At 41.2% G+C, this 144,179-nt stretch overlaps 3 protein-coding genes and 1 pseudogene across 3 annotated transcripts; 2 read left to right on the forward strand and 2 right to left on the reverse strand.

Annotated features, from left to right (window-relative positions):
- Positions 1-827: 827 nt before the first annotated feature.
- Positions 828-33,739, forward strand: TTC39A (tetratricopeptide repeat domain 39A). The gene is made up of 17 exons (XM_028106907.2): positions 828-932; positions 10,256-10,387; positions 11,277-11,353; positions 12,677-12,744; positions 14,441-14,505; positions 16,493-16,592; positions 17,874-17,939; positions 19,769-19,877; positions 20,390-20,457; positions 20,547-20,606; positions 21,466-21,627; positions 26,397-26,488; positions 28,509-28,629; positions 30,978-31,089; positions 31,506-31,620; positions 32,709-32,825; positions 33,380-33,739. The coding sequence occupies exons 1-17, from the start codon at positions 868-870 to the stop codon at positions 33,501-33,503; spliced, it is 1,653 nt and encodes a 550-aa protein (XP_027962708.1). The 5' UTR covers positions 828-867; the 3' UTR covers positions 33,504-33,739.
- A 7,156-nt stretch (positions 33,740-40,895) lies between these two features.
- On the reverse strand, positions 40,896-80,323 carry RNF11 (ring finger protein 11). Its single transcript, XM_028106844.2, has 3 exons — positions 79,959-80,323; positions 44,169-44,338; positions 40,896-42,787 (listed from the first exon to the last, which is right to left on the reverse strand). Exons 1-3 carry the CDS (start codon positions 80,079-80,081, stop codon positions 42,616-42,618), a joined length of 465 nt encoding a protein of 154 aa, XP_027962645.1. The 5' UTR covers positions 80,082-80,323; the 3' UTR covers positions 40,896-42,615.
- A 25,280-nt stretch (positions 80,324-105,603) lies between these two features.
- On the reverse strand, positions 105,604-105,821 carry LOC148164521 (cytochrome c oxidase subunit 6C pseudogene; annotated as a pseudogene).
- A 20,288-nt stretch (positions 105,822-126,109) lies between these two features.
- On the forward strand, positions 126,110-127,465 carry LOC114212102 (protein SET-like). Its single transcript, XM_028106830.2, has one exon. It carries the CDS (start codon positions 126,124-126,126, stop codon positions 126,946-126,948), a length of 825 nt encoding a protein of 274 aa, XP_027962631.1. The 5' UTR covers positions 126,110-126,123; the 3' UTR covers positions 126,949-127,465.
- Positions 127,466-144,179: the final 16,714 nt, after the last annotated feature.

Genomic DNA, 144,179 nt, shown 5'->3' on the forward strand with positions numbered 1-144,179 from the left:
AGACCCAGAAGGGTCAAGGATTTGTTCTCATTTAATCATTTTTTTTTCATTCACTTAACAGATACTTATCAAAAGCCCACTTTGTACCAGATGCTAGATGCCGGGGATACCGCAGTGAACAAAACAAGGATTCCTGCCCTTGGGAAGTTTATTTTTAGTGGAGGGAGACAGACAATAAGCACAAAATAAGTAAAAATAATAATAAATAAAAATAAAAGTGTGTGTGTGTGAGGGTGATGAAAGCCATAGAGAAGTATAAGGACTAGAAGATGGTCCGGTCCGCTGAAATGCCGTTGGGAAGGTGACCCTTGAGGATAAAGGGCCCTGGACAGGCCTTACCATCTGCTGCACACTGCAGCCCATTGTGACAGAGCTTCTGGGGTTCTAGAGTGCAGGCCCGAGGAGGGCAGGAGAAGTCCTGGAGAAGGAGGAGGGAAAAGGACTGAAGTGGGATTTAGTGGGTGGGCTGTGCCCCCCTGGGGGGGCAGAAAAGCCGATGGGTCAGAAGGGCCATAAAGACTCCCTTTACCTTTGTGAGGGGTAAGATAAATTTGTTCCTGAGGCTTCCTTGCCCTCCACCCTCTGCTCCTCCCCAATCCCCTCCACCAGATCTCAGATGACACCCCCATTCTGCTCTCCTCCCACCTTTAGGAACACTTAGAGGTGGCTCCAAGTTGTCTTTGTGTCCCAGTACAGAGTGGGCAGCCTGGAAGAGCTTGTGACAGGCACCCAAGGCCCACAGGGAGGTCGCATGGGCTCTGTGGGGCTCAGTTCCAGCCTGGAGTGGGGTTGAGTTCTCCTGGTCACCTGTGTGTCTCTCCCAGCAGGACTTCTGTGAGCAGCCTCCATGAGGCCCTGGACCAGTGCATGATCGCCCTGGACCTCTTCCTCACCAACCAGTTCTCAGAAGCACTCAGCTACCTCAAGCCCAGGTGAGGCTTAAGCCTAGGTTGGGGGCCCCGGGGTGTGTGTGTGTGTGTGTACACGCATGCGTACACACGCCTGAGTACACTCGGGAGTGTACTCAGTGTACATGTAGTGGAGGGATGGGGGGAGTTGTCTGGTCATGGAGAACCAGAAGTCTTATGTAAGAGGAACCCCGTGTAACTGACTGCCTTCAGCCTTCTGGGTCACCATGACCCTCTGAGAGTCCCATAAAAGTAGGGGCTCAGGCTCCCCATTCTACAGCCCTGAACAGCCAGGCCCTCCTCAAGGTCATTGTGACTTCCTTCCTTTTAGGTTCTCATGGCCTCTTCCACTTTGATTTCTTGTTCCCACTGAATCCACTCAGGGTTTCTCCCCTGTCAGCTCTAACACAGCTGCTTTTCCTCATTTTTCCCCAGAGCACTAAAGATTTGAGTTGCCTTTACTCAAGCCCTTTAGGGTAATAATGTTGGTTAATCATTTAGCCATTTCTTCCAGTGTTTACTGCCTTCTTGCTAAATAATATGCTTCTACTACTCTTCCTTTATCACTTTTTTCAGTTTTTAAAAAATATTTTATTTATTTGTCAGAGAGAGCGTGAGCGTGCTTCCCACGGAGCAGGGAGCCCGATGTGGGACTCAATCCCAGGACTCTGGGATCATGACCTAAGCCGAAGGCAGCCATTAACGACTGAGCCACCCAGGCGCCCCATTTGGATGTCTTCTTTGCAGAAATGTCTGTTCATGTCTTCTGCCCATTTCTTGATTGGATTATGTGTTCTTTGGTTGTTGAGTTTGATAAGTTCTTTATAGATTTTGGATACTAGCCCTTTATCTGATATGTCATTTGCAGATATCTTCTCCCATTCTTTCCGTTGTCTTTTGGTTTTGTTGACTGTTTCCTTTGCTATGAAAAGCTTTTTATCTTGATGAAATCCCATTAGTTCATTTTTTGCCCTTGCTTCCTTTGCCTTTGCTGATGTTTCTAGGATGAAGTTGCTGTGGCTGAGGTGGAAGAGGTTGCTGCCTGTGTTCTCCTCAAGGATTTTGATGGATTCCTGTCTCACATTTAGGTCTTTCATCCATTTTGAGTCTATTTTTGTGTGTTATGTAAGGAAATGGTCCAGTTTCATTCTTCTGCATGGGGCTGTCCAATTTTCCCAACACCATTTGTTGAAGAGATGGTCTTTTTTCCATTGGACATTCTTTCCTTCTTTGTTGAAGATTAGTTGACCATAGCTGAGGGTCCATTTTGGGGCTCTCTATTCTGTTCCATTGATCTATGTGTCTGTTTTTGTGCCAGTACCATACTGCCTTCATGATGGCAGCTTTGTAATAGAGCTTGAAGTCTGGAATTGTGATGCCACCAGCTTTGGTTTTCTTTTTCAACATTCCTCTGGCTATTTGGAGTCTTTTCTGGTTCCATACAGATTTTAGGATTATTTGTTCCATTTCTTTGAAAAAAGTTGATGGTATTTTGATAGGGATTGCATTAAATATGTAGATTGCTCTAGGTAGCATTGACATCTTCACAATATTTGTTCTTCCAATCCATGAGCATGGAATGTTTTTCCATTTCTTTGTGTCTTCCTCAATTTCTTTCATGAGTATTCTATAGTTTTCTGAGTACAGATTTTTTGCCTCTTTGGTTAGATTTATTCCTAGGTATCTTATGGTTTTGGGTACAGTTGTAAATGGGATTGACTCCTTAATTTCTCTTTCTTCTGTCTTGTTGATGTATAGAAATGCCACTGATGAATTTAGCTTTCTTATACCCCTGCCCTACCTCCCTTCCCTCATCCTCCTCTCATCCTTATATCGCAGTATCTGGCTAAATCAATAATGTTTACATTATTATAATTCAGTAACTAATGCTCATTGCAGAGACAAGTTATACATTGTAAGATTACCTTTCCTTTCTGGAGTTTATAATTGTCTTTTCATTTGCCTAATTTGCTATATACATTTATCCTGAACTCTTTCTAGCCTTTTCCCTGGAAACCTGTCCCCTGGAAGACAGATGTGTCTGCCGGCCACCTCCCAGCTATCTCCTAGAAATCCCTTTTCTTCTCTCCCGTTTCCTTGACCTGGCTTTTTCTCTGGGATCCTCCCTCATTTTACCACAGTGTGTCCTCCAGAAACTTCCTAGGAAGGAGTTGCATGAATATAATTCCCGCCCCCCTCAGAATTTTGAAGATATTGCATCCCTGTTTTCTAGCATCTACTATAACCATGGGAACCCTAATTTCTTCTGACTTTGCATGTGATCATTTTTTCTTCCCCAGAAATGTTTAGAATCTTCTCTTTTATTTTTGCAAATCTGAAATTTCACAATGATGTGTTGTGAAGACCTATGTAAAAAACATAGGTCTTTTTATTTGGAGCCTTTCAGTTCTGGGACCTTCTGTAGCATGACCACTCCATGTTCTGTCTCCCTTTCTCAGGCTTTCTTTAAGTCAAACACTGGACCTCCTGGACCAGTCCTCTTTTAAGCCTCCTGTCTTCCCTCTAATTTTGCATTTCTTTCTCTTTTTTTCCCTCTTATTTGGGGGAGATTTCCTCAACCTTATCATTAAATCCTTCTATTGAGTTAGAAGAGATACTTCTATTTTCTTTTTTTCTGTTATCATATGATTAATTTCCTTGTACTCATTATTCTCTGAAAGTTCTTTTTTTCCCTAAAACATTTTATCCTTGGTTTATAGATGTACTGTGTTCTTTATATATATATTTGAAATATGAGAGTCCTTAGGATAGGGCCTGGCACATAGTAAGCACTCTAGGAAATATTTGTTGTTATTATCACAGAATATTGTCTCTCAAATGTTTTAATTTTTTTCCTCTATATTCTTGGCTTTCTCCAGATTCCCTTTTTCTGTGTAATGAGGGAATCTTCTGGTGCGGGCTTTTCTCAAATGCCTGATGCCCCCAGGTTGTCTGGTCATTTTTAAGAGCTAGTTCTTGGCCTTGTAATTGGTGGGATTGGCTTTTGGATGACCCAGCAGTCCCCACACCTTATCCCCACCCTCTGAGGGGATCTGGGCTTGAGACGGGGCAGGGGCAGGTCTGCAGCAAGAGTGTAGCCACCATCTGAGGTTGGCCAAGCTCCATCCTGCTGCATCCCTGAACATCTAGGTTCTCTTCCCAGTATTCTTTTTTAAGATTTTATTTATTTATTTGTCAGAGCACAAGAAGGGGAGTGGCAGACAGGGAGGGAGAGGCAAGCTCCCCACTGAGCAAGGAGCTGATGTGGGGCTGGATCCCAGGACCCTGGGATCATGACCTGAGCCGAAGGCAGATGCTTAACTGACTGAGCCACCCAGGCGCCCCTCCCTCCCAGTATTTTTGAAAGACTCCCCAGCTCCACTTTCCTTCTGGTCATTACCTGTCCCTAAGCAGGCTTCTCCTGCCACCTCCCCCCACACCTTCCACACCCTCTCTTTAAGCCCCCATATGTGGAGGGGCTGCCTCACCTTCCCTCACCTCAAGAGGGCACTCTACCAGAAGTCCCACACCTCAGGCCTGACAACTCAGGCCCCAGACAGGAAATGCTTGCCCTGAATGAAGGAGACACTATGGGGAGACCAGCCTTTCCATAAGGCTACCTTTTAATGTCATACTTAAGGCAGTGAAGCTGCCCCTTAGCCCCTGCCCCATTCCAGAAAAGAATCTTTCCTTTCTTTTTCAGTTTAAGAGCGTTCTCTCCAAACAGTAGATGTTGTTAGCACACTCCCAACCCACATCCCCATTTTGACAACCAAAAAATGTTTCAAGAAATTGTCAGATGCTAGGGAGCCAGGGGGAGACAGGAAAAATATCTCCCCATCTTTATTAAGAAGCACTGGTCTAGGGGAAATCATTCTTGCTAAAAATGGCCTCCCCATTTTTAGCCATCGAAGTTTCAAAAGATGTTGGGGTCCAGTTTCATTCACTGTTCCTCATTGTGCATGCAGTGTCTCATTTAATTGTTCTCCATACTTTGTCCTCAGGGAATAATGGGCTCATCAAGCTCCACACCTCATGCCCCAGCCTGGGCATCTGTTTTCTGTGTTTGTCACTTCTATGAGTAACTTCTAGTTTATTTTATTTTGCTGCTTGCTGGTAGAGGAGGGAAGGGCTGGAGGCCACTAGGCTTAGCTGACCTGCACATGGCTGAGGAGTCCCAGGTCCAAACACCCTGCTCTTCTGACGGCTCTTCCAGTGCCCTCCCCAACTTGACAGCTGGTCTGGGCCTAGAAGGTAGGACCCCAGTGAGCATCATGTCCCAGAGCTGGGTTTCGCTCAGGGGTGAGGGGACTCTTACGCTCAGGGGTCAGGATTCTATAAGCAAACAAGAACTTGTGGATTGTAAACTAACTTGGGGTGCCTGAAGTTTGGGGAGTTGTCCTACCCCTGTAGAGGCATACCACATTGTGCTTCACAGATACTGCATTTGTTACAAATCGAAGGTTTGTGGCAAGCTTGCCTCAAGCAAGTCTGTCCGCACCATTTTTCCAACAGCATTTACTCACTTAGTGTCTCTGTGTTACATTCTGGTAATCCTTGCAATATTTCAAACTTTCCCATTATTACTATATTTGCTATGGTGATCTGCGATCAGTGATCTTCAATGTTACTATTGTAATTGTTTTGGGCCACCACCATGTAAGACAATGAACTTAATCGATAAATGTTGTGTGTGTTCTGACTGGTCCACTGACCAGCAATTCCCCCCTGTCTCTCCTTCTCCTTGGGACTCCCTATTCCCTGAGACACAACAATATTGAAATTAGGCCAGTTAACTTCAGGGCCTGCTGTGGCCCCTGACCGTTCAGGTGAGAGGAAGAGTTGCACGTCTCTCCCTTTAAATTAAAAGCTGGAAATGACTAAGCTTAGTGAGGAAGGCATGTCAGAAGCCAAGAGAGACTGAAAGCTGGGCCTCTTGCACCAAACAGCCAAGTTGTGAAAGCAAAGGAAAAGCTCTTGAAGGAAATTAAGAGTGCTACCCCAGTGAACACACGAATATATATCTATTATTACTGATATGGAAATAGCGTGAGTGGTCTGGATAGAAAATCAAATCAGCCACAACATTCCCTTAAGCTAAAACCTAATCCAGAGCAAGGTCCTAGCGCTCCTCTACTCTGTGAAGGCTGAGAGAGGTAAGGAGGCTGCAGAAGGAAAGTTGGAAGCAGCAGAGGTGGGTTCGTGAGGTTTAGGAAAAGAAGCCGCCTCCATAACGTGGAAGTACCAAGGTGAAGCAGCCACCTGGGTGTAGACCCTGCAGCCCGTGATCTGGAAGCTCTGGCTCAGATCACTTTTAACGGTGGCTACACTAAACAACAGATTTTCAGTGTAGATGGGACAGCCTTCTATTGGAAGAAGATGCCATATAGGACTTCCATAGCTAGAGAAGAGAAGTCAGTACCTGGGCTTCAAAGCTTCAAAGGACAGGCTGACTCTTGTTAGGAGCTAATGCAGCTGTGACTTCAAGTTGAAGCTCATGCTCCTTTAGCATTCTGAAAATTCTGGGGCTCTTAAGAATTATGCTAACTCTTTCTTCCTGTACTCTTTAAGTTGAACAACAAAGCATGTCTATTTACAACATGGTTTACTGACTATTTTAAGCTGAGTGTTGAGACCCACTGCTCAGAAAAAAAGATTCCTTTAAAATACTACTGTTACCGACAATGCACCTGGTCACCCAAGAGCTCTGATGGAGCTGAATGGGCAATGAGATGAATGTTGTTTTCATGCCCGCTAACACAACATCCGTTCTGTGCCCCATGGTTCAATGAGTCATTTCAACTTTCAAGTTGTATCACTTAAGAAATTTATTTCATAAGGCTATAGCTGCCATAGAGAGTGATTCCTCTGATGGATCTGGGCAAAGTAAATTGAAAAACTCTAGAAAGAATTCACCATGCTAGATGCCAGTAATTCAACTTTGTGATTCATGGGAAGAAGTCAAAGTATCAATGTGAGCAGGAGTTTGGAAGAAATTGATTCCAGCCGTCATGGATGACTTGAAGGGGTTCCAGACTTCAGGGCAGGAAGTGACTGCAGATGGGGTGGCAGGAGCAAGAGATCTAGAAGTGGAGCCTGAAGGGGGTACCGTGTGGCCGCCCTCTCAGGATAAAACTTGAGTGGGTGCGGAGTTGCTTCTTACGGATGAACAAAGAAGGTGGTTCCTTTTCTTTTTTTAAAGATTTCGTTTATTGATTTGAGAGAGAGAGCAAGCACACAAGAGAGTGTGAGAGAGAGAGCATGAGCAAAGGGGAGCAGCAGAGGGAGAGGGAGAAGCAGGCTTCCTGCAGAGCAGGGAGCCTGACGCAGGACTCGATAGGACCCTGGGATCATGACCTGAGCTGAAGGCAGATGCTTAACCGACTGAGCCACCTAGCACCCCAAATAAGGTGGTTTCCTGAGATGGAATCCACTCCTGATGAAGATGCCATGAAGGTGGTTGAAATGACAACAAAGGACTTGCAATATCACATAAACCTAGCTGATAAAGCAGCAGCAGGGTCTGAGAGGACTGACTCCAATTTTGAAAGAAGTTCTGCTGTGGGTAAAATGCTGTCAAACAGCATTGCATGCTACAGAGAAATTGTTTGTGAAAGCAAGAGTCCATCAGTGCAGCAGACTTCATTGTTGTCTTACGTTAAGAAATTGCCATAGCTTACCCATCCTTCTGTAACCACCACCTCATCAGTCAGAAGGCAAGATCCTTCACCAGCAAAAGTTTTACAGCTCACTGAAATGTCAGATGCTCGTTAGCGTTTTGTAGCAATAAAGTATTTTTAATTAAGGTATGTATTTTTTTAGACATAATGCTTTACACGCTCTGGACATAATGCTTTTGCAGACTTAATTAAACTTCTTTGTGCACAGGGAAACCAAAAATTGATTTGACTTGCTTCATTGCAATCTTCACTTTATTGCAATGGTCGGGAACCAAACCTGCAGTATCTCCCATGTATGCCTGTACCATGAGTCTCAGTCCGGAGCGCAGCTGAGGGGCTGCCAGGGGTGGGCTGGGGAGGAGCCAGGATTCCCAGCCGCAGGTGCGTGTTCTGGCCTTGGGCCTCAAACTAGAAATTCCACTTTGCCTGCCAGGGTCCCAGGCGGGGCTGTCTGTCCCTCCTGGGCCCAGCACCAGACTGGGTGGGTGGGGCTGAGTCTCCTGCCTGACTGGTGGCGTGGGGGTGGGGGGGTGCTCTTGTGAACTGGAGAGGCCTGGAGTGGGAGGGGATTATCTGGGGGGCGGGGGTGGGTCTGGGTACTGCCAGGGAAACATCTGAAGGAGAGAGTTTCTGTCCGGGGCAGTGACCCTTGACCCTGGCAGACACAGAAGGACTCACATTTATTGAGCATCAGCGATGTGGCCCTGGCCTGGGTGTGCTATTTAAGCTGCCCGGAGTCCTGGGTGAGAAGGATTATTGTATCCATTTTACAGAGGAGAAACTTGAGGCTCAGAGAGGTTTAAGATTCACCAGGATCACACAGCTGGTCACTGACAAAGCCAAGATTTCAACCTGTGTTTCAGGGACTCGGTAGCCTGAGTTCTGTCCCCACTTCAAGCTGTGGCCTCCTTTCCACAAGCCACTGCCCTCAGATTAAGCATTTCTAGCAAAGACCTGGGAGGTATCCTGACAGCTCCAGGGCTGGTGAGGGGTGGACCAGCCTTTGGTTTCCTTTACAAACATTTGACTCCCCAGAAGGAGAGGAGCTGGGGTCTGAGGCCTTTTGAGCAACAATGGAAGAGTCAGACTTTGGGAGAGTCTCTTCCCGTCCCTGTTTCCCTGTTTCCCCACCATGCAGGGTCAGAGAGGTTATGGTGGTGATCAACACCTGGGGGGGGGGTGTCACCCAGAAGTTAAAAAGCACTTAATTTACAATGGGTTTTTAATTTTACAGAGAGTTTTATGAATGAGAACGGCATGAAAAAATGGGTAAAGTCACATGATTTTACAGTAGAACAATCTATAAACCTTAGTCATCTCTTTCCCCTGAAGTTCCCAACATAAGCCCGGCACTGAGGAGTTTTATAAATAATTAATGAGGGGTGTAGTGAAGGGAGTGAAAATTGCTGTAGCACCTGATGTGTGACAAGCAAGAGTAATCCCCAGCCAGCCCCACAGGAAGCTAGGCAGGCCAGCATTATTGTCCCCATTTTGTCAAAGTATAAATCAAGGCCCGGACACATTGTGACTTCCCCAAGTGTAGAGGGGGACCTGCATTTTTCTTGTCCCTCCTTGCCTGTTTCTCTTTCCATTTGTTAGACTAAATGCCACTCCCCACCCCCCACCATATACTTTTCAGTTGAGTGGTCTGGGGCGTGGAGCAGGATGGCAGGAGCAAACAGCTTCCTGAGGCTGACTCACTAGGCCCTGTCGCACTGGTGCTGAGGACAGAGATGTGTTGTTCCACACAAGCTCTGTCTTTGAGGTGCCCGCAGTTCAGTCTGAGGGGAGAGCTAAGCCTCTGCTGATATAAATTCAGCATGACCTATGCCTCGTTATAGACGCATGCTCCCTGAGGAGGGAGACCCGATGCCAGTGTCTTTGGAGGCAGTTGAGGACCTTGACGGATGAGTTAGGGGGTGTGGGGGCAGAGAAAGGGCATTTCAGGTTGAGGGAATGGCATGCACAAAGGCCAAGAGGAGGGAAAGTGTGTGAATTTCTTGAGAGCATGTGTGTCACAGTGTGGCAAGGGGTACAGTCTGGAATGTGACCAGATCTTGGGGCAGAAGTGACAAGAGGGCTGGGCTGGAGAGTGGGCGGGACCTGTGTTGTGTAGAGCCTTGGGCCCGAGCATTATCCCATGGGACATGAAAGCCACGAGAGGACTGAAGCAGACAGCGGCGTGGTCGGATGATGGGCTAGGGAGAGGCAGGAGGGGGTGCGGCCAGTGAGGCCCAGGGAACAAGGAACATGGGCAGGGCAGGGAAGGAGAGCTTGAGGAGAGGGGATTTGGGCTCTGCTCTGGGAGGTGGGGCAGAAGGCGAGAGGCAGGCCCTGGGCACTGGGGGCACGGCCTCAGGCCAACCTGTTGCTGAGCCCTTCTTGAGTCCTCACCGCAGCCTTGCTGCTTCCATCCCTGCAGAAGGGATGAGAAACTAAGGTTTGGAGTTGGAAAGTCACTTGGTGCCACTCAGCAGGAAGGAGAGGAGCTGGGTTCTGAGGCCTTTTGAGCAGCAATGGAAGAGTCAGACCTTGGGAGAGTCTCTTGCCCTCCCTGTTTCCCCATTTCCCCACCATGCAGGGTCAGGGAGGTTATGGTGATCAACACACGCCAGCTACCTCTGGAGTTCTGGGAGTTGGTGCTCTCATGTCCCTTCTCTCTGGCAGAACCAAGGAGAGCATGTACCACTCGCTGACGTATGCCACCATCCTGGAGATGCAGGCCATGATGACTTTTGACCCTCAGGACATCCTTCTGGCTGGCAACATGATGAAGGAGGCACAGACGCTGTGTCAGAGGTCAGGGCCAGGGGGCGGACAGGGATGAGGGGTTGTGAGGGCCATCCTTCTGTTACCTTCGCCTATCCCTATGCCTAAAATGCCACTATTAATGATGCTTCTTTTGGCTAAGAAGATGTGTCCCCAAGTGCTAAGAGCTGTCCCTGTCAGCTCTGCTTCAGGAGCCTTGTTGTCTGAGCCAGTCTCTAAGCAACTGCCAGGGGCCAGGCCTAATTTCATAGAGACGAATTCTGGCTCTGTCACGTAATAACTCTTTGATCTTGGGCAAGTCTCTCTCTGGACTCAACTTTCTTCATATGGAAAATAGGTATAAAGATAGGGCCTTTGTGGGGACTGAATGAAGTCACTGGTCACAGGACCTGGTGCATAATTGGCGTTCAGTACACATAAACTGCTTGAATGAATGAATGAATGAATGGATGGATCCTCAGTGTCGGTGCACAGGTAGTATTGTCTTTCACTGGGCACACACGCATGCTGGCCCTAGGCCGGCCACTGTGCTGGGCACTGGCCACCCAGGGAAGCATCAGACCTGGCCTCTCTGACACCAGAGCTGGCTGGTCTGGGAGAAGGTGCAGCCAGTGACCTCCCAGCCTGATGCAGGGAAGCTCCAGAGGCTGTGGGGGTCTTGCCAGAGGAGTAGGAAAGGTTTCCTGGAGGAGGCGATGCTGGAGCTGGGTCCTAGAGGGTGACAAGGAACTGACTGGGGCTGAGGAAGGACTCTGAGGGGCTCCAAGTAGGGGTACCAGTAGAAGCAGGGGCGTGAGAAAGCCTGGACTCAGTTGAGTGTGTGTGGAGTCCCATGGGAAGGGTGGCAGATGCGTCTGAGCCCACCTGGGCCCCTTGCTCACCCTCACTGAATGACTTGAGGCCCCTCTTTCCTCTTCAGGCACCGGAAGAAGTCCTCTGTAACCGATTCCTTTAGCAACCTGGTTCACCGCCCCACGATGGACCAGTTCACGGAAGGTGTGGCATCTGAATGTCCTCTCACCCCCGCTGACCCCAGGCCACCCTGTCCTGGGCCCAGGGAGGGGTGGGGAGGGGCACTTAACCTCCCAGTTTCACCGAAGGGGCCGGGCCCTGGCCTAGGTGCTGGGACACAGATGGGTCAGACCTGGGGCCTTTGGACAAGTTGCTCTCAGGTGAGGGATGGGGGTCAGGGGGTGCTCACTTACCGATGGCATTACCTGCTGAGGACCCAGAAGCTGGGGAAAGAAAACGCTGTCACGAGGTCCATGTGCTTTGCTCCTCAGACCAAAGCCCAGGGTGGGCTTCGAACTGTGTGTATAGTTAGGTTTACTGGCCTGATGATCACAGTGATCTCCTGTGCCCCAGAGGGGAATGTGGTTTTGGAGGCTGGCCCACTGGGATGAGACAGCTGAAAGCAGTGTGAGGGGTGGTCTAGGCCGCCTGTGTGCTGTGAGCGCCTGTGGCCTGGCAGTAGCAGCGGCCAGCCGTGGGGGGCGGAGGGGCTCTTCTGTGCAGGAGCAAATGGCCTTCCCCACCCTCAAGAGCCCTTGAAGTTTCCAGCGCAAAACAATGAATATGACAGTGCCTCTCCCTCCTTCATGCCTTCCAGAGCTCCCCGATGCCCACAGGCCAAATGTGCAGCCCTCCACTAGCATTCAAGCCCTTTGTAACCAGACTGCTGCCCCTCATCTTTACCTGTCCCCTAAGTCTCTCCCTACCTCACCCTGTTTCAGCCTTCTGTGCTTGGCTGTCCCCAAACATCAGAGTTTTTGGTTCTCCCAGGCCTCTGCCTTGAAAGCTCGTCCTGCCTCTTCCTTCCATTCCTTTTCAACTCAGATGGCCTGACTCGAGTGTCCTCTCTTCTGGACGTCTCCCCTGACCCCCTGGACTGTGTTAGTTTTCCTTGCCTTACTCCCACAGCCTGTGGGCTTCCCTGGATCAGGATCATCTTTGTTTATCCATTCAACCCAGCACCTTCTCCTTGCCTGGCACCGCAGGGGGTTGGCGCACAGCACCTACAGGGGTGCTCGGAGAACAAGAGAAGGAAGCCCAGGGCCCTGCAGTGCCACTCTGGGTGGTGAGCTGGGGGGAACCAGGTGGAAGGCAGGTGGGGGGAATGTGAGCTAATTCTGGACAATGGTGAAAACTGTGAAGGAGCCGGACCCCTCCCCTCCCCCCCCACCCCAACCCCGGTGGGGGAGGGGGAGGGTGCTGATTCAGGCTCCCTCTGCCTTCTGGGAAGTAGGGTGGGGAGGATTTGGCCTCTGCCACCTGCCAAAAGTCCCAGGAGGCCTCAGAGCTTTGGTTCTCTCCTTGCAGAGGAAGTCCATGCTGAGGTCTGCTATGCGGAGTGCCTGTTACAGAGGGCAGCTCTGACCTTCCTGCAGGTAGGAGCCCTCTCCTTGTACAGAGGGCCTGGGGATTTCCCATCAGTCACCGCCTCAAAGCCAGAAGTAGCCATAGCAGCCCCAGCCCGCCTCCTTGCGGGTCCGGGGGACTGAGGCTCGGTGACCCCAGCACTAGCAGCCCTGGCCAGGCTCACTGGCCACGGTGCTGGGCTTTACCCCCCACACTGAGCACATGTGTTCCCACCCACTGCGAGGATGTGCTTCCACCGTGTGGGGTGACCGGCATTGGCACAGAGCCTGCTTTACACTTGATTCATTCAACACGCAAGTTTGAATGGATCCAACTTGATTCTGCGACGTACGAGGCTTTGTGTGCACATTATAGCTATATGTGGTTTTACCTACCTTACACCGAATGCATGGTCGTTTTTACATAAATGTGCATATATTATTAAATCATCACCTCACAGGCCTGCAAAGGGGAGGCCTAGAGAGGAGGAGCCATTTTCACAGGGTCATCTGATTAGCACCTGGCAGAGCTGGGATTTGAACGCAGGTCTGGTCAGCCTGGAGCCTGTGCTGCCCACCACACGGCAGTAGTTATGAGAGCCGCCACCTCATGGTTTCACCAGAAAGCCTGGGTTGTGACATGTCATCATGTGAATGTGGGTATTGGGGTAGAGAGGCACATATGAATTTTGTTATTAGGGTACTATTTATTTTTGTTAGTTTTTTTTTTTTTTTTGTACCTCAGGTAATTAGAATTAGATTAATCCTAATTCCTCATTAGGATCACTGTTGATAATTGCCTTGTGAGTGGGCTTTTATTTGTGTATTCTATTACACATAATAAATAAACACCTATGGGTCTCCCCACTCAACCAGAAAACAGAACACAGCTAGCAAGTCTGCGAGGCCTCTAGGCTCCCCACCCTGTTCCCTGCCTCCCTTCATGGGGAAACCACTGCCTAGAGTTTTATCTGTCATCCTGCACCTTATTTTTTAAAAATAGTTTTCTCAGCTCCCACTCATATCTGAGCGGCATGTTGTTCTGTTTTCGTCGGCTTCCCGTCCCTTAGGCCCTCAAGCTGTGTGGGGCTTGCTTTACTCGACCCTGTGTGGTTGTGTCATGTTCCCTTCTAGAGTATAGCAGTCTGTTTATCCATCCTCCTGCTGAAGGGCATTTGGGTCGTTTCTGGTTTCTGGCTGCTGTCAACACTGGTGCTGTGAACATTCTTGAAGGTGACCCCTGCAGCCCATGTTCATCATTTCTCTTGGGCACACCCCCCAGGAGTGGAACTCAGATGGGCTGTAGGCGTTGGTGCTTTAAATCACAAATGTGATAAATAGCTGCTTGTTGTAAAAAAACAGAAAAATTTAAAAAAAAAATGCATCCCTCTCGCTTTCCCACAGTTCCTCCACCTAGAGGAGGCACTGTTAACCACTGGGAGTGCCTCCTCTAGGCCCTTCGTCAGGCGCTTAGCATATGTAACCGTGAGGCTGTGGTTAAGCCGTGGGCATTTTGGAGGTCTTGTTTGGCAAGGACATCCTCATCTCAAGTTCCAGAGGTTAGGGAGGCCTCCTTTGGCCAGCCCCCTGACCCCATCCTCCCAGGACTCCTTAGAGAGCTGGGCCCAAGGTGGGGCAGGCTGGGCCCAGAGGCTCGTATGATGCCTCTCAAGCCTGTGGCCCCCCCCCACCCAGGCCTGGCTCTTAGCATCTCTCCCTCCTGCAGGATGAGAACATGGTGAGCTTCATCAAGGGCGGCATCAAAGTTCGAAACAGCTACCAGACGTACAAGTGAGTGGGGCTGGTCTGGGGGCACCTGGGTCCATGGCGTCTATGACCCTGTGCCCCTCAGGCTGCTTTGTGGGAGGTAGAGAGCAACTTGCTGGTGGCAGGAAGCCTAGAATGCCATGTGACCTCAGGCAAGATTTCTGTACCCCCAGGACCTCGGTTTTCCAGAATATTATTCCCCTGGTTTTCTGGGTATATCTGTTCATTTGGTTCCCCTGAGTCTATGCCTGACCCCAAGCAGGGGAAAATCAGACAGATTGTGGACAAACTGCGTGCTGTGGTAGGGGCTTGGAGGCAGGCACAGGGACTGTCATTTCTGAGAACAGCAACAGGACCCCTACACATCTGTTAAGGACCAGTCCAAATGCCGCTTTCCACATGAAGACTTCTTTGGACCCCTCCAGTACACACTCACACCCTCCTGAGGGCCAGATCGTTTCCATGCCATCTTAGCACTAGGCCAGCCATAGGCCTTGTTTAATGGATAAAAGAAATAAGCTTCAGTATGAACACTTCTACTTAACATGGCACCACAATCCTTATCTACAATTCTAAAATCAAAAAAGCTTTGAAAGCCCAGTTTCTTCCCTCAAGTTTGGCATTAAACTCATGTTCCATTAAAAGTTGACTTGAATTGACTTGAGACTATGTATCATCTTATTTTCCCCATCTAAAGTGACTGTTTCCCTACAGAGATATTGTGAGTCTGATTTCAAGGTACTGCTGGGTTATAAGACAGCATGTAGTATATGGGTGTTGCATTGCCTGGTGGGTCTGTGCTGGAGTCGTGCTCTGCCCCTGCCAGTCTCTTCACCAGCTGCCAGAGTAACGTTTCCAAAGCACAGACCTTGTCAAGTCACCTCCTTACCAAATCCCAACCCCCTCTTGCTCTTAGAATAAAGTCCCAGGTCATTGCTGAGTCGTTCCCGGGAGCTCCTCCCACCCTCCGAGCAGTATCGTCCACCTCATTCTGCCTCAGACCTTTGGGCCTTCTCTCACTTCTTCAAACATGCCAAGCTCGTTCTACTTCGGGGCTTTTGGACATGCTGTCTCTCTGCTAGGAGCACTCTTTCTGTGCCAGGCTAACCCTCCCCATCCCTAGGGTTTTGGCTCAGATGTCAGCTTCTCAGGGAGACCTTCCCTGAACCCCAGACTAGGTCAGGCCCCAGGAGACTTCTCCTTTGAGGAGCTTCTCACCCTCACAGTGACTTGATGGGGGTCCATCTCCTAGAGTGGGAGAGTTGTGAGGACAGCAGTTTTGTGGCTTTACTTCCAGATGCCCTCCAGTGCCTGGCACAAAGAGACTTCGGTCAGTGTTTGCTGACTGAAAGCCCTCAAGATGCTCATGGCCCAGGACGGAGGCGGGCACATCTTTAAAGCCTCTGTCCTGCCCCAGGAGGGCTGGGATATGGACTCTGTGTGACTGATGACCAGGAAAGAGAGGGTTGGATTTCAACCAAGAGGACCCAGGTAGACTTCTTGAAGGATGGGGTATTGGAGTTAGCCCAGTGGCTCTTCACTGGGACATTTGGCAATATTTGGAGACATGCTGGTTATGACAACCTTGGGGGAGGTTGCTCCTGGCATCTAGTGGGTGGAGGCCAGGGATGCTGCTAAATATCCTATAATAGTACAGACAGCCCCCCACCTCCACTTGAACAAAGATTTTATCCAGCCTAAAATGTCAGTAGTGCCAAAGTTAAGAAACTGTTCCTAGAGAGAACGCAGAGCATGTGCAAATGCCTAGACATTGGACAAGGCAGGTGTGCTAGGGCTGATAAGGCTGACATTCAGGGGCAAGGAGTATGTTATTATGGAGATGGGGTTAGAAATTCCTCGAGTATCAGCTCTCTGGATTGCCAGAACTGTTTTCAGTCTACCACCAGGGAGTTCTGAGAACAGCTGGAAGTGGGGGGCAAGCTTAGTCCCAGCTGGAATGGGACCTCGCCTCTGCTATGTGGCTGAAACAAGACTGTGCCTCTCTCCACAGGGAGCTGGACAGCCTTGTGAAGTCCTCACAGTACTGCAAGGGAGAGAACCACAGACACTTTGAAGGAGGTGTGAAGCTTGGTGTGGGAGCCTTCAACCTGGTGAGTGGAGGTGCTCCTACACCTGCTCTCTGCTGGCCTGTGGTGCTGGGCCCCATGCTGGCTTGGGGACCTAGCAAGAAAGCAGAGCTGTTGCCATACTTGGACGCTTAGAGCTGGGGTGGGGTGGGAGTGGGTGCTGGCGCTGAGTTCAGAAGTCCCTCTGTGCATTTCTTCCCAAGTCAAGTTGAAAGCTTGAAATGCACATGGCAGCGGTATTTATAGGACCAGAAAAAGACAAACACAATAAATTAGGGCCTTTTCTATCCTGGAGAGCTGGTGGTTAAATATTGACCAGTAGCAGGGAGGGAGAAAGGCCTGGAAGCAGTGGGCAACCCACAGGAACAGAGAGCCAAGACCCCTTCCTGGGGGAGGTTGGGGAAGGTTCCATGGAGTGGGGAATATCTGAGCTGGATCTTGAAGGATCTGTAGGCGGGAAGGACACTCAAGGCAGAAGGAACAGTGTGAGCTAAGTGAGGCGGGGAGGCTCTGAAGCTTATTTTTGGGAGGAGGAGCTGCTCATCAATAGTTTAGACTCCTGCCCCGGGTGTCCAGAGACCTGTATGAAAGTGCATGTGAGGCAGGGTGTGGCTCTCTCCCCTCTTGGCAAAGCCTGTTCCAAGAGCAGGCCTTGGGGTGGGGGTCCCTGCCCCATTCTGGGTTCCAGTTTCCTTTTTTGTGAAGTGGCTGAGAAGTTCAAACTGCAGAGTTCATCCGATGCTTTAGCAGGTTATAGCCAGGCTGTCCTGGGTTTGAGAACTGGCCCCCCTCTGATGAGCTTTGGGGCCCTAAGCATGTCCTGTCACTTATCTCTGCCTCTGTTTTTCTGTTTCTCAAAAGGGACAGTGATCTTTCTTGGCAGGACTGTTCTGAGGATCAAATGCAATGACAGAGCCCCTGGTGCAGAGCAGGGATTCAGTGTGACAACACCAGCTTTCATGTGCTTTACAAACCTTAGTTTGATCCATCTTCACGGTACCCGTAGGAGGAAGGGGCTATTATTATTCCCATATGAGGAAACTGAGGCATAGAGAGGCTATGTAGCTTGCCCAGGGTGACCCAGTGGGTGCGGTGAGATTAGGATTTAGACACAGTTTGCTCCTGGTTGTCACACTGAGGTGCTTCTCCATCCGGGGAAGTTGGCTTTCTGGGAAACCTCGGGCCTCCTTGTGGGCATTCTGGAGATAGGTGCTCCCCCAGGATTACCCACGGGACTCTGGAGTCTGGGGAGTCGGAGGGACAGCTCCCACCCCTCCACATGCCCACCTGCCTCTGTTCCTACAGACGCTGTCCATGCTTCCTACCAGGATCCTGCGGCTGTTAGAGTTTGTGGGATTTTCAGGAAACAAGGTAACTGCCTGTCTTCTGGGACTCCTGACTGGCTCAGCTGGACAGGGTGGGGCTGAAGGGCCGTAGGCCCTGTGTGTCGGTCCTGGCACAGCCCCCCTCAGTTGTGGCCCTGGACAAAGTCCAGGCCTCTCTGAGCCTCTGTCTCCTCTCCAGTGAAATGTGGCCAATGATCCCTGTCCAGCCCCACACAGGGTGAAGAGGCTGTAGGGTAAGGACGGGTGTGAAGGGCAGCTTCGTGCAGTGGCCTGGAGTCATGTTCTCTGAGCCTTACAGGTGTCAGGAACCTAGTCCTCCTCCCTTTGGAAGACTCTGAGCAAGTTCTTTCCCTTGAGACCATTTTCTTGTCTGAGAGATGCCTAAGAGAAGCACTACCATGCATCAGGCCTAAGGGCAGAAACCAGAGGATGCAAGCACCCAGAGACTTTGCTAAAGGCAGGAGTCTGAGTACTAGGTAGCAAATCAGGGAGAGGTCCCTGGTAGAGGAGGCCCCTCATTGTAGAAGGAACCGTGGCCTAGGAGTCAGGAGTCCTGAGTCAGTCCAGCCTCATCTCCTCCTCCTCCTCTGGGTCTTTTTGGATAAAACAAGGGGCTTTTTTTGTTTTAGACTGATCAGTGTTTCTCAAACTTGAACTTCCTCTTGCCTTTCCTGATTTTTGCCATGACTGCAGACCTCGATATTATTATTTATGATTATTTTTCCCAAAAATGGCTCATATTTTTTACTTAAGTTTATCTAAAGGAAACACTACTACAAGGAAAACCCATGTTATTTGGCATGATAAGAACATAATCATAACCATAAGCAATCTTGCAAGAGCAGGCTGGAGGATCTACCGACGCCATTTTCCTGTGGGAAGAGGTGTTGAACACACACCAGCACAGGACTGAGGCTTTCTCCTGGACACCATCAGGACAGTTGGAGAACTGGGAAGGGAAGACCCTCACTTGGGACTCTGAGCCCCATGTCTGTCTGGAGACCTCTCTATGGTCGGTGGCCCGGGTCCCGGGAAACACCAGCTAGAGGCTCCAAAGGTCTCTTAGTTTTGTTTTCTTAAGAAGGCCCTTGAGTCCTGAGAAGGATTTCGGGTTGATGACAGGAGGGAAGAGCACGAGAAAGGCCAAGAGGTGGGACGGTGTGGCCTGCCTGGCTAGGAGGAGAGGGTGACGAGACCAAAGTGGGAGAGACCTCAGACACTGGCTCTGGCTTCATCTTTATCCTGAAGGCAAGGAAGCTATGGAGGGTTTGAGGCAGGGGTGAGGTAGGTCAGATTACCCTGGAGGACAGATGGGGGCAGAGACTGCAGGCAGGGATACAAGTGGAGTCTGGCCTCTCCTCCTCCCCAGCCAGGCTCTAGAGCCTTCTCCTCCAGGAAGCCTTCCCAGACTGCAGTCCTCGTGGTCCCATCTGTGCTCTGAGCCTCTGGTTAGGATTATCTGCCTCAAGTGGAGTCTGGCCTCTCTTCCTCTCCGACCAGACCCGGGGCTGCTCCGGGCCTCAGTGCTCACCATGGGGGCCAGCAGGTGAATAAAGGCAGGAATGGGGAAGGGGCTGTTGAGGAAGTAGGGGACACATGGACCCAAGCCTCCACCCTGGCCTTGGCACCCCAGGAAGATGGCTGAGGCAGCGAGAGGGGCAGCCTGGCTTAGGGTGGCCCAGCCCGGGGCGGGGGCCAGGGGGACGGCTGACCTGGCCGGCGGGCTTCCAGACGTGGAGTCCAGCGCTCTCGTGCCCCTGCTCCAGCAGCATAGCCCTCCCAGCTGTCCGGTGGGCTCCCCGGCCCCCACCGCACCCTGGGTCTGGCCTCAGCCTGTGGGTCTCTCTCCGCCAGGACTACGGGCTGCTGCAGCTGGAGGAGGGCGCATCGGGGCACAGCTTCCGCGCTGTGCTCTGTGTCATGCTGCTGCTCTGCTACCACACCTTCCTCACCTTCGTGCTCGGTAGGAGCGCCCCCTGGGTGACAGTGACAGCCGGGGCACCTGGGGTTGGGCTGGCTCTAAGGGCAAGGAGCTGCGGACCCTGCCAGGGCCCACAGGACTGGGGGTGGGGCGCTGGAACCAGAATCAGCAGAGCGCCATCACCTGTCTTGAGGCCTGGCCTGCCGACCACTCACTTCCTCACAGTGTGCCCAGGTTCCAGCCTCCGTTTTGTCCTCTGGGAAATGGGGATGGTCATGCCCACCTTGTAGAGGGTGTGAGGACACTGTAGGCAGGCCCTTGGGGTTCTGGGTACTACCCCGGTGGGTATAGACTCTTGGTTATTGAGCCTTGTGGTGTGCTGGGGCGATACTGGCACCGTCTTATTTAATCCTCACATCACCCTGGAGGTAGGAGAATTATTATACCCATTTCCCAGAGAGGGAAGAGGAGGTCCCAAGAAGTCCCTGGTTGATTGCTGGGGGGATTCCAAGAGCCAGTGGTGGTGATATGTGCTGTCCCCTCACCTCCTTCAGGTACCGGGAATGTAAACATCGAGGAAGCAGAGAAGCTCTTGAAGCCCTACCTGAGGCGATATCCTAAGGTGAGTCTCCGCCCCCCTCCCAAGACCCCCCGTCCCTGGTCCATGTGTGCCCTGCGCACCCACACAGACCCACGTGCGTGTCATTGCAGGGTGCCATCTTCCTGTTCTTTGCGGGGCGGATTGAAGCCATTAAGGGCAATGTTGACACAGTGAGTAATGGGGGTCTGAGCCAGGGCTGGTGACCCCTTGTGGTCTCCCAGACCAGCGGGCAGAGAGTGGGAGGAGGTCTCCAAGAGAGAACCAACAAGAGGGCAGGGGCGGGAGAAGCAGTTCAGAATGGGACAGTCTGGGGAGATGAGGGAACGGGGGCATTCGCCGTAAGATCTGACAGTGAGATGCAGGACTGCTGCATTCCCGCACAGGGGGGTGAGACAGATGGTGGAAGCCCCACTTATTCAGGGCCTGGTGACAGGCACTGTGAATGGAGCAGCAGTGCCAGGGTGTGAAGTGGGCACCTTGATGACCTGGCTAAGGAGTCTGAACTCCGTAGATGGGAGGGAGCCATCGAAGGGGCTCGAGAGGGGAGGGACATGGGTCTGGCAGAATTCCCAGGAGGGACTGCACAATGTAGAGTTCTGGGGTCTCCAGCTGGCGCTGGCTGTGGTTCCTCAAGCAGCAAGACAGATGCCCCGAGTCCAGGTCCTTTCATGGGAGCTACTGGAAGCTTCCGAAGTTTGTTCTGAGGCACAGACATTGTATCGCTTTCATATTAATACTTTCCACTGCCTCCTGTCCTTCCATTAGAGCTCTTTCCCATCCTTTCATTTTGTGCCCAAAGACTAGAGTCCCAGGAAGGGGCAGTAACTGGGCCCGGGGTTGTCCTATCAGTAAGACTTAGTGGGTAGAACCAGGCCTGGAGCCCAGAACTCCCATCCCATCCCCTCAGCGCTGCCCCCCTCTCCCCGAGCCTGGCACAGGGCTGGGCCGCCAAGCACTGGAGGAGGCTGGGCCTGCGGGGGAATGGGGCAGAGCGGTGGGGCCACAACGCTGACCAGCAGCTGCCCACAGGCCATCCAGCGGTTCGAGGAGTGCTGTGAGGCCCAGCAGCACTGGAAGCAGTTCCACCACATGTGCTACTGGGAGCTGATGTGGTGCTTCACGTACAAGGGCCAGTGGAAGATGGCGTACTTCTATGCCGACCTGCTCAGCAAGGAGAACTCCTGGTCCAAGGTGGGCTGACACCAGGTGCTGGGGCCGCTGGGGGGCCAGGCCAAGCCAGGCTGGCCACGAGCCCCCAGACCCAGGGCCAAACCCTTAACTGAAAACCGATGTCTCAGCTGGAACTTAAACCGAACCATAAGTTCTAAGAGGACTCAGGGTTGGTAGGAACTAAAGACTGTGAGGAGCAGATAAAGTTTAGAACTACAGTGTCAGTCAAGATTGTTAGTCACAAGGGACGGAAGCATGGCTCAACTGTCTAGGTGAGTGCTGTCTGATAGAACGTTCTGTTATGATGGAGGTAGCCCCCAGGTACAGGCACACCTATACCTGCCGTGTGCTGGTGTGACTGGGAAACTGGCTGCTTTCAATTTTATTTAATTTAAAAAGTCACATGGGGTTAATGGCTACTGTATATGGACTATGCAGGTTGAAAACACCAAAGGCTCTTTGGTTCACAGAACTGAAAATTCTAGGCACAACTGATTTCAGGTAGGGCTGGATCCAGGAGTTCAAATTATGTCATCTGGGTTGACACTGTTCCATCTGTGGCTGTGCTCTGCTCTGTGACATCTTCGCTGTGCAGGCGGGTTTTCTCCATGTGACAGGCCGGGTGGCCATGGACCACCTGCCCCTGACTCACATCTTCCCTTTGGTTTCAACCATAGTCCCACAATTGAGGCTCACTGGTCTGGCGTAGGTCACGTGTCGGTGCTTGGGAACAGAGGTGGGAAGACTCCTCGTGGATCAAGAGTGGGAGAGGGGTGGTTCTCCAGAAAAAAATGAGGTGATGTCCCCAGAAAAAGTGTTGGTTTGTGGGAAGAGGCATTAAAGAGATGCTATGAAGGCAAAATAAAGCACAGCAGATGCCCACAATAGGTGGTAAAGTAAGTGTTAGCCATTATCATCCCAGTAATGATAGCACAGAATGCTAAACTAAGACTCTTAGAATCGCGGAGATCATCAGAGAGCATCCAATTTGGTATTGGCAGATATAGAGAACATGGGTCTCAGTGACCTTAAATCCTGATTTCTCATCCCTGCCCCACCTTTTCAGTACCCCTGTCCAGGGACAAAGCTGAAAGGGAATTCTTTGGGTCTGGGGCAGGCAGGGCCGGAGGAGGGGGCAGGCTTTCACTGAGCTTACTGTGTGCCCAGCACTTGCTGTTTCTTCCACATACACCCGATGAGGTAGAAGTTACCTCCATTGGGTGCACAGGGACATGGAAGCGAAGAAAGGGCATGTGACTTTCCTGGCCCACACAGCTGCCGGTGACAGACACTGGATTTGAAGACAGTTCTGTGTGACTTCAAGGCCTTTGCTTTTCCCTTGTTCCTTAAGTCACACCGAGGAGACCCTTCTTGCCCTGAGACCACCATGCTGTTGAAGGTGTTCCCTCAGACCCAGTGCCTTTGGGCCTGAGATTCATTCCTCATCCCCTCCCATCCCCAATGGGAACACCACCTCAGGGAACCTTGTTGAACTAAAGTGACCTAGAAGCCTTCCTGTGGAGGGAGGCAGGCAGCTGGGCTCACATACACGGAAGAAGAGGCCCAGGGTGGCCTTGAAGCTGCTGGGAGGAGCCGAGGTGGGGCCAGGCCTCGCAGGTGTCAGGAAGTCTGGCTGTGAGTCAGCTCCATCGCCAGCTCACTGTGTGGCTTTGAGGTGGCCAGCCCCCCCAGCCCCAAGCCGCAATGTTTCCTCAGAAGTGTGTCCTGTGAAAGTAGGGGTTGTAGCACCTCGAATTCTGGGGCCTCGCTTATTCCTAATCTGCAACACTTGGCCACCCGAATCCACCAACTTCCAGCTCTAAGAACTTAGCGTACGGCCACTACTGTACACATCAGCCCCTCTGCTCGGCATCCCTCTTTGACGGGACTGTGCCAAGTCATCCGTGTGGAGCCTTCACATTTCCCCCAGTGCTTGCAGCTTGAGATGGCCACACGCATAGTGGAGACAGTGGTGTGCTGAGTGCCATAGTGAGGGAATCTAAGGGGAGCTCAGAGGCAGCCCTGGGCAGCCCAGCCAGGAGGACAGAGGAGGATTTAGGGTGGCAGAGTGGAGGAAGTGGAAGGGTATTCCAAGCGAGGAGAGCAGCAAGGACCGAGGCTTAGGAGCTAGGGTGCTGCCAAGAGGTTCTGTGTCACCAGGTGAAGGGCTTTGTGGGTGGGAGTGCAGGGGTACTGTGGAGGGACTTTCCCCCTAAGTCACTAGCTGTAAGCTTCTTGAGGACAAAGGCTGTCTACACAGAGCCTGGTAGAGTAATCCATCAAAATAAATGTGTGGAATCAGGCAATCAGATAAGCCTGGGGAGACAGGACTCCCACCCAGGGAGGTGGCTGTTTTCCATCAGAGTGGCCCCGTAGCATCCCTTGATAACTTGGGATGCCTGTGGGTCTCAGAACTCTAGGGCACTGCATCCATCCTAACTTCTGGTGACTCAATGAGGGTAAGTTGTTTGGGGTGGCGGAGGGGTAGCAGAAGGCTCTTCGAGGAGGCCGGCGGATGGGCCTGGTAAGGAGGGACAACGGCATCCCAGGCAGAGGGATGGCACAGGTGAAGGCCTGTTTAAGGGAGTTTAAGGACTGATGGGGGAGAAATGGCAGAAGAGGAATCAGAAAATCAGGTCACAAAGGGCCTTGAGTAGCTGGTTGGGCTTTAGTCTGAGAGTGGGGGAGCCCCTGATGTTTGTGGCTTAGATATGTGCTCTAAGAAATCCCTCCTGCAGTTGTTGGGCACCCCATGGGCCAGGTCCTGAGGACATCCAACAGTGAACAAAGCAAAGAACCCTCCATATCAAGGCTCATATTCTAGTGGGAAGAGGGATAAGAAACACACAAATAGGTGTACAGTATAATGTCAGGCTGGTATATGCAGTAAAGAAAAATCAGGCAAGGCCTGTCTGAGAACACACCAGAATGAAGTGTGGGAGCCAGCCATATGGATTTCCTAATGAAGAGCATTCCAGGCAAAGGACACTGAAGATGCAGGGGTGGGGGAGGTGAGTGCATCTCAGGTGTTCTGGGAACAGCCCAGAGGCCAGCGTGGCTAGAGTGATGTGAGTGAGGGGGAAACAACATGAAGTTGGAGAGGAGACTGGGGGAGGAAACAGGGTAGGGGCTTACAGTCCATTACAGGGAGTCTGGATTTTATCCTAAGCATTATGGGCTACCAAGATTTCAAAGAGGAACTGACATGACTTGACTTAAAAAAATCAGAGTGGGGGCGCCTGGGTGGCTCAGTTGGTTAAACATCTGACTCTGATTTTGGTTCAGGTCATGATCTAAGGGTCATGGGATAAAGCCCCATGTCGGACTCCACTCTCAGCATGGAGACTGCTTGCCCTTCTCCCTCTGCCCCTTCCCCACTCGCGCTCTTTCTCTCTGTTAAATAAAATCATTAAATAAAAAACAGACTGGCGGTGGTGTGGAAATGGCTTGCAGAGACAGGGATGGGAGCAAGGAGATGGGTTAGGAAACCATGGACGAGGGCAGTAGAAAGACATCCCTGGTGACCTGAAGCGGGGATGTGGGGTGGAGGCTGGTGCAGTGAGTGAGGGTGAGGCCAGTGGGATTCAAGAGCTATAGAGGTCAGATCATGAGGACTTGCTGACTCAGTGCCAGGCAGAGAGGGAGAAGGTAAGGATGACACCAGGAGGTTAAAGATGGGATGAGCAACAGGTTTCAGAGGGGGGAGATCTTACCACCACCCCTGCAAAGACCAGCTTTTCCTCATTTTGTGAAGGGTAGATGGAAGCATGGAGGGCAGAGTGGAACTAGGAGTAGCCCTGAGCTTCAGCCTGAGAGGGGCCCCCAGGCGGAGGCTGCTTTCTGCCTTCTCCTGAGACTCCTGAGACTCCACGAGGTCCTGCTCCCTTTCCTTCTCCACCCCCTGTTCTTTTTAGTGAGCCACTGGCCGGTTCTTCCTCCACAGCCCCTGGTGGCAGGAGCTGAGGCTCAAGGCTCGGCCACTGGGGGGCAGGACATAGCCAGGTTTCTGGAAGGCTGGACTCCTGGGGAAGGGGAGCAGCTTTCAGGGATGTACCCTGGGGTGGGGATGGGGGGGTCTCTGCACAGCTGCACCTTCCCTGTCAGGGCTGGCTGTGGATCCAGTGGGCAAGGCCCTGGAAGCACACAAACCTGGGTTCACTTCCAGCTCTGTCCCCAGAAGCTCTGCAGTCCCAGTCAGGAAGCAGAGGCGAGGTACAGATTCGTTTCTGGCATTGTCTTTGGGATCAAGTGAAGTGAGGTGTGTACAGTGCCTGGCACACAGGAAGGCAGTTATACGCAGGGACCCTGACTCACTCTTCTGGCCTCCCACCTCTGTTCTTAGGCATTCCATACTTTCCGCTACCTATTTGTCACCTTCTTACCACATATCTCGGCCCCTCCCTGGCTTTGCGCAGGCTGTTCCCCTCATCTGGAAGGTCCTTTCTCAGGTCTCTGTGAATCTTCCCATTGGCTCTCAAGAGTCCAGTCTGAAGGAATTACTTCCCAGAAGCCCTTACTGCCCTTTGTGTGTCCATCCTCGCCTCAGCACCGCCCCGCACACCTACTAGTTGCCTGAGTCCTTCCCTCCGCTGCATCAGAGGAGAGAGGGAAGTGGCTTTGATGTGGGCCTCTCCAGGACTTAGCTCCCAGCTCAAGTCCTCAAGGTGCTTCAGCTTCCTCACCCTCACTTTCTCCCCTGGGGCTTGGCTACCGGGCTGGCCCTGTGAGGTCTGAATGGGGTATGTGGAGGGCGGGCTGCTTACATCTGACTCTTGCTCTGCCTTACCCAGGCCACCTACATCTACATGAAGGCCGCCTACCTCAGCATGTTTGGAAAAGAGGATTACAAGCCGTTTGGGGATGATGAAGTGGAGTTGTTCAGGTGGGTCCGGGGCCTCAGCCACATCTGCCCACAGCCACCCTGAGCTGTGGGCACCAGGGAGGGAGGTGGCGGGCTTCTTACCTCCCCTGGCTCTGAGCTCCCTGACCCTCCCGCAGGATGGCCCCATGTGCCTCATCACCACCACTTCCTACTGCTGCTTGTTCCGGCCCTTTGAATCTGTTCAGAGGGCTCCCCGCCCCCCCCCCCCCCCCCCCGCCGGCCTCAAGAAAGGGGTTTTATCAACATCCTTTCCACTGAGCCTCTTTCTTCTGGTCAGTGGGATAGATGTGTGGACACTGAAGTTCAGAGATCTGAGGTCCCTTCTGCTGAGTTAGCCAGCTCTACTCAGAGAAGCACAGTAGAGAACCAAAATGTGGGAATCAAACAGGATCAAATCCAGCCTCTGCCGTTTCTTAGCTGTGTCACTGTGAACAATTTCAGTAGCTATAAAATGAGAATAACCACTTCTGCCTTGCAGGGTTGTTTTGTGAATCAAATAGAGACTATATTGAAGAGCCTGGAGTAGGGCCTGGAGCCACTGAATAGTGGCTGTTTTTATTCTTATCTGTGCTGCTGATTGCCTTGTGAGAAGGGTCTAGAGCAGAGCTCAGCCTCAGCAGGCTGAGGATGGAGCCTTGGGCCTTCTTCCAGTCCTGGGTGAGGGCTGACCCCAGCTTGCAGACCTGGGAGTGGTGGTAACCTGAGCTTCCCACTAACTGCTGTCATAGTTGTAGGGTGTTTTATCATTTACCAAGTGCCTCCACTTCTCCATCTCAAAGCTCTTCCAGAAAGCCTGGGACAGTAAGTATCTGTGGGGGAGGAAGGATCATTTTCCCTCTACAGTTCTAGGTTCTTGGCTAGAGACTGGCTGAGATACTCCCCCCACCCCTAATAATAAAAGATTAACAGGAGAGAAATAGGCCAGAGTTTAATAACGTGTATACCTCCTGTATACACGGGCGAGACCCAGGAAAACTGAGTCACTGAAATGGCCCAAGCCATCACCTTAAATATCATCCCCAGCTAAACATAACAGAAGATGTTGGGAGGTGGAGAGCCAGTTCTGAGAGGTTTTCAGGCAAAGCACAGTAAAGGAGGGTAAGGTGGTCCTGCAGATTTAAGTCTCTGCTTTCTCCTTTAAGAGTTTCTAGGGCTTGTCATCATCCTCTTTCAGGTACAGAGGAGAAAAGCCCTTATTATTGGGAGATCTCACTTATAAATGTAATTGTCTCTTAAAAAAGGGCAGCTGCTACTAGGTTTTCAGAGCTTTTCCTGTATCTGCTGTTCCTTAACCAGCCTAACATAATCCTTATGCCAAAGAGGCATATTTCGGGGTGACAAATGCTGCTCCCCTTCATATCACTATCTCCAATTCAGAGATGAGAAAACAGGGGCCCAGAGAGGTTCCACAGTGAATAAGCAGGGGAGGTGTTTGGCAGGGAACCTCACAACTAGATCCAGCTGGATGGCTCAGGCCTGAGGGTCACAGCCACACCCAGTGACTGTGGCAGAAATCGGAGGGTGGGAATGGAGCTGGGTGGGTGAGGCCCCAGATGTGGAGGCTTGCCAGCTGCATGCATGTTACTCTGCACTTGGAAACAGCTAAGGAGGCCACAACTCACGTGGCAAGTTAATTAAAGGTTTGAGCCGTGCGGTTGTGGGCAGGTCCTTCCCTTTCTCTGGGTGTTAATCTCCCCTGTGGAACTGGGGTCAGACTTCTGCTGGGCCTTCTGGGCCTGAGAGTGGAAGCAAGACAACTAGCAAAGCAGGCCTGGGGTGTTTGCTGACATTCTCACCTCTGCCAGCTGGTGTGGAGGAGGCCTCTTACCTAGCCTCGGGAAGTGGTCGGGTTTGGGGACAGGGCCTGTGATATAAGGCCACAGCCACAGGCTGTTGAGTCCGACACAGTCCCTCATATAAACTGGGGAAACTGAGGCCCAGAGAGGAGCCAAGCAGAGGCTGGGCAGGCTGGAGATCTCAGTCCTCTCTAGCTTTTTTCTTCCCCTCATCTCTTTCACAGAGCAGTGCCTGGCCTGAAGCTCAAGATTGCAGGGAAATCTCTACCTACAGAGAAGTTTGCTATCCGGAAGTCCAGACGCTACCTCTCCCCCAAACCGATCTCGTTGCCAATCCCTGCTCTGGTGGGTAGGAGGGTCTAGACTGTCCCTGTACTTCTTTGGATTGTGGGGATTAACTGAAAGCCAGAGATACTGCTACGGCCAGGGGGAAGTGGATGGGAGAGAAAGACCGTCATGCTCAGGGCCCTGAAAAGGATTTCACAGTTTCCTGGGACTGTGAGGGAAGCACACAAATAGGCCAGAGCCAGCCCCAGCCTGAGAAAATACTGGTCTGGTGGGGGCAGGGAGACAGGTGAGCAGGCTTCAGGCGCCTCAAGGTGGGAGAGCAGGCCCACACCCCTGTGCTCTGGCAAGGGCATCACTCAGCTGTTTGTGTTCCCACCCATCTGTTTCAGTCTCGTCACATGATTATAACTGTTTACACTGTCCCCCTCACTGGACCAAGTTTTTCTGAGGCCTAGGACCATGTTATAGGGCACTGACTGTGTTCTTTACACCCATTGCCTCATTTGATCCTCACATCAGCCCTGAGTATCAGATGCTGGTAGTATCCCCATTTTACAGATGGGGAGAAGGCCTAATAGGTAAGTGGAGAGAGAAAATATCTAATAAATAGGTAAGATAAGTAGAAAGATAAAGTAACTTGTCCAGGTCACACAGCTAGTCAGTTGAAGAGTTAGAATTTAAACCTAGAATGGTTCTAGAGCCCAGATTCTGAACCGCTGTTATGATGCTACTTCCATGCATGATTTGAGCAGGCATCAGAGAAGTTCCCAGCTCGTTAAGAGTCTTTGTTATTCAAATACTAAGGTAGCCAAAAAAGTGGAAAGGGCACTGCTTTTTTTTCTGGTCCTAGCTCCACTATTCACTAACAATGTGCCCTTGGATAGGGTTCCCCTTCCCTTAATGTAAGATTAGGAATCATATACATCTTGCCCGTTTCATACAGCAGTAACGAGAATTAGCTGATAAACTGTTAAATATTTTATGAATCAAAAACAATATCAATATACAGTTTATTATGTATCCTAGGTTATTTCTAAACACATTTTGAAGCTGTTTATAGCTTAAAATGTACAATAAAACTTATGGGGGTGATGGAAAGGGCAAGAAGTGACTATACCAGAAATTTAGGAGAATTTCTCAAACTATAATCTGCAAAATGCTATTTATGCCTAAAATAGTTTCTGTGATTAAATATATTTGGGAAAGACTGGCCTAAACAAAGTTTATACACTGTGGACCTTTTGGAGCCTTCATATAATAATATGTATGGTAAGTCTCCAAGAATAAGCTTGAAGATGATTTTTTTTCCCCTTATTTGGCCACAGACCTCTTTCTTTAAAGGAACATTTGCTAACTTAGGACCATATACACCATTTGAGGAATACTGGTTCTAAACTTAAATTCCCTCCCTAGAACATAATAACAAGAACCAAAATAATATCTTTTTAGAACTTTTTGTATACAAATCACTTTCACATCTATTACCTGGTTTCATAGTTTAGGAAATGCTAATGGAATTACTATAACTGAACATTTAATTTAGAATTCTGAGATTCCTGGCAGTGGAGGAAAGAAAGGAATCCGATGTGTTGCGTAGTTTTCATGATGGTAACTCAAGCCCACTGCCTTGGGAGAAGAGAGACAGGGTGACATGACAGTCTTAAGAGCTATTGTAAATCCTAAAGTGCTTAAGTAAATATAGTTCCTTCAATATGGGAGGGTCCTGCCAGATGAGCAGGGAGGAGGACTTCCTGGAGAATGTGGGTCATAGCCTGGTCCTCAAAGTATGGGGGAAGAGTCTGGACACAGAGAGGTTGGGAGAGAGAGCAGGATAACCACCCAGGGAAGCCACGAACATAAGAGTATTAAAAACTATATGCAGGGCGCCTGGGTGGCTCATTTGGTTAAGCGACTGCCTTCGGCTCAGGTCATGATCCTGGAGTCCCGGGATCAAGCCCCGCATCAGGCTCCCTGCTCCACAGGGAGTCTGCTTCTCCCTCTGACCCTCCCCCTTCTCATGTGCTCTCTCTCTCTCAAATAAATGAATAAATAAAATCTTAAAAAAAAAACAAAACTGTGCAGCTATGAGCAGAACAGCGAGGATATGGGTCCATCTTAAATCCACATTGGTGTTAAGGTGAGATCCCAATATCCGTGATGAGGCTCCCTGCCACGGCCCCTTCGAGCCCTTCATAGGCTGGGCTGAGATCTGTCATAAAAGATTAGAGCTAGAAGGGCCTTTAATGATCCTCTTGATCTGAGCTGCCCATTTACAGCTGGGGAAACTAAGGCCCCACCTGGGAGGAAACCTTTGGACTGACTTGCGCTCAGGAGATGGTGTACATTTGGAATGGCTCTCAGGAAATGATGTACATTTGCAATGGCTATGCTGTGATTGCCCTCAGGAAATGATGTACATTTGGAATGGCTATGCTGTGATTGGGAAGCAGCCGGAACTCACAGACGGGATACTTGGGATTATCACCAAGGCTGAAGAGATGCTGAAAAAGGGCCCAGGTGACTAACCCCGGCCCTTGAAACTGCCAGGCTGAGTCAGATCACAGGTCTTTACAGTTAAAGTTTCCCTCTACTAAAAACGTTCTTCCTTACTTCTCTACCCTGGTTAGTGGTGCTTTGTCTTTCTAAGACTGAGCTTCAATGGCAGCTTCTCCAAGCTGTCCATTGTCCCCCAGGTAGGGTCAAGGCCTCCTCTGGGCTCCCACAGCCCCTGGGCTTCCTTCAATCAATCCTGATCTCACTACATTGTCACTGTCTCAGTATCTGTCTTTCCTTCCCAGATGTGAGCTTCCTGAGGACAGTGACCATGTGTGAGTTACCTCTCTGTCCCCAGGGCCCAGCAGAGTAGGGGCTCCATGAGTAACTGTTGCAGAAATAAACAAGCCTGTCTTCTGCCCTCACTCCCCTATTCTTAGAGAATGAGTACTCAGTGGATGATGAGTGCTTGGTGAAGTTGCTGAAAGGCCTCTGTCTGAAATACCTAGGCCGTGTCCAGGAAGCTGAGGAGAATTTCAGGAGCATCTCTTTCAAGTAAGTGCCTCTGTGGCTGCTCCCACTCCAGGTGGCCTACTGCTGGGCCCGTCTCCTGGGTAGAATTGGCAGGGTCCCTCCTTCCTCACCTGCACTCCAATGCTTGACTCTAGCCTACCCCCAATTCACTACATTTGTACTAGTGTCTGTTCTATGCCAGGATCCTTGCTGGGCACAGATCATTAGACCTCATTCCCCGGGGCCACCAGATTGCCTACCTACAGGAGTCCATCCACACTGAAGTTTTAGGTGAATGGTGGCTCCTAGAGTTTGTAATTCAAGTCTGCCCTTGAGGAGCACAAATGTTACAGGTAGACAGCTCTAGGCAACTCAGTCTGGCTGTGTTAAGAGGAAAGCAGGGAGGACAGTAGGTGCCCTGAGGAGGGACCTAAACATAATGCAAGATACCAAGAAAGGCTTTCCAGGGATGCCATTTTAACTGGGAAGTTTATCAGGCAGAGAAAGGAAAACAGGAGTTTTAAGTGGGAGTAAGTACAGCATGTGCAAATGCCTGGACACAGGATAAACACCCAAGGTTGGGGTGACAGTGATTAGGTCCTTCTCTGCTTGGGTGAAGTTATATAGAGGGAAAGGGTTATAGATGAAATAAGGGGGACTAGACTGAGAAGGGCCTGGATGTTTTGCTTACAAGGCTGAACTTTATCCTGCAGACAGAAAAGATCAGGAAGGATACTGAGCAGGGCAGGTTTGGGTTTTAAAAGAGTACCTGACGCAGCATGGAGAGTGGGTCAGAAGGGCCAAGCCTGGAGACAGTAGACTTCCTAATTTAGTAAACCATGTAACTTGGACAAAGGGGGTTGGCAACAGTGGGCATGGGCCAAGGACATGGCATGAGCCATAAGTTATCAGGGAACTGAGGCCCTAGGTGCAGAGGACTGGAAGGCTCTTGTGTGGATCATAAGCCTTTCTACGGCTATGTGGTGGGAACCTTCCCAACTAGGATTCGTTATCAGAAAACCCCATGTGAAGGCATGGACTAGATCCTCCCACTCGGGGAAGGCTCAGGAAGACTCTGAAGGATATCTCAAGGGCAGAGCCGGTAAGCCATGTCCTCCTCTGTCCCACAGTGAAAAGAAGATTAAATATGATCACTACTTGATACCAAACGCTCTGCTGGAGCTGGCCCTACTGTTTATGGAGCAAGGCAGAAACGAAGAGGCTGTCAAACTCTTGGAAACTGCCAAGTAAGGCGTGGTTAGCGTCGGTCTGTCCTTTGTTCCCCCTGAGCTCAGGAGCTTCACCCGGGTTGGGGAAGAAGAACACAGGCAGCAGGGAGGAAGGGTGCTGGTAAGGGCATTATGGCAGGCCAGACGCTGGGCCTGTGTCCCTGGGACAATTCTCACCTGGTATAGGGAGGCTTCTTCAATTTGCCAGTGAGGATTGGAATCCCAGAAGCAGGGAGTGAATTATCCAGGATCACACCATAAGCCAACTGCTGGGCTGGTAGGAAGACCCAGGTCTCCTGCCTTCTAGCCCCATGGATTTATTTCTTAAAATCATTCCCTCAAGCTTGGGGACTCAACAGGAATAAGAGTGGTTCCAGAGGGTACAACACCAGGGTGAGGGGTTACACATCCTGTTTTTCTCTACTGGACAAGGCCCAACTCTTTCTTTGGACAGAGACAGGGATTTAAGTGTCTGAAAATCTTCCTTGGCCTGGTAGTCTCCTACAGTTCAGATCGAAGGAAAAGCACTTCTTAGAGCAGCCTTATATGCCTCATTCTCTGGTCTTTTCCAGGCAGAACTACAAGAATTACTCCATGGAGTCAAGGACACATTTTAGAATCCAGGCAGCCATACTCCAAGCCAAGTCTTCCCTAGAGAATGGCAACAGATCCATGGTCTCATCAGTGTCCTTATAGTTTTATGCAGCACTCCAGGCTGGAAGACAGAAACAGCTGGACAGAGCTCCTGGAAACATTTCAACAAGATCCCCTCCCCTGCCCTGCCTTTGGGGTCCACCGGTGCTCCAGTGGGATAGCATGACATAGGTATCCATGCAGAAGGGAAGCCGGCATTTTCACCAGTGTGGCCAAGGGCCTTTACCAAGGACAGAGCAGGTGGAGTCCTCTGCCTGCCCTATCACACATACGGGTACTTGTTTTTCACTGTGATGTTTAAGAGAATGTATGAACAGTTTACATTTTCCTTAGAAATATTAGTGGGATCACAGTTGGCTTTAAAAACAAAAACAAAAACAAAAAAACCCACCACCTGTAAATCTTTGTTTTAACCCATACTTATCTGGAGGTAAATCTATATATGATGCTTTTCAAAATTCAGCAATGTCTCAGCTTCCAGGGCCAGAAGGACCATCAAGGCTTCTGAAGGTTGGGTGTAGATGTTGCACACTGACACCCACTACCTTACTTCTTACACCTCAGTTTCACTCCCTTAGTAACTTTCCAATTTAAAACAAAAATGAAAATTATTTCACTAAAAAGACATGTGAATCCCTCTGTAGAAAAAAAAATTCTCTACAAGTAAGGAATGGGAGTTGCTGAGGCCTGACAGAACGGGAGCTGTGTGGCCCTTTCTGTGCCAAAGCCAAGAAGTTGGTGGGGGGAGGTTCTCAGACACCAGTCCGCATCCTCACTGTATGCCAAACTGAAACAACTGGGAATAATTTACAAAACAAAAATCATCTGTACTTCACTACGAGGTACATTCATTTACTGACAGCATTTGTCTTACAATGGTTATTCCTGGCCCATTGTGTATGTTTTATATTTTTCAGTTAAGAGAAAAGAGATATTTAATAAAACTTATACACTTAAGAGATCATGCAACATCTATTTCAGTAAAATATGTGTTGCTTGAATTCTTGGGCAAGGCAGAAAAGTCTGGATCAGAAGCCATATAGCCCAGGTATGTTTTATTTAGACAACACGATGCCTTAAATGTTTTTAAAATAACATTTAAAAATGGGGATATTTCACAAATCTGGTTTCTGGCCTCTTATTTAAAAAAGAGAATCCAATCTGGCAACATTGGGCTCATCCCTATAAGACAACAAGGCAACAATCAGTTGGAGCGGAGTAGAGGCTGCTCTCCACACTTATATTAACCTTCTGTCCCTTAAAAGCATCTGAATGTGGAAGCTCTGGGACTGCCACAGCAAGAACTCAAGTTCAGTGACTAGACACCAAGCTTTACCATTCACAAGCCAATGACAGCATACTTCAACTTAACCATTTCCCTGGTGGAAAAAAATCATGTACACAGTAAAAATATTCATGAGTGAAATGTGACTCCTCAAATACATGAATGCAATTTCTGTAAGGGAAGAACCACAGACAATTTCTCCAATCTTCCAGCATTGCTGGATTTTTAGCAAACACTTCTGAACATATGCCAGGGGCTGGTTAGATTATTAACATAGTCAACCAGCCTTCTGTGACTAATAATGAAGTCATAGGTTTTAAGTAAAGCAAATTCTCATTAGGAAAACAAAGCAGAAAACCCTGTCAGGATCCTCTTTTGCACTTAGTACTGTCAGAGCAGAAATGCTATGAAAAAAAAAATTTCTCGTTTTGTTAGAACTAGACACAAGAATGCTCTCCACCGAGAGCAAGCCCTCTGCAAGCTTGCTCTCCAAAGCCTGGATTCTCGGAGACCAGCCTGTTTCTAGGTTGTTGGGTAGGGCAGGGTGAGAGGAATGACTAGAACCAGGCTGCTGAATGAGGGTGGCCTTTTGTGGTTCCTTCACATATTGGAACACTAGTATCTACTGCTGTATAAAAAAAAAAAACAAACAGCACACTGGTCACAGGATGCCAAGCACAACTTGCAAAACTGCAGTTAACAAAACACTTTTCTTTAAACATTCATTTTAGGCACTTTTATTTTTAAAAAATTTATGCTAGGATGGTTTCCTTGTCAGTGTTATTACTGATTTCCTGCTGGGCTTCATTAATTAACCAATGCAACCTCACCTCTGCTGCCACGGCTACAGTCTGGCTGGTAAGAGAAATCAGTGGGGTTTTGTCTACTTTATCCGACCTGCAGCTTATGAGATAGTCTATTAAAAACATGTTTGCGAAGTTGGGTGAAAATGTCAGGTGTCTAACCCTTGTGTGGAAGCTTTGAAGGTGAAAATTCTGTCCTGGGCTTCTTGTTCTATCTTCTTTCAGCCATTTCTGGTTATTAATTCTCTAATAGTGCAGAGCTTTCCAGCACATATGCCCTGGAGAGGGAACTATCAGGTGGAGAATTCTGGCCTAGAAGTAAGGAGACCTGAAATCTAGTCCCTGCTTTGTTACTAATTTTCAGAGTGACCTTGGGAAAGCCATGGACCCTCAAAAAATTACTAATTTGCACTAGATTAAGGCTCTTTCCTGCTGTCAATGGTTCTAACTCTGGTCAAGTATATTTTTGGATTTTCATATCCAAAGTGAGACAAGAGATATATACCTCCCTACCTTTTGCCAAAGCCTTGTATCCACTCAACCAGAAATGGGAGGCTTTCTCAATCAAAGGCCTCTATAGTAGCCCAGCACACTTGGAGAGCAAATAATCTTCACCTGGGGAAAGTCTAAATCCTGTTACACAGAGGAACTCCACCATTAGGAAGTAGCAACTGTGTACCATAATCTAAACAGGCCCTCTGCAATGGAAAGTCTACCTCTGCCTCTCACTGGTTACAGGCCCTTGGACTCACAGGGTGGCTGCCAGCAGTGTGCTGGTCCCTATCAGCTCTCCCATGTGTTGGCAGGATTCCCTACTCCTTATCTCTCAAGTCAGAATGGGAGTATTTCCAAGACAGCTTTCGTCATTCACAGCAAAAAGTCATAAGCTGACAGCTAAAGCAGGACCCTAAAAGGCCAATGCCAACACAAGACTTGGCTGAGGCCCAGGTGAAAGAGTTCCAGCAACTGAAGAACGACACCAGGTGGTTTTCAGAAAGCCTCAGCCTGCTGAGTGCTAGAATCATGAAGAAAAATCCAGAGAGACTTTTCTCTGGAGTTACTCCCAAGTTTTTCTTCTAAGATGATGAGGACTTTTTCTTTGCTTCAAATTTAAAGCCTAATAGTGAGCCTTTCAACTGTTTCCTTAGTCTTTAGCACCATCATACGAATTCACTAATAAACGAGAGGTGCTTAGATTCTGAAAACCAAGCAAAATGGGAACTTCTCATACACACCTCAGATGCAGCTTTCCAAGGCTGGAAAATGCCTTTTTGCTTTGGTTAGCATTAGCTCTTTTGAAATCTAGTGCAAAGTTCATCACTGCCCAACAGGTTAAGTCCATAAACAAGGAACCTCATTTTGGGGCTTGAAAAATCCATTTCTAAATGGGTAATGTATGAATTGTTTCTAGTATATAAAACCACTGTTAAGTGACAAAATATAACAGAGCCCTTCTTTTGGGAAGACAATTACTAAACGTTGCTTTGGACTTCTAAGAAAGAGCTGACATTCAAGTTTAATCAGACACATCATAGCTAACACCTCACAAATAACTGGATTGGGTTTTATTTTTCATCACATCATTAGCAAATCGTTCAGAACACCATATACCATATGCTTTGGGTGGAAAAATAATAACTAATATTAAGTGCTCACTATTTACCTCTTGCTAGTCTAGGCATTTTACACATATGTAATTCTCATAACCATCCTATGAAGTAGGGACTATTACAGATGAGAAAACTGAGACACAGGTTAAATAACTTGCCTAAGATCACAGCTATTATGCAGCAGAAAGATTTAAAGCCAGGCAGCTGAATTCTAAAGCCCATCCTTTGCTAAACTGCTGGTCAAACTGTAAAATTAGCAGGTTAAAGTTGGATCTGACTTACATTGACCTTTGGGCCACTCACTATTAAGGATGGAAAAGGTACTGGCTAATAGCTCAAACACCAGAAATCCTTGGCTTGGAACACATGGAGCATTTTGTTTGTGTGGCATGGTTCTGGAATTGGCAGAATGTATTTCCACACCTCTAGAATAGTGCTGGAGGCGAATCTCAATGTCTTTTTGATAGCATAATCCAGGCTTTCCAATTCACACAATGTCTAAGACTTGCTTTTAGATCCTAAATGACAGGGTGAACTCTTATGAGGCCTCCCCGAGAAAAGCTGGGCTCATTACTTTTGCAAAGCCAACCAAATCTTATAAGCATTCAGAGTTCACCACTAGGACCGGACTCTTGAGGCAAACCCTCAGTTACCTTTTTCAACTTCTTTTTCTCAGGGACAAGAAATTTGGAGCCGACAAGCACTGATGTTAATAGAAGGGCTCCGAACCATACAGGTGTTGCTCCTCCTTTGATCACAATTAGTTTTAGATGCTTAAAGTCTATACCTTATTGATAATACTGCTTCATTCATACGCAGAGAAAAACAAACTTTTTGTGGAGGCATCCAAAGATGACTAAATCTTCCAGTGGACAGAAACTTAAGGAAAAAAAATGTAAAGGACAGTATCTCTCCTAAAGTTGCCTTGAAAACTTTATGCAAACAGTAAACGGTTTTAGTCTGTCAGCAACATTTATCAGATGGATCCAGCTGTTGTCCTGAGCTAATGCCTATTGCTCAGTGATAAAGCAAACAAGAACAATGTGGACAATTAAAACATGCAGATAAATCCAAATCCCTTTTGTACAGTTTTGCTGAAGCCCCTAACAAAAATTTTATGGATCAGGAAATGGGTTGTAAAGGGACTTGTGGATTTTGTTTCCATGCTAAAAAGCAAGGAGATAGCAAAAGGTAAAATGGAAAAGCAAAGTCTGGATATTCGTATCTGGACAATCAACCTCGGAATAATCAATGAGCACCTAGTTGTGCTGTTATTTTTTAAACTACCACTATATAATTTATAAAAGGACTGGGTAGAATTAAGTGGGCTAATCATTTTTTTGTGGGATGTTTTTTGAGACCCACGGGCTCTCAGAAAACAAATTACAAAGTATATTTAAGTTAATATTGCCAAAATACATGTGCCTCACCCATTTATTAACATCTGTATGTCATTTTAATATAAACCTTAATGTGTTGTAATGTAACTCCTAGGAGCTTAAAAAAGAGGTTCTTTTTCTCTAGTAAAAATAATGTGCTAAGCTAATAAACAGCCCAGTTAACGTCCCCTAAATACATAAAATTAACTTACTATATCTTTCAAACCACTTAGAAAAAGTACTATTTTAAGATATTTATATTATACAATCAAAAATTTAGTTACTCCATTAAATCCTTGTTTCACTTGAATTACCACACATGAAAGCCATAAATCTGAACTGTGAGCATTAAACCACTGACTAACCATAGGCAAATACATGTTTTCACCTACAGAACTGAGAAATTTTTTCAGAGACCATTTTTAATGGCTCTCAGGAAAATCTCATTTAATAGTAGGTTAATCAATAATTACATTCAATGCAACAATGAAAATTTAATAGTTGGACATTTTTACTCTATAACAAGCATTTATTAATAAGCACCTAGGTTTTGTGTACACCTTTAAGGAAAAAATGTATTTAAAGAGATGAATAGGTAGATCCAATCTTTAAACGGGCAGGCTAGCCTATACTTATGGATTCATTTCTGAAGGGAGCAGGAACATAGCCTTCATGAATAGAAGAGGCATGAAATTGATGGAAACGAGATCTCAATGGCCAAATATTTAGGAACTGAGACTTAGAGGGAAGAAATTAGAAGGAATTCAACTAAGTCCCCAAAGGGTTAATATAACACAGGAAGAGACAGCTCAGGACACTGATGGCTCTTATGACCATACTTCCCATGATGGAGACATCCAGATTGGCCTGTGTCTGAGGGAAGTGTCACTGAGTGTAAGATTAGCGCAAGGGAGCTGCATAGAGGGTACAGAAGGAGGGATTATAAACTGTCTTCTCTGACTTTCTCCCATCCAGGAAAAGAATAGCTGATCTTTACTTTCAGTGAGTAAATTTAAAGTACCTGAGGAGATACTACTAACCAATCCAACTTTTATGTCCACAGTTTCAAAATTAAAGGCTTACAAAATTAGTTGAGGTTACTACAGTGGCTGCAAGTGTAACCTAATTGGCTCTGAGAAACTGCTAGGCAATGCCTTTAAGCAGAGGTAACCACCAAAAACTGCCTACATTTCTGAATCATGCCAAAGAAACTTCCCTTCATTACTGTTTACCATTTCAGTCTCAGAAGTATACAGGCAGGTCTGCTTTTTTAAAATGCATGTTTCCTTATGACGAAGCTTTGTATGCAAAGAATGTTTTAATACAATGCTCACTGTATTCTGTAAAATCATATTGGCTTATATTACGCAGGGGACACTAACAGTAGGGGCAATCTTCTCCTGGTTTAAGAAATTCCCTATAAAGAACACTCAGAGGGGGCGCCTGGGTGGCTCAGTCGTTAAGCGCCTGCCTTCGGCTCAGGTCATGATCCCAGGATCCTGGGATGGAGCCCCATGTCGGGCTCCCTGCTCGGTGGAGAGCCTGCTTCTCCCTCCCCCAATCCCTCTGCTTGTGTTCCCTCTCTCGCTGTGTCTCTCTCTGTCAAATAAATAAATAAAAAATCTTTAAAGAAAAAAAAAAAGAACATTCAGAGAATTGAAAGGGTTTTTGTGAGAAGTATTTCAACTTGTTGGGTTTACACTTAAAAGATTCTTTTACTTTTTCCTGGTCAGGCTTTTCAGGTATTTCAAATCCTACAGCCACCCTTGAACACATCTTGCCCAAGTCTAAAAGTTGCACCTATTATTTGGCTTCAGAAAATTTGAAGCTATCAAGTTTCTAAATTTATGATTAGATGGTATTAAATACCACACCAGAAAAAAATCTTCCCAAAAAGTTTATAGACCTCGTGATTAAATTTATACATTGTTTTAAATTTATACACCATTTTAAAGAAAGGATTAGATAATTTGGGGAATATTCTTATGTAATCAACTCTAACTGTAGCCCTTTACAACTGTATTATAACTTTATTTAAAGTAGTAAAAGCCAAAATTGATAGTTCTTAACATGGTGTATGGAAATCAAAATTAAAGAATACAAAGTACCTTAAAAAAAATTTTCAGCTCAATACTAGTTCCTTCAATATTACTGCCAAACTTCTGTGAAATAGCCTTGCAATAAAGAAAGACTAACAGCAACATTAGATGATTTTTTTAAAAAAGTTCACTTACCTATTTTAACAATCTGGAAAAAAGGAAAGTTTGACTGTAATACTTGATGACACAGACATCATGTGTAAGTAGAAAATGGATAAAAAAAAAGTAGTATCACTGAAAATATTGCACAACTTCAGGTTTTCCTCCAAATTTGCTTTATGTAATTGGGTGGATATAAATTAATGAACGAAAACTTAAGCAAGATACATGTAACAATTTAACAGAACCTGATAATCTAATTTTCAATTTTTCTCAAATTCATCTTTAAGTCTTTCCATCATGGGGCTCATAAGAAAATTAACCAACATATGGATACCACAGTCTAATGTCAAACCTTTATAAGTATTTATGACATACTGAATTCCTCTACAATGCAATTATGAAGAACCCTCAAGATACTCATGTTTTGTATGTAGAAAAGTGTTAGAGTCAAATATTCAACTCAATATAAAATAAGAAACATTTCTGATGTTAGACTGAGATTGCTTCTCTTTTGCTAATGAATGATTCTTAGCTGTAATATCACTGAGCTGAACAAATAAGTCACCTTTGAGTACATAAGGAAAAATAAACACATGCTAAATGGATAAAACATTACAAACTACATCTTTACTAGACCATCTCTACCTCTAACACTTCAGAAGCTTAGAGATTCAGAGTGCTCTTACATTGAAAAAGATAAAGGAGAAATTCCCTCTTTGAGATCACAACTATGAAGTCATGTGGTTATACAAATTCTGCATTTGTGTGCAAAACATGAAATACGTTTATCTTAATTCTCCCTGCTTAGACTTGTCAGCCAGCAGGACTTTCCAAGAAACAGAGACTGAGATGTGTTTTATATAACTTCGATAACCTCAGCACTACAACAATAAGAGATGCAGTATCCTTTTGCTATGGTTCAAGACAATAAGGGAAGGAGGTCACAAGAATAAATCAAAGCTATTACAACTGAGCAACTTTTCTCAGTTTCACCATGGTGCCACTTTCATTTTACATAAGCATGGTGGCATAATTCAAGCTCAATAAATCAGAAATCTTAATATTTAAAATTTACCTTGACCTTTAATTAATACCATATTAACAACCAAAATAATTAGATAAAACACATGGGAAAGGGTAATAGGAAACCCCACTTTACTAGAGTTGGTTTTTTGACATTAACTCAGTTTTTATAGAAAAGGGATAGTGCATCTCAGTTTGCTTACAAGCTAGGAGATCACTTTGAATTCTGCATTTCCTAACTGCAAACAGATATAGCACTTATAACAGGTTATAAATAAACTGGTTTTCAAGCATAGAGCCAGCCCCAACGATAATACACTATTTAAAAAGACCTAAGGCAATGAATTCCATTTCCAATGGAAAAAAAGAACTGTGCAAACAAGCTTAAAACTACTTTTTTTGTGCCAGTGTTATAAAATGTAGCTTTTAATAAAACCTTGACCCAAATGCCAGCAACTTCAGAAAAGAATTTGGGTGGGGGGAAAAAGAGAGTTATTTCATTTAGGAAAAACAACCACTATCTTTTTCCTAATCTTCAACACACACAATTTAAACATATACAGCTGCTGTAACACTTTACACAATTCCTATGTACTGGAGCATAACAAGATCTAAATACAATTATATTTTTAAACACTGGGTCAAGGCTTTACATAAAAATACCATCCTACTTTTCCCCCTAAGTTTCTAAAATATCACGTATTTTTCCCCAACATCTGCAGCCATTCAGGAATTTTTAGGAAACTTTTGTGCATGATCTTAATTCCTAATCCCTGGCTCTTTGGGCTCAGTGACAAAAGATCAAAACCACCAAAAATGATGGTTCACTTGAAGTCAGACCAGAGACCCTGGCTCAATTAGTCTCGTAGGACGAAAGCAGTGCCGCATCAACTGGCTCCATGCAAGAGGGGCACGTGAAGGATCTCATCAACCAGTCATCTATACAGTCCAGGTGATAGATGTGCATGCACGGCAGAAATCGAATCGGGTCCCCATAAACAAAGTCCATCATACAGATAACACACCTGTTGGGGGTGAGGGACAGAAATCAGAAAGCAGTTTTAGAGAAGTGATATATCTAGAATACTCTAAAATCCCATTCCAAAGACTGTGTTAATCTAAACAGATGAAAATGGCTTGCCTGTCATTCATCCTACCACCAAAGCATGCAAACTGATTTTTTTCCTAATGAGCATTAATCCACTGACAATCTCTTATTTTGATCCCCTGGAAATTTGCGTGAGTTTGAGAGCTATCAACAGAACAAAGAGAAATGGACCACATGGGGATCAAGTCCATTCCTAGAACTGCACATACAAAACATCTACCTATTATAGAAGACACCCGAAGAATGTGATGCTTCAGGTAGGAAGCCATCAGATTAACTTTATGTGAACTCAGTTTTTAGTGTAAGCCCAGGAGTAAAATAGTTTTCATTTTAATAACTATATGTAATAACTATGTATGTTTATAGTAATATAGTAACTATATATATCTCTTAAAAAAGAGAAAATGTTACGTAAAAACCACGACTAATTTCAGTTTACTTACTGGGCTGCTGTAGCTAAAGATCTCCTTATTAACCCTAGTTTCAAGTTCACTGAATTCTACAGGTTTAAGAAGCAACCCAATGCTGTAGTATTTCAGAAGTTAGTATTCAGGACAATTTACTATCTCAAGTACTAACACTAAATGGTGCTATGGCTCAAATAGCCAAGCATCAACATAGTAAATTAGATTATGTCTGTTGGCAAGACCATTCTCAACCTAAAAGGAGAATGTCCTTATTAGGGATTCTCAGACAATGAGCTCTTAGGACAAAAACTTCCCAGAAGTAAAATCTGATATTCAACTCACTCTTAATAAAATTATTCCTCAAATTAAAAATAGGTATAAGATTTTCCTCATTATCACTAAAACTCCTCAATTTTAATGGCTGCATAATCTACCAGAGTATTCCTATGCCACAATCTACTTAACTATAGTTCTCCTCTAAATAAAACCAAGGTGAATATCTTCGTGTATAAAGTGTCAGGAGTTGGAGTGAGATACACATTTTGGATAGATCTCTGTCTCAAAGGTTATAGACCTGAGAAGGTCCTTAACATATTGCCAAATTGCTTTCCCAGCTGACAGGGCCACCAGCACACTCATGCAGGTGAATATTTTTAACTGACATCAACTGTCATCCACATGGACACAGACAACATATAAAATGGTCAGAATTCACACGATTTCTTAACTATTTTTTTAAATGAAAAATCTTAATTGCTGTATCTCAGATATGTTCTGTTACATGAACTGATTATATTAAATATCCAACTTCTAAAATGCAGGAGAATATTTTTCAAAAGCAAATCTCTGGAGATAGAGCTTTGAAACATGTATACATTTATTAAAACTTACTCCCGGATCTTTTTTTCTGATCCATCCCTTCCAGGGTCATAAACTCCTTTAGGCAGATGTTGTATAAGGCCTATTCTTTGAGCTATCCTAATTTGTTCCTCTTCAGTCAGTTGAGTTGCTAGGCGAGTCTGGCTAGGTGTTGGATGATAGACCGGAACTGGAACTTGTTCCTAAATTTTAAAAAAGAGAAAATGATTATTTTTTAAACATCTGTTTTCTGGGGGTAATGTTTTCCTTGTTTCTTCTTTTTTTTGGCTTAGTGGGTAAGAGGGGACCTTGGAGAGGTAGTCTGGACTACTGTGCAGTAGTATGAGATTGTTTTACTCTGCCTTAACTTTATACCTGACCAAGTTTTAAAATATAAAAACAGGGGCACCTGGGTGGCTCAGTGGGTTAAGCATCTGCCTTCAGCTCAGGTCATGATCCCAGGATCCTGGGATCAAGCCCTGCTCAGCGGGGAGACTGCTTCCCCCTTTCCCCCTGCCCCCCAACTCATGCTTGCTCTCTCTCTCTCAAATAAACAAAAATCTTAAAAAAGGATAAAAACACAATCTTCACTGAAAAACTCGCAAGGAATGTTGTTTGAAGTATTTCCACATGAAGGCCACACATCCAATATATTGTTCCTGATATACAAATACAGTAATTCATCTATTTGTATATCAGGAACAATACATAATAATTAATAAAATGGGGTGCCTGGATGGCTCAGTTGTTGAGCGTCTGCCTTGGCTCGGGTCATGATCCCAGGGTCCTGGGATCGAGCCCCACATTGGGCTCCCTGCTCAGCAGGAGGCCTGCTTCTCCCTCTCCCACTCCCGGGACCTGCTTGTGTTCCAGCTCTCGCTATCTGTCAAATAAATAAATAAAATCCTTAAAAAAAATTAATAAAATGGACTGTATTCAATATTCTCTGTAGGTTGTATTCTGTATTCAATGGAGCTATTTTATAGTCTCAGTATACCATTATTTACATTAAAACTGATCATTATAGACTCTTATTTGTAAACTTTCTTCCCCATATAGACAACCTTAAAATTTATTTGGAAAGGCTGGGTATTATTGCAATAAACTTTTTGTAAAATTCCTTTTAAGCTTTTGGATACATATTTGGATATGACAACTGAGCCAGAGGAGGCCACCCTTCCTCCCAAATGGAAAACATAAGTTTTTAGGGGATGTAAATAACCTCCATAATCATCCAGAACATCAACTGAAGCTGCTTTGAACTAATGGCTTTTGTAGTCGAAAATAATTGAGAGCACCCATAATGAGAAACTTTATAAGGGCTCAAGTGTAAGTATCTTTTCCAAAGAGAAGCTTTAGGGGAAAGTCTCAGATACATATAAATTAGGCTCAGATACTGAATATTTAATTCAAGGAAAATAGGACTTTTCCACAACGTCTCCTAACATGCCACTATGTCCCTTTAAACTAGCCTTATTTGTAAACACTCCTTTTCTGACAGTAGAGTTTATTAAAGGCAGAACATTAGACTTTAAATATTCCTATATATACACAATGGAGTACTACTCAGCCTTCAAAAAACTGAAATCTTGCCATTTGCAACAACGTGGATGAAACTAGAGGGTATTATGCTAAGTGAAATAAGACAATCAGAGAAAGACTCTATGATCTCACTCATATGTGGAATTTAAGAAAACAGAGTGATGAGCACTGGGTGTTATATGCAACTAATGAATCGCTGAACACTACATCAAAAACTAATGATGTATTATATATTGGCTAATTGAACATAATAAAAAATTCTAAAATAAAAACAAAACAAAACAAAACAGGATCATAGGGGAAGGGAGGAAAAAAACCAGACAAAATCAGAGAGGGAGACAAACCATAAGAGATTCTTAATCATTGGAAACAAACACCATGTTGCTGGTGGGGAGGGGGGAAAGCGGGTGGGGTTAACTAGGTGATGGACATTAAGGAGGGCATGTGATGTAATGAGCACTTGGTATTATGTAAGACTGATGAATCACTGATCTCTACCTCTGAAACTAATACACTATGTTAATTAACTGAATTTAAATACAATAAATAAGTACCCTCAAGAAAGTACTTTAAATATTCCTGAGATTTTTTTTTTTTAAGATTTTATTTATTTATTTGACAGGGAGAGACAAAGCAAGAGCAGGAACACAAGCAGGGGAAGTGGGAGAGGGAGAAGCAGGCTTCCCGCTGAGCAGGGAGCCCCATGTGGGGATTGATCCCAAAACCCTGGGATCATGACCTGAGCTAAAGGCAGACGCTTAACAATTGAGCCATCCAGGCACCCCCTTTTCTGAGATTTAGAACAAATGTTTAATTAAAAATCTCAAAACCCAGTAAATCCTTTATCAAATAAGAGTATATCCTCTGGTACAAATAAAATGCCAGTAGTTAAAAGTCTCATGTCTTCTGAATTTCCAACATCAAATCATTAATGGTTACTTAAGTACTTTCATTCTTCTACCTCATCATGTGAATGCTTATCATGACTCTGTTATATCTAATGAATGAATGAATGAATAAATGAATAAATATTCATTTAGTGCACATTACATAGAAAGATGACACCGTGTTATTAAAAGGATGGCTCTTGGATCCAGATAACCTTAGCTCAGGTCACTTCTCTACCATTTAACAGAGTAACCTTGTTTAAGCTATTTAACCCATCTGGATTAGATTCTACCTTATAGTGTTGCTATAAGGCTTAAATGAGGAATAATCAACCTTGAAATGGCAAGAAGTTAAATGAGTATAGGTATTACAACTATTAACATTGCATTCAAAGAGCTATTATCTCCTGTTGCAGGCAAACTAGTATTTCCTCTATGTTCCATGCTTTTCCATCTTACTGCCTTCACTCTTGCTATTCCTCCTACCTTTCCCTGCAGTCCCCGGTCCAAATTATACCTTGTCCAGCAGGTTGTTGACACGAAATGAAGCCTTCCCCAATCCTCCTCCCTACCACCCAATACTGACAGTCTCTAGCCTCAGCTTCACTACGCAGGTGTTGTCTACCTACACGAGAAATAGGAATATTATACAGAATACAGTGAAACTTCAGTTAACCTGTGCAGTCAAATGAAAAAAAAAGACTCAATTCTAGCTTTTCCAGAAAAGTACCAAACTGACTGTATTTCTCTAGTACAGCTTGGAAGCTTTCTTTCAGCCCTGTGTATGTATAGCACTATGAGCAGGGGCAATTTTTGCTTTATAAACATTTTTTAAATGCGTATTTCCTTTTAAAGGAGCTTGGTACATACAAAAATTTTCAGTTTGTAGCTCTAATTCAGAATCTGTTACATGCAACATGTATATTAAAACCCTAGTTTATGCACTAGAAAAATAACTGTTGAGCAGGCTTTACAGTGCACATAAAAGTTATATTACCCTTTGGTCATTAATGATTATATATGACTGTTGCCATCTTTGGTTCAAATACCTCTTCAAGGTTTTAACTAGTAGGCAAACTTTCAATGTAGAAAAGCTTCATGGTTGAGTCAAAAAGCTCTGCAACTTACTAGCTATTAGACCCCGTACAAATGGCACCTGGCTGGCTCAGATGGTAGAGCATATGGCTCTTGATCTTGGGGTGGTGAGTTCGAGCCCCATGTTGAACCTATTCTAAATAAATAAAATATTAAAAAAGACACCCCTCACCATGTTTTTTTAACCTGAGACTCAGTTTCTTCATGTGTAAAGTACTAAGACGACTGTAAGAATAAAATGGGAAGTGCAAGTGTTGTCCCTGGTACAATACAAGTACACATAAAAAAAGCCCATTAAGGGGCGCCTGGGTGGCTCAGTCAGTTAAGTGTCCAACCCTTGATTTTGGTTCAGAGTCGTGGAAGTCTGCTGGTCCCTCTCCCTCTGCTCCCCCACCCCTCATCATACTCTCTCATATAAATCTTAAAAAAGTTCATTAAATAAATGTTAGCTATTATTGCAACTCTACTATTATTTGACTATGGAACAACATCCCAATATTTAAGAAATGGATTTGATTTATAATTTTACATGTCAATTATACCTCAACAAAGCTGAAACTGAAACAAAATTTAGTTTTGAAAAGGAAATGGATTGGACTATGCAGAGGTATGTGAAAGTTTTCAAAAATGAATCTTAGAATTCATCCAGGACCAACTCTCTCATTTTACAGGCCTAAACCTGCCTACGGTCATGTAATTACTGACAATATTACAATCAGAATTTTGGCCTCCCTTTTATTTTTTAAAGATTTTATTTATTTGACAGAGAGAGACAGCGAGAGAGGGAACACAAGCAGGGGGAGAGGGAGAGGGAGAAGCAGGCTTCCCGCTGAGCAGGGAGCCCGATGAGGGGCTCGATCCCAGGACCCTGGGATCATGACCTGAGCCGAAGGCAGACGCTTAATGACCCCAGCCACCCAGGCGCCCCTTGGTCTCCCTTTTAAATCAGTAATTTCTACTATAGCATTCCTGGTTGCCAGATAGCAAGGAGACTCTGCAAGTTAAATGACCTGGCTTGTGTCCATTTACATTACTTTGAGGAATAGTACACTGAAATGACATTTTAAGAAAACCACAAAATAAGGCATATTTCATAAATGGTTCTATAAGGGTTTATCCTCTGTGATAAAGGTTTTATAATTTCCGTAACTTCTACAATTTAAGAATTTCAAAGAATATCAAATCCATCCTAAATTGCCCCTGTAAAATAGATTCTAGCACTGATAGAAAAATAAACTCCAAAGTCTTATCATAACTTCCTGTCTGTCCTCTGATTGAAACTCCTGAGGTAGGCTACATCAGGTAGTTCTTACTAAGGATGAGAGGTCAAATTCTGCTACTAGAGGACAGTTTCTCCTTATGCTCACTTTGGGATTTCTGTTCTCTGGTATCACTTTCTTAAACTACCTGGTGTAAAAAGGTAACATGGCCTACTAATCCAGTGGGTTGAGCAACAGAACTATCTCATTTATAATTACAATATTTAAAACTGAGCTACAATAGTGGAATGGGGCTGGAATCGAATGTGACCTAGGAGGGATGAGGATCCCCATTCCACCGCCCTACCAGGGGCATGTTTGCAGAATCACAGAAATCAATGGAACACAGTTTTTAAAACACTGCTATCCAAGAACATGGGATTTTTAATCTAAAAAATTATGACTGGAGTCTGTTACTTACTATGGTCACTGTTAATATCTTTAGCAGTCTCTTAATATCGCTGAATAAAGATAAAAGCACCACTTTAGAGGGTAATGATGCAATCATAAGATAACAACAAAGAGCTTTACAAATGTCAACATTTCCAAGTTATTCTAACCATTTGTTTTCTCCCCATCATCAATGACTCTGGTTTGCAGACTTTAAGCTAACAGCTATTGTCCCTGGATCTCTGGCTTGTCCTTGAATATGATTTCTTTGACGTCTGTTATGACCTCTGCCAGGTCAGTGTTTTTCAGCCCTTGGATTACCACTTCCAGGCTAGGCTCCCCTCCTGATTCTCAGTCCCAGTCCAGCTGACTAGTGTGGCACAGGATGACGCATATGAAGTCACACTGGAAAAACGGGTATAAGACTATGGGTAATAAGGGTCTCCAGAATCCTTAAACATACCTACTACAAACAAAGAATTATTTTAAATTGTTTTAAAGGTAATAATCTCTAAGCATGTAGAGGCTAAGAGGCTACATTTCATTGGTCTTCTGGTTGATGTGTACAGAGAAGAAAGAATAGAAAAGGAAAGCCCTACTTTAAGAAACATATTAATACATATTAAAAATAAAAACCCTATCTTTTAATTACACATATTATGGATGTATTTTCTTTGGTATTTTTTGTTAAACCAAAGGAACCCTCTAAGCACCATCGAGATATTTAAAATGACTCAACATTCTAATTTCAATTTACATACAACTTTTCAGAAAGCCATAGAGGGAAGGAAATGACTAAGAACTGCTAATATTTTAAAGATGGATATGGCCTCACCATTCAGTTTAACACATACACCTAATTTTAATTTCCATCATACTTGTTAAAATGGCTTGTGTGTGTTATTGTTTACAGACTAGAGATCCAATGGTATTTGTGGCAAAATGGAATCCTACTTCTAATGCCAGCTAGAAGACATTGAATGGACGATAAGACATAGAATTTTTAAAAGATTTGGATGCTGGGACAGTTCTCACCATTTCCTACTTGATGGCTCACTGTACCTAAACACTGTGTAAACAATATGATTTGCACCTGCTTCCCTCCTGGGAGTCTGTAATTTTGGTATGTCCTAGGCAGTGGGTGCCTACTCATATTTTGGGTTCCCCTAGTAGACAACCCTTCACACATGTTGGTACACTTCAATGCTGGAGAAAATGAGTGTATCCTGTGTGACTCCACTATGAAAAGATTCTTGGAAGCTTGGGTCTGCTTCCTATGGACTCGTGCTCCTTTTTCCTTTGCTGATTTTGATTTGTATTCTTTGCCATAATAAAATCAGAGCAATGATTACAACTATATGCTAAGTGCTGTGACTCCTCCTATGAAATCGAAGAACAATCTAGATAACGTTCAGAGTGATGGACAGTTCCCACACTGACTTCTTTGCTTTCAGTTTATTTGGTCATGTTCACTAGAAATTCTCAGTGGAAAAAATTCTCCTTTGTGAAAAAGGTATGTTTTGACAATGGTGGTTACACAGTACTTGTGATTTATTCCTTTTCTCAAAGTAAATTTTAAAAGATCCCTGAAGGAACTATTATTTTGAACATGACTTAGCATACTTTTTCTGTATTTTTAGGACAGAGAAGTTGTTTTGGGCTGAATGGCGTCCCCTAAAATTCCTATTTTGAAGTCCTAATCCCCAGCATCTCACAATGTGACTGCATTTGGAATCGCTAAGGCAATTGATTTTGTCCGGACCTCTTCTCCCGTCCTATACCCTTCACCACCTAAGAACTATGTCCATGCTGACAACGAAAATTACCACTTCGATATAAATAATTCAAAAATTTATATTCCAGTCTAAATCTTTTTAAATTCCACGGTCTACTTGACAGTTCCAACTCAGATGTCCTCAAAGTGCCTCAAACTCAACATGTCCAAAAATGAACAAACCTTCTCCAAAATCTGGCCCTCTTTTAGGCTTCCCTGTCTCAGGGAATGACAGGACCATCTTTCTAGTTCTGTAAGACAGAGACATCCTTGGCACCTCCCTCCCTCTTACTCTTCCATATGTAATATATCACCAAGTTCCAGTGAGTTAATTTTCTACTGAAAAACTGACAGAATCTGTTTATTTTCGTATCTATTGCCAATACTCTAAAGTTCCCATTTCGTCCCCGGTGTATAATATTAGCCAGCAAAATCTCAATTTGTTCTCTATCCAGAAGTGAGAGCAGTCCTTTCAAAACAGGCTCAACTCTATTCTATGCCCTCCTCACACATACCTAAAACCCTTTCATTCAATAGCTTCCCACTGCTCTTAGGATGGAGGCCAAAGTCCTTAATAAGACTTCCAAAGCCCTGAATGGTCTGGTTACCTACCTGCCCTCTTTCCTAATCTAACAACTCACTGCTTTCTAGCCCCACTGGTTTTCCTTCAGCTCCTTTTTTAGAGCCATGATCTCTCCTATAGGAAGTCACAGTACCTGCTGTACTCTACATGAAACACTCTCCTCCATCACTACTCTGCTTAAATAATGCCTTTTCTTCCTTCAGAGCTCAATTCAACTTCTACCATCTCAGAAACCTTTCCTAACTCAACAGAGACCCTCATCTAGAGCCCAGAACACTTTGGAACCAGAATTAGACCTGTCTGCCTAGGAGTCATCATCCACGAGCCAGCAGGAGTCAGTCATCCCCCAAGAGAACAGGGCACTGCAGAACACTGGGGCGGCTACCTGCCATGGCTGGCTCTTAGCCAGATCCATCCAACTCTGGACATACCCATGGAGCCTGAGATCTATGGTGGTGGGGACCTCCAGAGTGATGCTGTCCTCCCCCACCCTGGATACATGCTACTTTTGAACCCTGAGCCATGACCATGGCCTTAGGAAAGCTGAGGGATCAGGCTGGGAACTTGTATTTTGTTCTTCTTCTAGAGAGACTTTTCAGTTATAAAAGTCTCTTCATTTAGTCATTAATAAGACAATAAATATTGTTTTTATAGGCCTTCATTAAAAAAAAGAAAAAAGAAACCTTTCCTAACTCACCATTGTCCTCTATAACAGGCTTTTATACACCAAGTAACTTTTCTTCACATTTGTCATAGTTGTAATTTTACATTCAGTTATAATTTGCATGTTTGTCTTCCCCACCAGATTGAGATCCACAATAAGAATTCATTTTGCTTGAATAAAGCAGATGAATAATGCAGATGAATAAAAGGTCAATTAAAAATCTTACCTACTAATAGCTAAAAACAATCACCCATTAATTTACTCTGGTGGGTTTTTTTCATTCATGTTTCTTTACGTTTCTTGGAACCCCTAGCCAATTGTTAAATACTTAATAAAGTTAGTGTACATGCCATAATATTGGGATTATACAGTTGTTTTTGTCTTGTTAGTATATTCTATAAAGAATGACTGATAATAGTACCTACTTTCAACCACTCCCCCAAATGTGAACTCTAAATAAGACTTTGAATACCTATTGAAAATGTTTACAAATTATTCATTTCCAATGTACAAGGATGCTTACAAAAATACTATGAATCAGTTTATGAAAATCTAAATCACTAAACTACTAATTAACATAAATGCTAGCACCTTCAAGGGTGATTCACTTGGCTGCCCTCACCTCTGTCTATAATTCATGAGGTATTTTGTGTTTATGCTAAAAAGGTGTGTTATTATCTGCATGATTATAAGTCTGATAAGGGCAGGGACTGTGTCTATTTTGCTTACCAATGTATACTATTTACTAAAAAGACAGTACCTGGTACATCACAGGGATTTGATAAACATTAATGGATAACTGAATGATTTATATCAAAGCACTCATGTTCCTGTAATCCATGTCATATATTCATACCAGGATTTTGTAAACATGCTATGAAAAAACTGCTAATGATTTGGATTAAATAAAACCAAAAAGAAAACTCAATGTAAACTATAACCAACATTCCTCTCCAAGTGAAAATACCTGGTTTCTTGCCTCTTAAATTTCTACCTACCTATCTCATAGGAACTTCAATACATTAAAAACCAAACTATCTCTTTTACTTCCACAATCCTTCTCAAACTCAGAATTTATATACCTACTATAGGTTAATGATAGAGAAGTACAGTAGAAAGAACAGAGACATCTCATGTAATCTCAGCTCTGGCACTTACCAGGTATGCAACCCTAGGCAAGTTACTCAGTACCTCTAGGCCTAAAGTTCCACTTCAGAAAAATAGAATACCTATCTTAAGAGTGTTGTAAGGAATAACTAAGGAAATGTAAGTGAAGTACCTACTAACACAGGGACTCAATATTTAGGCCTTCCTATAACGGCACCACCATCCTTCCTGATTCCTCTGACTTGCCCTCCTTCCATTTATCTCCATCAACGGCTTTATTTTTTTTTTAAGATTTTATTTATTTATTTGAGAGAGAGAATGAGAGATAGAGAGCATGAGAGGGAAGAGAGTCGGAGAGAGAAGCAGACTCCCTGCTGAGCAGGGAGCCCGATGTGGGACTCAATCCCGGGACTCCAGGATCATGACCTGAGCCGAAGGCAGTTGCTTAACCAACTGAGCCACCCAGGCGCCCTCCATCATGGGCTTTAATGTATTATCTTAACTACCATTTCCTCAATGTTGATAGGAGACACATATACTTGCCCTGTGAATTTAAATTTTGTGAAAGGGGGATTTCATAAAAGAAGCAAATATCAATTTAAACATTATCTTTCTCCTTAATGCTTTAATTCTCCACATCTTCATGCAAAAAAAACAAAATGAGAAGCCAAAAAAAAAAGCATTTGCAATAAAGAAAAAGAATTAAAATTAAAGTGTGTTAGGATAAGAAATGCAGCATCACAGGAGGGAGGAGAACAGAAAAGGAACAAAGGATTACAAAATACGCTGAGGCAGAGCAAAGAGAAGACAGGGTCAGTCACATAAAAAAGCAAGGTCTGATCTTCTGATGAGAAAACTCTCTGAAGCAGTTGTTTGTTAATATATAATGTTTATTTGTTAATATATGTTGTTTGTTATGAAGCATCTATAAAATGATGAATGCTGTGAAAAATATAATGGGCCCTAATCTTAGAGGACGTATACAAGCCAAGAAAGACAGAAACATATCAAAGTGTAAACATGTCTATTTGAAAGGCAGTGCATTAGGGGCGCTTGGGTGGCTCAGATGGTTAAGCGTCTGCTTTCGGCTAAGGTCATGATCCCAGGGTCCTGGGATCGAGCCCCACATCAGGCTCCTGGCTCAGCATGGAGCCCGCTTCTCCCTCTCCCTCTGCCTCTCCCCCTGCTCATGCTCTCTATCTCTGTGTCTGAAATGAATAAATAAAATCTTGAAAAAAAAAAAAAAGGCAGTGCATTAAAAGTTGGACCCAATTTAGGGAATACGATACAATTTTCAGAAACTAAAACAATGCAGTGGGTAAGTGCCTAAATAATGTGCTGAGGCTGGAAATAGTACAAGTCTGGTTTGTGGTAAAGGAAAAACAAAGTCACTGCTAAAGAATGCAGCTTGTCACCAAAAGCTGTATCCTTTCCTCCAGTAGGAAGTAAGAGTCAGCTCTTCTGATTTTCTCCTTACAGCCTCACAAGCTGCTGCTGGCACCACCCCCTCCCCAGCTGCAGTCTCCTACTGGGAATGTTTTCTCTGAATTTGCCAGACTGAAACTTAAGGCCATAAAATGGAGGATTGGGAATGGACAGTCTCAATGCATATTCTAACTCTGATATTCAGTGAATCATGACCCAAAACAACTCCAAACTAAACAACCAACCAACCAAAGTCCTCAAAGATTAGCATTAATGCAATTCCTAAATCATAAGAGGTAACAATTATACATATAGAGGGTATAAGAGACAGCATTCCATTTATGATACTGACAAATGATATGTCGTTTTTGTTAAGAAAGTATACAAACTAGAGTGATCTGCATGGAAGAAAAACACTGATTCCACGGAGGTGGTTTGGCATTTGCTTATTTTTTTTAAAGATTTACTTTTTTAAAAACGATTTTATTTGAGAGGGGAAAGGAGAGGGAGAAGCAGACTCCCCGCTAAGCACAGAGCCCCACTCGAGGCTTGATGCCAGGACCTGAGATCATGACCTGAGCTGAAGTCAGACGCTTAACCCACTGAGTCACCCAGGCGCCCCTTATGTGAGAGAGGGAGAAAATTTCAAGCAGACTCTCTGCTGAGCACGGAGCCTGAAGCAGGGCTCAATCCCACAACCCTGAGATCATGACCTGAGCTGAAATCAAGAATCAGACATTCACCTGACTGAGCCACCCAGGCGCCCCATATTTGTTTTTTTTTTTTTAAATGAAAAGTTTGACTTCTTTTCACTACATAAATATTCACTGAGGACTTACTACACAGGGTTATTTGCAATATCCTAATTGGGGGAGGGTTGGTAGGCATTATCACCAGAGGTACTCTGTATTAGCAAGTCATTAGATAAGCTTATTCATTCATCTAAACCTCAAGACAACTGAAATCAAGGTCACATTTGAGCCCAAGCATGAATTTAAGTATATTTCTTGAACACCCAACCACACACATTTCAGATGCTGTTTTAGGTGAAGGAGATATAGTAACCAGGTAAGGTCTGTCCTGAAACCTAAATCTCGTATAGTAGGGGAATCCAGAGATAGTAAACAAGTGAAGATAGCTATCTCACCCACAGCTCCAAACTATCTCTCAATTGCCCATACCTGGCAACTTCTGGGGCAGGCATACATTCCAAAGGCCCCACAGGCTAGCCAACATCTGATGACTTACACCTCCTGGTTGGTGAAAAGAGGGTGAACCAAAATCAGATTCCTTCTTCTCTTAGAATTGGAAAACTCAAATCAACTGACCTGAAAGGTCTTAGAGCAGCAAATAAGAGGCATGTAAAAACTGGGGTTATGAGGAGACATATGGTATTAAAGATAGATTAGAATTGTTGAGTGAGGGGAACTTGGGTGGTTCAGTCGGTTAAGCATCTGCCTTCGGCTCAGGTCATGATTCCAGGGTCCTGGGATCAAGTCCCACGTCAGGCTCCCAGCTCAGCAGGGAGTCAGCTTCTCCCTCTGTCCCTTGTGATTGCGTGCTCTCTCTCTCTCAAATAAATAAAATTTAAAAAAAAATGCTGAGTGAAGCAGACATTAGTAGAGCCCACAAATAAAAAACGCTGAAACCCCTGGGTAAAAGAAATGGGAGAGTGGCTGCTTTGGTTCCTTGACAGCTTTCTGCTTCTAATCCATGTGCATCATTAAAATATAGCATCTTTCCTCTAAGTTAATTTTGTCTAAAATAAGAGTCTCATAAGCACCACCACCATTTTCTTTCCTAAATTAGGGCTACCTTTTTCTTCTCAAGCAAACTGGTTTCCAGAGGGGAAATGGCACCCAAGTACTGACAAAGAATTTTTACCAGTGGGGCAGATCTCCAGCATAGCTGTGGGCCAAGAACTATTCCTCTCAGTGCATGAGTTATTGTTGTACCACTGCTGTGCTACAAAAAATACTAGAATTTCTCATTTAAGCATTCTATCTTTGCATCTTATCAGTTCAATGAATAATACACATTTCAATAACTGTTCTTTCTTAAATGGCAGGTGCAAATATAAGACTCCTAGTTGAAAGCTAAGAGTAGTATGCCCAAGAATTCTTTGCAAAACCAACCAGAGGGAGAATATGCATAGCCTTGAAGGAGTTAATAAATGAGAGCTTAAAAAAATGGTATTAATTCCAAAAAGAGTAAGTCTGTAGCAGCCAAAGTTGGCTTTGGAGCTCAGGAAGTCTGGTATTGCATTTACGGCACTAAGTTCTCTAACAGATACCCTCACTCTTCTTTTTTTAAAGGTTATTTTTTGAAGGACCAGGGCTAACATCACCAATAAAAATTAATTTCCTCCAAAGATTGCTAAACTTCAGTTGTAAGAATGTTGCAGAATTCTTTAAAGTGTTTATTTCTTGGATTCAAAGATTTTGAGGCTATAAGACCAGTCCATTAAATGTACACATTAAAAATACACATTGATTTCAAAAAGCATTGAAAAGTTTTTAAAAAATAATTTTTTTTAAGTTTATTTAAGTAATCTCTACACCCAACATGGGGCTTAAACTACAATCCCAAAATCAAGAGCCACATGCTCCTCTAATTAAAGCAGCCAGGCTCCCCAAAAAACAGAGAAGTTTTTAAAAGTACATCCCAGCATTGAGGAAATACAGTACCACTATAAAGACCTACATTTAATATAACACTTACTGAACTATAATTCACACAACAGAATTAACTCATTTAAAGTATACAATTCACTGGTTTTAGTATGTTCAGAGTTATGTGACCATCACAATTTCAGAACATTTTCATCATCCCCAAATGGAATGCTATCTATCAGCTGTCATTCATCACTTTCCCCCCAAATTTCCCAGCCCTAGGCAACCACTAACCTGCTTTCTGTTTCTACTGATTTGACTACTCTGGGCGTTTCATATAAATGAAATCATACTAATGTGGTCTTTGGAGGCCTAAAACTTAGCATGTTTTCCAAATTTACCCATGTTGTACCATGTATCAGAACTTCATTCCTTTTTATTACTGAGTAATATTTCATAGCATTTATGTACCACCAGCTGTATGTGTTTAGCCATTTATCGGCATCTTGGTTGTTTACACTTCTTAGCTATTATGAATACGCTGCTATGAGCATTTGGGTACAACTTTCTGTGTGGATATATTTTGTTTCTTGGGTATACACCTAGAAGTACTGTGGATCACATGACAACTATGTTCAATCTTTTGAGGAACTGCCAAATTCTTTTCCAAAGTACTTGTACTTATACTGGAATTCAAATTTAAAAAGTTAAAAACAACAACAAAAAAGTACTTGTACCATTTTACATTCCCACCAGCAGTGTATGTATGAGTTCCAATTTTCCCACATCATTACCAAATCTTGTTTTGTTTTTTAATTATTATTATAGCTGCCCTAGGGGTTTTGATTTGTATTTCCCTGACAGCAAATGATATTAAGTATCTTTTCATGTGCTGACTGGCCATTTGTACTTCTTCTTAGGAGGAATGTCTATTCAGATCCCTTGCCCTTTTTGAAACTGGGTTTTGTCTTTTGAGTTCTTTATAGATCCTGGCCACCAGTCCCTTACCAGATAAATGATTTGCAAATATTTTCTTGCATTTTTATGGGTTGTCTTTTCATTTTCCTGATAGTATCCTCTAAAGCACAAGTTTTTTTTTTTAAAGATTTTTTTTTATTTATTCATTTGTCAGAGAGAGAGAGAGAGCACAACCAGAGGGAGAAGCAGGCTCCCTGCTAAAGCAAGGAACCCGATGCGGGACTCGATCCCAGGATCCCGGGATCATGACCTGAGCCGAAGGCAGATGCTGAACTGACTGAGCCACCCAGGCGTCCCTAAAGCACAAGTTTTAAATTCTGCTGATGTTCATCTTATATGTTTTTGGGTCACCGTTGCTTCTTGGTACCACATCTAAGAAGGCTTTACTTAAACCAAGGTCATGAAGACTTACTCCAATATTTTCTAAAAGCTGTGCAGATTTAGCTTACATTTAGGTACATCAACAATTAAGTCAATATTTGTATATGGTGTGAGAAAGGGGTCCAACTACATTCTGTGTGGATATGCAGGTGTCCCAGGACCATTTGTTCAAAGTTGAAAAGGCCTACATTTTAATGTGAGATTTTTCCTAGAAGCCTAGTGAAATAATTTGGGGTGCAGGTGAAAGGAGTAAGAATCTTACAAGACTGCTTATCTGAAGGAAACAGGGTGTCTTAAGAATGCCTAAAATTAGTCTGACCAAACAGATTTTCTACATCCTCTAGTCTGATCAGTTGCTGCAGCTTCTACATAGGTAGTTCCTACTTTCTAATGCATTATTCAATACCATATCCCTAACACTTGCCTTCTAATTGTTCATATGTGTTTCATGTAATATATTCTAACAAAGGAAACAAGAAAAATTATAGCTGTCTTATAATGATCCTCTTTAGAAACAGATACAGAGAATGCCCTGGATCTCAATGTTGAGACTATATGAAATACCAAGTGTTAGCACCTAAAAGTCTGAAAGTGGAAAATCAGGTTTAATCTTTGGATTCTTCAAGTTCAATTCCACAATCAGGTCATCAGGAAACTGTTTTAACTAGTAAGAGAAATGGAGATTAGCAGAACATGGAATACAGAGTGCTTAAGTCCTCTTGGTAATGCACCCCCCCCCAAAAAAGATTCCTAACCTGACCTCAACAGTAGAAATATAAAACAAGTTAGGATTACTAGAGATTACTAATCTTAGAAACCAAATGTGAAATTGTTCTAGAAATGTTATCCAGTGATGTAAACAGAGATGGCCAGCTATTTACAAGTATTTTCTTTTTTATTTTATTAAAGATTTTTTTTTTTTTATTTGACAGAGAGAGACACAGCGAGAGAGAGAACACAAGCAGGGGGAGTGGGAGAGGGAGAAGCAGGCTTCCCGCTGAGCAGGGAGCCTGATGCAGGCCTCGATTCCAGTATCCCGAGATCATGACCTGAGCCAAAGGCTTAACAACTTAGCCACCCAGGCGCCCCTACAAGTTATTTTCAAGCTAAAACTGACAGCACACTACTTTTCCCATAATTTCTACATGAGAAACACATCCAACCATCTCCTCTACCTTTACCACCACTAGGAATCAAGAAATTCACCTTGTAAAATCAAGAACCCAAATATACAGGTGAATAATATAAACCTAATATTTAATGGCTTTTAAAAACTAGAGCTCTAAAGACTGCGGCAACATGAGAAAATGCTTATAAAGTGATATTAAAAAGTAAAAGGATGCAAAAATATTAGTGTGTTATTACACATACATTAAAAAAATCTGCATTTGAAAGAATCATAAATACACATTGAAATGTTAACCATTGTTGCAAGAGAGTACTGAAAATGAGTTAATTTCTTTTCTATGTTAACATGTTTAATTTGCAATTATAAAAAGAAAACTTTATAAAGTTGGTATCACTAATAGCTAATTTTAAAAGTTACTGCTAAAAAATCTAATTTATAGGGGCTCCTGGCAGGATATAAATCAATGCACAGAAATCAGTTGCATTTCTATACACTAACAATGAAACAGAAGAAATTAAGGAGTCGATCCCATTTACAATTGCACCCAAACCACAACATACCTAGGAATAAACCTAACCAAAGAGGCAAAGGATCTGTACTCAGAAAACCATAGAACACTCATGAAATTGAGGAAGCCACAAAGAAATGGAAAAACGTTCCATGCTCATGGATTGGAAGAACAAATATTGAAGATGTCTATGCTACCTAGAGCAATCTACACATTTAATGCAATCCCTATCAAAATACCATCAACTTCTTCCACAGAGCTGGAACAAGTAATCCTAAAATTTGTATGGAACCAGAAAAGACCCTGAATAGCCAGAGGAATTTTGAAAACGAAAACCAAAGCTGGTGGCATCACAATTGCGTACTTCAAGCTCTATTACAGAGCTGTAATCATCAAGACAGTATGGTACTCGCACAAAACCAGACATAGATCAAGGGAACAGAATAGAGAACTCAGAAATGGATCCTCAACTCTACGGTCAACTAATCTTCGACAAAGCAAGAAAGAATGTCCAATGGAAAAAAGACAGTCTCTTCTACATATGATTACATAGAAATAAAAATTAACTCATATTTTCAGTACTCTAATGCAACCATAGTTAACATTTCAATGTGTATGTATTGTTGGGAAAATTGGACAGCCATATGCAGAAGAATAAAACTGGACGATTTCCTTACACCACACAAAAAAATAGACTCAGAATGGATGAAAGACCTACATGTGAGACAGGAATCCATCAAAATCCTAGAGGAGAACAGAGGAAGTAACCTCTTCGATATCGGCCATAGCAACTTCTTTCACGACACTCTCCAAACGCAAAGAAAACAAAGGCAAAAATGAACTATTGGGACTTCATCAAGATAAAAAGCTTTTGCACAGTAAACAGTTGTAAAACCAAAAGACAATGGACAGAATGGGAGAAGATATCTGCAAATGACTTATCAGATAAAGGGCTAGCATCCAAAATCTATAAAGAATTTATCAAACTCAACACCCAAAGAACAAATAATCCCATCGAGAAATGGGCAGAAGACATGAACAGACATTTCTCCAAAGAAGACATCCAAATGGCCAACAGACACATGAAAAAATGCTCAACATCCCTCGGCATCAGGGAAATACAAATCAACTACAATTCAAAACCACAATGAGATACCATCTCACACCGGTCAGAATGGCTAAAATTAACAACTCAGGAAACCAGATGTTGGGAATGCAGAGAAAGGGGAACCCTCTTACACTGCTGGTGGGAATGCAAGCTGGTGTAGGCACTCTGGAAAACAGTATGCAGGTTCCTCAAAAAGTTGAAAATAGAACTACCCTATGACCCAGCAATTGCACTACTGAGGATTTACCCCAAAGATACAAATGTAGTGATCCGAATGGGCATGTGCACCCCAATGTTTATAGCAGCAATATCCACAACAGCCAAACTATGGAAAGAGCCCAGATGTCCATCGACTGATGAATGGATAAAGATGTGGTATATGTGTGTGTGTGTGTGTGTGTGTGTGTGTGTGTGTACAATGGAATATTATGCAGCCATCAAAAAAATGAAATCTTGCCATTTGCAATGACGTGGATAGATCTAGAGGGTACTATGCTAAGCGAAATAAGTCAGAGAAAATTATATGATCTCACTGACATGAGGGATTTGAGAAAAAGACAGAGGATCATAGGGGAAGGGAGGGAAAAATGAAACAAGACGAAACCAGAGAGGAGACAAACCATAAGAGACTCTTAATCTCAGGAAACCAACAGGGTTGCTGGAGTGGTGGGGGGTGGGAGGGATGGGGTGGCTGGGTGATGGACATTGGGGAGGGTATGTGCTATGGTGAGCGCTGTAAATTGTGTAAGACTGATGAATCACAGTACCTCTGTAAACCAATAATACATTATATGTTAATTAACTGAACTTAAATTTAAATAAATAATAAATAAAAAAAATACAGAGGCGCCTAGCTGGTTCAGTCAGGGGAGCATGCAACTCGATCTCAGAGTCATGAGTTCAAAGCCCCGCACTGGGTGTAGGGATTATTTAAATAAATTTTTTAAAAAATTTATAAAAATCCAATTTTTAAGCTGAAAAAAAATAGAGATAGCTCGCAATGTGTATTTAATTCTGCTAAGAATATGACGTGTACACAGTGGAGTCTAATTCTACTTTTTAAAAATGGAGGTTAATTCACGTAACATAAAATTAACCAATTTAAAGAGAATAATTCGGGGCACCTGGGTGGCTCAATCATTAATAGTCTGCCTTCGGCTCAGGTCATGATCCCAGGGTCCTGGGATCGAGCCCCGCATCGGGCTCCCCGCTCCGCGGGAAGCCTGCTTCTCCCTCTCCCACTCCCCCTGCTTGTGTTCCCTCTCTGTGTCTCTATCAAATAAATAAATAAAATCTTAAAAAACAAAACAATTCTGTGACCTTTAGTACATTAACACTTGTGCATCCACTAACTCTCTACTTCAAAAATACTGTAATCACTCCAAATAAAACTCTGTACCCATTAGGTAGTACTACCCATTCCCCCTTCTCCAACCATAGGGCCACCGTCTGCTTCTATGGACCTGACTACTCTGTATATATCTTATAAATGGAATCACAGACTATATGACCTTTTTGTGTCTGGCTTCTTTCACTTAGCATAATGTATTCAAGGTTCATCTGTGTTGTAGCATGTATTAACTCCATTATAGTAAGATATAGTGAATCAGTCAAATATATATATTTGAGAGTTCCTTGCATGTAGGGTATGAATATTACCTAAACAACATTTGGTTTCAACAATGCATCTTGGGATGCAAAGGTATACAAATCAGTGGAAATTAACTTTGTTTTTTACACTTAAAGTATAAAACTATAAAACAAGGATGGTTAACAAACTTCAAAATATTTTTAAAGTTCATAAACCACTCTTGATTTAGAATTATGTAATGAAATCCAATGACTTGTACTTTTGATAGCACCTCTATTTTAACAAAAGATTAACTGAGAGATAGGTACATACATATGCTGTGTGTCAGAAGTCAGGAAAATTTGGTTCAGTCTGGTGTTAGAAAAGAGCTGTGTGACCCTGTCGCATCCATTCAAATCTCCAAAAGCAGAGGAAAATGTTCTTAAATATTTGGCCTTTATATTAAATTGCAGACACTGAGGAATCAAGCAAGATGTAGAACCTAAAGGCTATATTTTGACAGTGGTAGACAAGATATATTGAAGATGGCAATGAAAGAAGGTAGAACAGAAGTTTGATATAACTTACCAGAGGTTGTTCATCTGAGGTCCAGGGCTTCAGGGAGTAAATACATTCCTTGAAAGTGCATGCAAAATTCTGTGCACCTTTCTACAGAGGATTTGTAGCTTACAGTTTCTCAAGAGTTATTAAAGAAAGGATTAAGAAACACACGGACTTAAGATGGTTGCCACAGAAAGAGAAAAACCATTTGAAGGAATATGAGGGAAAAATTCAAATAATGGGGTTAAGGGAATTCTTGATTTGAGAACTTAACACTCAGGAAGCCCTCTCAAACAACTAACCAAGTTCCCTCCCCCACTTCAACCCTCCTCGGGCACCATACCTATGACTTTGTACTGTTTCATTTTTTTTTTTAAGATTTTATTTATTTGTCAGAGAGAGAGAGAGAGAGAGCTCACAAGCAGGGGGAGCGGCAGGCAGAGGGCGAAGCAGGCTCCTCCCTGAGCAGGGAGCCCAACGCAGGACTCTATCCCAGGATGCTGAGATCATGACCTGAGCCAAAGGCAGACGCCCAACCGACTGAGCCACCCAGGTGTCTCCTGTTTCATGTTTTTATCTTATACTTGGTATCCAGTGTGAGTGACATCACAGATACCTTGAAGTTGCTGAAAAAATTATAACCACTTTGAAGGTGTCTTCACTCACTTTGCAAACAAATAACTTAGGCTTAATCAAGGTTTCTATTTTAGAATAAAATTACAGGTCTAGAACTGAAAAACAGAAAACTGAAATGCTTTGCAAATTACGCAGTAATGTCTTACAGTTTCTAAACCCAAAACAGTTCTTGCCCTCTAGATGGGCTAGATCCATTTAACGTTGAATGGAGAGGTCCCATTTGAAGCTACCAAAAGTAGTTCTAATTCTCTATTAAAAGGTAACTTCTGAAAGTGACTTTTCAACTGACAAAACATGTAGTTTCAGGAATTTTCCTGGCTGTTGTCTCTAACTCTAGTCCAGTGACTCTTCACCTCCAAGACCAGATCAGATTTCCCTAAATGAATTCCTGCTCATTTGACCAAATACAAATCTCCACTCATCAGCTCTTTAACCCTAAATATTCCATTTCTATTTGCTGGTCCCAAAACAGAGCACCTCATTCTGCACTCAAATCAATTTAGGCCCCTTAGATGTCCCAGAGTCAAACTTACACCCCTGCCCATGTGTGTACCTATCTCCAGTTAATCTTTCCATCTTATTAAAATAGAGGTGCTATCAAAAGTAGAACAACCACCTAAATGTCCATCAAATAGGGAACTGGTTAAATATATTACATACAAGTAATTCAGCCCTAAGGAAGAATAAAGCTTTTCATATACTGACAGAGATGAAAAAAAGTAAGGTGCAGAATTGTGTGTGTAGTGGGCTTTTTGTGTAAAGGGGTCAGCAAGGACCCCTTTCTGTATTTGCTTGCACGTGTATAAAATCTCTTGGATCCACAAAAAACAAGGTGCCTATGGGATATGGAACTGAGTGGCTACAAAACAGAAATAAGATGTTTTCATCTATACTCTAACAGAATTTGACTACATGAATGGATCACTTATTTAAACATAATTTTAGTTATAATCATATTTTTCATTTATTTTTTTAAAAAAAGATTTTATTTATTTGACAGAGAGAGACACAGCAAGAGAGGGAATACAAGCAGGGGGAGTGGGAGAGGGAGAAGCAGGCTTCCCGTGGAGCAGGGAGCCTAATGCGGGGCTCGATCCCAGGATCCTGGGATCATGACCTGAGCTGAAGGCAGACGCTTAATGACTAAGTCACCCAGGTGCCCCATAATCATATATTTTAATCATAAAATCATAATTGTTTTCTTTTATGTAGGCCAATTCTTCTATCTTTATGTGGATTCTATCTGCTTCCATCTTCTCAGAAAATTTACACTGTGGGTTTTTGCTGCTTTCCCTATTCAACCTTTTCTCACTAGATCCTTCCCATCAGCTTATAAATATGATCAATTCCTTCTCACTAAAACAAACTCATCCACTTTCAATTCCACATTCCATTATTGCCCTATTTCTATACCCCAACCAGTCTTCTCCCAATACATCCTGTTCTTGCTCTTTTTATATCCTAATATCCTGGATACATTCTTTTCATATAATCCATTACTAAATTGCTTTTCTTAAATATCAACACTATTCATTCATAACTCTTCATCTCTATTGCCAACACCCTACCCAACAGTATCAGCTAATACAGGGGCTTCCTAACTAGTCTTCCCTTGTCTACTATCCCCTTCCTATTTGCTCTTAGAGAGATCTTTCAAATGCGAGTCTAATTTACATAATCATCTCACCCATAACTCCATTTAAAATCCTTTAGTGGCTAGCTTTCCACTGCTTTAGGATAAAGTCCCTAATCCTTAAGATAATAAATGTAATGGACCCGGCACCAGTCAGCTTAATGACTACACCCAGGGTGCAAATGTGTACCCACTTCTCTAAAATGCTGCTTTACAGACCATGTTTGAATTCCTAAGAGATCTTGTTTGAGATGCTGGACATACAAAATATTTTAATGTATTTCACAATCTTATCTTTTTGGCTTTACATCTTGGAATGTTTTCTAAACAGTCATAATCTACTGTGAGTTATAAAATCAGTTTTAAAGATCAAAGGACTTTTTAGAAAATGAATTAAAATATACAGAATATATGCAAGGGCAACACTGCTTTATGAAATTTGTTTCTGTTTTTATAAACAGAAACATGGTATAAAATGTACTTTTTATTGAGGCGCCAAGAAATGTTTGAAAGCCTATATTCTTAGCAATTTTTTGAAATTATAATGCTGTCATTTTCCTCGTGATATTAAAATTTCTCATCTATGACTTAAGAAATTATACTTCAAGTTAATTTAATAGATTTGAGAATTTCATTTCATAAATGAGGTCTGACAATTTACCGAATAGTGTTGCAAAAAGAAAATTTAACCGAATTCCTGTACCACACACCTATCAGAACTCTGTGGCTCAAACCCCAAAGGCTTTGTGGTTTCTGGCAGCAGTGATATGAGCTCATGACCTGCAACTAGAGACTGCCTCCAGGGATTTTTAACCATCTTTGTGGCACAGAAACCTTTGGCAATCTGGTGAAAGTTGTGGACCACTTCTCAGATGGTGTTTTTGAATACATATATAAAATTACCAAGGAAATCAGTTATCTTAAAATGTAGTTAGTTCTACCCATGATCTACAGGGATCTGTGGGACCAAAGGGTATTCATCAAAGATTACACTGAGCTTAAGAATTTAGAGCTTATAAAAAGTCATAGCTAATTAAAGCATGTTTTGAGGGATAAATAAAAAGCATTTTGAGAAATACAATCTAGGGAGAGAAAATTCCAGATAATGAATGAAAGACAGTTGGGGAGGAGAGGGAGAGGCATATGTGAAAAAGGAAACACTGATAAGCTTACCTCAATCTTTAAGGTTTCTTCTTTTTTTCAGTTTTTCTACTCTCATATGCATGTGGAATTCATGCTAAAATTAACTGACTTAAGCAAATTTAAGCCAAGGGAATTTTAAAAATAATTTTTTTTTTAAAAAAAGGTACCATGTATACAAATTCCAAAATACTTTATTCACAAATAAAAATGCTGCTTTAGTCAGAGGTACTGCATTTGGGATCTTTCTATTGGCAGCTGCTAGGAAATATGACAAGCTTGATTATCTGGTTTTCCAATATGCAGAATGAGAGGCACAGCAAGGGCAGATGCATTAACAGCAGATAAAGAACCATCTGACAGTGGGAAAAGAAAATGAGGGGGGAAATGATAAAAAGCAGGTGCAAGAATTAAAATTAGATCAGGCTTCACCCAATAACAAATAGTTCTACATAATTCCAGACTCTGGAGATAACCCTCTATTATTTCCAGAGTATAATAAACTAATCTAATAATTTTGAATCAATAAAATGAAAGTCTGCTCGAAGTCAGTATTTCAGTGATTTGTGGGGAAGAAGTGACAATGCAAAGGGAGGGTTGTGAAGTTTGATGAAAAAGGACCCAGGTGAGAGTTAGTCTCAGTAAGAGACTGTTACTACCTCTGGTAAGTATACTGGAACAAAAAAATGTTGACAAAAATGCTAAAAATGTATAACGTATTTTAGAAAGTTTTCTACCCCAAACTTATCCAAAATAAATCCCTGTTTGAACTGGTCAATATCACTTAAATCTAATTGCAATTATACTTTCTACACTGGATCCACTACAGTCCCCTGTGTGATTTTACTACTCCATCTCTTTTTTTACTTTATTTTAGAGACCTGTTTTCTGGACCTCCTTGCTCCTCCAGTACCCTGAATGGACTACTTAGTTCCCAAAGCTTCAGAGCCCACTTTGCTCCAAATCTACTTCTATTACTTCCACATTTAAAAAATACCACAATAAAAACCAGAATACAAATGACTAGTGGAAATAACACTAAATAAAACACATCCTCACAATACTGCAATTAGCCTCAACTAATAGACAGGAGTGCCTTAATACCAACTGATGATGAATATGCCATTTCTTATATTGATTTGGTTGAGAAAGGTTAGACAGGAAGGGGAATTACCAGTTGACAGAAAAGACATGTAAATACCAAAACACACTTTGCTACCTTGAATATTGCACTGAGTTGGCAGGGCTGCTTATCCTCTAATGACAAAATAGATATTAAGCACAGAGGTATTTTTGTCAATTTAGAAGAACACTGTTGTGCTATATGAAACCTACCTTTACATGATTTACGAAATATTTTTAGAAGACTCACTTCATTATAAAGGAGTCTCATTACTTCAATTATCACTGTTAAAGCCACTTCATTCCAATATCCCATTCTCCCAACAGATTAACTTTACTAGAAATGGACTCCCATGTTCCCATGATTTGCCTTTGAGCCAAATCTGGTGTTACTACAGTTTCGTTCTTCCACTAGTCCTTTGCCATGCTGTACAAATTACCTCTACTGTCTAAAACTCAAATCTCACAGCTGCCTGGCTCTGCTGTTAAGGCTCCTTCTTCATCTAAAAGATAGAATAATATTCACTTCCATAGAATTATTATGAAAATTAAGAATTTCTAGTTTCTGGTCTGGCATGGAAGGAGCTTACAAACTGCCACTCCACTCTAACAACCACCAAAAAAAAAAAAATTGAACAAACAAAAATGAACAACTCTTCTTTTTATCTGTCACAGAAGTGATGTCACAGGGGAAACTGCTGACCCAAAAACTGGGAGAAAGAGACAAGTGGATACAGAAAATCAAAACTTACCGAAGCAGAAACCCATGAGCAGAACCAGTGCTGGGGTAGGAAAACCTGAACTGTAACTGATAAGACTGCTGGAGGTTTAGCTCAGACAAGTCTGAGTTAAGACTCTATCTTCAAGAACTCTACCAGGTCCTCATAGTAAATATCAAGAGAAAAATCCCCTCATGTTTTTAACAGGGGTAGGGAAAAGGAGGCCTGCACTCAGGAGAAACCTTTGCCAGAGCCAACCTGCAGAGGTTTTATCAGAGCCTAACCTATCTGAACAAATGGAAATACTCAAATCCAACCGGCTTTAGCCTACCACATGGAGGAAGGGAAATATGCAACCTCATCTCCCTCTTGCCATCCTGTCCCACTAAGGGTGAGGGGGTTGACACTGAGAAGCACTACGAACTGCAAATTAAAACCAATGAAACAGATCACTATACACCTATTAAAATGGGAAAATCCAAAACACTGACAATATCAAATGTGGAGCAACAGGAAATCTTATCGCTGGTGGGAATATAATGTGGCACAGCCACTATAAGACAGTTTGGCAGTTTCCTACAAAACTAAACAAACTCTTATAACATACGATCCAGCAATTGTGTTCCATGGTATTTACCTAAAGGAGGTGAAAACTTATGTCCACCCAAAAACCTACACATGGATGTTTAGGGCAGCTTTATTCATAAGTGCCCAAATTTGGAAGCAACCAAGATGTCCTTTAGTAGGTGAAAGGATAAACTGCGGTATATCAAGACAATAGATTACTATTCAGTGCCAAAAAGAAATGAGCTATCACACCATGGGTAGACATGGAGGAACCTTAATTGCATATTACTAAACGAAAGACCCCATGCTGTAGGATCCCAACCATATGACATTCTGGAAAAGGCAAACCTCTGGTGACAGTAAAAGGATCAGTAGTTGCCAGGGGTTAGGAGGAGGGAGGGATGAACAGGTAAAGCACAGAGGATTTTTAGGCCAGGGAAACTATTCTGAATGCTATAATGGTGGATCTATCTCATTATACCTTTATTCAAACTCGGAGTATACACAAAGAGTGAACCCTAATAAAAACTATGGACTTTGGATGATAATGATGTTTCAATGTAGGTTCATTTAAACAAAAAAGGTTCAAGTGGTCACATCAAAATCCCAGCTGGCTTATTTACAGAAATTGACAGCTGATCCTAAAATTCATGTGGAATTAAAAGGGACTATGAATAGCCAAAACAATGTTGAGTAAGAACAAAGTTGGAAAATTCACACTTCTGATTTCAAAACTTATTACAGAATTAGTGTAGTACTAGCATTAAGGATAGACATAAAAATCAATGGAACAGGGGTGCCTGGGTGGCTCAGTCATTAAGCATCTGCCTTCGGCTCAGGTCATGATCCCAGGGTCCTGGGATAGAGCCCCGCATCAGGCTCCCTGCTCAGCGGGGAGCCCCACTCCCCCTGCTTGTGTTCCCTCTCTCGTGGTCTGACAAATAAAATGAATAAAACCTCTTAAAAAAAAAATCAATGGACATAACTGAAGAGTCCAGAAATAAATCCTTGCACTTATGGATGATTGATTTGGGGCAGGAATGCCAAGACAATGGAGGAAAAATACTCTTTTCAACAAATGGTGCTGTAGCAATAGCATAGTCACTTGCAAAAGAATAAATTTGGGCCTTCCTTACATAAAAATTAACTCAAAATGGATCTGTACGTAAAATGTGAGAACCAGAAATAAAACACAAGAGTAAATCTTTGTGACTGTGGGTCAGGTAAAACTTTTAGACACAACATCAAAAACTCAAATGACAAAAGAAAAAAATTGACTTCATAAAATAACTTTTGTGCTTCAAATAATACCACTGAAACAGTGGAAAAAAACCCACAAAAGGGGAGAAAACTTTTGCAAGTCATATCTTACAAGGGACTAGAATATATAAAGAACTCTTGCAACTCAATAATGAAGACAACCCAATTAAAAATAGGTAAAGGATTTGAATAGATACCTCTCCAAAGAAGATATACAAATGGCCAAGCACATGAAAAGATGCTCAACATTATTAGTCTTTAGGGATATGCAATCGAAACCATAATGAGATACCACGTTATAGTCACTAAGATGGCTATAATAAGACAGTAAGTTTTGGCAACAATGTGCAGAAATTGCAACTCTTATGCACCGCTGGTGGAAGTGTAAAATGGTGTAAGTGCTTTGGAAATGGTTTGGTAGTTCCTCAAAAGGTTAAGCATGGAATTACATGACACAGCAATTCCACTGGTAGGTGTAGAACAAAGAGAAATGAAAACACATCCATATAAAAACTTGTACACAAATGTTCATAGCAGCATTCTAACAGCCAAAAAGCAGAAACCCAAAAGTTCATTAACTGAACAATAGCTAAACAAAATGTGGTAGAGTCATACAATGGAATATTTCACAAGAAAAAGGAATGAAGTCTTAATACATGCTACAACACAGATGAATCCTGAAAACATTATGCTAAGTTAAAGAGACCAATCACAAAAGACCACATAGTAGTATGCACATTGGTATGCATTCCTCATGGGGGAAATGCAAGTTAAAACCACAATGAAAGACTTCTACACACTTATCAAAATGTCTAAAATAAAATAGACTGGTAATACCAGGTGTTGTATGGATGTAGAGCAAATAGAATTCTCATACATAGCTGATAGGAATATAAGTTGATGGAACCACTTTGTAAAACTATTTATCAATTTATTTTGAAATACATCAACAAATAAGATGGACTGAAAAGGTATCAAAACAAATACAGCAAAATGTATGGAATCTAATTTGTAGGAATATGGGTGTTCATACAATTCTGTCAGTTTCTATTTTTGATAATTTCTGTAATAAAATGTTACAGGAAAAACTATGTACCCAAAATTAGTATGTATATTATGTACATAAAAAGGTCACAGCAGATTTATATGGCCAAAAGCTAACAGAACCCAAATATACATCAACAGTAGAATGGATTGGAAAAAAATACGTAAAAATGTATTTATACAATTGAATACTGTATAGCAATGAAAAACTACTGCTACATAAATATAACATAAATGAATCTCACAATGTTGAACAAACTATTCAAGTTCAAAACAAGGCAAAACAAATATATGGTGACAAGGTCAGAATAGTGGTTATATTTGGGGAAGGGGTACTGACTGTTGGAGGATGTATGGGAGAGACTCTGGGGGTTGGAAATAGGCCATAACTGGTTATGGAGCGTCCTCGTTTCTATTCTTAAAGCCTTACTTACTCAGTTTATGATAAACTTTTTTCACCACAAATAAGAATTACACTGTTATACAAAATTACATGTAATTTTAACTAGTTGTATCAGTTATAAAAGTCTCATTCTTCTTAAAGCCATTCAGTTTCATAAGAATTCAGAAAATTTTCAATAAATTAAGAAACAAATATATCTGGAAGATTGCTTTCTTCATTCCCATACTTTTCATATCCCTTAGTTAATTTACTGTATGCTCTTTAAATTAAGTAACAAGATAATTACTCAACTGGCCTTTGGGAACACACTCCAGGTTGGCTATTTAATTAAAAGATAGGTATATGTGCATTCATATTCAACTGAACTCAAAAGTATTCTTGATCAGTTAAAATAAGGAACTCTTCGAAGACTTCAAAAACATACCATAAAGCCAAATTGAATATCAAAATCAAAAGGTCAGGCAGATTATCCAAGAGCCGAATATATTTAGTTCTCCCTAATCACTTTACTTTTTCAATTCCACGCAGCAATCTCTTTTGCCATTAAAAGCACACACTCTGGCTGTCTATTAGCCAGCTTTTCCTTATATCTTTGACTCACATTTCCACTCTTAAAGTCCTTGGTATCTCCACCACTTCATTTATATCACAACTGCAAAAATCCTGAATTCTGAGCATATTACTATCATATTTATTATAATCAGTATTAAAAGTTACTGGTTAAGGAATCAACTTCTATAAATTTGTTACAGCCTATTTTTTAATAACCTATTTGAATACAGGACAGAAGTACATCATCCCTAACTCTTTGCTTGAAGGAAGATTATACATAGAAAATAATTATATTCAGAAATGGCTCCAGGCAAGATGACAAATATAACCTGTAATTTTAATTGTACTTACAATTATCTTCCTTTCATTCCCCTCCTCATTTATAGAATTTAACTTGGCTAAGGCACAGTAAAGACAGAAGACAAAAGAGAGAAAGTGGCACAAGTTGAAGAAAAATGTCAGGGAGAACCTATACTAGTCATTCGGTGACAGTTTTTCTATTTAGAAGCCAAATAAGATTAAGATCTTTAAAAGAATTTCATTCTACCTAAAGTATTAAGATTTTAATCGAAATTTTATAAAATATGGAGATTTCTAGAAAGTACTAACTAAAAAATATTTTAAGGAAGTCAACTTCTCAGATCTTATGCACCAAGTAACTCATTACCCCTATCTTCTCAAGTTACCCTATAATTAGCTCTAGAATTAAACACTGACAGACTGTCCTACTCTTAAAGGTACATACATTCTTAATGGCAAAGAATCAGCCTTAATTAAAGGACATCCAGAATGGGTTCTGGGTATAAATAACCCCTGCAACAATGGTGACAAATAAGCAAATATCTTAAAAAAAAAAAAAAGGCAAGCCGAACTACAGAACACAAACCAAACTCAAATGAAAAAGCTCACATACTTTATAAATAAGTAACAGAACAAAAATGAATAGTCAGAAAATAATGTGGGAGAGAAAAATAGCAGAATCCTTTATGGTACACAGGCCAAAGCACAGGATTCTGGGACAATTTATATAGAAGCAAGAACCATAAAATCTCACACTCTTACAGAAAAATGCAATTAACTGATTCTCACATTTATTCAAGTATCTGAGTGCCTGCTATGTGAAAATAGTTCTAGCAAACTACTGAGCTGAATCATCAGAGTTGGAGTCTAGCAGAGGAGATATGACATTGTTATAAATAATTAAAATCAAGGAAGGGTAAAGTGTCCTAAGAACGGTAAACAAAGTGCTAAAGGAGTTCATATTAAGATGTTATTCAAATTGGGGAAAATCAGAAATAGATTCATGGCATATAAGCTGGATCTTGAAACTCTGAACTTATACCAGGAACAATTAAGGGAAGAGAATTCTGGGCAATGGGAACAGAAGAGCAACGGCAGAGGCCGAGAGCAGAAGGCATATATAGAATATAGCAAAGGCATATATAGAATATAGCAAACTGTTCAATTTGACCAGAGTATAAGTTGTATACAAGACTACAAAAAGCTGGGCGCCTGGGTGGCTCAGTCATTAAGGGTCTGCCTTCGGCTCAGGTCATGATCCCAGGGTCCTGGGATAGAGCCCCACATTGGGCTCCCTGCTCAGCGGGAAGCCTGCTTCTCCCTCTCCCACTCCCCCGGCTTGTGTTCCCTCCCTCGCTGTCTCTCTCTGTCAAATAAATAAAATCTTAAAAAAAAAAAAAAGATTACAGAAAGCTGGAAAAGTATATAAAGAGCCAGATCATGACTGACTGCTAATACAGAGATCTTCAGTAATAAGTCATGAAGAATCATTAAGCATTAAGAGGCAAGGGATCTGATCCAGAGAGATTTATCTAGCATTGAGGAATGAAATGAACGGGAAAGAGAGGCGACATCAATTAGGTTACCAGGAGAAGTAATGAGGACCTCAATCATGGTGTTAACAGTATAGGAGGGAGAAGGCACAGTTCTAAGTTAGGCACTAGGATCTACAATGTGTAGGATGCCATTACACTCAACTGAGATATTTTTTAAAATCTTAACACATCATTCTCATTTTTTAAAAAAGATCCATTTATTTATTTATGAGAAAGTATACACACACACACACACACAAGAGTGGGGGAGAATCTCAAGTAGACTCCCCACCAAGCCTGTAGTGGGGCTCGATCTCATGATCCTGAGATCATGACCTCTGCAGAAAACAAGAGTTGGATGCTCAAGTGACTGAGGCACCCCAGGGCCCCCACATCATTCTTATTTTTAAAGAAATTGTAATCTGGAAAAATCATTGTTAAAGCACTAAAAGCTAAATAATCATGCAATATATGATTTCCAGATAAATATTACAAACAAAAATTAAAATGGTCAGGGAAGGCTTTATTAAAGAGGTTGGACCTGATCTGCACCTTAATGAAAAGACAGAACTTTAAGAGGGGAGGGATAAAATTTCACACAAAGGAAACTTTTAAGTTAAATAATTTAATAAGATGAAGATATGCAAAATACAGATTTAAGTAATTTCCAATAAAAAAGTAGAGAAAATGTAATACATTAAAAAAATCTTCAATTTTTCATATTGCTATCAGAAAAACAAGGTATTATTACAGCTTTAAATAGTTAAAAATAAGTATTTTATTTTATTCTAGACTTAAAGGAGGATTATTTTTAATGAGTTCTATAGGAAAATGAGTTTTTTTTAAAGTATCTTGAAGCTTTATTCAGTCACAATTTGAAATACCCAAAATGTTTTGTTATTCATCAAAGAAGTTCCTCAAAACACATCTATCATCTGATAACTCTCTTCGTATTTTTCATGTAAGTGACAACCAGAATTTGAACTCAGATCCATCTGACTCCAAAACCAGAGCTACACTTGGACTCACTGCAGTATTAACAACTTATTTTCTCGATTTTAAAATCCCAAATGAATTAATCACAAAGTCAAAGTACAGGACAGGAGGAAGAGATCAGTAAATCTCAAACTATATAATTACTGCAAAACCGAGATACCAATCTTTGCATGTATATAAATATATACACAGCACACAGAAATACTGTAAAGTGGCTTTTGTTGTTGTTCAATGAATATTAAACTCTTTTCAACAAAGTGCTACTCTTGAATTAGCATACAACAAATGGGGGAGGGGGGGTCTTAGAGTGACAGTACCCCACTCAGGTAGTTCAACCTGTTCACATATTTCTTTCAGCACTGGGCTACCAGTTGGCCTTTCCTCTTATGGACTCATCCTCCAGCCTTTCATGGTTTGTCTTCCCTCTCACAACCCTTCTAAGATTGCCCTTGATGGGCAGATTTCCTTTGTATTCTTTTTAAACCTTCAGGAAGGACAGAGTAGAGGGTGTGCCCAATTTCTTTGTTTTTACCTTATAATTCAAGAAAAGCTCTAACCTCTTCCCTCCCATTTCTTTAAGGACAAGGATTCAAGTACTTTCTCATAAACATTTTGTTATAGACTATATACAGAGTTTAAAAAAGAAACCCTAAATTTTATAATTATTTTAAACCAATTCCTGTATTTAATATTACTGAAATTTGATTTTTAGGATTCCTTAAAAATGATCCATGATAAAGGAAAGAAGGCACTAGGAATAGGCATAGTTCTTACAAGACATTATAATTGCATTGGCCTCAAATATATTAATTCATTTAAAAGAAATCCATTCATTCAACCAATAACTGAGTGTCTAATGTGTGTCAGGTACTGTTCAACAATTAAAAAAAAAAAAACTCCTTTCCTCAAGCTTAGCCCTCATGGGAGAAGACAAATAATAAGCAATAAACATAAGTAAAGACAGTGTGTTAGAAAGTGATAAATGCTATGGGGGAAAAAATAGAACAGGGTAACGGAGAATTCCAGGGTGTTAGGGCAGGTTGTAATTTTAAATAGGGTGTTCAGAAAGGGTTTATAAAGGTGTCATTTGAGTGGACTTGGAGGTAAGGGAGTCAGACACGGTAATACCTGGGGAAGAGCACTCCAGGCATAAAAACAACCAGGACAAAGGTCCTGGAGTATCCTAGGAACAAGGCGGCCAGAGAGGCTAAAGGGATGCCAGAAAGGGGAAAAGTTAGTAAGAGACACGTCAGGAGAGGTATGTGTGGGGGTAAATAGATTATGCAGGGTTTATGGGGCACTAAGGAATTTGGCTTTTACTGTGAATGAAATGAAGATCCACAGAAGGTTGAGCCAAGTGACATGATTTGTTTTACCAGAATGACTGCTGGGTTAAGAACAGACTATAGAGGGGCGCCTGGGGGGCTCTGTCAGTTGGGTGTCTGCCTTCCGCTCAGGTCATGATCCCGGGGTCCTGGGATCGAGCCCCACATCGGGCTCCTTGCTCAGCGGGAAGCCTGCTTCTCCCCCTCCCGCTCCCCCCTGCTTGTGTTCCTTCTCTTGCTGTCTCTCTCTGTCAAATAATAAATAAATAAATCTTTAAAAAAAAAAAAAAAGAACAGACTATAGGGAAGGCAAGGGTGAATACAGTGAGACCAGTTAGGAGGATACTAACGAAACACAGGTACTTCCTATAAACTTTAGCCATGATGGCTCAGTGTTTACTTTTTAGGCATAATCTGTCAGATCCTGCTAACAGGAAATAACTGGAACTTAGAAGTTTATTATACAGAGCTCTTGGCATATATGTACGTCATGCAACACAAAAACAAAGGACATCTTTTAGCTACCTGCTACAGAAAAATTCTAAGTGTGTTCCTTTATAATCAGCTATTCCCTTTATGAAATTTTTAAAAATCCTATTGCAGCTGAGACTATTCTTTAAAGAAATAAGCTATTATTCCTGTAGCTCATTTAGTTACATACTATTTTTGAAGAAAAAATGCTACTTCTGTCCACTGAAAATATAAATCATTCCCTTGGACTGGTATTTCTCAGATCATTTAAATTAACCATTCCTAAAAAATCTTATTTCCTTTGGGAGGGGACAAAGCTTTTTCTTTTTATGCTCCCATTTTTAAAGTTTTCTTTCAATTGATACTAAATTTGCATATCAGTATCTGGGTCATTCACTTCAGGAAAGGGCAACCACAAAAACTCCCACTGTCACAAATAACATGTTTCAAAAAAATGTCCCTTCATGATACCAAAAAACTTCTCATTATCATCTAGTCCTCCTGGAAAAAGCAAATACAAGTCCCAAAAATTCTATAGAAGTTATCCTTAACACTGTATTATCTATCATAAGGGTAAGAGAAAAAGGGCAATTAAGATACTCAATTTGCCTGGAAAGGGATTAGGGAGCATGGAAGGAGATTTTGAAATAAAAATCATACCTCTAAAAACATTTGCTCATGAAACTGAAATAGGCATATTGTCCTACAGTATTTGAAGGAAATGAAGAGTGAAATATAAACAATTTACTTGCTTCAAAATTCAGAAAGATGAAAAGACTTCCCTGTGACAATTTTTGGAAGAAACAGGTGTGTAAACTTACAACACATGGTACTGAATTCAAATTCATTAATTCATTCAACATTTAAGTGCTTCTTAAGTGCCAGTAATTTCACCAAGCACTGAGGACACAGTCCTTGTTCTCAAGGGCTTATAGTCTTCACTTATCCCACAAGTTACCAAGTATTTACTATGAGCCAGATACTGGGGATATAACAGCATAACAGGTGACTGCAAGCAGCTTACACTAGGGGAAGAGGGAAATGCCTTAATGATGAAAACATACATAACACCCAAGTGTTACATGTGCTGCTTATGGAAGTGGGGGGGCGGGAGTGGTACACAAACAACTGAGTGATGGATTCACAGAGGGAGGGAGGAGAATATAGAGACTTGGGAGAGGTGACAGGAGAGCTGAGTCCTTAAAGAGGATTAGATGTTCACCTGGCCGACCTTGGAGGAAGGAATCCTAGCAGAGGGAGCAACTAGAGCAAAGGCAGAGAGATATGAACACAAATAACTCGTGTTGTTTGGTAGGCCTGGAATACAGAATGTAAAAGGTAAATCATGGAGGCTTCTATATGCCACAAGTAAGACTGGACTTTATTGGTATATATGAAAGGACCCTGAAGGTTTTATTCAGAAAACCAACATATGTGATCAGGTTTTTCTGGTGTGATGAGACACTGGTTTACAAAGAAATGAGAAAAGAATAACACAAGATAATGATGTCACCACATGAAACAACAAAGGAGACTGCCCAGTTAGAAAACTAAACACCCTTCAGGAAAAAAATTAAGCCACTTAACTATCCAAGCCCCTCTGGAAAAAAAGTTTTTAACCAGTATCATTGAAAACTTAAAAACAGAGGAAAGGTTTTTATATACATTATGGGTTATAACATCTACATATCTGTTTTGAGTTCAAGAGGTCTTAGTTTTTTATTAATTGTGTAAACATATATGGGACTGATGACTGCTGTACAAAAAGCAATGAAACTGTTTAGGAGCAAGTCTTTGATACAAAGGGAGAACCACGACTAACAGAAGGTATTTAAGTCAGGTTTAAACGTTTCCAAAGTTCAAGATACTCAAGTTTTATTGAATCAGCGCGTTTAAAAGGTGTGTCATAGGGGTGGAGCAAAAGGAGGAGGGATTAAAATTAATACATACTTATATATAAACAAGTTAACTCTTGATGTCGCCGGCCTAAAATCACCACTTGAAGATCTTTTCTCATGTAGGAGAAATGAACACCTACCAGATCCAATTAACATAAACACACAGGGTACAGGGAGAGGAGGGAGGAGAGGATGATCATACATGACAATATAAATGGGGTGGGGGCCAACCACCTATCCTGAACCCATAATCCAGCTGGCGGCGCGATGAGGAAATCCATTCCCCAAACCGCACAGCTCAGACTACACGATTCAGACATAAAGGCAGAAAAATGTCATTCCCAAATTCCACAAGCGAACCACCAGTCACTGGCCAAGGAGATAGAATCACATACTCAAGGGGATATGATCCCAGAACTCAAGGACAGAATACCATCCACACACCGTTCTTGAGGGGAGGTGAAGGATCCCCCCTATTCTAGGAGTGGGGAGCAGTCACCCTCAGTCCCTGCCCTAAGCGGGTGGACGCCCCCGCGGCCAGGCCCTGCCGAGGCCAGGGACAGTGACAGCCCCGAAGCCCCCTCAACCTCGGCCAGGAGCTGCCACTACTCCTCGCACCCCCTCCTCCCCAACACACACCCTCCCCTACCTGATATGGCGGCGGCGGCTCCTGATCCGGCTCCGTCCCCTCGCCAAAACTAGCCCGGTCGGACTGAGACTCGTGAAGCAGGGAGATGTCATCCGAAGTGGGGGATTTGAGGCAGTTCCCCATCTTCCGGGGCTAGGATGTGTGATCTGGGGGAGGAAGAAAGCAGTGACGGGGTCGTTCGCACGCTCGCGGTCAGCCTCGGTCAGCGAGGTGGGGTCGGACAGCAGGCCGGGGCTCAGGCGGCGGCGGCTCCCCCGCCCCCCGGCGCCGCCGAAGGGCCGCTCATGCCAGCCCCCGGACTTGGGGGCTCAAGGCTGGGCCGCGGGCTCCGCTGGGGTCGCGGCGGTTGCCTCTTGCGAGGCGGCAATGGGGGGGGGGGGGCGGGGAGACGAAGCACTTCCCCACCCCGCCCCCCCGCGGGGCGGCGGCGGCCACGGAGCTGCTGGGCCTAATCCAGGTCAGAAGGGGGGGGGCGCGGCCGTCGCGGCTGCCTCAGCTGCTGCCTCAGCTGCTGCTGCCCCTGCTGACGCCGGAGCCGCGGCCGCGGGCCTCATCCTACTCCGCCTCAAAGCGGCGGCGGCGGCCAGAACGAGGCCAGCTGCGGTCCTGCGTCACGCCGCCGTGCGTGCTCTGGTCCCGCCCCCGGCGCCGGGAGCCGTGGGCGGCTCCGGCTGCGCGGCCGCGCCCCCTTCTCCGCCTCCCGCAGCTGTTCCTGGGGCTGCGTCAGTTTGTGCTTCTCTCCCTGACAGTTGGCACGGTACCTGACTCAGAAACCTCTCTCTAGTCTCCCGTGCCTCCCCACTTCCACTTCACCATCCCAGCTGTCTCTGTTCTTACCTGCGCACTGTGACAGTCTTCTCACCGCCTTCTGCCAAGTGATCTATTTATAAACCCTTATCTGAATGTGTCACTCCCGTTGGTTAAACTGTTAAATGGCTTCTTCCCCTTTATCCTTTCAAAATAAAGTCCAAGCTCACTAATGAACCAATCCACTATTTGTACAGTTGAATAATCTTTTTTAAAATGTAAGTCTGATCCCCCATTTAAAACCTTCAATGGCTTCCTAAAACTGTTATGACTGCTATGACTAAGTATTCTTAAGTGGTTTACAAATCTACTTCCCCAATCTTCATTAGCGACATTGTCTCCTCAAATATTCTAAACTCCAGGCTGTCTAAATAAAGTACTTTTGGTTATCTTAGAAGACTGTTCCCACTGGCTGAGGCCTTTACACATATTGTTTTTCTTTCTTTTTTTAAGATTTTATTTATTTATTTGACAGAGAGAGACACAGGGAGAGAGGGAACACAAGCAGGGGGAGTGGGAGAGGGAGAAGCAGGCTTCCCGCTAAGCAGGGAGCCAGATGCGGGGCTCGATCCCAGGACCCTGAGATCATGACCTGAGCCCAAGGCAGACGATGAAGGAACTGAGCAAACCAGGCCACCCACGCATATTGTTTTTCTGACCCTAGATCACTTCTCCTTCACTCCAGACCTTCTACCTTTCATCAGGCTAGCCATTATTCCTACTTGGCCTTCCTACACTCATCTTCGTTTCCCCTAACCCTCCAGTCCAGGTTAGTCACCTTCTCTGTGCTCTTGGTCCTTGAGCTTTTCTCTGTCACAACCTAATCAGGCTGAATCATCTGTCCCTCCTCTGTGCATGGCCTGACACATTGCCTAAGGTAGAGTAGTATCTCTTGGTTGGATGAACAAAGAGCCCAAGAAGCAATGTGTGGGAAGGAGGAAAGAAGAAAGATGAGAATGCTCTCAGAAGACAAGAAGTGGGTCTTGACTCCCTTTCTTTTATTCACCATTTACTGATTATTTTTCTCCCCTCACAAGACCCTATGCTAGGCCCTAGGGAAACTGGTTTACCAGATCTGGCTTGTCTCTGTTGGAGCCCAGAGTCCAGCTGGGAAGACAAGTAAACAGATGAGTTCCTCTTCTCCCCCCCTCCAAAGCTTTTTAGAGGGTCCTAAGGAGAGTGATTAGACCATTTGGGTGAGGATCAGAAAAGATTCTTGGAGGTAGGACTCTGTTAAACTGGTATGGGCATGAGTACTCTAACTCTGGAGTCCCTATTCTACAAAATTACTTCTTAAATGGACTCATATCCCATATTAAATATAAGCTTTTTGCTGCATTCTCTCTTCCTCAAGACTTAGCTTCCTTCCCATTAATATTGCCCACTAAATATGGGATCCTTTATGCCATGTTTGTATCAGAATCTTCCATTCATCCTCAAGAATCATTACTTAATTCTCTAGCTTGAAAAGTAAAATGGATTCCCTGGGAGAAAAATTTCAGGCATTTGGCTCTCCCCCGACCTCCCGTTGCCATTTTCCTTGTCTCCTCTGAACTCTTACAACGGCTTCTTAATAAAGCCCTTGCTTCTATACCATGAACCCATTCTCCACACTACTGCCATGAAAAATGTAATCAGAGAGCTTTCATAGACTTGTGGTTCAGAAATTTAGCATGTCATTAAGGCTTTGCACCATTTGGTCCCATCTTTATGTCCCATATGACTCCAACTCCAACCAGGCATCCTACACTCCAGCCATCTTCACACTACTTGCTATGCGCTCAATTTTCACTATGCTTTTCCACCTTTGACCTTTTGCCATGCTGTTTCCTTCAGTTAAATTCCAGCCATCTCTTAAGACCCTCCTTAAAAACCACTTTCTTCATGTAGCTGTCCTTGATTTCACTTTGTTGGAACATATGTTAACAATAGAAAATAAATGGGATCTCTTATTGTATTATATAATATGTGTAATATATGAATATTTTACAACAATTTTAAATATGTAGTCATAACTGACTTTTATTAGCCTGAGCCATACATGTAAGAGCCCAGAAAGGTGTATATTGGTATTCCCGTTTTGCAAGAGTAGAAACATGGATTCACACGGATTCAGGGCTAAAGCCAGGATTTGAATCATGTACCAGTTGCCATTGTTAGCTATGAAAAAGGACTACAACTATTTTCATCCTGGTATTTCTCAGTATGTAAAAACAAGGGAATGGGGAAGACATCTTAAATGCCTTTGGCATCCACATGTGGGGAAAGGAGCTATTCAGTGATCTTTCTTCCTAATTCAGCTTTAGAAAGGAGCTCTTGGAGAGTGCCCTGTAGACCAGAGTGTGACCTAATCACAAAACATAATTTAAAATCGAAAATAGTAATAATCAGGACTACTGCAGTGACAAAGACTCTCCTTGACCTAACTCTAGTCAGGCTCCTCTAAAGTCCTCAAGGCCCTAAACTTGAGTTCTGTCCTGGGGTTACTTATTCCAGTTTTAGCAAAAATCTGAGTCAGTTTAACCCCACCCTTGTATCTGACAACCTCAGCCAGCCTTCAGCAAAAATCCTATCAAGGAGGTTTAACCAGAATTCCTCTTAGCCCTGATGTTTCCTCTTAGTAATTTTTTGTCCACTGATCCCACCCTGTTCCTTGCCCATAAATCCACACTTGTCCTTTTGTATTCAGAATAGAGTCCGTAGATTTACTTGGTAGACAAGTTTTAGGTTCATATCAATATTGAGCAGAAGGTACAAAGATTTACTATATACAGCCTGCCCCTACACATGCATAGCCTCCCCCATTTCAACGTCCTGCACCAGAGTGGTGTATTTGTTACAACTGATGAGCCTACAATGGCCCATGACTAATACACAAAATCCTTGTTTATGTTAGGGTTCACTCTTGCTGTTGTACATTCTGTGGGTTTGGACAAATTTATAATGATGTGTATCCACCATTATAGCATCATACAAAATAGTTTCACTGACCTAAAAATCTGTGCTCCACCTAATCATCCCTCTCTTGCCCCTAAAAGTCACTGATTCTTTACTGTCGCCACGGTTTTACCTTTTTCAAAATGTCATATAGTTGGAACCATACAGCATGGAGCCTTTTCAGATTGTCTTCTTTCACTTAGTAATATACCATTAAGGTTCTTCCTTGTTTGTCCATGACTTGATAACTCATTTCTTTTTTGCACTAAATAGTATTCCACTCCCTGAATGTCCCACAGTTTACAATGAAGAACATTTTACTTACTTCCAAGTTTTGGCAATTATGAATAAAACTGCTTATAAACATCCATGCACAGGGTTTTCTTTTCCAATTTTTTATTGTGGTAAAAAAACACTTAACCTAAAATTTACCACCTTAACCATTTTTTTAAAAAGTACGCTCCACAGCCAGCATGGAGCCCAACGTGGGCCTGAACCCACAACCGTGAGATCAAGACCTGAGCTGAGATCAAGATCGGATTCCTAACTGACTAAGCCAGGCAGGCACTCTTCACCTTAACCATTTTCAAGTGTACAGTTCAGTGGAAAAAAATACATTCATAATATTGTGCAACCATCACCACCATCCATCTCCAGATCTTTATTCATCTTGTAAAACCAAAACTATCCATTAAAGAATAACTCCCATTCTCCTCTCTCTCCAGCCACTAGCAACCACCATTCTGTCTCTATGATTTTTAACTAAGTATCTCACAGTATTTGTCCTTTGGTGACTGGCTTCAAGGTTCATCCATGTTGTATCATATTACAGGATTTCCTCCCTCTTTAAGGCTGAATAATATTCCATTGTATGTATATACCACACTTTGCTTATCCATTCATCCATTGATGGGCACAGGTTTCTTCTATGTTTTAGCTATTATGAATCATGCTGCTATGAACATGGGCATACAAATGTCTCTTTGAGACCCTGATTTCAATTCTTTAGTCATATACCCAGAAGTGGAACTGCTGGATCACATGGTAATTCTGTTTAATTTTCTGAGGAATTGCGACACTGTTTTCCACAGAAGCTGTACCATTTTACATTCCCGCAGAAGTGTGTCTGCAAGTTTTTGTGTAGACAAAAGTTTTCCACTAATTCTGGTAAATACCAAAGAGTACAATTGCTGGATTGTATGTTAAGAATATGTTTAGTTTTGTAAGAAACTACCAAGTTGTCTTCCAAAGTGGCCGTGCCATTTTGCATCTCCTCCAGCAACGAATGAGAGTTCGTGTTTTTCCATATCCTCCCCAGAATTTGGTGTCAGTATTCTGGGTTTTGGCCATACTAACAGGTGTATAGTGGTAAACTCATTGTTGTTTAATTTCCATTTATCTGAAATTTTCCTTTCATATGCTTATTTGCCATCTGTATATTTTAATTGGTGAGGCTTCTGTGTTTTTTTTAAGAGGGTTGTTTATATTGTTGTTGAGTTTTAAGAGTTCTTTATATATCTTACAGAACTGTCCTTTATCAGATATGTCTTTTACAACATTTCCTTCAAGTCTGTGGCTTGTCTTTTCGTCCTCTTGACCCTGTCTTTCACACAGCAGAAATTTTTGAATTTAATTAAACTCAGCTTATCTATTTTCTTTCATGTATTGTGCCATGCTTTATATCTAAAAAGTCATTGCAAAACCTAATGTCATGTAGATTTTCTTCTATGCTGTCTTCTAGGGGTTTTATATATTTGCATTTTACATTTAGATGTGATCCATTTTGAGTTAATTTTTGTGAAGGGTGTAAGGTCTGCATCTAGATTCATTTTTTTGCACATGGGTGTGTAGCCCAATCTAGTACATTTGTTGAAAAGACTATCTTTTCTCCATTGTATTACTTGCCTTTGCTCCTTTGTTAAAGATCAATTGACTGTATCTGGGCTCTCTATGCTGTTCTACTGATCTATTTGTCCATTCTTTTACCAACACCATACTGTCTTGATTACTATAGCCTTATAGTAAGCCTTGAAGTAGGGTAGCATCAGTCCTCCAACTTTGTTCTTCTTCAATAATCTGTTGGTTATTCTGAATCTTTTGCCTCTCCATAAAAATGGAGAATCGGGGTTGATATCCACAAAATAACTTGCTGGGATTTTGTTTGAGATTGCATTGAATCTATAGATCAAGTTGGAAAGAACTGACATCTTAACAATATTGAGTCTTCCTGTTCATGTACGTGGACTATCTCTCCATTTATTAAAAAAAATTTTTTTTAAGATTTTATTTATTTATTACACAAAGAGACACTGTGAGAGAGGGAACACAAGCAGGGGAAGTGGGAGAGGGAAAAGCAGGCTTCCCACGGAACAGGGAGCCCAATGTGGGGCTCGATCCCAGGACTCTGGGATCATGACCTGAACCAAAGGCAGACACTCAACGATTGAGCCACCCAGGCGCCCCTCTCCATTTATTTAGTTCTTATTTGATTTTATTCATCAGAATTTTGTAGTTTTCCTCAAATAGGTCTTCTACATATTTTGTTAACTTTATACATAAGTATTTCATTTTGGGGAGTTGCTAATGTAAATGGTATTTCTTTTTTTATTTTTTTTTAAAGGTTTTTTTTAAGGTTTTTTTTTTTTAAGATTTTATTTATTCATTTGTGAGAGAGACAGAGAGATAACAAGCAGAGGGAGAGGGAGAAGCAGACTCCCTGCTGAGCAAGGAGCCCGATGTGGGACTCGATCCCAGGACCCTGGGATCATGACCTGAGCCGAAGGCAGATGCTTAACCATCTGAGCCACCCAGGCGCCCGGTATTTCTTTTTTTAAAGATTTTATTTATTCATTTGCGAGAGAGACAGAGAGAGAACAAGCAGGGGGAGAGGCAGAGGGAGAAGCAGACTCCCTGCTGAGCAAGGAGCCCGATGTGGGACTCGATCCCAGGACCCTGGGATCATGCCCTGAGCCAGAGGCAGACGCTTAACCATCTGAGCCACCCAGGCGCCCTGTTAATGGTATTTCAATTTGACTTTCAAATTCCCTGTTTATTGCTGGTATATATAAGGAAAGCAATTGACTTTTGTATACTAGTCTTCTATCCTGCAATCTTGCTATAATTACTTACTAGTTTCAAGAGTTCTCTGGTTCATTCTTTTGGATTTTTTTTACATAAATGATCATGTCATCTATGAACAAAGTCAGACTTATTTCTTCCTTCTCAGTCTGTATATCTTTGATTCCTTCTCTTGTTTTATTGCATTATCTAGGACTTCCAGAATGATATTAAAAAGCAGTGGTGAGAGGGGGACATACTTACCTAAATCCTTATTTTAGTGATAAGCTTTGAATTTCTCACCATTTAGTATGATGCTAGCTGTAGGTCTTTTTGTAGATAGTTTTTATCAATCTGAGGAAATTCCCCTCAATTCCTAGTTTACTGAGAGTATCATGTATGAGTGTTGGATTTTGTCAAATGCTTTTTCTGTGCCTATTGATATGATCATGGGATTTTTCTTCATTAGCCTATTGATGTCCTGAATTACATTAATTGATTTTCAGTTGTTGAACCAGCCTTACATACCTGGAGTAAATCTCACTTGGTATATAATTCTTTTCATATTGTTAGATTCTATTTGCTAAATTTTTTTTTTTTGCTAACTTTTGAGGATTTTTTGCATCTATGTTCATGAGAAATATTGGTCAGTAGTTTTATTTTCTTGTAATCTCTTTGTCTGGTCTTGGTATTAGGGTAATGCTTGCCTCATAAAATGGGTTAGGAAGTATTCTCTCTGCTCTATGTTCTGAAAGAAATTGTAGGGAATTGGCATAATTTCTTCCTTAAATGTTTGATAGATTTCACCAGTGTACCTACATGGGCCTGATGCTTTCTGTTTTGGAACATTATTAATTTTTTTAAGACTTTATTTATTTATTTGAGAGAGAGAGAGAATGAGAGAGAGAGAGCACATGAGGGGGGGGTCAAGGGAGAAGCAGACTCCCTGTCGAGCAGGGAGCCTGATGCGGGACTCGATCCAGGGACTCCAGGATCATGACCTGAGCTGAAGGCAGTCGCTTAACCAACTGAGCCACCCAGGCGCCCGGAACATTATTAATTGTTGATTCAATTTTTTTAATTAGGCTTATTCATATTTTTAATTCTTCTGGTGTGAGTTTTGGCAGATTGAGTATTTCAAGGAATTGGTCAATTTCACCTATGCTATCAAATTCATGGGCAAAGAATTATTCATAGTATTACTTTACTATTCTGTTAATGTCCATGGGATCTGTAGTGATGGCCTTTCTTCCATTTCTGATGTTAGGAATTTGTGTCCTCTCCCTTTTTAACTTAGTTAGCCTGGCTAGAGGCTTGTTGATTTTATTGATCTTTTCAAAGAACCAGGTTTTGGTTTGATTTTCTCTATTGATTTCCTGTTTTCAATTTCATAAATTTCTGCTCTAATTTTTATTATCCCTTTTCTTCTATTTACTTTGAATTTAATTTGCTCTTCTTTTTCTAGTTTCCTAAAATGGAAGCTTAGGTGACTGATTTTAGATCTTTCTTCTCTTCTTTTCTAATATAGGCATTCAATGCTATAAATTTCCCTCTAAGCACTGCTTTTGCTCCATCCTACAAATTTTGTTAAGTTCTCTTTTCATTTTCATTTAGTTCAAAATATTGTTTAATTTGTCTTGAGATCTTTTTGACCAATGTGTTAGTTAGAAGTGTGTTATTTAATCACTAAGTATTTTGGGATTTTCTAGCTATCTTTCTGTTACTGATTTCTAGTTTACTTCTATTATGGTCTAGAGCAGACATTGTATGATTTTTATTCTTTTAAATTTTGTAAGGCATGTTTTATAGCCCGGAATGTGGTCTATCTTGGTAAATGTTTCATGTGACCTGAGAAGAATGTATATTCTGGTGTTCTTGGATAAAGTAGTCTATAGATATCCATTACACCCAGTTGATTGATGTTGCCACTGAGTTCAATTATATCCTTACAGACTTTAAACCTGTTGGATTTGCCCATTTATGATAGAGTGGAACCAGATATTAAAGAGATATTGCAGGGGTGCCTAGGTGGCTCAGTCAGTTAAGGGTCTGCCTACAGCTCAGGTCATGATCCTGGAGTCCCTGTATCAAGTCCCAGATTGAGTCCCAGGATCGAATCCTGCATCAGGCACCCTGCTCAGCTTCTGCCTCTGACCTTCCCCCTTCTCGTGCTCTCTCTGTCTCTTTCAAATAAATAGGTAAAATCTTTAAGAAAAAATAAAGAGATATTGCAAAAATAAAATATGTTATTTATGCTAATATATAAGGGGCTTAATATTGTTATTTTTAAATGAATTAAATATTTTTTTATATTTCTCAGTTTTCTTTTCTTTGTTTTAAAGACTTTATTTATTTATTGGAGAGAAAGAGAGAGCAAGAGAAAGAGAGAGCATGAGCAGTGGGGAGGGGCAGAGGGAGAGGGAGAAGCTGAGGAAGGACTCTGACACAGGGCTCCATTCCAGGACCCCAGGATCATGACCTGAGCCAAAGGCAGACGCTTTACTCACTGAGCCACCCAGATGCCCCTCAGTTTTATTTCCTAACATGATACATACTGATAGATATAATTTATATAAACCAAAGCTCATTGGAGTCCTCAATAATTTTTAAGAGCATATAGGGGTCCTAAGACAAAAAGTTTGAGAATTGCTAGTCTAAAGCCTTACCACTCAAATGTGATCCATAGATCACCACTACCTGATTTACCTAGGAGCTTATAAGAAATGCAAAGTCTCAGACCCTACCTAAGACTGAGTAAATGAGACTGTACATTTTACCACGATCCTCAGATTTATATGCACATTAAAGTTTAAGGAAAACTTAATCTAGGAAGGTTAAAAGGTCTTCTTGACACTTGAACTTTGTAGGATGGCTAGGAGCAGCTGGGGAGGACTGAAGACAAGGACTCAAGCAGAAGGGAGAGCTTAGATGAAGGCATAGTGTACAGAAATGTCATGACACATTGGAAAACTGGAAATAGAACATATCTAGATTTTTGTAATTTTTTTCCAATTTTTTTTATTGTGGTAAAATACACATAAAATTTACCATCTTAACCATTTTTAAGTATACAGTTCAGTGGTTATTAAATACATTCATAAGGCTGTGCAGTCATCACAATTCATCTCCATAACTCTTCTGTTCTTTTTAGAATTATGTTAAAATACATGTAACATAAAATTTACCATCGTAACCATTTTTAAGTGTACATTTTAGTAGTATTAAATACATTCACATTGTTTTGCAGCCATCACCACAATCCAACCCCATAACTCTTTTCATCTTGTAAAATCAAAACTCTATACCCATTAAACAGTAACTCTCCAGTTATTGCTGTGCACAAGGGTTCTAGTTTCTCCTCATCATTGCCAACACTCGCTTTCTGTTTTCCTGGTAATAGCCATCCTAATAACTGTTAGGTGATATCTCATTGTAGCTTTGATTTGCATTTCCTGAATGGTAAGTGATGCTGAGTATCTTTTCATGTGCTTAATGGCCATTCCTTTTCTTTGGAGAAATGTCTATTCAAGTCTTTTGCTTACTTTCAATCATATTGTTTTGTTTTTGTTGTTGAGTTTCAAGAGTTCTCTATATATTCTGATTATTAATCCCTTATCAGCTATATGATTTGCAAATATTTTCTCCCGTTCTGTAGGTTTCCTTTTATGCTGTTGATAGTGTCTTCTGATGCAAAAAAAATTTTAATTTTCATGAAGTCCAATTTGTTTATTTTTTCTTTTGTTAGCTGTAATTACTGTCATAGCTAAGATATCATTGCTGAGTCCAATGTTGTGAAGTTTTAGCCCATGTTTTCTTTCAAGAATTTTTTAAATTTAGGTCTGATCCATTTTGAGTTAGCTTTTTTTTAAATATGGTGTTAGCTAAAGGACCAAATTCATTATTTTGCTTATGTATATCCATTTTTCCCAACATCATTTCTTGAAAAGACTGTCCTTCCCCATTGAATGGTCTAGGCACCCTTTCATATTATGTGAGGCTTTATTTCTGTGATCTCTATTCTACTCCATTGGTCTATATGTCTGTCTTTATGCCAGTACCACACTGTTTTAATTTTTGTAGATTTATAGTAAGTTTTGAAATCAAGAAGTGTGAGTTCCCCAGTTCTTCTTTTTCAAGATTGTTTTGGCTATTTGGGGTCCTTTGTGATTCCATATGAATTTTAAAATGGTTTTTTCTATTTCTATATAAAACTGTAGTTGGCATTTTGATAGGGTTTGCATTGACTCTGTAGATTGCTTTGGGTAATATGGACATTTTAACAATACTAAATCTTCCATTCCATTCCATGATATGTTTCCATTTATTTATGTCTTCTTTAATTTCTCTTAGCAATGTTTTATAAGGTTCAAGTACTAGTCTTTCATCTCCCTGGTTAATTCCTAAATATTTTTTTCTTTTTGATGCTATTACAAAAAAAATTATTTTTGTAATTTCCTTTTCAAATTGTTCATTGTTACTGCAGGTGACCCCTGAAGAGCACAGATGTTAGGACTGCCGACCCATGTGGTTGAAAATGCATATATAACTTTGACTCCCCCCAAATTTAACTACTAATAGCCTACTGACCAGAAGGCTTACCAATAAAATAAACAGTCAACACATATTTTTGTATGTTACATGTATTTTATACTGTATTTTTACAATAAAGTAAGCTAGAGAAAGCAAAATATTATTAAGAAAATCATAAGGAAGAAAAAATAAATACTGATAGTACTATACTGTAAAAAAATCCATGTATAAATGGACCCATTCAGTTCAAACCCATGTTGTTCAAGGGTCAAATGTATATAAAAAATGCAACTGATTTTTGTGTTGACTTTGTTTCCTGCTACTTTGCTGAGTTTATTAATTAGTTCTAATAGGTTTTCTTTGGCGTGTGGGTTCTTTAGGGTTTTCTACGTATAAGATTATATAATCTGCAAATAGAAATAATTCTACTTCATCCTTTCCAATTTGGATGTCTTTCTTTTTTCTGCCTACTTGCTCTGGCTAGATCTTCCAGTACTGTGTTGAATAGAAGTGGTAAAAGTGGGCATCCTTACCTTTTCCTGATTTTAGAGGAAAAGCTTTCAGTCTTTTACCATTGAATATGATATTTGCTGTGGGTTTTTCATACATGGCTTTTATTATATTGAGGTCATTTCCTACTACTCCTAGTTTTCAGAATGTTTTTATCATGAAAGTTTGTTGAATTTTGTCAATGCTTTTTCTGTATCAGTTGAGATGATCATGTGGGTTTTTTTCCTTTATTCCGTTAATGTGACATATTACATTGATTGCTTTTTGCTTATTGAAAAATCCTTACATTCTAGGGATAAATTGCACTTGATTGTGGTGTATAATCCTTTTATGTGCTGCTGACTTTGGTTTGCTAGTATTTTGTAGAGGATTTTTGCATCAATGTTCATAAGGCATTGGCCTATAGTTTTCTTGTAATGTCTTTTTCTGGCTTTGGTATCAGGGTAATGCTGGCCTTACAAAATGAGTTAGGAATTGTTATGTCCTCTTCAATTTTTTGTAAAAGTTTGAGAAGGATTGGCATTAGTTCTTTAATGTTTGGTAGAATTCACTAGTGAAGCCATAAGGCAGGCCCAGGGCTTGCTTTCTAGGAAGATTTTTTATTGTGAGTTCAATTTCCTTACTAGTTATAGGTCTATTCAGATTTTCTGTTTCTTCACAATTTAGTCTTGGTAGTTTTTTTTTCTAGTAATTTGTCCATTTCATCTAGATTATTCAATTCGTTGATATGCACTTGCTAATAATACTCTCATAATCCTTGTTATTTCTGTAGAATCAGTAGTTATGTTGCCACTTTCATTTCTGATTTTAGTAATTTGAGTCTTCTCTCTTTTCCTTAGTCATCTAATGAGAGTTTTGTCAACTTTGTTGATCTTCTGGTTTCATTGAAACTTCTGGTTTCATTGATTTTTTTTCTATTGTTTTTGTATTCTCTATTTCATTTATCTGTGATCTATATTATTTCCTTTTTTCTGTTAGCTTTGGGCTTAGTTTGTTCTTCTTTTTCTAGTTTCTTAATTTGCAAGGTTAGGTTGTTGATTTGAGATCTTTCTTGTTTTTTAATGTGTTTATAGCTATAAATTACCCCCTTAACACTGCTTTTGCTGAGTTCCATAAGTCTTGGTATACTGTGTTTTTGTCTGTTATTCATCTCAAAGTATTTCCTAATTTCCTTTGTGATTTCTTCTTTAAACTATTGTTTGTTTAAAAGTATGTTGTTTAATAAGCACAATTTTGTGAACTTTCCAATTTTCCTTCTGTTATTTATTTCTAATTTCATCCCATAGAAGATACTTTGCATAATATTTATATTTTTAAGTCTGTTGAGACTTAATTTGTGGCCTAATATATGGTCTACCCTAAAAAATGTCCCATATGCACTTAAGAAGAATATGTATGCTGTTGTTGTTGAGTAGAGTGTTCTGTGTATGTTTGTCAGAGGAGTTGGTTTATTGTGTTAAGTCTTTTATTTTCTTATTTATCTTCTGTCTGTTATTTCCTTCCTTATTATCTTCTGGAATGGTAGTCCTAGTCATTATCATGAGTAGGGTATTGAAGTCTTCAACCATGTAGAATTGTCTATTTTGCCCTTCAATTCTGTCAGGGGGAAAAGAGAAAAATGAAGGGGCAGCAAAAAAGGGGCACCAATGCTTTAAATTTCCTGGAAGTCACTAGTTAGAGGGGGGAGGGGCTTGCAACAACTGGAAGGTGCAACAATAATGGCTTCCTACCTCTTTGTACCTCTGTGATCAGAAGCAGCAAACAGCAATCAGAGCACAGATCCCCAATATTTGGAGGACAGAGTCCCTTTTGCTCACCCTGGCTTGTACAAGCTGTGGTCAAGCTGCTCCAGGAACTTGTGCACAGCAGCCTGTCACTGGGTGTGGAGGATGGACAGCTGCTACTGTGTTGAGTTGAAATTAATTGAAATTCACCACAATTTATCTTCCAAGTCTTCCCCTAGAAGTTATAAGCAAGGCATCAATAGACTATAGAGTTCCAAATACATAGTTATATGAGGCAGATTCTGCTATGCAGTTGTTGTCTAGGTGGGGAGACAGAATCTTGGCACTTCTTACTTTGCCACCTTTCCAGAATACTCTCTTGGTAACATTTTACCCTCTAAAAAATAAATTATGGTGATTACAATATCTTTACATTAAAAACCAGGAGCTAATATATATATATTAACTGAAGGACAATCTTGGAAACAATGATCTAAATATTTGATCATAGGAAAATGATTAAATAATCATATACTCACTTTAAGAGTTATTCTCTAAAATTGTCATTCTCTACAACATTATTCTCTAGTCCCTTGTCTTACTTTGTTTTTCTTTATAGCACCTGATATTTTACTATGTATGTATTGTTCATTGTATGTAACTGTCACTAGAATTAATACCATAGGGTAAAGTCTTTGTCATTTTCACCACTGAATCCTCAGCATCTAAAATAGAACCTGGCAAATTATAGGAACTATATAAATATTTTTTGAATATATGCATAAATGAAGCATGAAAAGTTCTTGGGAAATACGATTTAGTAAAAAAATACAGAAAATGAAATGTTTTCTCTCATTAAAATAATGAAAAAATGACAAAAATGACAAGACAGAGTTTGGAATTTAGGAACTTGGAGACAATGGTCACCAAGGTAATGTGGAGAAATGGAAATGATATTCTGATAGGAGACAAGGTTGTAGGCAATGTTTCCTCTCTCTTTCCCTTTATTCCTAGTATTAGTGTTTCGAAATGGTTTGTGCTATGAAAAAAAAAACTTTAAAAATTCTTTTCCTGAGGCAGGCGAAAGTATGGATAGAATATTATACTTGCCACACTTATTCCTGACAAATGGAGCTATATATTCCAGAGTGGGAAAGAATAGTCCTTGGAGCTTTCAGAGAGGATAATAAGCACCGAGAAGGAGGATGATTGCTTAGTATTTGAATAGTAAGTCACATGATATATTAGAATCAAGGGATGTGGGGAAAAGAAAATAAGAACTAGCTTCTGCGGCTTGTGTCCACAGGCTCTGTTCTGAATTTAACAATGGAACACCAATAATCAGGCAAGGCCAGAACATAGAGTTTCACATCTTATACATGTCACAAATGTGCTCAAGCCAGGAAACAAGTAACAACTAAAATTCAGACCTTACTCTACTTTCTGAGCCACTGAAACCTGGTGCAGGACTGTATCTGCCCAGAAGATGTACTTTTTTCTAATTTTCACAAGGCATCACAGAGGATATGTAGTGGAATGGGCCACTGACTTAGTGTGCTGGAGTCTGATGCCAAGTAAAATAACCTCTTAGTTGTACCACATCAACCTCTACTCTAAGAAAGTAGTAGGGTCAGGCTCAATGTGCAGTTTTCAAATAACCACATGAAAAGCATGTGATTAGTATTCATCACATACAGTCTGTTACCCAGACTTGCACACATGCTGAAATAAGTTTATATGCTGGATGTAAATATAGAACACTAAATGGCCTACTTTCTTCTAAGCCTACTGCCATGATTTAATGAAGAAATGGGGGTGGAAGGCTTGCATATGGGAACATAGAAAGAAAAGCTTTGGAGTTACAACTCTTGGACTCATCAATTGGAAAAACATTAAGTTGAAGTCTCCAGTCACTTTCTCCTTATATCTCTCTGACTGCCTTAGGAAAAGACATTAAATAATTTCTGAGTGGTTTGTATTTCTCACATCCTCTACAAAAACCATGTGAACTCAGTGTTTCCCAAACATACCATGCTCTCTCACCCTGCCTCCCCTTGGCCCATGCCTAGAAAGTCTTTCATTGTCTCCTCAGCAAATTCTTTGATGCTCCTCCTATTAAGAGATGGTGTCTATGTCCTTTCTACCTGTATCTGAGTAGAGACTCTGGTACTGTTTTAACTAATAAAATATGGCAGAAATAACACTGCCGGTTTCCAAGTCTGGGACTTAAAAAACTGGAAGTGTTCATTTCCTATCCCTTGGAACATTGCCCCTCGGAGCTCCTGGGTGTCAGGTAAGATGTTTGACATCCTTCTGGAGGGCCCTCATGGACAGGCTTTGAGACCACATGTAGAGAGAAGGGCCTGACTGAGCCCAGCTTCTGTGTGAGGGAGATGGCCTTAGCTGAACCCAGTCTTCCAGTTGTCCCTGCCAATGCATCAATCATGTGAGTGGAGCTATCTAGGATCTTTCAGACTAGCCAAACTGCCGGCTGAATAACATCCACTGACCCCATTTAACTCCATGTGGAGAAGAAGAATCAATTGGTCATCCAAGCTTATGCCAAATATTAACTCACAAAATTAAGATACATAATGATTTTTTTAAAACAGCTATTAAGTCCAACAACTGATAACCAGAACAGAAGCTGATACCTGGAAATGCAGTACTTCCATAACACAAAACCCAAGACATTGGATATTGACTTTGAGACTAGGCAATGGGTAGAGACTTGAAGGGCCTTGAGGAATCTGTTAATGAAATTTGAAATGGGATGGAGAAGACTCTTGGTGAAGACTTGTAGAACAGTCAAGAAATTGTGTTTGGAAGCTGGAGGAAGATTTGGCAAATAGTCATTTACGGTAACATGGAAAATAGAAAGATACATAATGAACTTGAGGATCTGACTGGGGATTTGCCAGGCAGAAAGTACAAAGCATTAACTAGCTTTTTCTAGCTATCCATGATAAAATATGAGAACAGAGAGGTAAACTAAAGAAGGGCCCAGGATAGTATTTCTAGCCTACTTCCAGCACAAGGATCTCAAAGGAATAAATGGCCTCTTGTTACAGGTCAAGTCCAAGGTGCTGCCAGCAAAATAAGGTCACAGGGTAAAAACAAATCAAGGGTGCAACTGTAAAATCTTTTTTTTTTTTTAGATTTTATTTATTTATTTGACAGAGAGAAAGAGCACAAGCTGGGGGAGGGGGGAGGCAGAGGGAGAGGGAGAAGCAGCCTCCCCACTGAGCAGAGACCCTGATGCAGCACTTGATCCCAGGACCCTGGGATCATGACCTGAGCTGAAGGCAGACTTTAACTGACTGAGCCACCCATGGGTCCCTGTAAAATCTTTTGTTAAGACCTCAGAAAGATTTAAGGCTGTATCTTATAGATCCTTTATAAATTGTTCTTAGGGGTAAAAAAAAAATATTTCTAAGAATCTTAATGCTGTGCCTCATTGCCCCTCAATGTTAAACGACATGTTTTCTAAGAGTCTTAAGTGTGTCATTCCACAGCAGCTTCACAGAGCACCCAAGGTCAAGAAAGGCTCTCTGAAAGAGATTTGTGGGTGTGTTTTCTGCATAATGGAGTAGAGTATACTTTGATACACAGGAAACTCCCTGAATTTTAAAAGGATTACATTAGCTTGGCCTGAAACTGACAGAGACAACACAAAATGAAAAGAGGTCTTTGGACTCCCAGTCAGCTGTGGGCAGAGCGCAGGCTGAGAAAACTACTCAACTACAAAAATGGGTTATTTGTTATGGAAAAAAGAGGGATGACTCAGAGGGCAAAACCAAAAGTCACAGACACTCTTATTCCCAGGGAGCAGAACCAGGCCTTAATGAAGGAACTGGCAACATGTGTCTGGCTAGATTTCAGAATACACTAGTGACAGCTATGTGCTCCCTTTCCCCCACCCACCACCACCATTGAACCGGAGTATCCATTATAGTTATTTTATGCCTGTCATCATTATAGTTGGGTGTGTAAGGGGAAGATAACTTATCTCCTTAGTTTAGAGATCTTCAGGTTGAAAGGAACAATGCTCAAGAAGCTACAGCTGAAATCCATGCACAGAAATCAGTGGCATTCCTATACACCAACAACAAGACAGAAGAGAGACAAATCAAGGAGTCGATCCCATTTACAATTGCACCCAAAACCATAAGATACCTAGGAATAAATTTAACCAAAGAGGCAAAGGATCTGTACTCAGAAAACTATAAAATACTCATGAAAGAAATGGAAGAAGATACAAAGAAATGGAAAAATGTTCCATGCTCATGGATTGGAAGAACAAACATTGTGAAGATGTCAGTGCTACCTAGAGCAATCTACACATTCAATGCAATCCCCATCAAAATACCATCCACTTTTTTCAAAGAAATGGAACAAATAATCCTAAAATTTGTATGGAACCAGAAGAGACCCCGAATAGCCAGAGGAATATTGAAAAAGAAAAGCAAAGCTGGCAGCATCACAATTCCGGACTTCCAGCTCTATTACAAAGCTGTCATCATCAAGACAGTATGGTACTGGCACAAAAACAGACACATAGATCAATGGAACAGAATCGAGAGCCCAGAAATGGACCCTCAACTCTATGGTCAACTCATCTTTGACAAAGCAGGAAAGAATGTCCAATGGAAAAAAGACAGTCTCTTCAACAAATGGTGTTGGGAAAATTGGACAGCCACATGCAGAAGAATGAAACTGGACCATTTCCTTACAGCACACACAAAAATAGACTCCAAATGGTTGAAAGACCTAAACGTGAGACAGGAGTCCATCAAAATCCTAAAGGAGAACACAGGTAGCAACCACTTTGACCTCCGCCGCAGCAACTTCTTCCTAGAAACATCGCCAAAGGCAAGGGAAGCAAGGGCAAAAATGAACTATTGGGATTTCATCAAGATAAAAAGCTTTTGCACAGCAAAAGAAACAGTCCACAAAACCAAAAGACAACCGACAGAATGGGAGAAAATATTTGCAAATGACATATCAGATAAAGGGCTAGCATCCAAAATCTATAAAGAACTTATCAAACTCAACACCCAAAGAAGAAATAATCCAATCAAGAAATGGGCAGAAGACATGAACAGACATTTTTCCAAAGAAGACATCCAAATGGCCAACAGACACATGAAAAATTGCTCAACATCGCTCGGCATCAGGGAAATCCAAATTGAAACCTCGATGAGATACCACCTCACACCAGTCAGAATGGCTAAAATTAACAAGTCAGGAAATGACAGATGTTGGCGTGGATGCGGAGAAAAGGGAACCCTCCTACACTGTTGGTGGGAATGCAAGCTGGTGCAGCCATTCTTGAAAACAGTATGGAGGTTCCTCAAACAGTTGAAAATAGAGCTACCATACGATCCAGCAATTGCACTACTGGGTATTTACCACAAAGATACAAATGTAGGGATCCGAAGGGGTACATGCACCCCAATGTTTATAGCAACAATGTCCACAATAGCCAAACTGTGGAAAGAGCCAAGATGTCCATCAACAGATGAATGGATAAAGAAGATGTGGTATATATACACAATAGAATATTATGCAGCCATAAAAAGGAATGAGATCCTGCCATTTGCAACGATATGGATGGAACTGGAGGGTGTTTTGCTGAGTGAAATAAGTCAATCAGAGAAAGACATGTATCATATGACCTCACTGATATGAGGAATTCTTAATCTCAGGAAACAAACTGAGGGTTGCTGGAGTGGTGGGGGGTGGGAGGGATGGGGTGGCTGGGTGATAGACATTGGGGAGGGTATGTGCTATGGTGAGCACCGTGAATTGTGCAAGACTGTTGAATCACAGATCTGTACTTCTGAAACAAATAATGCAATATATGTTAAGAAAAAAAAAGAAGAAGAAGATAGCAGGAGGGGAAGAATGAAGGGGAGTAAGTCGGAGGGGGAGACGAACCATGAGAGATGATGGACTCTGAAAAACAAACTGAGGGTTCTAGAGGGGAGGGGGTGGGGGGATGGGTTAGCCTGGTGGTGGGTATTAAAGAGGGCACATTCTGCGTGGAGCACTGGGTGTTATGCACAAACAATGAATCATGGAACACTACATCAAAAACTAATGATGTAATGTATGGTGATTAACATAACAATAAAAAAGTAAAAAATAAAAAAGAAGCTACAGCTGAGGAATTACATTTGAGGCGCTTCATCTATACCGGGAACTTATTCAGATAATGCGCTCATGGACCTTAATCCCGAGTCTGATGCTATAATGGGCTGTTTTGAAGGGTGGGTCCTTTGAGGAGGTGAATGCATTTTGCATGTGGGAAGAATATAAATAATTTGTGGTCAGAGGGCAGATGGTGACAGATTAAAGATGGCTGTAAATTCTTTGATCCTTTTACCATTGTCAAGTGTTATGTCTCCTCTTCCAGAGTCTGGGTGGGCTTTAGACTGTTTTGAGCAATAGAATACTAGAAATGACACTGTGCTAGTTTCCAAGCCCAAGTCTTAACAGACTGTTAACTTCTATTTCCTGTCTCTAGGGAACATTGTCTCTTTGAGCCCTGAGCCACCAAGTACCCCGCTGGAGAGATCACACTGAGACTGTCTGTAGGGTAAGAGGGGCCCAAATGAAGCCAGCTTTCTAGTCATTCCTGCCAAGCCTTGAGGCATGTAAGTGAAGCCAAACGAATACCTTTGAGTGACCTCAGTTGACTCCATGTGGAGCAAAAGAAGCAACTAACCAAGTCCTGACTGGATTCCTGATTCACAATTGTAGGAAATGATGAAATGGTTGTTGATCTAAGCCACCAAACTGGGCCGCCTGGGTGGCTCAGTTGGTTAAGCAGCTGCCTTCGGCCTAGGTCATGATCCCAGGATCCTGGGATCCAGTCCCACATTGGGCTCCTTGCTCAGCAGGGAGCCTGCTTCTCCCTCTCTCTCCCTCTGCTTATGCTCTCTCTGTCAAATAAATAAAATCTTTAAAAAAAAAAGATAAGCCATCAAACTTTGGGATAGTTTGTTACACAACAGTAGATAACTGAGATCTCCATGACTTTGGGTCAATCTTTTCTCTCTAGAACTATTTCTTCAGCTTGGGCAGTGTTGGGCTCAGTTAGGTGAACTCAAAAGGCCTTAATGGTTCTGATTTTCAGTTCCAAAGCAGTTAAAGGTGGTTGGACTATTCCAGATGGCATTTAGACATTTGTTAAATGATCAGAGGAACATAGACTACATATAATTACATACTCAATAAGTATTTTAATGAGTTTTGAAGGATGAAAAAGAACTGAGTAAGTAGAAGTGAAGGAAGGACAGCAGACAGAATGAACAGCATGTGCAAAAACTCAAAAACCTGGACAGCTTAGGAAATTGCAAGCATTTCAGAATTGTTGAAGCAGCAAGTACAAGGGAGAACGTGGGAGATGAAGCTGCAAAGATAGGACCAGATTATAAAGAGACTTATGTGCCTGGCCACGCATTTTAGGCTTTATCTGCAGACCCTGGAAGACCTTGAAAGGAAAATTATCACTGAATCCTCAGCAAGATAAATGTATTACCCCTCTTTTCATAGATATAGAAACTAAGGTTTTGTTACCTGTCCAAGATTACATAATTAGTAGGTGGTTGATCCAGGATTGGAATCCAGTAGTAGGTACTACTACTTTCTACTATTTTTTTTAATATTTATTTTTCTGGTTATCTTTTTTTAAAGATTTATTTATTTATTTTGAGAGAGTGAGAATGAGAGAGAGAGCACATGAGAGGGGGGAGGGTCAGAGGGAGAAGCACACTCCCCGCCAAGCAGGGAGCCCGATGCGGGACTCGATCCCGGGACTCCAGGATCATGACCTGAGCCGAAGGCAGTCACCCAACCGACTGAGCCACCCAGGCGCCCTCTACTATTATTTTTAAAGCAAAGAGAATTTAGGTAACTTGCTCAGGTCTCACATTTTGTAAGCCTGGATTGGATCCTGGTGGACTAGAATCATGCTTTTAATCATCAGCAGGAACATTTAAACTGGGTTTTAAGATGGGGAGAAGATTTGTGGGCCAAAGGCATTTAAGAAAGAAAAGCAAATGCAAATACTTGATGCAAATGTTTGTTGGCATGAAAGTTCCCTGTGTTTGAAGAATAACATTTCAGGGAAGCTGAAATTTAGAGAAAGAATACTGTGTATGTGTGTGTATGGTAGGAAGTGGAGGGAAAATGAGAGAAGAACGGTAGGTGAGGGTGCTAGAAATACAGTCTGGGGCCAGGTAATGGAAGGCCTGGGATGCTAGACAAAGGACTTGATCATCTAGGCTATGGGGAAGCATTGAAGTTTTTCTTTCTTTCCTTTTCTTTTTTAAAAAAAATTTTAATTTTTTAATCAAAGGAGTACCACAATTAGGTCTATATTTTAGAAAGAACAATATGGTTGAAAGGGGAAATGGGTGGAATAGAAGAGACTGGAGGCATACAGAAAGTAGTCAGGACTCAGTTGTAATGTCTGACATCGAGGCCTCAGCTAGGATGGTGGTAGTGGGGATGCGGGAAAGGGAAATGAACAATATATGGGCTAGTGCTTGTTTTCATAGCTAACAGTTCCTACTGGCATAATTTTGAAAGTTGATTAAATGTAGACTGTTTTGCTTGGAGACGCTTGGATATAAAGCTTCTTTTCCTAATTTGAAAAGCCAGGAACTCTGCCTACAATTCAGTGGTCCACACAGGGCAGGCAAATCAAACACACTAAGCCCATTAAAGGGCACACATATAAGAAGAGTTTGAATACTTTGGTGTTTTCCTGGCCTTCCCATCTACAGCTATTTGCATTATTTCTACCTCAAAGACAGGACCCCAGCTGCATTTTAACAGGCATATTACTGGATTTTAAACTGTCCACCGAGGCCACAAAACTTGACCCGACCCAAATAAAACTGAACAAAGGCTGAGGCAAATCCTGCATTCTGCACATCCTGCCTTAACAAACATGACAAAGGAAACTTGCTGACACCTCCAACACTTTTCATATCAATTCCATTTGCCTCGAAAGCCCTCACTTCCATTATCCTCCTCTATGATGGGCTCAGACCCACCTCTTCCAAGGCAAAGCCAGATATGCACTTCTCTCTGCTCCTCTAGCACCCTCCATACTTCTCAATTATAGCACTTGTCATCTGTTTAATAACTATGTGATTTCTTATCTTTCTCTTTCACCTGTACTGTGAAATGTTTAAGGGTACAGATTTAATTTTGTTCATTTATTTATCTCCAGTGTCAGGCAAGACACCTAACACATAAATGCTTGTTAAGTAACTGGCAGTCAGCACATAAACACATGATAAAAATCTTCAGTTAAAGAAATTCAAATGCAAATGAAATACTGTCAAAAATTATTTTAAAACTTAAAAAGTAATCAAAATAATGCATTCACATGGTTTATAAAATCAAACAATTCTATCAGATGTATGGTGAAAAACTGTGATCTCCAGCTCCTCCCATCCTTAACCTCAAGCCTCCTCTCCAAACTCTTTTGGCTATTTCTTCTGGTATTTACCTCCATTAAAAGATAACATGCTTATACTGATTCTTTTTGATTTATCAACTTTAGATATTATCTTTTGAATTCCTATTGTGAAAAGTGAGGGGTCAGCCCTCTCCCATCACTCTAGGCCCCTATTTCCTCTCTCTAACATATATAAAATATATTTTTTTACTAAATCAAAATTCACTGTTTGAATTATTGTAAGTATTACTTACTGCCAAGCTAAGCACTATACTATATTTCCTTTCTTGTACACTTTTCTTACTGGAGATATTAATCATTTTATCTTTTCCTGTGCTTTGTTCTCTATGTCACTATTTTCTACATTATCAAATATATCAGATAATTATCTGTTCCACTTATTTTCCTGAAGATACACATTCTGGAGCCCTCCATTCTCCTATTCCAATCTTCAAACATGCTAAACAGTTGCCACCCCAGCATTCTCCTTTACTGTCGTAACAGAGAATTTTCTTTGCCACTCTCCTGTGGTAGATGTCCTTTTTTACCAATCCCATGTTTATCTCTCTTTTTCTCCCTCATTTTGGTGGCACATATGCTATCAATAGCTTCCTGAAAAAGAGGTATGGGAAATAATTCTTTTTGGAGACTTTGGAAGTCTCAAAATGCCTTAATTTTACCTTCTAGCTTGACTGGCAGTTCTCTGCATATAGAATTCTAGCTTGGAAATAATTTTGACACAGAACTTTTAAGGCACTGTTACTTTCTTTTCTAGTTTCTATTTTTTGTTGTTGAGACATTTCATGTTCTTTGGCTTCTCTCTCTATACCTTGTAGGATACCATTATTTTCCCTTCATAGCTTAAGGACACTTTATCTCCTAGTATCCTGAAATTTCTTAGGGATGTACCCTGACACTTTTTTAAAAAGATTTATTGTGCTCAGCTTTTAATACATCTTTCAGATGGAAAACGTGTTCTTCAAATTCTGGAAATTTTTTCTTGTGTTCTTTCTTTAATAATTTCTTTTTCTTTTTTTTAATGTTCTTTTTTTTAAGATTTTATTTATTTATTTGACAAAGAGAGGCACAGTGAGAGAGGGAACACAAGCAGGGGGAGTGGGAGAGGGAGAAGCAGGGAGCCCGATGCAGGGCTCAATTCCAGGACCCTGGGACCATGACCTGAGCCGAAGGCAGATGCTTAACAACTGAGCCACCCAGGCACCCCAATAATTTCTTTTTCTTTATCTCTTTACTTTCTCTTTTTGAAACGTACATAGCTGGATTGTGGATCTCCTGAACTGATCTTCCAGTTTTCTTTTGTCTTCTTTGTCGAGCTGTTTGTCTTCCTGTTCTGTTTTTGGGGGAAGATTTCTTCCATTTTAATTTCCAACTCTTCTATTGATTTTTTAAGTTTTCTGCTTTCATGTTTTTAATTTTCATGAGTTCTTGTTTTCTTTTTATTCCTTTTTTTCTTAAGAAAGCATCCTACTCTTGTTTCATGAATGCAATATCTATTCTTACTCTCCAAGTACATTGATGATCATCTAAAATTTTTCTTCTGCTCCCTAGTTTGTCTGTTTTTTTTTTTTTTTTTTGAGTTCCATTTCTTGATTTCTTTTGGCTTCTCCCATTTTGGAGACTTTCTTCAAATATTTGGTGAATTTTTGTGGCCCTTTATATTTAGTAGTGAGGTACTAAAACATCAGTTGGAAGCTCCGTGTGAGTAGATGGGATTTTCAACTGGTGGCTTCGCTGTAGGGTAATAGGGAGGTTACCTGACAATTTTGTTGGGTACCTCAAAATATCATTATCTGTAGTTCTTTTTTCTGAAGCTGGTCAGTTTCTTCGGATTCTCCCCTTGAGTAACAGAGGCAGGTATAGCTGCCTGGCTATCCAAGTACTCTAAACTGTGCAGGCCTAGGGGCCAGAAGTCTCACCATTCAGTGAGTGTATATTCACTTAATTCCCATTTTCTGTTGGCACTTCTCTCTCCCTGCTAAGTGCCTAATTTCTCTGGGCTTTGGTGTCATGGGTGCAATTTTTCCATAGGTCAAATCTCTGGTCTCCTGTCAGGATAGGGAGATACACTAGCCTGGTTGGATGAGCTGGGGGAAGGGACCTGCAACTCTAAGTTCTCTCTACATAGGCATTCAACCAATATTCACACCTCATCCCTGCCTTCCACAATAACGTGTGCCTCAAATTACTGAACCTTTCTCAAATGGCAGTACAACGTAGTCATTAAGAGAATGGACCTTGAACCCAGATAGCCTGGGCTTGAAAATTGGCTATGTGTCCTTGGACAAATTTTTTGACCTCATGCTTCAGTTTCCTCAGTTGTAAAATGGTGAAAATAATATTACCTACCTTGAAGGATGTTGTGAAGATTAAATGAGTTTATATATGAAAAATGCTTAGAATAATGCCTGATATCTACTAAGATGTATAGTAATATAATATTATTCTTTTTTTATTTGTTAGTTGTTTATTTATCAAGACAAACTATTCCATAAGCCAATATTCGTGTTTCATAGTTCAGGAACACAGGTCAGTGACAGACTACGCTGGAACTTAACCCAAAGAAATTCTTTACATTACCAAATCACTTTGCACTCTGAAAGATACCGGCCTTCTTCATCTCCTCAAAATCTTTCATGGAATCATAATTTCTGCATATGCCTTCTTTCTTGGTTCGGCCACAGCAAACTTATAGCAAGCTGCAACTCCCAGGGATACAGCGAACGCTCCAACAATATGAAATCACAGACGCTTGGCCAGAACGCCTTGCATCTGAGGTTTTGTCAAAGCACTGGAAGTCATGGTAGTTATTCTCCTCAACACCAACCTCAAACCTAACATCCTCCCTAACTGATATAGAAATGGACCAGTAATATAATATTATTCTTATCCTTATTCATGTCTATAGCTTCCAACTGGAATCTCCCATCAGCATATACTTCAGCTTTCTCAACTCTACTGACTTTTCAGTCTTCTAAAAATTTTTCTATTGACAACTTTTCCTGCATTCTTTCCTCATGAGTTGTTAGCATAAAACAAACATTTGTTCTCAATTTATTGATGGTTTTGGAGAAGAGGGAAGATAAGCACACATATAGATTATAATATATACATATTATGTATAAAACATATATATTACATATAATATATATAACATGTTATATATTATTATATGTTATTATACTAGAACTGGTTCAACTGACCAAAATAAAAACACTGAAATCATAACATCAATGTTGATAAGATTGTGCTGAAATAGGGAAGTCATTTATTGTTATCAATATGAATTCATATAATTCCTTTAGAATATAGAATCTATATTGAAACAAAAAAATGCTTTGACCTGTAACTGGCTATCCATTGAAATTATTTAGAGGTGAAAAATCAATAAACAAAATATTATTCATTTTAATGAAAAATTAGAGGCAACAAAAATTTCCAACAGTCTTAGGATGCTAAACTTTAGTACATGTCTTACACATCTAACACACAGTTAATAATATTATATAGTAATTATTTTCAAATATGACTTATGTTAAAATTTAAATATTATAATATAACACTAAGTGCAAAGAAAAGGACACAAATATATGTTCACTGTGGGTAAGCAATGTAAACTTTATATGTTATAAAGAGAATAGGCAAAAATAAAGCCAGTTGCTTTAGAGAGGTAGAATTAGGGAGGTTTTGTTTTTCTTTTTATCCTTTTATGTTGTTATAAAAATGTTTTTATAATTTAAAAAAAAAACCTCAAGCCTAAAGCTGACAAAAATCATAGTGATTGTGTCTACCAGACCCCTTAGATGAAGAGGAAAACTAAACCGTTCAGCCAAACATCTGAAAGTTTCAGAACAGCCAGGTCTTTGATGTTGGGTAGACTAAACAACCAGATGTTTGACTGAAGTTTTCCATTTTCATCTGAAAAGCTGACATCACATAACTATAGCCTGAGTGTATTACTGCTGTCAGTCACCATAAAGTTCAATGAGTTGTTAACACGGTCCTATGCAACTCTCTTGGCCTTCCTCATTTGGTACTCATAAATATCATCATTAGTTTGCCCTTTGTTTTAGGTGTTACATGACTCTTTGATTATCCTTCATTTTCTAAAGAATAAAGGCTAACCTCCTTAACCCTTCCTAATGTGGCTCCAACTGCATCACCAGCCCCACCTCTCATCATTTCCCTCCCTCACAAGGTCCATATTCTCTAGATGCTGGAAATACAGTCCCTGATTCTCAAGATAGTCATAGTGGTATTATTATTATTGTTGTTGTTGTTGACTAGAGAATATTAGTGTTAATCATTGAGCTATTATGAGCCATAGTGATAGGGCTTAGTGTACACTATTGAATTTAATCTTCACCATAACTTTTGTAGCATTATTATTTTCATTTTACCAATAGTGAAAGAGAAGCTAGAGAGATTAAGTATCTTGCCCAAAGTTATATAACTTGTAAGATACAGAGCTAGGACTCAGTCTATTAAATTCCAAAGCCTATGCTCTTAATCACAACACCATAGAGACAGGTCTACTAATAATTTTACTAAGGTATTATGGTGGCTATGTAGAAGTACGGAGAGAATAAGGATTATAAAATGACAGAAAATAGATAGGCAGAGGTTTAGCCCAATTACTATTTGTAAAGTGCCTACAATGTTCTGGGTCCCATCCCAAGCACTGGACACACAGGGAAGTCACATATCATTTTTGCTCTGACGGAGAAATCAGTCTGATGAGGGTGTCAGGCACCTAAAATTAGTTGGAAAGTGCTGGCATTCAGAAATGGAGCCCACAGGAGTGATGGCGTCATATTTCCCCAGGGCTTGGCTGGGGTATAGGGTCTCAGGGTAAAAGTTCCAGGAAAAGGAGAAAGGGAATAGAGAGATCCTAGGTACTAAGTAACTTAGGAAGAGTGCCCAGGGAGATCATTGTCTCTTCACAGGAAAGTTTGAGGGATGAAGAAAGAGGAGAAACTGTTATCCATCCGAATCAAGAAAGCACTGAGACACATGACAGTCACAACTATTCAAGACAACAATAAAAATTCATTTATTTTACTAGTTCATATTCTGTGCCTCTTTTGTGCACCAGGCATTCAGATAAGAGTCAGACATCGTCTATTGCTGGTCATTGTGGTTGGCTCATTCTTTCTACAATTTAGTATGGAGAACTTACTATGTTCATTGCTCTAGGCATTGAAGATACAACAGTAAACAAAACAGACATGTCTTCTGTTTTGGAGCTTACATTCTACTAGGGGGAGATAGGCAAATAAACATGTAAAATATATAATATTTTAGATGGTGATAAGAGCCAGGAAGAAAAATAAACCTGGGAAGGGGGACAAGATGTATCAGTGAGATGGAGAAGTCAGGAAAGGCCCCTCTAGGAAGATGATTTTGAGCAAAGACCTTGCATTTTCACAGAAAGGAGAGCATTCCAGGTGGAGAGTAGAGCAAGTGCAAAGGCTGTGAGGCTAGAATATTGCTTGATGTGACCAGGAACAGCAAAGAGGCCATTGTAACTGGGGCAGAGTAAGGATTATAAGAATTTTGACTTTTATTCTGAGAAAGATGTTTAGCCATTGGAGGGTTTTTGAACCAAGGAGTGATAATGATCTACTATTTGATTTCAAACTTTCATTGTGGTTGCAGTGTTGATGATAAACTGAAAGAGGATTAGGGTGGAAATAGGGAGACCAACTTCACCAGGTTATTGCAATAATCCAGAGGAGAGATGATGGTGGCTAGGATCAGGGAGATAGCAGTAGAGGTAGTAAGTGGTCTGATTCTGGATATACTGTGTTTTAAAGGTATACTTGGTAAGTTTGATGATAGATCAAGTTGGAGTGTGAAAGAGTGAAGTCAAAGATGACACCAAGGTTCTACTCTAAGGAAATGGAAGAATGGAATTTTAGTATATTTTGATGAATAAGACTGAGTAAGAAGCAGGTTTTAGGGGAGAGATCTGGAGCTCAGTTCAGACATGCCAAGCTTTATATACATATTAAATATTCAGGTGGAGATGATGAATAGATAATTGGATATATGAGTCTGGAGTTCAGGTGAGAGGTCCAGGCTAGAGATAAAAATTTAGGATTCATCAACATATAGCTATATGAAGCCACATGAGGCAACTAATGAAGTGAGTATACAGAAGAAAAAAGTCCAAGGACTGAGATCTGGGCACTCCCAACATTTAGAGGTCAGGACATGAGAAATTAGAAAAGGAGACTAGAAGGAATTATTAAAATTAGAAAGAAAACCAGAAGAACATAGTTTCTAGGAATCAAATGAAGGAAGTGTTTCTGGAAACATTTGTAGTAAAGGGGAGCAGGAAATAGGGTTGAAGTTGGAAGGGAATATGAAGTCAGGAGAGGGTAATTTTTAAGATGGGAACAATATTAGCATTTGTGTGTGTGCTGATAGGAATGATCTAGTTCAGTGTTTCTCAACTTTGGCACTATTGATATTTTGGGCAGAATAATGTTTTGTTGTGGAGGGCCGTCCTTCACATTGTAAGATGTTTAGAAACATCCCAGGCATAGTAGATGACAGTGTCCTCCCCTCACCTCCCCAGTTGTGGTAACCATAAGAGTCTCTGGATATGGCTAAATGTTCCCTGGAAGGTAGAGGGAGGGGAGTTGGTAAAATCACCTGTGACTGAGAACCACTGATTTAGTGGAAAAGAAAAATATTGGTGATGCAGGACAGAGAATGGGAGAATTTCTGAGGCAGTATCCTTGAGTTAATGAAAAGAGATGGGATCTACCATCCAAGAAGAGGGATTGGTCTGCTAGTTTCATGGACTGTGAATCTACATTAACAGAGAAAATAGAGGATATGGGCACAGATGCAGCTAGGTGGCTAGTTGTGATGGTAGGAACCTAAGGAAGTTCTCTTCTAGTTGCCTTTGTTTTCTCAGTAAAATAAGAAGCAGAGTAAGCAGCCAAAAGCAAGCACACAAAAGGAGGTGCTGGAGGTTTTAGGAGTTGGGAGATCTGACGAGAGATCAACTAGGAGAATGAAAGGCAAGTTGGACTAGTGAAATGTATTGTGATTGCTGAGCAGCTTTACTATTCAGAAGTAAAGATCCATTAAGAGTAGAGTAAGACTAATTAACATTGTTATGTGTTTTTTTCCCAGTCATACTCAGGGTTCTTGGTGCACAGAACAAACTCAGAGTTGGATATAGGCAGGATTGCATACTTACCAAAGAATATCATGAAATGAAGGGTGGCCAGGGAGTTGAATATGAGCAAGGGAGTGATTATAATGATTGACCATAACATTTAAGCTGGGTAGGGAGGAAGCAAGGACATGAAGGGGGAAAAGGGACAGTAAAAAGGTGGTAGCATCATCAGTGGAATATAAATCCCTGTGGGACTGAAGGATTGTTGGAGTTGAAGTTCTAAAGACAGTGAGTGAGATGGAAATATAGGGGGTCAGGGTAAGGATAGGGTCTAGGGTATGACCACAGTAGTGAGTTTCAGGGTAGGGTGGGAAATGGAGTCACAAAGACAGATGCATAGAACCAAAGAGATGCACAAAGCCACAGAACATCAGAGTCCAGAGGATGAGGAGGGACAACAAAACCTTATTGTAGTAACTAACATAAACAATTAGCAATTTCTACCCTACCTGGGATGATTATCCTAAAACTCTTTGTGGTAATATTATTTATTCCTCTTGCCACTGACTGATTTTGAGATGGCCAAGTAGATGAGGGAAAGTCTGCAGGGAAGCTTATGGAAAATGTTTTCTTATTCCAAAGAATGGGTTGGTTCCTTTTCTTCCTCTGGATTATGTGATGCCTGAAACTTATGTAGCCACTCTTTTAGCACCCTAAGGATAAAGTTAACATTGAAGATGTCAGAGAGATGGACAGAGCATGGGCTATTGATGACACTGTTGAACCACTGTATCAACCAATCTTGGAGATTGCCCTACTCATAAAGCAATATTCATATTTTGAGAAATAATAAGTTATCTTATTGTTTAAGTCAGTTTGCATTAGGTTTCTGATATTCACAGCCAAAGCATCTGATAACCTGTCCTTGAGGAGCCCCTTGCCTGTGGGAAAGCCAACAGGGAAACAGACAAACACATGTCAGTATGTCACATGCTGGAAAACCAGGGGGGCGGTGAGATCCTTGTGTAAGTGCCTAGATTGAGAGTCAGGGAAGGCTTCCCAGGTGAGAGTAGTCCTTAAAGGTCAATAAGAATTTGGAAGGCAAAAGGGGGTTCCTGGGGAGAGAGAACTGAATATGTGATGGGGCAATGTTAAAAAAAAAACAAAAACAAAAAAACAAAAAACCCTCAAAACTTAGTAGTTTACACCTAACAGGAATTCTAGATGACCTCAACAAAAATACTAACACTTGATATATATTTGCCAATCAAAAAAGTCACATATGTCAGAGGTTAATTGGTTGCCTATTCAGCATTTACCTTCCCTCTCTCCCTTCCTAACCATATCCATTTTTTTTCCTTTGGGAGCAACTCCTCCCTCCCTGTGTGATTGATTCCAACCCCAGCTCTAGAGGAAGCCTCTGACTGGCAGAAACCAAGTAGAGTAATCCTATGCCCCTTGACATGCTGATTTGTCCTGGTAAATGAGGTACAAATCAATCAAATTTGGCAGTCCTTGGCTACAGAAGATAGTTCAAGGGTAGTGTAGTCTAGTTTGGGACTTTTACTCACTGGTTTTGAGAAACGATGCTCTCTCTCACTGCATGTAAACAACAAAGCATATAATCTTTCTGCTAGCTGCTGATTTGTGTCCATGGGGGATCCCAGTCCAAGGATTACAAGCTACATAAATAGGAGGTCAGAAATGAGACACTGAGGAGAACAATTGAGAAGCCCTGACTGAACTGCACTGAAGTCTGCCCAATTACTTGATTTTCAGTTGCAATTGCTAATAAATCCTTTCATTAGTTAAGCCCATTTGAATTGGATTTTCTATTACTTGAAACTGAATGGTCCCAATCTGAAACACATATACAGAAGATCAGTATGTTCATTAGTAACCTACATTATATTTTATATTAGCTGGTATATATGAGCAATTCATACATAACATAATGTTTTGTATCTTTAATTTCTTGGATACATAGATGACATAACAGAATGTCTGGTTCCACACCAGACATCTGTCTACTCTAATGGCTTGGGATGGGATATACAGATAAAACTTAGGAGAAGTGGACGGGGGACAGTATTTTATCTTAAAGATAATGGAGAGCCAGGGGGAGGGGTTAGGCAGGTTAAAAAAACAAAAGGTAACAATCTCCATGGTTTTGAGAATAAGCCTTTTCAAAAAAGAAATTCTTTTTCTCTGCCTTTTTCTTTCAGTAAAATTATTGAATTCAAAATCTACCGATGTATTCAATAGCTATTTATTAAGCATTTACTATGTGCCAGTCGTTGTAGGAACTTAGGATATGGCAGTGAAAAAAACAGGAAAAAGTCCTGCCATCAAGGAGCTTAGGTCTTTTTCAGGCCAAACAATATCCTCTCCAGTATGTCTGCCTGAATTCTCTCAATCATATTTATTATTTTTTAAGATTTTATTTATTTTTTAGAGAGAGTGGGGGAGAAAGGCAGAGGGAGAGGGAGAGGGTGAATCTCAAGCAGACTCCACACTGAGCGTGGAGCCCATGTGGGGCTCGATCTCATGGCCCTGAGATCGTGACCTGAGCTGAAATCAAGAGTCAGACACTTAACTGACTGAGTCACCTAGGCGCCCCTTTCTCAATCATATTTAATATATCCTTCTGCTTTATGGCATGTTGTACCATCGTAATTAAAATTATGATCTGCTTTGGGGTGCCTGCGTGGCTCAGTTGTTAAGCGTCTGCCTTGGGCTCAGGTCTCATGATCCCAGGGTCCTGGGATCGAGCCCTGCATTGGGCTCCCTGCTCCACGGGAAGCCTGCTTCTCCCTCTCCCACTCCCCCTGCTTGTGTTCCGTCTCTCACTCTCTCTCTCTGTCAAATAAATAAAACCTTTAAAATAAAATAAAATAAATTTGACACTTCTGTAAAAAAAATAAAATTATGATCTGCTTCAAGTTAGAGGTATTGCTTCAGAGTTCTCCTTCACTAGACCAAAGGGTTCTTGGGCTTACAGTCTATTTTGCTAATCTGCCTCCCCAGCACCGACCTGGTTCAGAACAAGTGCCACTACGTATTCGTTGAATGAGCGAATGACTCTGTCTACAGTCCTAAAAGGGCAAAACCACATGGTGGAGCTCTCACTGTAGGTTCTGCCAGGCATTCATTTGGGGTGGATGGGAGCCAACCTGTCATGGACTTACGTGATCTGGGAGTCGTATAGAAATGACATTCCTAATGAGTGATTATTACCGGTAAGTGATAATAATAAAGTTCTTTTGTATGACTGTGGGCATGAAAGGAAATGAAAGTCTGGATAATTGTATTATGAAATTCAAACAGATGTCTAGCTTAATGAATGTAAATGGCTCTTTGATGAAGAAATGGAACATACCAATGAAAATGGTGACTGCAAGTATAAAAATATTGCTTTGGTTAAAACTTAAACAACTCAAATGCTGAGTCACATATGCACTTAAATATTTTATAAATTATTATAACTTAGGGGCAAAGACCTCTGGTTTTCCTACTATAAAGATCCAAAGCATTTGTTTCTGCTGGATGTCAAATGGTCACTGCTTTATTGCTACACAGCCAACAGAGGGAGCCCATGTTACAAAACCTTATATAATTTCCCTACTGAATTTTGTACATTGGTAGAAAGCCAATAGAAGAAATAGAAAGGAATGGAAGAAGTAGAATAAAACAGTTAAGGTACTGGACAAATTTCGTTTTAAACTGCACTGGGAAACTGGAATCCCTCTTACGAAACTGAGTTTAAGAGGGATGATGTTAAGTTAAAGGTATTTCAAAATAGCATACATGTAAGGGACTTGTTTTTAAATCATTTTACATACCATCAGGGTGATCCTTTATTTTTAAAGTATACAGTTATATTACTCTCCTGCTTAAAACCCTCTTGTGGCATCTTCATCACTCATATGACAAATCCAACCTTATGGGGTTGTGTGTTAAAGGAGATAATCAATAGCATAGTGCCTGGCACAGTAAATTGTCAGTAAATTCTTATTATTACTTTTCACTACTGTGTCTTTTATTGTAGTGATCCTTCAGAGCAGAATGCTTTCCAAACTGCCCCGTTCATACTACCCTCATCTGGTCAGCTCCTTTCTTGTACTGGAGGCTTCAGGATCCCAGAAGTTTTGCTTCATTCACAGTCTGCATGCTCTTCTGTAGTGATATGTTCAAAAAAGGTGTCTCTCCAACTTGAGAGCAGAGGCCAGATCTCATAAATTGTTCTGTCTCTAATGCCTAGCAGTCAGGTGACCAACCACGCAGGTTTGCCTGGGAGTGTTAGCACTAAAAGTTCCATGTCTCTGGAACCCCGCAGTTCCAGGCAAACTAGATAGTTGGCCACCCTCCCAAAGATCCCGATACATAATAATAGTTCAATCAATAAATTTGTTTTCCTAGGCAAATTATCTTTGGTGACTCATTTTGCTTCATGGGTTTAAATTTCTCCAATTATAACTAAAAATTTTAAACAAAATAATATCTAAGCCCCTTTTTAAAATTTTTTTAAATTTTTTTTAAAGACTTTATTTCTTTATTTGACAGAGAGAGACACAGCAAGAGAGGGAACACAAGCAGGGGGAGTAGGAGAGGGAGAAGCAGGCTTCCCGCAGAGCAGGGAGCCCAATGCGGGGCTTGATCCCAGGACCCTGGGATCATGACCTGAGCTGAAGGCAGACGCTTAACGACTGAGCCACCCAGGTGCCCCTTAAGCCCCTTTTAAACTCTGATATTTTAGAATTGGATGTCACATTTATTCTGCCTACATTCATCATTTTACCTTATCTATACCAAGGGAATTTTAACTATATTAACACCCTAATTTTTTAAATTAAAACATTTTTAAAAAATTAATTTATTTTAGAGAGAAAGTGAAAACATGAGCAGGAGGGGCAGAGGGAAAGGAAGAGAGAATCTCAAGCAGACATTAAGCACAGATTCCTCACAAAGCTCAATTTCAGGACCCTGAGATCACAGCCTGAGCTGAAACCAAGAGTCAGAAGCTCAACAACTTGTGCCACCCAGGTGCCCCAAAAAGACTTTTTTAATTGATGTACAGTTGATACACAATGTTACACTAGTTTCAGGTGATCAACATGGTGATTTGACAACTCTATATGTTATTCTATGTTCTCCACAACATAGCTACCTTCTGTCACCATACAATGCTATTACAATACCATTGACTATATTCCCTACACTGCACCTTTCATCCCTCTGACTTATTCATTCCATAACTGAAAGTCCATATCTCCCACTCCCCTTCACCCCTTAAGTTTTTTTAAAAAGTACTGCTGAAAATACTCATGAGAAATCAAATAAAAAGTAGAATATAAATCTTGTATATACGGTATAATTCCAATTTTGTAAAATATGTATATTTTTATGTTTTATTGAAGAAAAGAGGATGGAATTATGATACATTTTTTATTAATAAATTCTCCCACTTTCTGAATTTTCAAAAATTTCTACAGTGATCAAATGATTTTATAGTCAGTTAACAATACCTACAAAACACCAATGTTTGTGGTAGTGGGTGTCCTTGAAATAATTATTTTTCAGGAAATTGTTCCCTTTGCATGAAGTTGTTAACAAAGGTTAGCTATCTGATTACGTGTTTCCTTTAACAGTGCTTCTCAAATATTAATGTAGGTCTGGGTTGGGACTGATTCTGCATTTCTAACAAACTTCCAGGTGATGCCAGTGCTTCTGGTCCCTGGACCACATTTCGGGTAGTGGGCTTTAGCGTATATGAATTCTAATCCATGTTTGACTATCAGTTACAACTTTTTCAACCATACTGTGCCTTTGGTAGTGCTTCCCCAATGACACACTGGGGAAATACAGGAAATGTCTCATAATTCACCTTTCTGAGGTGTAGTGGTTGGGAGTTCCTGCCTTTGAGTTAGTTGTCTTTTGTAAACAAGAAGTCAAATGCAACAATATATGTCTGACCAACCAAAATACCAGAATCCTATGTTAACAGATGCAACAGTTGTGTTTCATAAATAGCGTTTGAATGAAGAAGTGAGACTATATAATAATCCCTAACATTTGAATACTTTCTGTAGATTTAAAGCACTGGTTCTCAAATTTCAGTGTGTCTAAGACATACCTGGGAAAGTAGCTGAAATGAAGATTCTTGGACTCTGTCCTCAGAAATTCTGATTCTGGGCAGTGGAATTCAAGAATCTGTATTTTTAACAGGTATTCAGATGATTCTAATGTAGGTGTCTCTGGGCCATATGTTGAGCAACACTAGTTTTAAACATAAGAAAAAAAATTAACACATACCTATGGTAAGAAATACCTTTTACAACATGATTCAGTTCACACACATTCATATACACATATATCTAAAAGAAAACTTTCATAAAGTAATACTGATCCTTAGTATGTGTCCCACCTATGTGTCATATCATAGCCTGATATTTTTTATTTTATTTAATTTCATTACAAAAACATTGCCCACAACCAACCATTTTGATTTCACATCATTTATCTCTTTTAACCTTCACATCAGTGCTGCAATGTAAACACTCTTAACTGAATATTTCTTATTTGGAAACATAACCTTGGGGAAGATTAATGTGCTCAATGTAACACATTGAGTAAGTGGCAGAGGTGGAATTCAAACTCAGAATGCCTGGCCTTAAATGGCTCTTCTCTGCCCTCACCCTCATACAAACATCCTGAAAAAGACCAGCGAATCTCCAATTCTGGAGTACATTCAGACAACGCCTGGCTTCCCCAGTTGAATCCTATCACCTCTGAATACTGATTTGAAATTTCTTTTTTTTTTTTTAAGGGCAGCAGAAAAGTGTTTTATTTAAAGGAATCTCATTGGTGATCCTTTTTTGAATTACCTTTGTTTATTTCTTTTATTATTATGTTCAGTTAGCCAACATATAGTACATCATTAGAAATTCCTAAGAGAAAAAGAATTTAACTCAACTTGGACCAGGTGTGAACTGTGATCCATTCTACTGTAGTCAAAAGATGCTGAGGGTGGGGTCACCTAGTATAGTCATGGCCACCTAATCCCTACAGCAAGGGTTGAAGCTGGAGGACAATGATTTCAAACAAAGGGCAAAGGGCTCAGCAGTCACAGAGAAACACATTTACTATATCTGTATTCTTCCTCATTTGAGCAGGGGAGTTTTTTACCTCCCTTTCCAGGTCCTCATTGCAGCATCATACCAGGAGAAATTAGAACAGTATAATCCAAGTCTCCATCTCCCAACCCCTGCCAAACTTCTGCCCTCCTCACCTCCCCAAATGCACAACAGGGATAGTCCTGGAAGTTCTCAACTGAGGCAAAGGAGAATGCCAAAATGAAAGGGGCATCTCCTTCAGTCTTTGTGACTGAGGACAGTGACTGACTTAATGGGTCAATAAAGATCTTAGGAGATTCAACAGTAGCTGATTCTTCTCTGTGTTTGAGGTTGTCACTGTTGTCCCTTTCTTCCCTGGGTCCCAGCAGCAGGTTTTTGCATAAGATTCTGAAAACCTGATATTGTTACATAATTCAAACTTCTCCAGTTCCAAGACACTATTTTAACCTTCTGAAAAATGAAAAATTGCAAAATTTCTCTCAAAAGTTGTTGAATAAAGAAAAAAGGATTATTAGTGTTTTTGAAAAGTATTCAGAATAGAAAATGAAGGGGTGCTTGAGTGACTCAGTTGGTTAAGCATCTGACTCTTGGTTTTGACTCGCATCATGATCTGAGGGTTGTGGGATCAGGCCCCAAGTCGGGCTCTGCACTCAGTGGGGAGTCTGCTTGGGATTCTCTCTCTCTCCCTCTGCCCCTCCCTATGCTCATGCATTCTTTCTCTAAAAATAAATAAATAAATTGTTTTTTAAAAAGTAGAAAATTAATGTGACAGTTCTCTGACACATGTTCCTTCCTATAAAGACTAGCTATGGAACTTTCAATGAGCCAAGAAACATAAGACTAAATAAATCAAAAGGCTATAAAAGCATATGGAATTTTTAAATAGCTAAATGCTTTTTGGACAAATCAAAGAGTACTTTCATCTAAATCCCTTGTTTTCTTCCCACGCCTAAGGAAGACTGACAATTTCTTTGATTAAAATAACAGTTTGAAGTGTTTTTTTTAATTTTCTTATTTTTTAAATATTTTATTTATTGATTTGAGAGAGAGAGAGAGAGCACAAGCAGGAGGGAGGGGCAAAGGGAGAGGGAGAAGCAGACTCTCTGCTGAGCAGGGAGCCCAATGTGGGACTCGATCCCAGGACCCTGGCATCATGACCTAAGCTGAAGGCAGACGCTAAACCAACTGAGCCACCCAGGCACTCTGAAGTGTTTTTTAAAGAATATTTTTAAGGTTTTGGGTTTTTTTTTTAAGATCTTATTTATTTATTTGAGAGAGAGAGCAAGAAAGAAAGCACAAGCTGCAGGAAGGGAGAACCAGGCTCCCCGCTGAGCAGGAAGCCTGATGTGGGGCTGGATCCCGGGACTCTGGGATCATGACCTGAGCTGAAGGCAGATGCTTAATGAACTGAGCCACCCAAGTGCCCCAAGATTTTGTTTTCTGTTATTTTCAATATTCTTAAAAGTCTTAAAGTCTTCCTTTCTTTAATATGGCAAAATATTGATTTTTGACTTGTTTTATAAATAGAATTTAATAATGTTTACTTCTAATTAAACTCTAAAATGTTATTAAAATAAAAACAATCCCTAAACTCTAACTCAAAAAGTATTTTCCTTTTCTTCCTATTCCCTTTAAGGCTTTATACGCTGTGTTTGTATAAGGATAATCCTGGGGAATATAAAATGTTGTGCTGTACTTTTGCTCCTTAATGACAACAGCAAAAAAATAGTGCTTTCTTTTGCAGGAACTTATTTGCTTGTGCATGATCATTATAAATATTATTTCTATGTCTCCTACGTATTACAATCATGTCTCATACTCTTTCATCTGGAAGCATTTTGATGTGTATTATTTGATGTGTATTAATTAAAAAGACTATTATTTTAACATTCATTTGTTCATTATTATCATATTTACCTGAGCGAAGATAACATCTACATCCCACCAGAATCATGCCAAAAGTCAACCCAATGAGCATCTAAAAAATAATACACATTTCCAGTTCCAACTGGTGAGCACTTTAAACAATACTACTATTACTTTAATAAATGAATACTCTGATTTCTCTTTAGAAAATAATGTCTCAGGAAATAAATGTTTCACCAAAAAAATTTAACAAATTAAATGAAAACTTTTTAGGAAGGAAGAGGTAAAGATACAATTGAATTCTATTTTAATGGCAGATGGGGAGAGGGGATAATTGTATTTAAAGGTAGGCTTATCGTTGAATTTCTTAAATAATTTCACAGAAATGTGACAAAATATTTTAATTTCATTCAATAAATTACGGTTGCTTCACCTTCTTCAAAAATAAATAAATAACTGTAGGCTTAATGCCAAAAATTGATGGTATTCAAAACTACCCTTTAAAATGTCAAATCAGAGAGGAGGGGGCCAAGATGGCTGAATAAGAGGACCCTAAACTCACCCATCCCATGGATACAACTGGAGGACACTCACATCAGTGTAAATAACCCAGAAAATAACCTGAAGACTGACAGAACAAACTCCACAACTAAAGGCAGTGAAGAAGCCACATCAAAGAGGGTAAGAAGGGCAAAGACTCAGTAGGGAGTGAAATGGATGGAGAGCAAAATGGACCCATAGGTGGGAGGGAGCTGTAATGTGGAGAAGGAAGAGAAACAGATTATCACACTGAGAAGAGAGGAAGACAAATCCCCCAAACATTTGGCTTTGAAAATTAGAGGGGTGGGGGCACCTGGGTGGTTCAGCTGGTTAAGTGTCCAACTCTTGGTTTTGGCTCAGGTCATGATCTCATGGGTTGTGAGACTGAACCGTACATGGGGCTCTGCACTCAGTGGGGAGTCTGCTTGAGATTCTCTCTCTCTGTCCCTCCTGCTACTCTCGGTCTCTCTCCTTCTCTCAGAAGAATAAATAAATCTTTTAAAAAAATGAAAAAGAATATTAGAGGGGTCAAATTCCATGAATGCTTACAACAGGGAGATTTAAAGCCTGGAATTTTAAAAATCAGAGGGCTCAGCTCCAGGAGAGCCCAGAGGGTAATAGGAAGCTGAGTCCCTGCCCTTAAAGAAATAGTATGGCAAACAGCCCTCAGAGATACAGCATAGAAGTAGCAGTTTGAAAACCACCTGGGGCACATGGGATGTAGAGTTATTCACACACTTCAGAGCTCAGCCTGAAAGGCAGGGTTCCCAGAGGGACTTCCCCAGGAACAGGCACCATTTTCCCCCCTAACCCCCAGCATAAACACACAACCACCTGCAGGGACCAGCAAAGTGCCAACATTCACTACCTAACTTTCTTACAGGAAACTCCTCCCCTCCCCAACACCTCCCTTGATCCCATACTAGAGCAGATCTATCCCTTCCAGTCACATTTGCTTCAGTCCAGGTGCTGCAGTTCCCCTCCCTCAGAAGACCAGAGTAAACCTTGCCAAGGCTGCAGTTCCCAGGTCAGTCAGTCCTGTGGAAGACTGAGGCCCACCTTGTTATACCATGTTTCAAAATCTCCTGTTTGTTCAATTCAGTAAATTAAAAGGCCGCTTTTATTTTTGTTGGTCCAGCTTTTGTGTGTGTGTTTAAGAATAACACCAATGAAGAGAGAAGCATGTTGTTAAAATTCTAATTAAAAAAATAGTGCTGCCAAGACTCTTTTGTGGTTTCAAATAGAAGAGCTAAAATATAAGAATCTATAATTTAATAATTATCTACCCTCTGAATTAGAAACTCTAAGAATGAAACATAATTCTAAAAATTCAGAGTTATAAAAATTATCAGCCTTAACACTCAAAAAGACATCTTTAGTAGATTCAAAGAAGGATATAAAATATTTTAATATCTGATATTACTATTTGAGGAGATATAAACTAGCTGGCAAGTTTAGATCTCCTCAAGAATACTGGTTTCCTAAAATTTACTTTGCAACTTGGTTTGTTAAAGCACATGATATCATTTATGGCTTAAATAATCTCAACTTAGGAAAGGGGACAGGAAAACTGTGTTTATTCTTTAAAATTAAAGCTTTCTATATCTTGAATTTTAAAATTTTCAATTTTGGCCTTGGGTATAGAAAAAATTTTCAATACTCTTCTATTATTTTCTTTCCAAAACACCTTTCTCTATTTAAAAATATTCGATGGCACCTACTGCCTGTAGAATCAAGCCCAAATCTTAGCTTGGCATTCAAAGCCCTCCACAACCTGGTTGTCTATTTTTCTAGTCTTATCTTCCATCATTCTGTCCCTTGCCAGACTCCCACTCCTGCTACATGAGACTAGGATTTAATCCCAAAACAAGCTCCCTGTTGCACATGGATGTGTAATGCTGACCTCATTGCCAAGTAGCCCCTCTACTTCTCTGCCAAGCAAAATACTGGTCATAGATCAAGATCTAGTTCAGATTGCTTCTACCATACTACAACAAGTTCTTAAATGATTTCCCTGCAGTCCATCTGTGTATCACCTCTAAGCCAATCTTATGAAAATAATTGTTTTTATCCTTTTATTATCAGCCAATGACTGGGAGTTCTAGTTCAATATAGCAAACTAAACAATTTAGATGTGGGAAATTCTTCAGCATGTGACTCTTAAGAATGAGGACATTCTCCAACATTATAATAAAATAACCACATTCATGAAATTTAACATTGATATAATATTACTAATACATACTTCATAGTCAAATTTCCCCAATTATTCCAATAACGTTCTTTATAGTGAGAGAGAGAGAGAGAGAAAGAGGTCTAGTCTCCAATCAAGTATATCATGTTGCACTTAGTTGACATGTTTCTTTAGCCTCATTTAATAAAGAACAATTCCCTAGCTTTTTATTGGTTTTTCATGACATGGTTGTTTTTGAAGAATCCAGGACAGTTGCTTTGCAGAATATTCCTTAATTTGGGTTTATTTGATTGTTTTCTCATGATTAAATTTAGGTAATTTGGGGAACACCTGGGTGGCTAAGTTGATTAAGCATCTGCCTTTGGCTCAGGTCATGATCCCAAGGTCTTGGAATAAAGCCCTGCGTCAAGTTAGTGGGGAGCCTACTTCTCCCTCTCCCTCTCCCTCTGCCACTCCTCCTTCTTGTGCTCTCTCTCTCTCTTTCAAGTTAATACGTAAAATCTTTAAAAAAAAAACTTAGGTAAAATTGGAGGGGGAGGGCAGGAATACTGCATAGGAATTGTGTCCTTCTTGGTGCATCATAATGGGAGGCAAATAATGTCAATTGGTCCCATTTTTGGTGAAATAAAATCGATTATGGTTTTTAGAAGTTGGCTCTGGTGAGGGATGTCCCAGCCTGAAAGGCGCTCAGGTGGCTAAGTGGGGTAGAATCCTAGGTGGGACAGTATGGTCTCAGGACTCACAGGAAGAGCAGGGGTTCCTGAGTGCAGCAGAGTTCCTAGGCATCAGAGCACGGAAGCTGGCTGCAAGCAGTGAACCCAGGAGTGGGCTTTCAGTTTGGGGTTGCCATGAACCGTGAACTGGAATACAGTCAGGCGACTGCTCTCCATGCAGGGGTCCAACAAGCAGCAGAACTGACAAGACCCCAATTCCTCACCTGGGAGAAGTGGCACAGTAGCACACTGCAGGATTCTGCAAGGTTTGGAGACTAGAAAAGGGGTCGTGTGCCTGAGATAGAAATGCTGGGTGAGCACAGAGTGCAGACAGAGACCAAGGAAGCAGGAGTGATTGCTTTTCCCTGAGGGTGCACTGAGGAATGGGGCCCTGAGCTTTCAGCTCCAGGAGCCAGAGATTGCGAGGCTGCCATTTTCATTCTCATCCTCTAAAGCTGCGCAGAAAGCCTTCGGGAACAAAAGCCACATAGAGAAAACCAGAGCAGCTTACTTAGCCTGGCCGCCTGGCAAGGGCAGTGAAATTCTGCCCAGGGCAAAGACACTTGAGCATCAGGGAAACAGGCCCTGCCCCCAGAAGATCCACAAAAACATCCAACCAAGACCAAGTTTACTGATCAATGAGAACTGCAAAACTCCAGTGCTAGAGGAATTTAGCATAAAGAATTTGTGTCTTTTTTCCATGTTTTTTAGTCTTTCAATTTTAATTTTTTTCTCTTTCCTTTTTCAACCAATTTCTTATTTTATCAATTCGTTTTTAAATCTTTTTTAATTTTCATTTTTATAGTTACACTGTATCCCTTCATTGTATTTAATTTTATTTTTGTATATATATTTTCTTTCATTACAATTTTGAGATGCAGTTTCTTCTAACAGACCAAAATACACCCAGAATCTAGTGTATGGCTCTGTTCTCTTCACCTATCTGATATATTTCATGCTCTTTTTTCTTCTTCTTTTTTTTGTTAGTCTTTTTTAATTTTCATCTTTACAATTACATTCTATCCTTTCAATGTATTTAATTTTTTTGTATATATATATATATATATATATATATAAAAGTTTTTCTTTCTTTACAATTTTGGGATCGAGTTTTTTTTTTTAAAGATTTTTTATTTATTTATTCATGAGAGACAGAGGGAGAGGGAGAGAGAGAGAGAGAAGCAGAGGGAGAAGCAGGCTCCCAAGGAGCAGGGAGTCCGATGCGGGACTTGATCCCAGGACCCTGGGATCATGACCTGAGCCGAAGGCAGATGCTTAACCATCTGAGCCACCCAGGCGCCCTGGGATCGAGTTTTTAATAGACCAAAATACACACAGGATCCAGTGTACTGCTCTATTCTGTCTGCTTGTCTGATTATATTCTTTTTTTTCTTTTGTTTTTTTTTTTAATTTTTTTTCAGTTTTGGGTCTCTTCTGATTTGTTTAGTGTATATTTCCCTAGGGTTGTTGTTGCCATTTTAGTATTTTGTTCTCTTGTTCATCTGAGTGCATCTTGGCATTGGACAGGAGTCTGTAGGTTTTGGAGATTACAAAGGGGGTCATATGCCTGAGAAAGAAATGCTTGGATAGAATGACAAGACAGAAAAACTCACCTCAAAAAAGAGAATAAGAGGCAGTACTGACTGCCAGGGACCTAATCAGTATGGACATAAGTAAGATGTCAGAACTAGAATTCAGAATAACGATTATAAAGATACTAGCTGGGTTTAAAAAAAGCATAGAAGACACTAGAGAATCCCTTTCTAGAGAAATAAAAGAACTAAAATCTAATCAAGGTGAAATCAAAAAGGCTATTAATGAGATGCAATAAAAAATGGAGGCTCTAGGGATGCTTGGGTGGCTCAGTTGGTTAAGTGTCTGCCTTTGGCTCAGGTCATGACCCCAGGGTCCTAGGATCAAGTCCCACACTGGGCTCCTTGCTCAGCAGGGAGCCTGTTTCTCCCTCTGCCTGCTGCTCACCCTGCTTGTGCTCTCTCTCTCTGACAAATAAATAAATAAAATCTCTTAAAAAATGGAGGCTCTAACTGCTAGGATAAATGAGGAAGAAGAGAATTAGTAATATAGAAGACAAAATGAGAGAGAATAAAGAAGCTGAGAAAAAGAGAGATAAACAACTACTAGATCACGAGGGGAGAATCTGAGAGATAAGTGATACCATAAAGCAAAACATTAGAATAATTGGGATCCAGAAGAAGAGGAAAGAGAGAGAGGGGCAGAAGGTATATTGGAGCAAATTATACTGGAGAACTTCCTTAATCTGGGGAAGGAAACAGGTATGCAAGTCCAGGAGGCACAGAGAGCCTGCTCTCAAAATCAATAAAAATATGTCAACACCCCAACATATAATAGCAAAACTTGCAAATCTCAGAGACAAAGAGAAAATCCTGAAAGCAGCTGAGGACAAGAGGTCTATAACCTACAAGGGTAGAAACATTAGATTGGCAGCAGACTTATCCACAGAGATCTGGCAGGCCAAAAAAGGACTGGCATGATATATTCAGGGTGCTAAATGAGAAAAATATGCAGCCAAGAATACTTTATCCAGCTAGAATATCATTCAAAATAGAAGCAGTGAAAAAAGCTTCTGGGACAAACAGAAACTAAAAAAAACTGTGATCACCAAACCAGCCCTAAAAGAAATATTAAAAGGGATCCTTTAAGCAAAGAGAGAGCCCAAAAGTAACATACACCAGAAAGGAACAGAGACAATACACAGAAACAGTGACTTTACAGGTAATACGACAGCACTAAATTCATCTTTCAATAGTCACTCTGAATGTAAATGGGCTAAATGCCCCCATCAAAAGACACAGGGTTATCAAATTGGATAAAAAAGCAAGACCCATTGATAGGCTAACTGCAAGAGATTCATTTTTTGGCCCAAAGACACCTCCAGATTTAAAGTGAGGGGGTGGAAAACCATTTATCATGCTAATAGACATCAAAAGAAAGCTAGGGTGGCAATCCTTATATCAGACAAATTAGATTTTAAACCAAAGGCTGTAATAAGATATGAGGAAGGATACTATATCATAATTAAAGGGTCTATCCAACAAAAAGATCTAACAATTGTAAATATTTATGCCCCTAACATGGGAGAGCCAATTATATAAGCCAATTAATAACAAAATCAAAGAAACACATGGCCAACAATACAATAGCTCGCCATGAGGAGGAGGTGGAGGAGGAGGCGGCTCCGGGAGAGCGAGCAGCGAGCTGGACGGTGGAGCATGAGTGGGGGAGCCGAGCCGCCTGCCCGCCGCCGCCTCCCCTCAGTAAGCAGGAGCCCGGCCCGCGGCATGCCGCCCCAGCCCCTCCCTAGTCGTTGGGCCGCGAGGGCAGCGCGCATGAGCCAGGGGGAGGGAGAGTGAGCGAGTGAGCGCCAGGAGGAGGCGGCCAGACCAAGCGAGCGCTGGCGCGTGTGGCGTGAGGGGGAGCCACTGCCCGCCCCCTTCGCCCCCCCTCCGCACTCCCCGCCCTGCCCCGACCGGGGAGCAGCACCATGTCAGCGCCGGAGGTCAAAGTCAGTAAAAAGGAGCTCAACTCCAACCACGACGGGGCCGACGAGACCTCAGAAAAAGAACAGCAAGAAGCAATTGAACATATTGATGAAGTACAAAATGAAATAGACAGACTTAATGAACAAGCCAGTGAGGAGATTTTGAAAGTAGAACAGAAATATAACAAACTCCGCCAACCATTTTTTCAGAAGAGGTCGGAATTGATCGCCAAAATCCCCAATTTTTGGGTAACAACATTTGTTAACCATCCACAAGTGTCTGCACTGCTTGGGGAGGAGGATGAAGTGGCGCTGCATTATTTGACAAGAGTTGAAGTGACAGAATTTGAAGATATTAAATCAGGTTACAGAATAGATTTTTATTTTGATGAAAACCCTTACTTGGAAAATAAAGTTCTCTCCAAAGAATTTCATCTGAATGAGAGTGGTGATCCATCTTCAAAGTCCACCAAAATCAAATGGAAATCTGGAAAGGATTTGACGAAACGTTCAAGTCAAACACAGAATAAAGCCAGCAGGAAGAGACAGCATGAGGAACCAGAGAGCTTCTTCACCTGGTTTACTGACCACTCTGATGCAGGTGCAGATGAGTTAGGAGAGGTCATCAAAGATGATATTTGGCCAAATCCGTTACAGTACTACTTGGTTCCCGATATGGATGATGAAGAAGGGGAAGGAGAAGAAAATGATGATGAAGAAGAAGAAGGATTGGAAGATATCGATGAAGAAGGAGATGAGGATGAAGGTGAAGAAGATGAAGATGATGATGAGGGGGAGGAAGGAGAGGAGGATGAAGGAGATGACTAATGGAACACTGATGGATTCCAACCTTCCTTTTTTAATTTTCTTCAGTCCCTGGGAGCAAGTTGCCGTCTTTTTTTTTTTTTCCTCCTCTTGTGCTCATTCGCCCTGTTTTTTGAAGTCTCTTTTCTCTCCCTTTATACCATGGTTCTCAACTTATTTTGGGGGGAAATACCTTGAGCAGAATACAGTGGGAAAAGAATCTCTACCCCTTTCTGTTCCAAATTCATTTTTATCCCTTCCTGTCTCAACAAAAACTTTATGGAATCAACACCACCGTGCTCTGTGGGAAAAAAGAAAAACCTTCTGCTCCCTTAGCTCTGCTGGAAGCTGGAGGGTGCTAGGCCCCTGTGTAGTAGTGCATAGAATTCTAGCTTTTTTCCTCCTTTCTCTGTATATTGGGCTCAGAGATTATACTGTGTCTCGATGTGAATATGGACAGTTAGCATTTACCAACATGTACCTGTCTACTTTCTCTTGTTTAAAAAAAAGAAAAAAAAACTTTAAAAAATGGGGTTATAGAAGGACAAGAAAGGGCGGGGTTGAGATGTTTGGGTGGGTTAAGTGGGCATTTTGACAACATGGCTTCTCCTTTGGCATGTTTAATTGTGATGTTTAACTGACATCCTTGCAGTTTAAGATGACACTTTTAAAATAAAACTCTCTCCTAATGATGACTTGAGCCCTGCCACTCGATGGGAGAATCAGCAGAACCTGTAGGATCTTATTTGGAATTGACATTCTCTATTGTAATTTTGTTCCTATTTTTTTTTAAATTTTCTTTTTGTTTCACTGGAAAGGAAAGATGATGCTCAGTTTTAAACGTTAAAAGTGTACAAGTTGCTTTGTTACAATAAAACTAAATTTGTACACACACAAAAACAAAAACAAAAAAACAATACAATAATAGTAGGGGATGTTATCACCCCACTCACTGCAATGGACAGATCATCTAAGCAGAAGATCAACAAAGAAACAAGGGCTTTGAATGACATACTGGACCAGATGGACTTCATAGATATATTCAGAACATTCCATCCTAAAGCAAAAGAATACTCATTCATCTTGAGTGCACATGGAACATTCTCCAGAATAGATTACATATTGGGTCACAAATCAGGTCTCAACTGATACCAAAAGATTGGGATCATTCCCTGCATATTTTTGGACCACAAAGGTTTGAAACTAGAACTCAATCACAAGAGGAAATTTGGAAAGAACTCAAATACATGGAGGCTAAAGAGCATCGTCCTAAAGAATGAATGGGTCAACCAGGAAATTAAAGAAGAATTTTTTAAAAATTCATGGAAACAAATGAAAATGAAAACACAACTGTTCAAAACCTTTGGGATGCGGGCGCCTGGATGGCTCAGTTGGTTAAACGACTGCCTTCGGCTCGGGTCATGATCCTGGAGTCCTGGGATAAAGTCCTGCATCGGGCTTCCTGCTCAGTGGGGAGTCTGCTTCTCCCTCTGACCCTCTTTCCCTCTCGTGCTTTCTATCTCTCATTCTCTCTCTCTCAAATAAATAAATAAAATCTTAAAAAAAAAAAAAAACCTTTGGGATGTAGCAACAGTGGTCCTAAGAGGGAAGTATATGGCAATACAAGCCTTCCTCAAGAAACAAGAAAGGTCTCAAATATACAACCTAACATTAAACCTAAAGGAGCTGGAGAAAGAACAGCAAATAAAGCCTAAACCCAGCAGAAGAAGAGAAATAGTAAAGATCAGAGCAGAAATCAATGAAAGAGAAACCAAAAGAACAGTAGAACAGATCAACAAAACTAGGAGCTGGTTCTTTGAAAGAATTAATAAGACTGAGGGGCACCTGGGTGGCTCAGTTGTTAGGCATCTGCCTTCAGCTCAGGTCATGGTCCCAGGGTCCTGGGATCGAGCCCCAAATCAGGCTCCTTGTTCAGCGGGAAGCCTGCTTCTCCCTCCCCTGCTCCCCCTGCTTGTGTTCCCGCTCTTGCTGTGTCTCTCTCTGTCAAATAAATAAATAAATAAAATCTAAAAAGAATTGATAAGATTGATAAATCCCTAGCCCGACTTGTCAAAAAGAAAAGAGAAAGGACCCAAATAAATAAAATCATGAATGCAAGAGAAGAGATCACAACCAACATGGAAGAAATACAAACAATTATAAGAACATATTATGAGCAACTATATGTCAATAAATTAGGCAATCTGGAAGAAATGGATGCATTCCTAGAACATATAAGCTACCAAAACTGAAACAGGAAGAAATAGAAAACTTGAACAGACCCATAGCCTGCAAGGAAATTGAAGCAGTAATCAAAAATCTCCCAACAGGGGCGCCTTGGTGGCTCAGTCGTTAAGCATCTGCCTTCGGCTCAGGTCATGGTCCCAGGGTCCTGGGATCGAGCCCCACATCAGTCTTGGCTGCTTGGCAGGAAGCCCACTTCTCCCTCTTCCACTCCCCCTGCTTGTGTTCCCTGTCTCGCTGTGTCTCTCTTTGTCAAATAAATAAAATATTTAAAAAAAAAAAATCTCCCAACAAACAAGAGTCCAGGGCCAGATAGCTTCTCAGGGGGAATTCTTCCAAACATTTAAAGAAGAATTAATACCTATTCTTCTGGAGCTGAATCGAAATGGAAGGAAAACTTCCAAACTCTTTCTTTCTTTTTTTTTTTTTAAAGATTTTATTTATTTATTTGACAGAGAGACACAGCAAGAGAGGGAACACAAGCAGGGGGGTGTGGGAGAGGGAGAAGCAGGCTTCCCGTGGAGCAGGGAGCCTGATGCAGGGCTCGATCCCAGGACCCTGGGATCATGACCTGAGACGAAGGCAGATGCTTAATGACTGAGTCATCCAGGCACCCCCAAACTCTTTCTATGAGGCCAGCATTACCTTGATCCCAAAGCCAAAGACCCCACTAAAAAGGAGAATTACAGACCAATATCCCTGATGAACATGGATGAACATGAAAAAAATTCTCACCAAAATACTAGCCAAGGATCCAAGAGTACATTAAAAGGATTATTCACGGGCGCCTGGGTGGCTCAGTTGGTTAGGCGACTGCCTTCGGCTCAGGTCATGATCCTGGAGTCCCGGGATCGATTCCCGCATCGGGCTCCCTGCTCGGCAGGGAGTCTGCTTCTCTCTCTGACCCTCCCCCCTCTCATGTGCTCTCTCTCTCATTCTCTCTCTCTCAAATAAATAAATAAAATCTTAAAAAAAAAATAAAAGGATTATTCACCATGACCAAGTGGGATTTACTCCTGGGCACCAAGGTTGGTTCAACATCCGCAAATCAATCAATGTGATACACTACATAGATAAAAGAAAGGACAAGAACCACATGATCCTCTCAATAGATGCAGAAAAAGTATTTGACAAAGTACAGCATCCTTTCTTGATTAAAACTCTTCACAGTGTAGGGATAGAGGGAACATACCTCAATATCATAAAAGTTATATACATAAAGCCCACAGCAAATATTTTCAATGGGAAAAAACTGAGAGCTTTTCCCCTAAGGTCAGGAACATGGCAGGGATGTCCACTATCACCACTGCTATTCAACATAGTACTAGAAGTCCTAGCCTCAGCAATCAGAAAACAAAAAGAAATAAAAGGCATCTGAATTGGCAAAGAAGAAGACAAAACTCTCACTCTTTGCAGATGACATGATACTCTATGTGGAAAACCCAAAGACTCCAGCCAAAATTGCTAAACTCATACAAGAATTCAGCAACATGGCAGGATAAAATCAATGCACAGAAATCAGTTGCATGTCTATACACTAACAATGAGACGAAAGAGAAATTAAGGAGTAGATCCCATCTACAATTGCACCCAAAACCATAACATACCTAAGAATAAACCTAACCAAAGAGGCAAATGATCTGTCCTCAGAAAACCATAGAACACTCATGAAAGAAATTGGGAAAGACACAAAGAAATGGAAAAATGTTCCATGCTTGTGGATTGGAAAAACAAATATTGTGAAGATGTCTATGCTACCTAGAGCAGTCTACACATTCAGTGCAATCCCTATCAAAATACCAACAATTTTTTTCCACAGAGCTGGAACAAATAATCCTAAAATTTCTATGGAACCAGAAAAGATCCTGGATAGCCAGAGGAATGTTGAAAAAGAAAACCAAAGCTGGTGGCCTCACAATTCCAGACTTCAAGCTCTATTACAAAGCTGCCATCATCAAAACAGTATGGTACTGGCACAAAAACAGACACATAGATCAAGGGAACAGAATCGAGAGCCCAAAAATGGACCCTCAACTCTATGGCCAACTAATCTTTGACAAAGCAGGAAAGAATGCCCAATGGAAAAAAGACAGTCTCTTCAACGAGTGGTGTTGGGAAAACTGGACAGCCACATGTAGAAGAATGAAACTGAACCATTTCCTTACACCATACACAATAGACTCAAAATGGATGAAAGACCTAAATGTGAGACAGGAATCCATCAAAATCCTAGAGGAGAACACAGGCAGCAACCTCTGTAACCACAGCCACAGCAACTTCTTGCTAGACACGTCTCCAAAGGCAAGGGAAACAAAGGCAAAAATGAACTATTGGGACTTCATCAAGATAAAAAGCTTTTGCACAGCAAAGGAAACAGTCAACAAAACCAAAAGAAAACCGACAGAATGGGAGAAGATATTTGCAAATGACTTATCAGATAAAGGGCTAGCATCCAAAATCTATAAAAAATTTATCAAACTCAACACCCAAAGAACAAATAATCCAATAAAGAAATGGGGAGAAGACAGGAACAGACATTTCTCCAAAGAAGATATCCAAATGGCCAACAGACACATGAAAAAATGTTCAACATCCCTCAACATCAGGGAAATACAAATCAAAACCACAATGAGAAAACACCTCACACCAGTCAGAATGGCTAAAATTAACAAATAAGGAAAAGACAGATGTTGGCGAGTATGCATAGAAAGGGGAACCCTCTTAACATTGTTGCTGGGAATGCAAGCTGCTGCAGCCATTCTGGAAAACAGTATGCAGGTTCCCCAAAAAGTTAAAAATGGAGCTACTCTATGACCCGGCAATTGCACTACTGTGTATTTACCCCAAAGATACAAATGTAGTGATCCGAAGAGGCATGTGCACCCCAATGTTTATAGCAGCAATATCCACAATAGCCAAACTATGGAAAGAGCCCAGATGTCCATCAACAGATGAATGGATAAAGAAGAAGTGGTATAAATATATAAATATAAATATATATATATACATATACATATATATATATACACATACATACACACACACACACACACACAATGGAATCCTACTGAGCCATCAAAAAAATGAAATCTTATCATTCACAATGATGTGGATGGAACTAGAGGGTATTATGCTAAGCGAAATAAGTCAATCAGAGAAAGACTATTATATGATCTCACTGATATGTGGAATTTGAGAAACAAAACAGAGGATCATAGGGGAAGAGAGAAAAAATAAAACAAGATGAAATCAGAGAGGGAGACAAACCATAAGAGACTCTAAATCATAGGAAACAAAATGAGGGTTGCTGGAGGGGGAAGGAGGTGGGGGGATGGGGTAACTGAGTGATAGACATTAAGGGGGGCACGTGAGGTAATGAGCACTGGGTATTTTATAAGACTGATAAATCACTGACCTCTACCTCAGAAATCAATAAATACATTATATGTTAATTAATTGTATTTAAATTTAAAAAATATAAAAACAAATTTGATCACTTTGATCACTTTTAGTTTTCACTGGAAAAGTAGTTTCTTCTCTTTTTGTACATAATCTGTGAGTATGTACAGATACTTTGAGAATGTGAATATCATGTTCTCAACTATCTTAAACTTAGTGTTTTAGTACACATTGACTTCTTGCATACATCATTACTAAGGAGATTGCAAATAGTGATTTCCTAATTCTATCATTCTTTCTACATTTATCAGTTGGCTTTCTGTCCTTATCACTTTAATTTTTTAAAAAAGTTATCAGGATGGATTCATGGATCCTTTTTTACTCAATATGTTACAATTTATTATTACTCATTTTGTCCTCAAATTTTTCCTAATTTAACAAGTGGGAGCCTCTTTAAGCTAGTTTAGGTATTCTTCTGACATAGTCCCATCAATTTATGAGTACTTTCTTACTTTAGGTGCAAGAAAATGTTTCCGGTTTACTTCATACTTTCCTTTCCCCAGTCCTATAATTAATCATTTTTTTAAAGATTTTTTATTTATTTATTTGACAGAGACACAGCGAGAGAGGGAACACAAGCAGGAAGAGTTGAAGAGGGAGAAGCAGGCTTCCCTCTGAGCAGGGAGCCTGATGTGGGGCTCGATCCCAGGACCCCGGGACCATGACCCGAGCCGAAGGCAGATGCTTAACGACTGAGCCACCCAGGCGCCCCTAATTAATCATTTCTTCAAGGAATATTGTTTCTTTTAGTGGAGAATAGTTTTTAGAAACCAAGTCTGGGCATTAACTGTGTTGATACATGGGATGAGATATCAGTATTAGGAAATATAGTATGAACACATATAGTATAAAGATACTAATGCTAATAATAGTATTACAAGTATCAGTGTAAATAAATAAATACACGCACAAACACACAATGCATATACATACATACTAATACTCCTAATTCCAACCCAATACCACATCACAGGGTTTTTTTCTTTTCTTCCGCAGCCCTAGTCTGCATGAAGGTCAGATAAGGCTCCTCTAAGAAGTGATATTTGAGATGAAATCAGAATAATATTTAAGAGCCAGACATATAAACTCTAGAAGCAGATCTTTACAAGCAGACAGAACAAGTACAAAGGCCTAAGGCAGAAATAAGTGTGGTACATTGGAGAAATGGAATGGCCAGGGTGGATGGAATGTATTGAACAAGGAAGTGTTTCAAAACCAAGTCAATGAGGCAGGAAGCAGTTGCCTCACATAAAGCTGTATAGGGTATGTTAAGGAGTTTGGAATGTATTTTAGCACAGCAGGACATTGGAAGTTTTTGAGAAGGGGATTACAGTAATCTGATTTATATTTCAAAATATTACTCTGGATGTTGTATAGAGAATGAATTGTTCAAGGGCAAGAGAAAAAAAGCAGGGAGATAATTATGACACGTGGTAAGATAAAATGATGACTAAGATTAGAGTAGCAACAGATGAGATATAAGAGAATAAATCTGAGGGATATTTTGGAGGCAGAACTAACAGGAATAATCCTGAATTCTCAAATGGTTTTTATACATCTACTATGTGCTATGTATTGTGGTTAATCCTGGGGATAGAAACATTAAGAAGAGACAAACCCTATTTGTAAGGGGTTCATAATCTAGTGGTTGGGGGATAGATACACGAATAACTTTAATGTCGTGTGATGAACACATAACCATAGAGTTAACAATAACATCTATTGAATTTAGTACTAAAGTGTAAGTACAGAGGAAGAAGAAAATGTGCCTGAATCAGAAAGTGGTGATAGATTTCATAAAGGACATAGAGAACTGTCTTCTTTTCCAGTTTGCTGAGATATAATTGACACATAACATTGTGTAAGTTTAAGGTGTACAACATGCTAATTTGATACATATATATTGTAAAATGATTACCACCATAGTGTTAGGTAATACTTCTATCATGTCCCATGACATTTAAGATCTACTCTCTTAGCAACTTCTAAATATGTAATATTACAAGTATTATTAACTACAATCACCATGCTGTACATTACATCCCCAGAACTTATTATTCTTATAACTAGAAGTTTGTACCCTTTGACCACAGAGAACTATCTTTTAAAGATAAAGGAGTGCAGAATAAAATAGACATAGGTGGATGAAACAGCCTGGTGAATTTCAGAAATCCTTAGGATGACTAGAACGTAGAGTTTAAGAAAGGGATTCGAGTTAGGTGGAAGCAATTGAGGGGTTTTAAGTGAGGTGAGATAATATTAGATTTGCATTTATAAAGTATCATTCTGGTTTTATAAGAAAAAAGATTTGAGAAATAAGTTGATTTCCCCAACTTACTCCTTGAAAGAAGTTTCCACACTACAGAGGTGGGAAGGGAAATTCAGTTTGGTGATTTTTTTTTTTTTTAATTCCAGTACAATTAATTACAATATAGTGACTCGACAGTTCCATATATTACTCAGTGCTTATCAAGATAAGTGCACTCTTAATCCCCTTCACCTATTTCACCCATGCCCCCACTCACCTCCCCAGTGGTAACCATCTGTTTGTTCTCTATAGTTGAGTATGTTTTTTGGTTTATCTTTTCTTCCTCCTTTGTTTGCATTTTGTTAAATTCTACATATGAGTGAAATCATATGGTATTTGTCTTTCCCTGATTGGCTTATTTTGCTTAGCATTACGCTCTCTAGATCCATGCATGGTGTTGCAAATGGCAAGATTTAATTATTTTTGTGACTGAATAATATTCCATTGTGTGTGTGTGTCTACATATATGTATATGTACCCCAATAAACAGAGGGGGTGAATGTATCCTTCTGAATGCATGTTTTTGGATTATTTTGGGGTAAATACCCAGTAGGGTGATTACTGGATCAAAGGATAGCTCTATTTATAATTTCTTGAGGAACCTCCATACTATCTTCCAAAGTGGCTGCACCAGTTTGCATTCCCACCAACAGTGCAAGAGGGTTCCTTTTTCTCCACATTCTTGCCAACACCTGTTACTTCTTGTGTTTTTTATTTTAGCCATTCTAACAGGTGTGAGGTGATACCACATTGTGGTTTTGATTTGTATTTCCCTGATGATCAGTGGTGTTGAGCATCTTTTCATGCGTCTGTTGGCCTTTTGGATGTCTCCTTTGGAGAGAGGTCTGTTCATATCTTCTGCCCTTTTTTTTTAAGATTTTATTTATTTATTTATTTATTTATTTATTTATTTGAGAGAGAGAGAGAGAGAGAGAGAGAGAAAGACAGCACAAGCAGGGGGAAGCGGCAGAGGGAGAGGGAGAAGCAGACTCCCCACCAAGCAAGGAGCCCAATGCGGGACTCGATCCCAGGACTCCAGGATCATGACCCAAGCCGAAGGCAGATGCCCAACTGACTGAGCCACCCAGGCGCCCCCTTCTGCCCATTTTAAATTGGACTATTTGTTTTTTGGGTGTTGAGTTGTATCAGTTCTTTATATATTCTAGGTATTAACAACTTATCAGCTATGTCATTTGCTAATATCCTCTCCCATTCAGTAGGTTATCTTTAGTTTTATTGGTTGTTTATTTTGCTGTGCAGAAGCTTTTTATTTTGATGTAGTCCAATAGTTTATTTTTGCTTTTATTTCCCTTGCCCGAGGGGACATATCTAGAAAGATGTAGCTACAGCCAATGTCAGAGAAATTACTGTCTGTCCTCTCTTCTAGGATTTTTATGATTTCAGGATTCACATTTAGGTCTTTAATCCATTTTGAGATTATTTTGGTGTATGGTATAAGAAAGTGGTCCAGTTTCATTCTTTTGCATATAGCTGTCTAGTTTTCCCAACACCATTTGTTGAAGAGACTGTCTTCTTCCCACTGGATATCCTTTCCTGCTTTGTCAAAGATTAACTGACCCTATAATCATGGGTTTATTTCTGGGCTTTCTATTCTGTTCTATTGATCCATGTGTCTATTTTTGTGCCGATACTATACTGTTTTGATTACCCAAGCTTTGTAGTATATCTTCATATCTGGGATGGTGATGCTTTCAGTTTTTTCTTTTTCAAGCTTGCACTGGCTATTTGGGGTCTTCTATGGTTTCATACAATTTTAGGACCATTTGTTCTAGTTCTGTGAAAAATGCTGTTGGTATTTTGAAACGGATTGCATTAAATCTGTAGATTGCTTTGGGTAGTATGGACATTTTAACAATATTTCTTTTTTCCAATCCATGAGCATGGAATATCTTTCCATTTTCTTGTCATCTTCAATTTCTTTCATTAGTGTTTTATGGTTTTCAGAGTACAGGTCTTTCACCTCCTTGGTTAAGTTGATTCCCAATACTTTACTATTTTTGGTGCAATTGTAAATGGGATTGGTTTCTTAGTTTCTCTTTCTGCTATTTCATTATTAGTGTATAGAAATGCAACAGATTTCTGTATATTTGATTTTGTACTCTGTGACTTTACTGAAGATCCGTTTATTAGTTCTAGTATTTTTTTTTTTTTTTTGCTGGAGTCTTTAGGTTTTTTTTTTTAAAGATTTTATTTATTCATTCATGAGAGACAGAGGGAGAGAGAGAGAGAGAGAGAGAGAGAGAGAGAGAAGCAGGCCCTCAAGGAGCAGGGAGCCCAATGCGGGACTTGATCCCAGGACACTGGGATCATGACCTGAGCCGAAGGCGGACGCTTAACCATCTGAGCCACCCAGGCGCCCCAGGTTTTTTTATATATAGTATCATGTCATCTGCAAATAGTGAGAGTTTTACTTCTTTCTTACTAATTTGGATGCCTTTTATTTCTTTTTGTTGTCTGATTGTTTTGGCTAGGACTTCCAGTACTGTGTTGAATGAATGCAGTGAGAGTGGACATCCTTGTCTTGTTCCTGATCTTAGAGGACAAGTTCTCAGTTTTTTGTTTGTTTTTACCCATGAGGATGATGTTAGCTGTGGGTTTTTCACATATGGCCTTTATTACACTGAGGTATATTCCTTCTACTTTGTTGAGGGTTTTTAACATGAAGGGATATTGTACTTTGTCAAATGTTTTTTTCTGCATATATTGAAATGATCTATTGTTTTTATCCTTTCTTTTGTTGATATGATGTATTATGTTGATTGATTTGTGAATATTGAACGATCCCTGTATCCCAGGAATAAATCGCACTTGGTCATAATGAATGCTTGTTTTAATGTATTGTTGGATTTGATTTGCTAATATTTTGTTGAGGATTTTTGCATCTATGTTCATCAGAGATATTGGCCTGTAGCTCTTTTTTTTTTTTTTTTTTTAGTGACTTTATCCAGTTTTGGTATCAGGATAATGCTGATTTTTTTTTATTAATATCAGTATTTGTTTATTCTGGGAACTCACATCTGACTTTTTATATTTTTCATGGTACTTCTGTGGATTTTAAAATACAAAAGCAAGCAAAGCAGATATTTTCCCCAAAGAACACAAGTTTTACTGCTTTCCAGTTTTGTTTTGTTTTTTAATCTCTGGGCTGCTGCTGAAGGTATTATCATAATCTTCAAGAGCATCTGACCATTTCTTGAAGACACAATTTAATGCATCAGCTTTGACAGATGCTTTTATTTCCAACTTTATAGAGGTAAAACTGAAAAATAAAATTGTATATATTTAACATGTACAACATGATGATATACACACACATTGTAAAACATTTACCACAATTAAGTTAATTAACATTTGATCACCTTCCATAGTTACCTTTTTTTGAGTGTGTTTGGTGAGAAAGTTTAAGATCTACTCTCAGCAAATTCCAAGTATACAATACAGTACTGTTAACTATAGTCACTATGCTGTACATCAGATCCTCAGGACTTACTCATTTTATGCTTGAAAACTTGACTGTTGACTAATATCTCCCCATTTTCTCCAACCCCACCTCCTGGTAATGGTGATTTTACTCTCTGTTTCTATAAATGCAATTTTTTTTTTAGATTTCACATGTAAGTGATAGCACATAGTATTTGTCTTTCTCTGTTTGGCTTATCTCACTTAGCATAATGCCTTCCAACATTCCAGTGTGTGTGTGTGTGTGTGTGTGTGTGTGTGTGTGTGTGTGTGTGTTATTTTCTTTAGCCATTCATTCATTGATGAATATTTAGGTTGTTTCCAAATGTTGGCTATTGTAAATAATGCTGCAAGGAACACAGGGGTACAGAAACTTCTTCAAGATACTGATTTTGTCATTTAAAGAAGAATTAATACCTATTCTTCTGAAACTGTTCCAAAAAATAGAAATGGAAGGAAAACTTCCAAACTCATCTTATGAGGCCAGCATTACCTTGATACCAAAATCAGACAAAGACCCCATCAAAAAGGAGAATTACAAACCAATATCCCTGATGAATATGGATGCAAAAATTCTCACCAAAATACTAGCCAATAAGATCCAACAGTACATTAAAAGGATTACTCACCACGACAAAGTGGGATTCATTCCCGGGCTGCAAGGTTGGTTCAATAACCACAAATCAATCAATGTGATACAAAACATTAATAAAAGAAAGAACAAGAACCACATGATCCTCTCAATAGATGCAGAAAAAACATTTGCAAAGTACAGCATCCTTTCTTGATTAAAACTCTTCACAGTGTAGGGACAGAGGGTATATATCTCAATATCATAAAAGCCATCTATGAAAAACCCACAGCAAGTATCATTCTCAATGGGGAAAAACTGAGAGCTTTCCCCCTAAGGTCAGGAACACGGCAGGGATGTCCACTATCACCACTGCTATTCAACATAGTACTAGAAGTCCTAGCCACAGCAATCAGACAACAAAAAGAAATCAAAGGCATCCAAATCGGCAAAGAAGAAGTCAAACTCTCACTCTTTGCAGATGATATGATACTTTATGTGGAAAACACAAAAGACTCCACCCCAAAACTCCTAGAACTCATATAGGAATTCAATAAAGTGGCAGGATATAAAATCAATGCACAGAAATCAGTTGCCTTTATATATACCAACAACAAGACAGAAGAAAGAGAAATTAAGGAGTCAATCCCATTTACAATTGCACCCAAAACCGTAAGATACTTAGGAATAAATCTAACCAAAGAGGCAAAGAATCTGTACTCAGAAAACTATAAAACACTCATGAAAGAAATTGAGGAAGACACAAAGGAATGGAAATATGTTCCATGCTCATGGATTGGAAGAAAAAATATTGTGAAGATGTCTATGCTACCTAGAGCAATCTACACATTTAATGCAATCCCTATCAAAATACCATCCACTTTTTTCAAAGAAATGGAACAAATAATCCTAAAATTTGTATGGAACCAGAAAAGACCCCGAATAGCCAGAGGAATGTTGAAAAAGATAACCAAAGCTGGTGGCATCACAATTCCAGACCTCAAGCTTTATTACAAAGCTGCCATCATCAAGACAGTATGGTACTGGCACAAAAACAGACACATAGATCAAGGGAACAGAATCGAGAGCCCAAAAATGGACCCTCAACTCTATGGTCAACTCATCTTTGACAAAGCAGGAAAGAATGTCCATTGGAAAAAAGACAGTCTTTTCAACAAATGGTGTTGGGAAAATTGGACAGCCACATGCAGAAGAATGAAACTGGACCATTTCCTTACACCACACACAAAAATAGACTCAAAATGGATGAAAGACCTAAATGTGAGGCAGGAATCCATCAAAATCCTTGAGGAGAACACAGGCAGCAACCTCTTCAATCTCAGCCACAGCAACTTCTTCCTAGAAACATCACCAAAGGCAAGGGAAGCAAGGGCAAAAATGAACTATTGGGACTTCATCAAGATAAAAAGCTTTTGCACAGCAAAGGAAACAGTCAACAAAACCACAAGGCAACCAACAGAATGGGAGAAGATATTTGCAAATGACATACCAGATAAAGGGCTAGCATCCAAAATCTATAAAGAACTTATCAAACTCAACACCTAAAGAACAAATAATCTAATCAAGAAGTGGACAGAAGACATGAACAGACATTTTTCCAAAGAAGACATCCAAATGGCCAACAGACACATGAAAAAAGTGCTCAACATCGCTCGGCATCAGGGAAATCCAAATCAAAACCTCAATGAGATACCACCTCACACCAGTCAGAATGGCTAAAATTAACAAGTCAGGAAACGAAAGATGTTGGCGATGATGCAGAGAAAGGGGAACCCCCTACACCATTGGTGGGAATGCAAGCTGGTGCAGCCACTCTGGAAACCAGTATGGAGGTTCCTCAAAAAGTTGAAAATAGAGCTACCATATGACCCAGCAATTGCACTACTGGGCATTTACCCCAAAGATACAAAGGTAGTGATCCGAAGAGGTATGTTCACCCCAGTGTTTATAGCATCAATGTCCACAATAGCCAAACTATGGAAAGAGCCAAGATATCCATCGACAGATGAATGGATAAAGAAGATGTGGCATATATATACAATGGAATATTATGTAGTCATCAAAAAATGAAATCTTGACATTTGCAGTGACATGGATGGAACTAGAGGGTATTATGCTAAGCAAAATAAGTCAATCAGAGAAAGACATGTATCATATGACCTCACTGATATGAGGAATTCTTAATCTCAGGAAACAAACTGAGGGTTGCTGGAGTGGTGGGGGTGGGAGGGATGGGGTGGCTGGGTGATAGACATTGGGGAGGATATGTGCTATGGTTAGCGCTGTGAATTATGTAAGACTGATGAATCACAGACCCGTACCTCTGAAACAAATAATACATTATATGTTAAAAAAAAAAAAGAAGATAGTAGGAAGGGAAAAATGAAGAGGGGGAATCAGAGAGGGAGATGAACCACGAGAGACTATGGACTCTGAGAAACAAACTGAGGGTTCTAGAGGGGAGGGGGTGCGGGGATGGGTTAGCCTGGTGATGGGTATTAAAGAGGGTACGTTGAATGGAGCACTGGGTGTTATACGCAAAAAATGAATCATGGAACACTACATCAAACACTAATGATGTAATATATGGTGATTAACATAACATAAAATTAAATTTAAAAAAAGATACTGATTTTGTTTCTTTCAGATATATATCCAGAAGTAGAACTGCTGGACAATATGGTAGTTCTTTTATTTATTTATTTATTTTTTAAAGATGTATTTATTTATTTGAGAGAGAGAGAATGAGAGAGAGAGAGTACATGAGAGGGGGGAGGGTCAGAGGGAGAAGCAGGCTCCCTTACTGAGCAGGGAGCCCGATGTGGGACTCAATCCCGGGACTCCGGGATCATGACCTGAGCCGAAGGCAGTCGCTTAACCAACTGAGCCACCCAGGCGCCCATGGTAGTTCTTTTAATCTTTGGGGAACCTCCATACTATTTTCCATGATGGCAGTAATAATTTACATTCCCACCAAGGATTCCCTTTTCTCCACATCCTTGTTTTTTATTTTAGCCATTCTAACAGGTGTGAAGTGACATCTGTGACATCTTGTGGCTTTGATTTGCATTTCCCTGATGATTAGTGACTTTGAGCACCTGTTGGCTATTTGTATGTCTTCTTTGGAAAAATTTCTCTTCAGTTCTTCTGCCATGGCTCACTCTTGAACTACTACATGCATAGGTAAAAATCCAAGGTATCCAGGGGCAAAACAACAGCTGGAGAGCTGAAAGAGCCAAGCAGATACTTCAGTTATTGTCTACCACAGTGGAGACAGATTTAACCTATAAAAGCTTACTTGATTCAAGTAAGAGAAAAAGCTCTAAGACTGATAAATAGCTCTAACTTGAATCATCACTATATAGAGATGTGGTTCCTCAACCAGTTCCCAGATTTGATTTAGTTCTCAGGCTCAGAGCCTTTTAGATAAAAGATGGCCTTTGAGGAAGGGCCCAGCTGCTTTGCTAAAAATTTACATTGCAAATTTTATTACATAGTAAATCTTCCTCCTACACTTCCCCCCAAATATTTGCAGCCATTTGCCAGTGTGAGAGTGCATTGGGCTAAGGGAAATATCCAGATTTAAAAAAATAGATTACCAGGTACTGGCTGTGACTGACACTAATTCCTGGAGATCTGAAATGTCACAGTGGTCCCCTAGTCAAAACAGGGGCCTATGGAGGTGAGGTCATTAATGTAGTTTTAGATTGGTCCAACTCAGTGAGCCCAGTGGGTTCCAAACCAAACCTGTGGTTATTTCCTCCAGTCCTAGAAAGCATAATTGGAATAGGCATACTTGGCAAATGGCAAAATCTCCACATTGGTTCCCTAACCCATAGGATGAGGGCTAGTACGGTAGCAAAAACCAAGTGGAAGCCACTAGAACTGCTTCCCCCTCCCAAAATAATAAACCAAAAGCAATACACATAGAGAGATTAGAGACTAATGTCACTTGAAAGATTCAGGAGTGGTGATTCTTGTCATATCTCTTTTCAAGTTGCCTATTTGGCCTGTGCAGAAGACAGATAAATCTTAGAAAATGAAAATGGATTGTTCCAAACTACTTAATCAGGTAGCCCCTCTAATTATAGCTACTGTTCCTGGTGTTGCTTCATTGGTGGAGCAAATGATTTGCTCCACCAATGAAGCATCTTGTATATGCATCACCAATAGTATCTTGTATATGCTATTCACCTATTCACAATAGCATCTTGTATATGCTATTCACCTATTCCTCCATTAAATACTTTTTTTCTTTATTCCTGTTAGCATGGACCACAAGATGCAGTTTTATTTCATCTCTAAGGGTCAGCACTAACACCTTCACTGTTCTACTGCAGGGCTAGATTATCTCTCTAGCTCTCTGTCATAATCTAGTATAAATGGGCCTTAATCTTCATTCCATACAAATGGACACCACAGCACATTTGTGATATCATGCTTACCGGACATGGTGAACAAGCATCAGTAACTACCCTAGATAATTTGGTAAGATATATGCATGCCAGAGGGTGGACACCACACCACATTTGTGATATCATGCTTACTGGACATGGTGAACAAGCATCAGTAACTACCCTAGATAATTTGGTAAGATGTATGCATGCCAGAGGGTGGAAATAAATTCTACAAAATTCAAGGGCCTGTTGCTTCAGTAAAATTACTAAGCATCCAGTGGTCTGGAGCATGTCCAGATATCCCTTCTAAAGTGAAAGACTAGTTGCTGCATCGGATACCTCCAACCACTAAGAAAGAGGCACAATGCATAGTGGGCTCCTTTGGATATTGAAGGTAACATATACTTCATTTGGATGTGTGACTTGGACCCACTTACTAAGTAACCTGAAAGAGGCTCCAGTTCTGAATATGGCCTGGAAGAATAGAAAGCTCTGCAACAGATCCAGGCTGCTAAGTTAGTTGTTCTGCCACATAGCAGATCCATGCTATGTGAAGTGCTTGTAGCAAATAGATATACTCTATAGAGACTTTAGCAGGCAACTCCAGGTTAACAAGAGTCTACAGGATTCTAAACAAAGCTATGTTATCACCTGCCAATAATTAGTCTTTTGGAAACATCCTCTGGCTTACTATTAGACTAGTAGGGACTTAACATGTGACCATGGCCACCAACTTACCTTTGAGTTCAACTGTTCACCATGAACTGGTGTTGTC

The sequence above is a fragment of the Eumetopias jubatus genome, unplaced genomic scaffold (assembly GCF_037043125.1).
Source record: "Eumetopias jubatus isolate StellerSeaLion01/CBP00866 unplaced genomic scaffold, mEumJub1_p1.0 scaffold_4, whole genome shotgun sequence".
NCBI classification, from domain to species: Eukaryota; Metazoa; Chordata; class Mammalia; order Carnivora; family Otariidae; genus Eumetopias; species Eumetopias jubatus.

Bases quoted from the DNA above. Each gene is read 5' to 3' on its own strand.
- TTC39A (XM_028106907.2), top strand. From the start codon at position 868: ATGATCGCCCTGGACCTCTTCCTCACCAACCAGTTCTCAGAAGCACTC. The intron at 10,388-11,276 runs GTCAGGGCCAGG...TTTCCTCTTCAG, and splicing joins GCACAGACGCTGTGTCAGAG to GCACCGGAAGAAGTCCTCTG. The intron at 17,940-19,768 runs GTAACTGCCTGT...TCTCTCCGCCAG, and splicing joins TGGGATTTTCAGGAAACAAG to GACTACGGGCTGCTGCAGCT.
- RNF11 (XM_028106844.2), bottom strand. From the start codon at position 80,081: ATGGGGAACTGCCTCAAATCCCCCACTTCGGATGACATCTCCCTGCTT. The intron at 44,339-79,958 runs GTAGGGGAGGGT...TTTAAAATTTAG, and splicing joins AGCCGCCGCCGCCATATCAG to GAACAAGTTCCAGTTCCGGT. The intron at 42,788-44,168 runs GTAAGTTTTAAT...CACCCCCAACAG, and splicing joins TCAGAAAAAAAGATCCGGGA to GTGTGTTATCTGTATGATGG.
- LOC114212102 (XM_028106830.2), top strand. From the start codon at position 126,124: ATGTCAGCGCCGGAGGTCAAAGTCAGTAAAAAGGAGCTCAACTCCAAC.